General features: G+C 48.9%; 1 protein-coding gene across 2 annotated transcripts; it reads left to right on the top strand.

Moving 5' to 3' along the window:
- The first annotated feature begins 23195 nt into the window (after positions 1-23195).
- On the top strand, positions 23196-101258 carry LOC116943338 (alpha-actinin-1-like). Of its 2 annotated transcripts, none has more exons than XM_032956153.2 (21): positions 23196-23603; positions 57409-57523; positions 62881-63000; positions 75741-75827; positions 79012-79099; positions 80652-80730; positions 81695-81776; positions 82549-82634; positions 84088-84180; positions 84537-84767; positions 85440-85587; positions 86045-86195; positions 87017-87125; positions 88018-88158; positions 89762-89944; positions 90235-90369; positions 94299-94478; positions 95604-95750; positions 96283-96363; positions 98732-98890; positions 99363-101258. In XM_032956153.2, the coding sequence occupies exons 1-21, from the start codon at positions 23505-23507 to the stop codon at positions 99519-99521; spliced, it is 2673 nt and encodes an 890-aa protein (XP_032812044.1). In that variant the 5' UTR covers positions 23196-23504; the 3' UTR covers positions 99522-101258. The 2 variants fall into 2 exon arrangements, with proteins under 2 accessions (XP_032812044.1, XP_032812045.1); XM_032956154.2 differs by lacking the exon at positions 23196-23603 and adding an exon at positions 37681-37770.
- The last annotated feature ends 1178 nt before the right edge of the window (positions 101259-102436 follow it).

Genomic DNA, 102436 nt, shown 5'->3' with positions numbered 1-102436 from the left:
TGTGTGTGTGTCACTACCTGTGTGTCACTACCTGTGTGTGTGTCACTACCTGTGTCTGTGTCGCTACCTGTGTGTGTGTCGCTACCTGTGTGTGTGTGTCGCTACCTGTGTGTGTGTGTTACTACCTGTGTGTGTGTCGCTACCTGTGTGTGTGTCACTACCTGTGTGTGTCACTACCTGTGTGTCGCTACCTGTGTGTGTCACTACCTGTGTGTGTTACTACCTGTGTGTGTGTCACTACCTGTGTATGTGTGTCGCTATCTGTGTGTATGTCGCTACCTGTGTCTGTGCCACTACCTGTGTGTGTCGCTACCTGTGTGTGTTACTACCTGTGTGTGTGTCGCTACCTGTGTGTGTGTCACTACCTGTGTGTGTGTCACTACCTGTGTGTGTCGCTACCTGTGTGTGTCGCTACCTGTGTGTGTCACTACCTGCGTGTCTGTGTCACTACCTGTGTGTGTGTTACTACCTGTGTGTGTGTCACTACCTGTGTGTGTCGCTACCTGTGTGTCGCTACCTGTGTGTGTGTCACTACCTGTGTGTGTGTCACTACCTGTGTGTGTGTCACTGCCTGTGTGTGTGTTACTACCTGTGTGTGTGTGTATGTGTGGGTGGGTGCAAAGCTACGCCCTTTGAATGGGCGGCCCGGGAATGTGGAGTGGGAGCCGCTTCTCCACCTCCCCTCCCCCCATCCAGCGGTGACTGCAGAAGCCGCACCCTGGCAGCGCAATCGCACCGCGTTCTCTTCCTTATAAGGAGGCAGACGAGGGCCTGGACGAGGAGGGAAGGCGCCCAGCCAGGCAGCGTCAGCACCGCTCCCTGCCTCCCTCCCACCCACCCTACCTCGGGGTGGGGTGCGAGGGAGAGGCTCCTGGCGAGGCACCTCACCCCTCACCTCACCCTGCTGCTCACCTAAACTCAACTATGTATCTATATTCTTTGGTCCTTTCAGTAAAGTCACTGAAAGGTAGAAAATAAGTCACGACGTTTCGGGCGCAACACAAGCGTCCATCATCAGGTGGGACAGCATGGTCTGCTGCTGACGCAGACTGTTTCACATCAAGATTAAGCTATATCTATTTTTTGTATTGTTACTACTGACTAGAGCTCAACGTTAGTGGCTTATCGTGGAAATGTATACGTACCTGTCAACCCATTGATCAGTGCTGCCTACCTTATTACAGACCAATTCAGACCTTATTGGTCACCCGGTGCCCTTATAAATCTCAACGTTCATCCTACAAAGTCCCATCACAAGGGAGAAACACAACCACACAAATAGACAAAACAATTTTTTCCCGTATATTGAAACGGCTGTACGCCGTACGGACCTGAACATTCAATTTCCCTGTAAAAGAATACGGGGTAAACCGTATGGGTTGACAGGTTTGTGTATATGAGCCAAATTACTCTGAACCCGTGAGCTTGATTCTAAATGCGGAGGGAAAAACCGGAGGACCCGGATAGAAAGCCACATGACCACGGGGGGGTGGAGAGAGAGAGAGAGACATGGGGTAGAGAGAGGGGGGTAGAGAGGGGGGTAGAGAGAGGGGGGGCAGAGAGGGAGTAGAGAGAGAGGAAAGGGGTAAGGAGAGCAGAGCGAGAAATATTTAGTTAAATCTTTCATTTAAAAAGGGGGGGGGGAGGGGATTTACATAAAGCAAAGCATTAAAAAAACCGAAATGATTAACGAAGCAAAGTTCCGACTACACCGAGCATCTTCTTGTTTCCTCTGAACGAAAAAATAAATAAATAAGAGAGAGAGAGACGCAAACCACAAATACACGGGCGTCGGGGGTTAGGGATCGAACCCACATACCTCCTGCATACCAGGCGAGGTAGTGAACATCTCCTAGCCACCGTGGCGTCTCCGTCTCTGAGCTCACCTCTCGCTCTCACTTGCCGATTCAAGTGAACACGCTCTCGTGCCTTACTCATCACACCTTGTTTAAATAACACAAAAGCTCGACGCAATCGTCAATAACACCGTGGTCTTAACAGGCGACGTTTCGGGCAATGGCCCTTCTTCATAGCGCAATTGCCTGAAATGTCGCCTTTTATAAATATGTCCTTTAAAGGCCACAATACTGTTGACGGATGTGTTGAGTTGGCTGTGCTTCTTGTTGCACCACTACCAAACGCAATACGACGAAATAATTTACTACATTTTGAAGACACCTTTACTAACCTCGCTCTCCTCAGTTCTCCTTCTCTCACCGCTGTCTTCAACACCCTCACCTATTCCCACCGGACTCAAGTCTCACCAAACGCCCCGCTCACCTCACTACACTCACCTCGATACTTTCTTAATCCTCACCAATCTCACGTGCCTTGTGTTTTACTCGGTAACCTCCATTCTCTCACCTCAGCTCTCGCTCACCCCTCACCACCCTGTTGCATTTCGCCGATATGTTGACCTCACTCGATCACTCATCTCTCTGATCATACCTCTCTCTGATCACACCTCTCTCTGATCACTCATCTCTCTGATCACTCATCTCTCTGATCACACCTCTCTCTGATCACACCTCTCTCTGATCACTCATCTCTCTGATCACACCTCTCTCTGATCACACCTCTCTCTGATCACTCATCTCTCTGATCACACCTCTCTCTGATCACTCATCTCTCTGATCACACCTCTCTCTGATCACACCTCTGTCTGATCACTCATCTCTCTGATCACATCTCTCTCTGATCACACCTCTCTCTGATCACACCTCTCTCTGATCACTCATCTCTCTGATCACACCTCACCCACCGCACTTATCTCACCATTATCTCTCCTCTCTCTCTCTCACGCATCTCCATTTCCTCTCACCTCTACTTCATCCTCTGTCTCATCTCACCCTCTCTCTCTCTCTCCACTCACTCTGTCCCCCCCTGACCCCTCACCTATTTCTTACGCCTCTCACCAACATCCCCACCCCCCAGACTTAGCGTACTAAAGTGTGCGAAAACAGCTGTTTGACAAAAAAAATCGCGGCAGGGGAAAGACACGGAAGGGGGTTGGCACTTGCATTGATTGCCACGTCTAAAACTTGTAATAACAGGGTTTTTCCCCTTTTTTCCGGCAACAAAACTGAAACCTTTTTACAAGGATTCATGTTACTGCATTAACCACAATACCTGCAGGCAAAATGCAAACAAAAAAACATACTATGATAATATATGTGGCATTGTCCTTGAAACTGATTGGTCCACACCAAGGGACGGCTTTCTTTTGAGCCTCGACCCAATTGGTGCTCGACCAGATGACGCCAAAAGGCGTCACACAGCTCAAAGACAATGCCACTATCAAAGAAATGAGGGCTCGGGGTGAGCATCTACACCATTAGACCTCCTTTGCCAGTACTGGCAAAGGAGGTCTAATGACGTCTCAACTTGTACCGACAAAAAAACCACTGCGGAATTTAAAAAAAAACACTCGCGAGCGATATTGGGCTCGCGAGTTTCATTTTCACATCGTGAGGTGTCGACAAAATCATCTTTTTGCGGGCCCTGGGTGTATTCATTTTCGCACTGACGACGAAAGCACACTTTGTACAAATTCGAATCAATAAGTGGAATTCGTAATTGGCAGCGAGGCCACAACCAAAACATTTGTGATATAAACACGAACACGTTCTTCATTAACACTGCCTTCAGAGAGATAACTGGAAGATTAACATATCTATACTAGTTCTGGGGCATTCCCCTCCTCCATCCTGCTCTGACCTGCATGTTGAAGTATGGTAAAAAAATACCCCCGCATAACCAATACGGCACGTGGAGAAGTCTTCATTCATCTTGGGACTTCCTTTGCCAGTCCCAAAATATGATAATAGATTTTCCCCTTTTTTCTGGCAACAAAACAGCTGTGTTAAGATGTTAAAACACTAAAAACTGAAACCTTTTACAAGGGATCATGTCTGGCATTAACCACAATGCTTGTGGTGAGAATGCAAACAAAAAACACGCTCTGATAATATATGCATTGACCTTGAAACTGATATGTTTTTTGTTTGCATTCTGACCACAAGCATTGTGGTTAATGCAGACACGATTCCTTGTAAAAGGTTTCAGTTTAGTGTTTTAACATCTGAACACGAATGTTTTGTTGCCAGAAAAAAATGGGAAAATACTGTTATCAAGTCTTCATTCAGCGGTGGAACGACAAACATCTCGAAATAATGAATTTTGTACATAGGAACACTTTTGGCGATTTCCCCTTTATCATGACACCGCTGCTCGGAAAAGGTTCATTTGCCCAAAACTTTATTGACAAAGTTATTGAGGTTTTTGATGTGTGTATTGCTGTGCTGCAGAGCGCACTGCGCTACGAACCTGGCGGGTGACCCGAGTTTGATTAGAGTCAGAATATATATTCATACTGGAGGAATCCGATGGGCTATGCAGCTATTTTTCACAGATGTCCAGCAGTGATTCACGCTCACGGCTAATATCAGTGGCGGTTAATATCCGAACTGATGCTGGGTCGCTCGTTCAACAACCTGCAGTGACCAGCTTGGTGAAGTATGGTCAAGCAACCCTCATTACCGGCATGGCGTGGGCATACCATGATCTAGCAGTGGATTAATGAAGCGCTGTTACATTACTACAATAAACTCAGTATGCTGCATACACTTGTGCCCAGTTTTAAACCGGCAGCCTACAGGTGTGCTATGAGTTCAGCTCAGGTGAGCGGGGGGGCTAGTTGCTCCACGTTCTTTTGACCAGACCTCGGTATGTCTCAGTGTGACCTTACAATCATCATTCCTTTACAGCTGCTTGAGTCGCGGAGTTTTATTTCACCTTTAATCGGCTGACTGAATAAGCCGACATATTTGAAGGAACTAAAAACAAGCACCCCCTCTCGTACTACGGACGGCGGCGCCACGGTGGATGGGATGTTAACTGCCTCGCCTGGTATGCAGGAGGTTCTAGGTTCGATCCCGACCCTGACGCCTCCTGTATATTTGGAGTTCGCACGTTCTTCCCCTGGTCGCGTGGTTTTTTTCCTCCGGGTCCTCCCTCCATATTTAGAAACGTGCGTTTATGGTATTTGGCTGCTATAAATGTCCACATGATAAGCCACTTTGTTGAGCTATTTTTTGCGGCCAGGTCGCTTCTGAAAAAGACCAGTGGGCCTTACCTGGTTGAAAAAAAAGTTTAAATAGCTGAGTTTACATATTTTCGTACACCTTCAATTAATTTACCCAGCATTACCACAATGCAATTTGTTATTTTAGTGTGTCCGGCAACTGAGTCACACAATGCAGCTATGACCCCGACCTGGTCGGCGAGTCACGGTGACGTCTCCCTGTTAAAATGCTGACCTACCCCCCCCCCCTCGAAACATTTGCACGCTTAAACCCGCGTGATGTGTGGGTTAAATTGCGTAATTCTGACTCATTCCCGATGACTGCAGAGTACCGGAATACGATGATGCACTCACAGCTTTGCGGCAGTTGTTTCCGTGACGTGTCACTGGCAACGCGTTCGCTATGTACAACAATGTCTTTCTGCAGTGGTGTCACCGTCCACCGATGTGACCTATTACTATCGAGTTTGAGGCTCACTGAATACATGTTGGTCTAATGCTGGTTGAGGGCCGTCCCAAACCGCGTGCAGGTCGCAGAGGATATTTGACCTGACCCGCACATCAAAGGCAAATAACCCCCGTGTAGCCTTCACAGACTGCTGTTAGCGAGCACCACTCCTTGACCGCCTTTGTCTTGCCAGTAGCGATGCTTACACACCGCCCCAGGTACTTATTCGAGACTGAGTCGACCTACGTCACCGTGCTGGTCACATGCGGGTTTGTGAGTGCGGGGAGAACAGATGCGACAGTATAGAACGTTACAACGGATTTTCCTACTGCTATTGCTGCTCACAATGTTTTACAAATTGAAACTATTTTTTGTTTATTTCACCAGGTGACAGCTCAACGAAGTGGCTTATCACGTGAAACTGTATAGCAGCAGCCAAATACTCTAAACGCCGTGATGTTGTTTCCAAATGTGAAGGGAAAAACCGGAGGACCCGGAGAAAAATCCACGTGACCAGGGGGAGAACATGCGAACTCCAAATATGCAGGCGTCAGGGTCGGGATGGAACCCAACACCAGGCCAGGCAGATAACATTTTGCCACGCGGGTGCCCAATGTAACCCAGCAATAGCCTCCAACACCTGTATTATATATGTTGTGGTCACCCATCCAAGCACTATTCAGGCTCAACGTTGCTTAGTTGGGTTCATCGGAGTAATTTGGTCGGGATAGACCAACCAGACATGGTCAAATCGCTTGTGTACGAATTTATGTTTTGCGATTTGTGAAAACTGTATGCGAACGCCGTGCTAAGGTACATTTGGGATAAACGGAGTGAACAAAACTGTCCAAGTAACACGGAAAAAATATAAGCTAAGCGGTAACAATGAGTAAAACACAAATATATTCGGAAATAAAGTTGCGGCCCTGAATTGCGATAATTATTCGAATCACCGGGGAGTGAATTTTGCCAAAATTATCAACTTGGTGTGGTAATGGTATAGAGCAGTAGTCGGCAAACAAACTAACAATAAGCGGCTTTTTTATTAGGTAAAAAAAACCCCTCAATATTTCAAGAGCCGCAGTGGATATGAATACGAGACGGTGGTGTTTGCTAAATAACGTCAAGAGGCAGTCCTTAAAGAGCTGAGGGTTGCCGACTCCCTGGTATTGAGTGTGACAGTTGCGTCTCTCCAATATATACCGAGTTTGTTGAAAAGCATGCACGTCGGGTGAACAATGATTTGGGCGCACAACCTTGCGTAGTCATATAACCTCTGTCATCTGATTGGAAGTTGCCAAAGCATTTGCCCACTCGGGGAAGAAGTGGTCAGACGTTGTCTAAAAAGTGGGCAACTGTTTGTTTATTTAGTTTTTTTTTTACAATAGAAACTGATCAAAGCTGACAACTATTGCTCTATTGACTAAAAAGCATTAAATAATGAAGGTCAAGTCAACTTTGCCCAGTTGTGCACACATTTGCGTGGGAAGAGTTGTACAAAAGATGGGTTGTCTTGTGATTGTGGATTGTGTGGCTGGTTGCATAATAGAAGAAAAAAATACCTTGCTAGAATTTACATGACAACGGCTTAGATGACAAAGTGAGGGAATGTTTCATTGAAGCTGTTTTGGGTAACTGACGACCGGCCAAAGGTATTTACTGTGACACAAGGAACTGTACGTGTTTTAGAGGCTTCATGAACATCAACATCGTGTAAGCTTAACAACCCCAGATAATGCTATGGTATGTCTATAGTAAAGTTAGGCACAGTATTGCAATGCAGTCAAGCCACTAAGGTACGTAGGCTGTCAGCTGGTACCAGATTGAGCATCATTGTGATCGGCATCATGCACCAATCACGGTTAAAGACACGAGGGAACGAAGACATACGACATATTTAACCGTACGTGGTGCTTTATAGCACGGGGGCAAGTGATGTTAAGGAATGACTGTTAATGCTGACACAGTATGCATCACCTGTAGAGCATGCCTTGGTAGACAGATTCCAAACTCGGTCAATGTTTATATCCACGTAATAGTGGCAAAGGCACGATCGCATGCGAACTTGATATTGATCTCATCTGTAATGAATCCATCAGTCTTTTTGGTACGGCTGTTTCATCTGACTTGCCGGGAATTTGTTAGATTACTCGGCGTTAAATAATCTTTAGGTTAGTTTTCTTTGCCAAATCCTGCTTCGCTGCCACCCCTGTTGTGTTCAACACAAGTGGAGCTGAGGTTGGAGAACCGGTCACATCTGGGAGTGGGACTTATTTCCGTTTCAGTTTACTTAGAAGTACCCTAAAAACACATCGTTTCAGTGACATACATAACACACCAGAGAAAAATAAATGTATACAAATGAATAAAAAGGTAAGAAATTATATTATTTCAAATATAACATTTATCTTTTTAAAGTTTTAGCCAATTAAGGAATAAACACAAGATTAGTTAAGTAAAGTAAAATGTTTTTTTTTACACATGTGATGCCTTCCTGGCACAAAATCTGCCAATCAAAGCGCCACCATCACATTAATACTCAACATAACAATTTAACATTCTAAACAATGAGAAAACATATATATTTACATTCTATCTACAGATATTCAAATTAGAAAAAATAACAGCGAGTTGTGGAAGTGAGTTGCATGCAAGTGCAAATTTGTGTTTTGAGTTGTGACTTGGACGTAGTGATGGAGTTTGTTTGTGCGGATTGCTTCGAGGAGGTCGTTCCAGAGGTGTGGCGTTGCAGATGGGAAAGATCTGTCCAACCTCATGGTGTGTTTGAAAGGCTTAAGCGTAGACAGCAGCCTGGTTGGTTGATGCCCCGACACTCGCCGATTCACTCCGCTCGCTCGCCCTGTCACCCTCGTTCGCTCCCTAATCTTGATTCGGTTATTACTCCCATGAATGTCGCGCATTGGTGCAGCCACCAAAGTCAAACGACTCGTTGCACCCGATTGGCGGTTTCCTCTCGACCCTGCTGTGTTCAGCCAACACAAAGTAGGATGCAACACTTAATAATAATAATGTCTTTGTTTCAAGGCTGGCAGCATCGGGGTTTTTTTCCATCAGGGTTTTTTCATGGTTTTAATAAAAAAAAACCGATCATCTCAGATGGCCAAAAATTCGGTTTTATTCGGTTTTATTGCCTGTTAATCTCTGTAATTATAGCCCCCACCAAAGAGAAGACAAACAACAACACGTTCCGCTACAAGATGATGGTCAAAGGTCGTAAGACTGCCGATGGAGTCTTGGCTGTCCGATGGCCGTGAGTGCCCCCGAGATCGCCGTCAAGCTGTTCAGCATTGCCACGTCCAGTGCCGCATCCGAGAGGAACTTCTCCTCCACCGCAGCCTTCGTTCACTCCAAGCCGAGGAACAGCCCGAGCGTGAAGTCGGTGGAGAAGGTCGTCTTCTTCATCAAGAGCAACATTCACACGCCTTCTTCGACGGCGTGGTTGAGATGATCGAGGAGGATAGCGAATCCGATGGCTGGCGCCGATTGACGACAACTTGACTTGCCGGATTAAAGCCGTGTTTTTTTTTTCCGACAAAATCGGTCTTTTTTTCATTAAACCAATAATAACCCAATAAAATGTGCAAAAAAATCGTGGGTTTTTCCACCCTTGATTTGTTTGAAACATAGTAGCTTCTATTGAAAGATCACAAAGCGCTGTTTAAAGTATTTGGCTGCTGCTATAAATTGGCACATTATAAGCCACTTCATTGGGCTATCATTTGTGGCCAGGTCGCTTCTCAAAAACACCTTAAACAGCTCAGTGGGCTTTTACCTGGTCAACTAAAAAAAAAGTTATTCGTTTTAATGTGAACATTTCAACACTCCACGATTACAAAACACACAAAGTGCTTTCCTGAGACAACAGAATGAGGGTGAACAGACTGCGCCGAGTCACTGGGCTCGTGGCTCAGCATGGACGCGAGTTTTCAGTCGACAGGGCCCAGAGTGACGGAAACGGCCGTGGGGGGGTGGGGGGTCGGGGGTGGGGGGTCAGGGGGGGTCGGGGGGGGGGGCTTTTCACAGCTGGGGGGGAGCCACACGGCAGAATGCCCTGCGGTCGCCCCGGAGCTAATTTGGAGCTCCTACTCATCGCCTAAAATCTTGCTTATTTCAAGAAACCTGTCCGTGCTTATCCGTTGTCCGAATTACTGGCGTGCCCTTTGTTGCAGGACCCTTTGTGTTATAGACCCTCAGGCCTGTCCTCGAACATGAATGAAAACAAAAATGATACCAAGTCACCTTTGTCTCGCCAATGCCCTATTTGAGGTCTAGTCGAAGAGGGAGACGCGGTCCAACGATGTGTTTAAGTTACCATCTCTTGCACATCAATGCATTTCAAGCCCCACCGTTTTGCTTTTGCTTTGATTTTAAGTTGCTTAACCTGCGCACTTACAGATCTTTGTCTTGTTTTGAGTGTTATTTAGTTTTGACCCTTATACGATGTCGGTGCATTGGATGATGAGCTCGTGTAGAGGAAAGGTAGTTGCTGGGTGGATTGTTCCATTGGAGAATCCCGAGGTGTGGTGGCGACGACTTGGATAAGGAGGCCTTCATTCAGCAGCGGATTGACCATGGCCGATGATGCCCTATAAAAGTAGATGTTTAAATCATAGTAACGTATGACTTATCTCCAATTGTTCTCTCAATATAGTATATTTATGTCTTCACGTTGAAAAAATAAATATGCTTCCGTTTTGTGTGTTTATTGCTATTGCAGCATTCCAGGAATGCACACCACTGCGAAAACTCCGTGCTGATGACAAGTGCGTGAGTGAGTGGCATCGTTTGGAATGTTATTGGCAATTAGGCTTACATGTGGCAATTTCCAGGCTTAGTGTTGGGTTGCGATCCCAACATGAAACTGAATAAACACATTCACGTGACCACCTTTATATTTTTTGTGTTCTGGCAGGATAAAACATTAATCTTTTATATACTGTATCTTGTTGACCGTAGACCAAATGCAATATTTAGTTGCAGCAGTCACTGTTTACACAGAAGGCAAATGCTTATGAACAGCATTTCTCGTTGGGTGAGTGTTATTCTTTGTAAACTCGCGGTCATGGGGTTTAATGTCGCTACAGTGAACGTTACTTAGAGTAGATGTCTGTGCTAAAATCATAGCTTATAGCCCGTAGCATATTCTACTTTTTTGCTACTAGGATAATCCAGCAATGCGTAACTGCGCGGCTTATTTGATTGATTTTTGCTCTGGTCAGTTTGGTGACCCAGGTCACTCTTGCAAATGAGACTAATCCTAATTTCTTGAGTTCTCTCCTTGTTACACAAAGTTTAAACTTGAAAGCCTGTGACATAGTATGGAACCATCAATACTAAGACCTTGTTCTTAATTTGTATGATTAAGTTAATAATATTCAGTCCTTTGTAAACCCACTGCAGGATGAAGGCCTCCTCACACCTTGTTGGTCATGAGGATCGTCTGATCATACTTCACCATGGCCTGCCAATGCAAGTTCATGAAGTGGGGGGAGGGGGCAGAACCGGTTCAAATGTCACTCGTCACTGATGTTGGCCTTGCCCGCAAATCAAATTTGGGTTACTGGGTTCATAGGTCAGAGCGCGCCATCACTTCTCCCCTCCATCCATCCTAACTTTAACTTGCACTGCTTAAATTAAAGAAAAACCGGAAACGTATTCTCAACGCATTCTATGCAACCAAGCCTCTGGTCATTCTGGTATGCCAAAGGTATTATGGTTGCGATTAGATCCTCCCTCTTCTCTCTGTCCGTCACCACATTACAACATTGACCATCACTTCTCCTCCCAAACACGTGGCCCTCCAGAGTTTTTTTTAGATATGCAGACACATTTAGACACGATTTTTAAAAATCTGAAAAGTAAGTTACACTGCGATGCAAAGTTTGACCACACCTTTTTGTACGTGCAACGCATTCTTCGCGTTTGCGCCTGAGGGGAGCTGTAGGTGCCTTGCAATCCATGTGAAATGTCTCCCCCTCTCTCCGCAGTCAACAAGTACTATAAAGAAACTGGCTCGCCTTACACGTGTGGAGACATTTTGAGTGGTTGGTTATATTTATTGTGGTGACAGTTGTTTATTAATTCACAGGGTCTACTCCTTACCCACGGTAGGCATTAGCTGCATTTGTTTGTAAAACAAATCATGCATGCAATGATTTCGATTGGCCTTGTTTGCTGGATTTAATGCTTTGAACTTGGCACTGAAAAAATACATATGTATACATATGTATTTTTTCATACTTCACCAAATACATATGTATACATATGTATTTTTTACGATGGCAGTATATTAACGTATATTTGGGTCATCATCATCTCTCATCAGCCAAGATCAATTTTTACTGATGAGAGATGATCAATCTTGGCTGACGAGGGGTGGATGAGGGCCATCCCCATGCTATCACCATGTCTCACGATTCTGTGATGTAATAATCCACCAAACACCTCAATATGAGCTAATTTAATTGCTCCATCTTCGGAGCAGGGATGCTAATGGGTGTGTCCCCCCCCTCCCCCGCCTTGGCTGATACTCCATCGTTTTCTGGATCACCGGCCACCGTCCCTTTGAGCGACGTGTCCTGCCAGAGCTCACTTACTTTTCTTAGCAAAGTGATGCATTTATCCTTCGTGTGTTCTCTTATCCACATGTTCCCCTTTTTGCGTCTCAATTTCATTCCAGGAAATTACCTCTATATGCTTCAATTTTTTGTCAGTGCCCATGTTTCGATTGCATAGGTCATAATAAGTAATCTGCTGGGACCCAGCCTAAATGCTCTCTCCATTGAACTGATCTGATAAAAGACACTGGGGTGTGCTAGCCCAAGAATGTCCCTGGGTTGAATCGCACACTTGGGCCCTCTCAGTTGTCATGCCTGAAATTATAACGAATTACGCTGTACTTAAATATACATCCCTGGGCATTAAAACAAAATCCCATTGCCTGAACTGTCAATGATGCAAGTTTATTAAATTCCCTCGCATCTGTCAAGCCACCAGGATTGGGTTCACGAGCTAGTTAACCTGCAGGTTGTGTGTAGTGGGATAAAGCATGAGTACTCCATCCTCTTCCAAGAAGTATGTATGTAGAACTTCTTTTGCACCGTACGTAGCCAACCGTGCTAATCGGAGGTTGCAGGGGAAGGACAAAAAAAACACAAAAAGCAGTTCTAAAGAAATTAGTTCTCAACCTAGATGATTTAAAAGTGCATAGATCCAGTGGCTTCCTAATATTGGAAAGAAGGCGCTCCAGACGGCCGCACAAGCGCATCTGAAAATGCGTGATACAGTGACCGGCTTTGTTCGATGGCTAGCCTTTGTTCAATAAATTGCCAAAAGCCACTAAAGTTTGGCCCCTATAGTAGAGGAGGCCAAAAAATACCCCTCTGTAGTGGCTCCTGGAATGCTACCTCTAGCGGAGGCCCTTCCACCAGCAGTGGCAGCAATATAATCCATTTGCATGCCACCTGCATCCATTGTGTTTATGGTTGTCATTATAGATTCTTACGTCATAATTTGCTCAACTATTGATAAATGCTCTCTTTGCCCAATGTGCGCCATACTGGCACTGGACCAGAGAGCCGTGTGTTCACCTGACCTGCCTGATTTGTTGAAACGGTTCACGATTAGTTCACTTTTGACCCTATGTTCAGAAGAGCACTGCCCGCTAAAAGCTGGACCAAAACCAGAACCTGTCATGTCATCGTCACAGCAGGGTTACCGTGCCAAAGATAAACCCGTGCCGTGATGTCACGTGCCCCTCTCGTGTTTTTAAACTATCTCGGACAAAAAAATATATATAAACAACTTGTAGATTCTAACTTAAAGTGACATAACCAAACGTATGACTACATGGGTTGTTTAAATTAAGTGAAACTACAATTTTATTTCGTGGTAAAATGGTTCCACAGCAGCTAGTGCACTGCACGATAATCCCAGGAACTTAAGTTGGATTCTCACAGCCATGGCTAACATCAATGGCGATTGACATCTGCACTAGTCCTGGCAATCACCTTCACCAACCCATACGAAATACATCCAAACAGTCGTCTTGGACAACAACGCACAGGGAGCCCTTCATCCAGCAGTGGATTGAAAAAGGCCTGTGTAAACACTGATGATTATAAACTTATTCTAAGAAGTGATTTTCATAATCAATTCCTCACCGACCAACATTGCCCACCCTCGTCTAGATTTCTGCCCAGTGAAGGTGTGCCCTCCTCGGCGTGGTGACTAGGCCACAGCGGGTAAAGGGAGGGCGGGAGGGAATGGCAGTGTGAAGAAAGTGAGGGGGAGTCGGGGGAGAGATTAAAGGGTTGCCACATTTGAGGTGGATGTACAACAAAAAGGGGGTAGGTCATGAGAAGGATGTTTACATATGACTGAAAAAACCAGGGACGTTTAAAGTTCCTGGAAGACTTAGTAGACATAATAGACCTTCTCAGAACGGCTACCTCAAAAAGAGTATGGTCCTGGAAAAAAACCGAGGACAGATGGCAACCCTCGAAAAGAGAATGGAATTGAAGAGGCCAAGCTCATGGGGCCTCATTTGCTTTTAAGTTATGGGGAACGTAGAGGACGTGGGTGTGGAGTTCCACCCCGGGGCTATACCTGGGCCAGCGCAGCCCAGTTTTGGGTGGCTGTGGACACGGCTGAAACACTGAGATAAGTCTCATTGCCCATGCTGAAACCTGCAGACTCTTTTTTGTTGTTGTGTCCAGCAGTCTGCATCTGAACACACGTTTGCGGCTGCCACATCCATTTTGCTCAAGACCGGTTCGGATAACGCTTGCCACTGAGGTTAAAGGTCTCCAACTGTTACAGCCTCACATCAGAGTGCATTTGACGTCGGTTCTCTGCTGTCGCCCCTTCGGTGTGGAACTCTCTAATCCCTTTGCACATCCGCAACATCAAATGCACTCTGACATTCAAGAAACATCTAAAGGCCTCTATCTTTTTTGAGAATTTTTTTATTTTAATTTTTTAAATTATTATTTTATCCCCATTCTACGTGACTTCACCGAAAGAACCAAGAAGAGGCCTCTATCTGTCTGGGTCAGGGCTTTCGAGCTGCCCTGAGCTTGGCTCCCCGCCTCTTGAGTTGTTGACTTGTCTGCAAAATCTGGCACGTTATAAATGCCATTATTATGAAACTGCTCCATCCCATTCGCACTGTCATTTAGGGCCTGACGCTAAGAACGTGGTCGCCTGAATTCAATTCCTGGCCACGGCTAACATCAGTGGTGAAAGCTATTATCAGCGGTAAAGGATATCGTAACTGGTCCTGGCCACCCCTTTCACTCAACCCGCACTGACCAGCATGGTGAAGTATGATGGTAGAACCACTATGACTGAGACGGCATGGGGAGCCATTAATCGAGCAGTTGATTGACAAAGAATTGCAAATTAGACAAATGTAAGGCAGATTAAATGTCAAAACTGCTTTGATCACTAAACAGCACATTTGAGGAACAGCTGAAATAATATAAGCTGGAATTACAGTGTCTGTTAATGTTAATGCATTGTTTAATCTTCTTTTGATATTTATAGTTTGCAGTAAACTCGTGTTTATATCAAAGGGCCAAGTTTAGGCTACTGTGATGCAGGGTCTTTTTCATCCACAAATACATGTAAGCAAAACCAGCCAACGGGGCTTTCCAGTTGTGTGCTGTATCCATAGTGTGGGTCTCCAACAACCTTGTCATGACGCGTGGACATTCTTTAAACAAATGTGGGTTGCACATTAATAGGGTTCAATAGTATTACTCCCAGTCCCAGATGCTCACATAATTATTACAAAAACATGTTGACTATTAACAGGTGCTGAACATTTTAAAAGAGCACAAACTGTATTGGAGCTGGCAGCGCGGGGTAGAGGAGGAGGGGGGGGGGTTAAATTATAATGAGAAAACTAGTGATTGGTATGTATTTAATATAGGTTTGTTATGGGTTAGTTCGCGTAAATATAAACGTGTCGTTCACCCGCCACCACCCGACACGGCCAATTAGTTACTACTTCAGCACACCGGTGTATTGGAGAATAAATCCTCAACCGTTACAATTTGAGCACGACGTTTCGCTGGTGATTAATTGGCACGTTTTGTTTACGTTTTATTTACGTCACTAATCTTTCCAATTGCCTGTGTCGGGTGGTGGCGGGTTAATGACACATTTATATTTCCACGATCTAACCCACCCCCCCCCAAAAAAAAAACAACGTTATTAAGCCTACGTGTTAAACAGGTATTTCTTCAGAATATACCAATCAGGTCTGGTACGATTCAGGGGGCTAAACTCTTGGAGCGTGCAGGAAGTGCAGCAGCACAGGGGGCCTCATGGGAACAGTGGAGGGCACAGGCGCCAGGCTACGAAGAGCGAGAGGAGGGCCGAAATTGGACAGGGCGCTTCCATTTAATTCCTCGCACCAAGCCCCACGCCAATAACGCTACACACCACTGGGTTATGAACCCTGAAGGAAAGCTGAGTAATGTAATATACAGGAATTATACCTATATTAGTGGTTTTTTTGGCATATATACCGTAGGTCCGCGGAAAAATGGATACTTTTGGGTTATCTGCGATGTTGAATTATCCGCTGCCGTCCTCCCCGTCATTATCGTGGATAATTACCGAGAGTCCACTATGCGTACGGTGGCTCGATATGAAGAGCTGAGAGGACGTTGTCGTCGTCGTTGTTGTTGTTGTTGTTCGCCTCTGAATGAGCGCAGAGCCACGGGACTGAGAAACCCACCCGGACATTCGATGTCAAAAAAAAAGTTCGAAGTTTGGCGTCCAACAGCAGCAGCCGCTCACTTTGTTAGCACGGCGATCTTCATCAACGTGGGCTCGTGCTCTAGAATGCTCGTCTTGCCTATTTTTTTTTTTTCCCGCAAGTGCAGTTATCCACGAGCTAACAACACTCCATGCAACGCGCGCGTGCCTTTGCCAAGTGACCTTTATCACGTTTATTTCTTGCAGACAATGCGCACCGACCTGTAACCACGCGACATGCCCCCCCACCACCCCCAGCCCCCTCTTGGGCCATAGTGGCATTCCGTTAAAGTTGACAACTGCGTACTTGTCACAACACCTCTGAAATCGCTAGGCAACTCTTTGAGCCACCAACCCCTAGACACATTCAGACGCTGCCGTGGAACAACTTGGGGCCAGTCAGCTCTGTCACGAGCCCTGCCAGGCACAGAGACCGAGCTTTAGAAGGCGGCATCGTGGCTGAGTTTCAATTTAGGGGCCGTCCATAAATGACGTCACACACCTGGGGGGGTGGGGGGGTGAGAAATGTGACGTCACATCAAAACGCGCAAGTTTCAATAAATATAGACAACACGTTCTACGTAATTAAATAGACTTTTTAATAAATGTTTTCTCCTACAACATCAGAGTGCAGGGCCACATTAAATACGCACTAGAATGACAATAGTTTAAAACGATTTGAAGCAAGTTTTATTTTTGGGGGGGGCAGAGCTTTGTGACGTCATATTTGAGGGGGGTCTGACTTTTTGTGACGCCGCGTGACGAGGAGGGGGTGGGGGTTGGTCAAAAATCGTCCAGAATCGCGTGACGTCATTTATGGACGGCCCTTTACGCCTTCACCCCGCTTATCACCGATGTCGCATGGCAAAGTTAAACTGTTGATGCACAGCTGCGTAGGTGGGAGCTTCTTCGGCAAGCCTCAATTCTGCAGACACGTTTTTTTGTTTGTTGCGAAACTGTACCAAAGGTGCGTGGAACAGTTGCGTCGTTGGGTCGCGTACAAATGTTGGGACTAAAGAATTCGCATCGATGTGCTTATTGTTGATTTAGCTGACGCATCGTGCCGATTTTTGAGATATTGGTGGACGGTACATATTTATATACAGTGTTACAGCATTGCACTGCACATACCAACGAGGCAAATCATTTTGAGTGTCAATGCTAGAAATAAAACACGTTATTATTTACATGCGAAGACACGGAATGGCGTGCTGCTTACGCATGCCGTTTCCTATTTATTGACACTGGAAAACTACAAGCACATGTGTATGTGCTTGGACTCGCTCAAATGGTAGGTAATCTATACATTGGCTGTATGCTTATGCTAAATCCCGATTGACTTTAGTCGGAGGAAGTGAACCGATATTGTGCTGTATTCGCCACCCAATGCTGCTTTGCACGCGCCTCGCATAGTGCAGGCATCAAGAGAACCCCAACATTCACCCTCTGCACCGCTGTGGTTGGACGTGCAAAATGACATAAGGAGCATTGTCAATCCCTAGTTTGTAATGAAAATAAATCAACGAGTTGCCTTATGCAACGGGTCACTGGGGCCAATCACCAAACAGCCACTCTATTTGCCAATATCCAGTCTACAGTGTATGCAATGTATAACCCACATCTCGTACTCAACACACACTCTACGGCCCAGACCTATGCGTGTAAGTATGTTGAATTTCGCTCGCACCCTACGTAGCCAATCACGCTAATTGGAGGTGCGAGGAAAGGACAACAAAGCTTGAACTCAACGCTCACCTTTAGCCCAGACCCGTGACTCAACACCCAGCCACTCTATCATTCGGCAACCTCGTTACATTGAAAGTGAAGATGCACAAATTCCATATCGGGGTGGCAGAGACCATTCTGTCCCATCAGACAACCACTCACCTTTCTCCGAAAAGGACGGCACGTATCTGATCGCCACTGGAAATTATTATTAGTCGAGTCGAAACCTGACTGGATTTAGAACTCGTAACCATCTGATTGTCAATACGAGGGCCCTAGACACAGTGGGCTACGGTAAACCTACTCTATATTATAAGACTTTAGTTAGCTCTGAACGTTTATTCCAGCTGGGTGGGTGACAGGCATGCAGTTGGTCAGGGATCGTGCATGCGCTATTAAGACCACGGTGGTCGTTAATCATTTCAACGGGGAGGATAGGATAACCAGATAGCTTTTTTTAAAGGCCCCCACACACAATCCCTGCGTGCTGACAGGGATAATCACACAGCTTTGCACTGAATTGAGAGTGCACAACCTTGGCAATTTTTAATTATGGCAGCCTGCCCCTACCCCAAACCCTGACTTTGTTTCGTCTGCTCATCCACGCCCCAAATTCCACATCCACATCCATTACAAAGCGTCGTCATTCAGAGGGACGGACAACAGCCCAGAAGTTTGCGTGGAAACGCTGCGTAAACAATTCCAAATCAATCAAACTGGGCTGCAACTAAGGCTGAGTCAGGTCCCCAGGGAGGGGAGCAGCAGCTGGGAGTGACTGGTTAGCACCCACCGCAGCACCACCCAAGCGTGCCACGTGGAGCCTTGTGGCCTCGGGTCAGCCGGTTCCAGCTTTTGACAATAATACTAAATAATATTTTTTTTTCTTATACCAGATAAGGCCCACTGAGCTGTATAGCTCCTTTTCAGACGCAACCTGACCACGAATTATATCTCAACGAAGTGTTTTATCACGTGGAAATGTATAGCAGCCAAATACTCTAAACACACACGTCGATTCTAAATGTGGAGGGAAAAACTTGGGAGGACCCGGAAAAAAATCCACGCGACCACGGGAAGAACACGGGAACTCCAAATATACAGGCATTGGGGTCAAAATCGAAGCCACAACCTCCTGAATCGCAGGCGAGGGAAATAACATCTCGGCACCGTGGTGCCCCTATAACATCTCACCACAATAAAGGACTCCAGAGGAATGGACACTTTATATTTGCCACACACGCAACAACAAGAAAATCCACCTGATTTTCAAACAAGGCAAATCATACAAACGCATGGATTTATGGAACGCTTTCCAGGATGTGTTTGTCTCCATAAGTATTGAATAATTATCCGTCTGGAAGCCGATGGCTAACTGGAAAATGAAACCGGTTAATTGGTGATGCTGATGCGTTCACATTGGTGCACAAGCACAATTAACAAAACAAAAGCTCAACACGTCTGTCAATAACTTTTTATTTTACCAGGTAAGGTCCACTGAGCTCTTTAACTCTTTTTCAGAAGCTATCTGGCCACAAATGATAGCTCAGCGAAGTGGCTTATCATGCGGAAATATATAACAGCCAAATACTGTAAACTAAAACCGTATCGGGCCAATGATGTGCCATGGAGAAGGGCCATTGCCTGAAACGTTACCTAATTAATATATTTTCTTTTAAAGACAGGGTGTTATTAACGAATACATTGGGTTTTTCGTGTCTCCAAAGTGTGGGTAACACTACGATCAATTTGACCAGCTTTCAATCTGGTAAGTCTCAAATAGCAACACAACAAATGCATACACGCGTTATCATGGCCGTCCTATTACGGAGTCAACGCATAGCTGCTTTCAGCATGAGTTGTAAATCGCTGAAAAGATAAAACAGTATTACTGGAATTTCCAGATCGATTGTATAGAAGAAAGGCCCACTGGGAATATGAGCGCTCATGACAATGAATTGGGGTACAGCAGGGAGATGGAAGTCTTCGTTCATCTGAAATTCCCCACAGACACGATGGGCTTTCACATCCGCCCAGCGTTGACTTACAGCCTCTGGAAACACTCTGTCTTGTAACGTTGGTGACATTTGGCTCAATTACTGCAACGCCACCCGGACTCGAACCTCTAAAAAAAAGACTACATTGGCTCCAAAACGACCTGTCTCGAGCTGTCCTAGACATGATTTTATTTTGGCACAGGTAAATATCCAAATAAATGAATGCGCATTTCGATGGGCATTTGGCATTACGCATGGCCGTATGTTGAACTTCTTTAACACCGTACGTAGCCGACCCGTGCTAATCGGAGGTGCTATTTGGCTTCCATGGTTTCGATAAAAAAAAAAACCTTGCACCAGCTCCCCATCAAATCAAGGCTGCGGTACAACGTTGATATCCTGTGTCATCGAGCTCTGTTTCAGTCTCCCGCCACACCGCTGTACACTTCTCACTCCACTGACCACTTCACCTACCAACCTTGTCATCGTACCCAGAACCAGGACCCTACTGGCTGAGTGGCGTTTCTCTGTAGCAGCACCCGGCAATCGTCTGGGGCTCTCTACCACTGCATAATCGCAGCATTCGTGCATCATCATCATCATCCTCCACCTTCAAGCAGTAGCTCACGGCTCTCAGCCTTTAGGCTCTCAGCCTTTAGGCTCTCACCTGTTCAGCCTCTCAACCATCCAGCCTCTCAACCATCCAGCCTCTCAACCATCCAGGCTCTCACCGATCCAGGCTCTCACCGGTCCAGTCTCTCATCCATTCATGCTCTTACCTGTTTAGGCTATCACTTGTTCAGCCTCTCACCCATCCAGGCTCTCACCTGTTCAGGCACTCACCCATCCAGCCTTTCACCAGGTGCAGGCTCTCTCTTCCGTCCAGGCTCTCACCTATCCAGGCTTTGACGTTTTTAGGCTCCGCATGAGGGACTTTGAGCTCTGGCTCCAAGCCTCCGAGTTCTCGATAGAACATTGCGTCCGATTCATGAAATATGCTCGCGTTATGAGTTGATTATTTTTCCAGTATTATGCAGACCCAGAAACAAAAAAATTGTATTTACGTTATAGTTCACATGGTTGCATTTCATGTGCAGAAACCTAAATACACTTTAAAGAGAATATTGACAAGGAGGATGCAGTTCGATGTGAATGAGACTTTGTGGAAGGCAAGGCCGTGGAGGTAACGAGGTGGATAAGTAGGGGTCGGGTAGGGTTGCCACTTGTCAAGGTTAAACCCGCACAGTCCGGGAATTGGCGTCAGCATTCGGCTGGCAGGAATAGATTTGTACGGAGGTATGTTAGCGGTGATTGTGTTTGAGATCTGCTGCAGTAGTGCACCGCACACTTGTGTAGCGAGTCACTCAGAGACACTAATAGTAGGAGGCACTCGATTTATTATCGCCTTCACAGGTACAAGGAGTAACTACACTATGGCCAGGACAGCTAACAGGCTGCCTGACCAACAACGCCGAGGAGGTGAAGACGGTGACGAAGACTCCCGCAGCACGACGGTTCCTCTCCAAACAACAGCCCCGATCCTTGCTCGGGGTCCCCCTTTTATGCACCCAGCGTGGCCTCGCTCCGCCTTCGGGCCACGCCCCCCTTCTAGAACCTACTACAAGGTCCCCAGGCTTTACCTCACGTGCCCCCATCTATCTCCTTTGCCCCACATCCCTCTAACCGGCTTGTCACGTGACCTGCTGGCAGACAGGGCCGCTACGACTGCAGATCCCCTTCTCTGTCAGCAACCGGCACTTTGCGCCATAGTGACCCATTCCATGTCACTACACTTGTGGTTAAATACACTCCGCTGCTTCTCATGCGGTCATCTGGCTTGACCACCTGAGTGTGAATTTGCAGTTGTTGCTCTGCATCTACATCGGCCGCAAGGTGCAAGAAGAAGACTACACACTTTTGATCGTAGACCTCAGCTGATTGAGAAAGGTCCGGGCCGTAGAAAAGGTGGCAAACCTAGAATGAAGAGAAAGACTAAGGAAGGTGGAATGTAGCATAGCGGGATACGTTCGGGCTGATTTCGTGTAACGAGGTGAGAAAATGAAGTGTGTATGTAGAATTTATTTCGCATCGTACGTTGCCGACAGTGCTGATGGGAGCTGCGGGGGAAGGGCACCAAACTAAACACAGGAAGATGCGGGAAGAGGGATGCGGATTCAAATGGAGGAGGAGGTCGTGGAGGAGGAAGCGGTGTATGTATGTACTATGTTGAATTTCTTTCGCGCCGTACATAGCCGACAGTGCTAATCGGAGTTGCGGGGGAAGGACAATAATCTAAACACAAAAAGCAGTTCTAAATAAATGAGTTTTCAATCTAAATTGTTTAAAAGTGCGTTGCTCCAGTGTCCTCCTAAAATCGGAAGGAGGAGCATTCCAGACGGCCGCAGAAGCACATCTCAAAGCGCGCGATGCGGCGACCGTCTTTGTTCAATGGTCGGTCAGAATCCGCTGCTGTGAGGATGACCGGGGGAGTTCACGTGGTGATGCTTCGTGTTCCTTGAGGCGTGGAGGAAAGCCGCGCGTGAGGAGGAGGAGGAGGAAGGATGAAGGAAGGATTTGGACGAAGTTGTGAATGAAGGAGGGGATGGGTGAAGCAAAGCCGTGCGGGAGGAGGAGGGATGAAGGAAGGATTTGGACGAAGTTGTGAATGAAGGAGGGGATGGGTGAAGCAAAGCCGTGTGGGAGGAGGAGGAAGGATGGAGGAAAGAGTTGGACGAAGTTGTGAATGATGGAGGGGATGGGTGAAGCAAAGCCGTGCGGGAGGAGGAGGAGGGGGAGGAGGGGTGGGGGGAGGAGGAGGAGGGGTAGGGGGAGGAGGGGTAGGGGGAGGAGGGGTAGGGGGAGGAGGGGTAGGGGGAGGAGGAGTAGGGGGAGGAGGGGTGGGGGGAGGAGGGGTGGGGGGAGGAGGGGTGGGGGGAGGAGGAGGGGTGGGGGGAGGAGGTGCGGAGGTGAAGGGAGCGCCGCCTTTTGTTGGGCGAGAGATGGCGCGCTCGCGTGGGCGGAGGGAGTGGAGCGGGGAGGGGGCGAGGAGGGGGGCGAGGAGGGGGCCGAGGAGGGGGCGGGGAGGGGGCGGGGAGGAGGGCGTGGCCTCGTGGTGGCCTCGCCACGGTGGGGAGTCGCCTCTCCCCCCTCCCCTTCTCTCTCTCTCTCGAGCTCTCTCTGGGGGTGTTTGCTCTCTCCCGCCTCTCTCACTGTGTGCTCAGCCGAGGTGGCCCAGGGTTTGTTTGTCGCAGCGGTGGGTCGCGTCCGCGTCCAAACAAGCGCGTTTTATAAAGGTCTCTCCGAGGCGACGAAAAGAGAGCGGCTGTAAAAGCGTTACCCCCTACACCCTCCCCCCCCCAATCCAGCCCCACCATCCAGCAAGCGCCAAGCCGAGCGGCATCAGCATCATCATCAGCATCATCATCATCAGCAGCAGGTGTGAAAAGGCGAGCAACCTAGCGACGCGATGGATAACTCGCACGTCCTGCCCGCTCACCTGCAGCAGGAGGAGGACTGGGACAGAGAGATGCTCCTCGACCCAGCCTGGGAGAAGCAGCAGCGCAAGGTGAGCGAGCGTCTTCCTCCGACCCACCTGCAGCAATAATAACAACATCAACAATAATAATAACAACAACAATACAAACCTCACCTACCCCCTCCCCGCCGCCGCCTTGTTCCCCATCGACGGACTCGAATCTTCAGCTCGGGTCACTCGAGATAACATGGCACGGTTCCCTCCACGCGCGTTCAACTCGGAATTTTTAATGTAGACTTTGGTGAAATCCGATGGAGCCACTGAGCGATTTGTTTTTTTTTAACACATGTCCAGTACGGTCTGGTCGGGAAGTGGACTCGCCTGTTCACTCACACAAACCACCAAACCCACTTGCCTCTCGACTCAAACGCACGCTCACTCGCCGCTCCACTCATTGATTTGACACTCACTTGGTCACCTATCCACTCACTCAAGACACTCATTTACTCACTCGCCCACCCACTCACAACCCATTCACCCATCCACATTCACACTCACCGATACACTCACTAATGCACATCAACAGACATTCGCCGACTCAAACTAACTCGCATTTAATAACGAATTCGCCTATACACTCCCTTACACCATCATCCATCCACTCGCCTATCCACTCGCTGCCACCATCACCCATCCACTCCCTTACACCATCACCCATCCACTCACCTATCCACTTCCTTACACCATCACCCATCCACTCATCTATCCACTCCCTTACACCATCACCCATCCACTCACCTATCCACTGCCTTGCACCATCACCCATCCACTCACCTATCCACTTCCTTACACCATCACCCATCCACTCATCTATCCACTTCCTTACACCATCACCCATCCACTCATCTATCCACTTCCTTACACCATCACCCATCCACTCACCTATCCACTTCCTTACACCATCACCCATCCACTCACCTATCCACTCCCTTACACCATCACCCATCCACTCACCTATCCACTTCCTTACACCATCACCCATCCACTCACCTATCCACTTCCTTACACCATCACCCATCCACTCACCTATCCACTTCCTTACACCATCACCCATCCACTCACCTATCCACTTGCTTACACCATCACCCATCCACACACCTATCCACTCCCTTACACCATCACCCATCCACTCACCTATCCACTTCCTTACACCATCACCCATCCACTCACCTATCCACTTCCTTACACCATCACCCATCCACTCACCTATCCACTCCCTTGCACCATCACCCATCCACTCATCTATCCACTTCCTTACACCATCACCCATCCACTCACCTATCCACTTCCTTACACCATCACCCATCCACTCATCTATCCACTCCCTTACACCATCACCCATCCACTCACCTATCCACTCCCTTACACCATCACCCATCCACTCACCTATCCACTTCCTTACACCATCACCCATCCACTCATCTATCCACTCCCTTACACCATCACCCATCCACTCACCTATCCACTTCCTTACACCATCACCCATCCACTCATCTATCCACTTCCTTACACCATCACCCATCCACTCACCTATCCACTTCCTTACACCATCACCCATCCACTCACCTATCCACTCCCTTCCACCATCATCCATCCACTCACCTATCCACTCCCTTCCACCATCACCCATCCACTCACCAATCCACTTCCTTACACCATCACCCATCCACTCATCTATCCACTCCCTTACACCATCACCCATCCACTCACCTATCCACTCCCTTACACCATCACCCATCCACTCACCAATCCACTCCCTTACACCATCACCCATCCACTCACCTATCCACTCCCTTACACCATCACCCATCCACTCACCTATCCACTCCCTTAAACCATCACCCATCCACTCACCTATCCACTCCCTTACACCATCACCCATACACTCACCAATCCACTCACCAATCCACTCCCTTACACCATCACCCATCCACTCATCTATCCACTCCCTTACACCATCACCCATCCACTCACCTATCCACTCCCTTACACCATCACCCATCCACTCATCTATCCACTTCCTTACACCATCACCCATCCACTCATCTATCCACTCCCTTACACCATCACCCATCCACTCATCTATCCACTTCCTTACACGTTTAGCGCGCACTCTCTTCACAGATTACCGATCCACTCGCCTTCGCCTATCCCACTCCATTATAAACTTACCAACCCCATATGGCCGACTCACCCCTCACCCATTCACTCATCCATCCCTCACTTATTCCATCACCTTTTCACTCACTCGCTCGCTCGTCGATTCGTTCAGTCATTTACCTGTTCATTCATTCACTCGTTCACTCACCCACTCGCTCGTTCACGCATCCATCCACCCAGTCACACAAACCCAGTGACTCAACCATTCAGGCATTCAACCGCTCACTCGCCCTCTAAATTACTCACCTGCGAGACACGGCAGGACACGGGAAGCGGCGACGGCCCGGAAAGATGCCAAAGAGGAAGGAACGGACATAGGTGGACGGATTCGTTCACTCTTTACACACCTGTCAACCCCTTATCCAGTGCTGCCTATCTTATTACAGACCAACTCAGACCATATTGGTCACCCCGCGTGGCCCTTATAAATCGCAACGTTCATCCTACAAAGTCCCATCACGAAGGGAGAAAGACAACACAAATAGACATTATTTGTTTTGCTCTGTGCATTGAAACGGCTGTACGCCGTATGGACCTGAACACTCAATATCCCTGTACAAGAATACGGGGTAAACCGTATGGGTTGACAGATGTGCGGCCTTTATTGGGATAAGGGGCCGAATGGATAGGAGAGAGATGTATGAGAGGAAGGGGTTCAGTGAAGATTGGAAGGGGGATGAGAGACGTGACAGGGGCGTCTCCCGCCCTGGCTTTCAGGCATTTTACGTCTGGCAATCATCTCACCTGTACACGAACTGCTGCGTATAAAGCCTCCGCTAAGCGAAGAGACAAGCCTTTTCTTGTCTTGTGGCGGGGGGGGGTTAGCGTCGAGATAAAAGGAAAACTGCAATTTGTAATTTAGCTGTGCTGGAATTCTCACGCGAAGTTTTTTTTTTACACCCCCTGTGCGTAACCGCGGCCGATTTGGCACGTTTGGCTACGTACGGTGCGAAAGAAACCTCAAGTACAAAGAATCACACAGCACTCGCCTAGACTCTATTCCTCAGGATTACCCAACGCTACCACTAGCCCTAGCCATACAACGCGAACCATACCGCCAACCTTAGCCACAATACTCGACTAACCCCACCCTTAAACACCTAACCCTAACTCTTTGGTTCCTTCGGTAAGGTCACGTAGATATAAAATAAATCACGACGTTTCGGGCGCAACAAAAGCGTCCGTCATCAGGTGGGAAAGCGTGACGGACGCTTGTGTGTGCGCGCCCGAAACGTCGTGATTTATGTTATTTGATTCCTGCCCTAACGCACACCACATCTCCCTGACACGAACCAACAACGTGTGTCCCCCAAACTGCCAGCTCAAGTTCTGACACGAACCCCGTTGCGAACACCCTTAGTTAGTAACCTGGTGTGTATATTCAGGAAGGTCTCGGAGTACGTGGGCTCCCAGGGTACGCGGACCCGCTCATACACGACCAAACTCCTCCGATTCATACTTAACACCTGTCAAACCACACGATTTACCCCGTATTCTTGTGCAGGGAAATTGAGTTTTCAGGACCATACGGCGTACAGCCGTCATAATTCTGGCAAACGTAATGTGTCTATTTGTTTGTGTTTCTCCCTTGTGATGGGACTTTGTAGGATGAACGTTGAGATTTATAAGGGCACGGGGTGACCAATAAGGTCTGGATTGGTCTGTAATAAGCCAGGGCACTGACAGATAAGGGGTTGACAGGGTTTGTAAGCGTGAATTCGTGTAAGTTGGGGTTCATAAATGTTTAATAAAGTACAGTACTGTACAGTAAATAATTCACTAATCATCAGTAGCATCCGGGTCGGATAGAACACGACATTTTTTTGGACTTGTTCCTTGCGCGGGCGATAATGTTGCACGCAGTCAAATCCATCATTCGCATGATGGCGGGCGGTGATTTGACTCCTCGCTTCTCGCCCCGTGCGTGTCTAGTACGAGTCACAAAGTGTGAGAATGAATCGGAGGGTCTTGCGACAGACATTTGGACGTATCATTAAGTGCCCTCACCCAAACGCACAACTGTCAACCTCTTATCAGTGCCAACCTTATCACAGACCAATTCTAGATTTAAAGCTTTCGTGACTGAGTTATTACAGACCAATTCAGAACTTATTGGTCACCCCGTGCCCCTTACAAATCTCAACGTTCATCCTACAAAGTCCCATCACAATGGAGAAACACAGACACATTTTTTGGCCCGTATTGAAACGGCTGTACACCGTATGGACCTGAAAACTCAATTTCCCTGCACAAGAATACGGAGTAAATGGTATGGGTTGACAGGTGTGCGCTTATGTGGGGATACACGGGAACCAAACCCTCCTCCCGCCTGCGTACTCTGAGACCTTACCATATATGACCTTTACCATATATGACCTTTACCATATATGCGTCTCACGGCACTGCAGGCTGTGGTCCTGCATGTGCTCTTCACGGCGTTTCTCGGCTTAATTCCCGGTGCGGCGGTTGCGATCACATCAACGGGGGCACCCTCCTCTTGTTGTGTGGATATTCAATTTCAACTACGTTGCTCGTACAATACGGTGAACCGTGACTCAAGGGGCTCGTGTAAACTTCTTGGGACGTTCTCGAAGGGTTGGAAAGTTGAAAATGTTGGCGCGCATCAAGTCGAGTCAATTGTTTTCTAATACTGTATCCAGCAAGATCTGGAAAATGAATTTGAAAAATAATTTCCACCCCCCCCTTCCCCAAAAAATAAGTTACACTTAAGGGGTAGACAACTTTTGGCTGACACATCTGCGGATAAGCGCGGATAACAGGAGGGGAATGTTCCGCAACTTTTGGCATGGCGGCGACTGATGAGCGGGAACGATGCGGATACGAGGAAGAATTGATGCTTGGGTAGTAACGAGGGTTCCTGCTGCTGATAGGGGGGGGGGGGTGCGGATCATAGGAGGGAGCGGTATTTTGTAGGGCATCCGGATAAGAGGGGCTGGCCTGTGGCATACCACTCCTCACGACGAATTGCTGCTTCAACCGCCCTTCATGCTACAGCCGTTTGGCAAACAGATATCAAAAGAGGCACGATATGAAACAATTGTATATCCCAATGAGATAATGGGTCACCGATTCGTTATTCTTTTGATAAAAAGTTAAGGACCATATAGTAAACCCACCATAGTCTGTGCGTCTCCAGCGGAGGAGGAACAGCAACAACGACACGGACTCTCTCCTGAAGCCATCTCATGGCTAGCAGGCCTTGACATTGGCCCTTAGCGCCTGCACATATTGCCATCATACTTAAGAGTAGAATAAAACAGCTACCCTAGTGTCGAGCTTTGTTGTTGCCCCCCCCCCCGCTCCGCACCTCCGATTAGCATGGTTGGCTACGTACTGTGCGAAAGAAGTTCAGCATACATACACGTTTCCCACGTGTATCACGAAGGATGATCTTTGTCTGTTAAGTTTGGGAGTTTACTGGCTTTGATTTACTGCTCCACTGCAAGAAGCAGTCCAACTCCGAATGTGTCTCGCGTTACACTAAACTTGAACTTGAGTGTTATTTAAAAAAACACACAAGTCTACCACATTCGTAATTAACACTGTGGTCTTAAAAAGAAAATAAGTGCTGTATATATGCTCGGTGACGTTTTGGGCAATGGCTCTTCTTAATAGCAGGTGGATGTAGAAGGGCCATTGCCCTTTTTGTTTGTTGAGTTTGTTTTGTTGTCAATGGTGATTGTTGCACCAATGCCAACGCACAGCAGCAGGATCGCCGAATGATTTGGTCAGTGTTATTATAAAATATGTATTGGTTATGAAACCAGATGAAAAAAGGCGTGAATACAAGAATCGCATTACAGTGATGTTCTACTAATAAGTATTGGTCAAACATCCCCCAAGACCAACAAGTCAAGTTTGTGGCCTTCATCCAGCACGTCATCCCCCGTTCACCCTCGGGACCTTATAGGGTCTTCTGCACTAATAAGAGGAGGCTACGTATGGTGCGAAAGATGTTCAACACACGTACCACAAATGTAGGCCAACATTTCAGGCAGTGGACCTTATTTAAGGCGTGCCTTTCCTGGGGATGGCTGTGAAGGATTTTTCAGTCTATGTTGCCACGCCACAGCCGATGGAAAGCCGCCGAAGGTCACGCAAATGCCTTTTGGTCAAATTCTCCTGAAAGCGTTCGATCTTTGTTAGAACTCGGGATGCGAAGCAGGTTGGAGCCTGGCTGGTGCTTGGGTGAGGAACTATTGGGATGTTGCAGGGTTTGTAGGCCGCGATTCCTACTGCTGTCGGTGCGGCAAGTGGATTCTTGAATCTTTGCTTTCCACCCTCGTATGTGTGCTGTTTTAACACCTTGCCTGCGTGGCTTTGCTGGCGTGTCCCCCTTTCACACCGAAGCAAGTTACCGATGAATGTGGCTCAGTTTGCTCAGTTTAATGTTGGGCAGCCGCGTTTTGTGGTTACGAGGAGCAACCAACATGAGACGTGGATTTCTAAAGCACCCAAATGCGATCACGTCTCAAGACGCTGATGTACAGTGTCGTGGTTTTTTTGTTTGTTGCTACTGACTTTTTTCACTGGAAGATTCACAGCATGGGATTGGGTGGAGTGCGGTGGGACGTGCCCAACGGACGTGATGGGTCACGGTGGTGGGGGGGCGCCGAGGAGGGAGGCAGCCTCCTTCCAGGGTCAGAGTCCAGTTTTAAGCGCAGTCCTTCCTGTGTGTAGCTTGCATCACGGTGGTTAAACTCGCATGTCATGTATGCACGTTGTATTTCTTTCGCACCGTACGTAGCCAACCGTGCTCATTGGAGGTGCGGGGGAAGGACAACAACACTAAAACACAAAAAAAGCAGTTCTAAATAAATGAGTTTTCAATAGAGATGGTGTAGACATGCATAGCCATAGTGGCTTCCTAATATCGGAAGGAAGAACATTCCAGATGGCCGTAGAAGTGCATCTGACAGCGTGCGATGCAGTGACCGTTTTTATGCAATGCCATAACAACGTCTGGACCGACCCAAGGTTGTCTAATCGCTCAAACACGCATCGAGCAGCGATCATCTCCATCACCGAGTCAATGGTGGAAATTCTACTTTTCTATGGTGGACGCCAGTCTCTCTGTAGGACAGCCACTGTTGGATTTACACAAAGCGGTACTAAGTTTAACCACCACGCAGGCCCACAGCCTCTTTAGCAAAGAGCCCTGCTGCGGAAGCCTATATATACAGTGAGGGAAAAAAGTATTTGATCCCCTGCTGATTTTGTACGTTTGCCCACTGACAAAGAAATGATCAGTCTATAATTTTAATGGTAGGTTTATTTGAACAGTGAGAGACAGAATAACAACAAAAAAGTCCAGAAAAAAGCGTGTCAAAATGTTATAAATTGATTTGAATTTTAATGAGGGAAATAAGTATTTGACCCCTCTGCAAAACATGACTTAGTACTTGGTGGCAAAACCCGTGTTGCTAATCACAGAGGTCAGACGTTTCTTGTAGTTGGCCACAAGGTTTGCACACATCTCAGGAGGGATTTTGTCCCACTCCTCTTTGCAGATCTTCTCCAAGTCATTAAGGTTTCGAGGCTGACGTTTGGCAACTCGAACCTTCAGCTCCCTCCACAGATTTTCTATGGGATTAAGGTCTGGAGACTGGCTAGGCCACTCCAGGACCTTAATGTGCTTCTAACTTGAGCCACTCCTTTGTTGCCTTGGCCGTGTGTTTTGGGTCATTGTCATGCTAGAATACCCATCCATGACCCATTTTCAATGCCCTGGTTGAGGGAAGGAGGTTCTCACCCAAGATTTGACGGTACATGGCTCCGTCCATCGTCCCTTGGATGCGGTGAAGTTGTCCTGTCCCCTTAGCAGAAAAACACCCCCAAAGCATAATGTTTCCACCTCCATGTTTGACGGTGGGGATGGTGTTCTTGGGGTCATAGGCAGCATTCCTCCTTCTCCAAATACGGCAAGTTGAGTTGATGCCAAAGAGCTCCATTTTGGTCTCATCTGACCACACCACTTTTACCCAGTTGTCCTCTGAATCATTCAGATGTTCATTGGCACACTTCAGACGGGCATGTATATGTGCTTCCTTGAGCAGGGGGACCTTGCGGGCGCTGCAGGATTTCAGTCCTTCACGGCATAGTGTGTTACCAATTGTTTTCTTGGTGACTATGGTCCCAGCTGCCTTGGGATCATTGACAAGATCCTCCCGTGTAGTTCTGGGCTGGTTCCTCACCGTTCTCATGATCATTGCAACTCCACGAGGTGAGATCTTGCATGGAGCCCCAGGCCGAGGGAGATTGACAGTTATTTTGTGTTTCTTCCATTTGCGAATAATTGCACCAACTGTTGTCACCTTCTCACCAAGCTGCTTGGTAATGGTCTTGTAGCCCATTCCAGCCTTGTGTAGGTCTACAATCTTGTCCCTGGCATCCTTGGAGAGCTCTTTGGTCTTGGCCATGGTGGAGAGTTTGGAATCTGATTAATTGATTGCTTCTGTGGACAGGTGTCTTTTATACAGGTAACAAGCTGAGATTAGGAGCACTCCCTTTAAGAGTGTGCTCCTAATCTCACCTCGTTACCTGTATAAAAGACACCTGGGAGCCAGAAATTTTTCTGGTTGAGAGGGGGTCAAATACTTATTTCCCTCATTAAAATCCAAATCAATTTATAACATTTTTGACGTGTTTTTCTGGATTTTTGTGTTGTTATTCTGTCTCTCACTGTTCAAATAAACCTACCATTAAAATTATAGACTGATAATTTCTTTGTCAGTGGGCAAACGTACAAAATCAGCAGGGGATCAAATACTTTTTTCCCCTCACTGTAAGCACAATCCAGGAACAACGCTACTTGGCTTGAGAGATTCTGACGAGACCAGTGTGCATTCCGGATGATTAGGTGATAGACACAGCGTCTGTAGCGTTGCCCGCTACACTGTCTCCTCGTGCCTGAACCACGCGACCTTTCAACGCGAGGGCCTCTCTTTTCGGCACAATTAGAATCTGCACCGACTGTGTTGGTGCAGGGCTTCATCCTGTGTTTGGGCGAAACTATTCTGTTTGGTTCAGTCGAGTGCAGCTGCAACAACAAAAATTGTTGCTTGTGCGCTCCATCACCACGCAGCAAATTTCCATCAATTCGTCATTGTTCCGCTCGTCCAGGCTTGTTGAGTATTTGATTTGTCCTGCTCTCCTCCGTATAAAGACATTTTCCCCGTACGGTATATGTGTTCGTACTTTGTCTCCTTCCAGAGTAACGAAACAAACACAACTCGACAAATTCGTTAATCACACTGTGTGTGTCCTTTAAAGGAGGAGCAAAAACATATAATAGGCAACGTTTTGGGCAAGGGACCTTTTTCATAGCATGTCCTTGCGAAGTCCGGTTGGTATTCATCGTCGGGATGCATTCCCCCACAGGCTGTGTTTTGCAGTGAAATACTCGCACGGTATCAGAATCAGAACATTTATTTACACTGGAGGAATCCGATGAGCTATAAAGCTCTTTTTCACAGATCTCCAGTGGAGCCACGAGGAGGGAGGCTTCGTGTTACACCAGTGATCAATTCCGCCTCACTGACCTTCAATTTTGCTACATTACCTCCTGCGTCGGAGAGGGGAGCCAGTGGTTCGTCCACTTTGCTGTAAAAACCCCAAGTCAACCGGAATTCGATTTCCCGGCCAGCGGCTAACATCAGCGGCGAGTGACAACTGAACCGGTCCTAGCCCCCCCCAACCCCCCTATAATTCTCCTTCGCCAACCCGCACTGACCAGCGTGGAGGAGAATGATCAAGAACCCCCATGGACCTGCACATATTGCTGTAAATCGCTGTTGTAATCATTGTCTCCTATTTCCGTCATATCACTTCCTCCACACTCCTCTCAAAAAATCACCGTCCTCTCTCGCTGTCCACCACGCAACGTCCCCAGCTGTTTAAATACAATAAATAGCCGTCTCTTTACCGTCTTCCCTTCAGTTAATTCTCGCAAATATCCTTTCCTGTTACACATTTGAGCGTACATTTTATACGTCCTTTTACATGTTGGTATTGGTTTGTTTCCAACTGTTATTCTGCACCCCCCCCCCCCCGTTATATTATACTACCTGCTATTGTATCATCCTAAATAAGTAACTTGGGCCTGTCACGGCAATATGGAATTGACTGGTTTTAGCAGAAAATTTATCAAATGTTTGCACTTTGTTGAGACTTAAATTACGGGAAGAAACGATTTTGTCTTCCTAATAAAGCAAACATCGAGTGGTGCTCATCTCCACATGTTATTCTTGAGCTGGTGCTTCAAATTCCACATTCCTATGGCAGGGGCCTTTCATATTGATACTTACATCATTGACTAAAAGGTCCGATGGCCTCGGCTAACCTCTGGCTGACGATTGAATTCGTGAATTTGCCGTCATCGCGAGCTCTCTGACGTATCATTGTTGACGCCACAGCTGTACGCACATGCACGGGTCGCGTGCAGCGTCATAAATAACAATGCACATATATGCCGTCACATTCCGCTATTGTTTTACGGCGCGACTTCTTTGTGACGGTACAAAGTGCTTCCTTGCCAGGCCAGTACTTGTGTCGCCTTCACCAAACAGATATATCGTTATTGTTCATCAATAAACATGAGTTATTAGAAACGTCGCGTGAGCTGATGGTACTCTGTGGCCCTGATAAAAGCTTTGGGGGGTGGTGGTGGGGGGGGGGGTGGCAGTCAAACATGGACCAGGGATGTTCGGAGCTCCGTGAGTCTGTGCCGTCTTGCGCTGGAATGTGCTTCCGCTTCGCAGCGTGGTGCAGAAGGCGCGGTGTTGACCTCCACCGGTTGGTGGGGGGGGGTCACCAACTGACGAATATCTCTCTTTTTTTGTGTGTATCGCCTAGCCCCCAGTCACTTCTCCAGCGACCGAGCGGGCCAGACAGCCAGCCAGCCTTGTCCGCCCGTCAGCACAACCATCACCGGGCACAAGCCTGCCCCCCCAACCCCCTCCCCAACTAGACCTTTTGGAATGCGTTCCCCTTGGAGCATTGATCGAGTGATACCATGCGTGCTATTTTTATGTGCATTGTTCGGTTTGCCACGCTGGGGTAAAGTGAGTGGGGAGGTTTTTTTTTTGAACAGCAGGAACCCAGCCGGTCGGGTGGGCATGCTCGGCGGTTTTTATGAAGCCAACAGGGACCTCTGATTAATGGGTTATTGTAATTGATACGCGGCTGTTTTTGAAAAAAAAAGTTAACTTGCCGCCTGCAAAATAAAAAGGGGGCTCAATAGAAGCTTCAAGCCCTCTCGGGCAGGCTACTTGTTTGTCATTCATAATAAAGGGTTTTGGGTTAGATCGCGTTATTTATAAATGTGTCGTAACCCTCCTCCACCCGACACGGCCAATCAGTAAAAAAAAATGTGTCACGTTTACAAAGGACAAATAAATTTTGATTTAAAGCTTTCGTGACTGCAGTAATTCATATTCTTAGCTCTTTCGGTAAAGTCACGTTGTTTCCCTTCAACGTGACTTTACCGAAAGAGCTAAGAATATAAAGGACAAATAGTTCACTACTTTAGCCCACCGGTGTGTTGAAGAGTGAATCAACATCATTTAAAATTTTGAGTACGACGTTTCGCTGGTAATTACATCCAGCTTCATCTTGTTTGTCAGCTGGAGAATGAACTCGGGACGTGGTTCACGGAGAGTTAACCTCCCCTTCCCGGCGATGAAATGAATTGACACGATTCAGGGGGTTGCGATTCTGCTCAGTGTTTGATATACTGTGTTACATTTTGCATTGTTTTGAATATGGCAGCTACCTCTAGAGGCTGCATAGGTTTTGTTTTTAATTCAGGACTGTCCTGATTGAAGAGTGTTTGAGATTTACACGTACGAACGTTGAACTTCTTTCGCGCCGTACGTAGCCAATATATTCCGATATATTTTCTTCGTTCTTATGGCGTTTGAAAGTAGAACCAGTCTACAATTGTATTTTACATTTCTTAAGTCATTCCATGGCATCCGGGGCATATGCAGTTAGTTTTGTGTGTGGGAAGTCATTTGGATATTTACTGTTAAACGCACATTCTAAATAAACCGTAGGCAGTGTTTATGTATTTTTTTGTTAGAAAACAAATCTGATAATGTTTTTTTCTTTTGTGTTGATGATCCAAAGTGAATAGCCTTAGACAATGCTGGGGAGGGGTGGGAGGCCAACAATTGAATGGTGGAGCAATTATTCGAGCAAAGGGTGTGGTGGTCTCGCAGACCTGAAAAGGTTGTGAGGCTTCAAAGATCCTATTAACGTGATCGTCACAGTCACGTGACGACCCAGGCTCTTTAGCCCTGAGCACATTCTCTTACTACCTTTATTGTTTTGCACACCTTCCAGTGCAGCCGAAGCTTAGAAGAGGCCTAGTTTTGGTGACGCTAGGAAACTCTGTTCCGATTTAAAGACAATTCAAAAGCAACTAAAAAATGGCCAAATATTTTGGCCAAGCGAATCACTGGGGAGTGGTGGCGGCACGCATTTCCTTTCGCGGTCCTTTAAGCCGATGGTTGGAAATTCGACATTCACGGGACTCGGTCTCCCTCTTGTCCGTTAGACCGCAACTCGTGGCTAGTCTCAAAATCATTCTCGTTTATCGGCCACAGAGGGGGATGGACGGTAGTTCAAGTCGACCGTTGACCGTGATTTGAACTTGCAACCAACCTGATTGGGAGGAGAGCCCAGGGCCACGGTGCATTTCTGCGGCTGAAACATACCCGCGATGCATTACGCGCATATACAGTTCCGTATATTAAGCAACGCGCCTCGCCCACTGTTTGAATGTTTTCACTTTGTGGTGCGATAAAACATGCAAATGTACAGCCCAAATCCTCGCCACGCTTTTGTGGGGTTGAAGGGTTTTGTGAGCGTGGGGAGCATAGGTGGCGAGTGCATAGAAACACAGCACAAGGATGGATTTCGCTACACTCTCCTCTGCCACCGACGATGAAAGCACAGCTCCGCTGGCACCTATGACAACTCGGTACGCGTGTGTAACCCCCCTCCCCATCATCCAAGCATTATCCAGTCTGAACTTTGCTTCGCTTTTGAGATCTTTTGAGATTGGGTGCATTCTGGAGTGATCATTCCTGGTGATCTGGCCACCGCAAAGCGGGTTAACGTGTAACACGCACACAACACACGTGCACAACGATAGGTCAGGTACTCTAATTGTAAATGTGATAGGTTTACCCGTGTGCTGAACTAGTGAATAATTAGCATGTTTTGTTTACGTGACAATTCTTACTAATTGGCTGTGTGGGGGAGGGGAGCGGGTTTAACAGCACGGTAATATTTTTGCGATCTTACCCAACAAAATAAACCCTTTATGAACGTTAGGTCAGCGGCACAGAACTGTGTTGATACTACGTATTGTACCGACCCAGTCAGGTCATTAATAACTACCAAACGTGCCCTTTCATTAAACTCCTCAAGGTCAAAGTGTGTTTGTGTGTGTGGGGGGTCCCTCTATTACTTATTCTCTGAGACAAAGGATTACCAAAAGGCTGTATAGTCTGGCCCGCTAAACATTGACACACCCAGCTTACTCGTCCTTCCATAACAAAGGCGTTCGCAACTGTGACAATGGCGATCCGAATGCCCCCCCTCCACCCCGTCTAAAACTCGTTGTTGTCCGTCCAATACCCCCACACGGTGCCCCGTGAGGAATTTGGAGGTCGTGTGTGATCCCCTGTGGGGGGTGGGGGGAGGTTGGTCGGGCGGCACCCATTGCATGATGTGCAAGCTTTTACTCAGGCACCCACCAACCCAATAACTGCTGCTGCAATGAGCAGCAGCAAACCAGCGGCAGTTAATAACAGTTGACACAGATGCGGCAGAAATTTCCAATGGTTCAATGTAGGTGCGAGTCAGTGTTTCACGACCAGTTGCGACACGGTGGGTTTATTTTATTTTACGATTGACTTCTGGTGCAGCGTGCATGGCCCCCGCACAGTGTGCTCGAGTCAAGACGCGAGACTCGTTTGTCAGCGACACTGATCCCAAGAGTAACAAGGTAAATCGCAGTACTCGTGTTCTCCGCAGCAATGCTATCGATGATCTTGTTCCACCGTAAAGAGGGCAAATATATAACGGATATATAGAATAATTCATGGTGGCCGAAATGTCACCCTATTGTATGTATGTTGAATTTCTTTCGCACCATATACACAGCCATACGTACTAATTGGAGACGCGGGGGAAGGACACCAAACTAAACACCGTTTTCTTCGGATTATAAGATGCGCTGGAAAATAAAACTCACCCCCAAAGCTTGTGGCTGGTGTGACTGAAGTTACACAATTATGGCCTTTCTCACAAACACACACACACATAGAACACCCCAACTATTGCAGTAAAATACAGGGAAGGAAAGTCTTAGGATCCATAGGATATGGTATATACGGTATAAATATATTTGCCTCTTGATGGATGCGAGTTTTTTTTATTTGTCCATGTGCACCACTGCCCAACGCAACAGCATATTACAACAATCTCTTGTCTGGAGGCCCTAAATGCGTTGGGTTGCTGTGTACGGAGATGGTGCAGTTCATCGCCACGCGTGTATTGTTTAGGGGATATTTTTCGAACGCAACCACGGTGTTAGCACTCGAGCACAATGCATGCAGCACCGTGGGAAAGCAAACGGCCCGTTGAAACGCGGCGCGTGTGCATAATGAAACATCACGGCTTTGACTTGGGCCGGTGATATCACCCCACGCATTGGCGTTGTTTGGAATTAAAGTTATGTTAAAGTTACGCCAGAGACAATTCCGGCAAAAAAACATTTTGCATTTTTCTGGCACCGAGTCTGCACTGTGATTTGGAAGAGCGTTTCACTCCCGCGTTGAAAGTTTGCGAGTTTTAAATTCTTCCTTGGGGGTGGAAGGGGGTGGGGTTGTGACTGCACATCATATCCTCCAGCGGTCTACGAAATAAGAATCACTTTGTGAAACTTGGAACGGTGGCTGTCCTTTGAGAGAAACAGCCCCCCACCTCCTGCTAGGGGACTGTGGAAATTCACCGGCTGGCTCAGAGCCGCGAGCAGCGACGGGCTGTGTGGCCATGAGCAGCGGAACGATGATTCACTGCCCCTCATTTGTGAAATTTTCACGATTTGGTGTCACAATTCCACTCCGATTAGCACGGCTGGCTACGTACGGTGCGAAATGAGTTAGACATGCCCACATTTGAGGCTCGATTTTCTCTAGATATTTTTTTTTTTACATCTAGTGGCTGCAGGGGTGACGAACACCCATTGCAAATACCTGTAAAAATCGAAAAACGCAGAGGGAAAAAAATCAACAAAGAATCGATGCATCATTCCACCCCTACTGCCCGTGCCCATTCGAGCGGGGAGGCGCTGATATCTTTACTTTCATGTCGCCCTGACGAGTTTGTCGCCGCTGCGGGGGTCCGCGGTTTGAGCGTAAGCGGTCGCCCTGGTTAATACTGCAGTGTGAATTAACCATGAAAATACTTACACACACCGTCAGCTTCACAGTGGCCATTGAAGACGTTATTAGCAAAATGCAGATAACTTTAACCATTTTAAAATTTTCCAGGAAAGGCTCACCGAGCTATGTAGCTCTTTTACAGAAGCATCCTGGCTATCACAAATGGCGGCTCAGCGAATTTGCATGTACCAGCAACATGGGCCAAATTTTCAGAATTGCTTGAAAAATGACTTACTTGGAAAACACCACAAGGCAACGTCACCCCCCCCTTCCCCCCCGACTAGGAGTCTTCACTCGACTGAAACGCAGCGTCTTTGTGACAGCCTTGTGTGGCAAGAATTACGCGGATAGCAAATGCACTAAAGTTTAGTTATTATTATGATAGAGAAAACCTGTACGCTGCGCCTTGTTGTCAGTCCAATCGTTTAGCTTCACACGTGTAATGGCCTTAATAATCCTCACCATCCACCTGGCTTGTTTCCGAATGTTTGTACGAGCTCACAGTTTCCCGGGGCCAGCAGTAAGTGTTTCGCTCTCCACCTCCATCCTTCAAATGTGTTTTTTCATAACGTTCTGGCAGCTTGGTGTTGCCAGACAAGTTCTCCGGTGCGCGAAACAATGCGGACATTGTGCGCGGCTAATGGGGTGGCTCGTGGTGAATATGAGAGAAATATTAATTAACTTTGGCTTTACATGGCCCGCAGAGACCGGCTCTATGCGCTCTACAGTAGCACACTGGAACGCCTCTCATCCGCTTTGTTGTGGGAGGGGGGGGGGGGGCTCTGGTTTGAGCTTTACGCCTGGGTCCTGTGCACAGCAGCCGTGATAAATAACAACAAAAAATTACTCCTCTTTATCGGAGCGGTTATGTGATAATTATTCGCAGAGGCTCGGATGATAGGAATGAGTTTTCTATCGCTTTTGGGATCACCCTTTTCCGTGCACAATCGCAGATAATGAGAAGACTCGATGCACGGGTAATGGGAGATTGCATGTTTTGATGATAGTGTATGGACATCAGGAAGTACGGATGACAGGCAAACACGAATATATGGCAATTGGCCAAACATCTCGGGTCCGGACCCCTTACGGTCATCCTCGCAGCGGCTTGTGGCTGGCCATCAAACAAAAACGGTTACCGCAGATGCGCTTCTGCGGCCGTCTGGGCTGCTCTTCCTTCTGGTACGGTATTAGGAAGCAACTGGAGCCCTGCAATTTTAAATCTAGATTGAAAACGTGTTTCTTTAGAATTGCTTTTTTGTGTTCGGTTTGTTGTCCTTCCCCCGCACCTCCGATGAGCACGGTGGGCTACGTACGGAAAGAAGTTTAACGTAATGTACAACGCTCACTGCTGCAGAGTCTGCTTCTGGAAACCGTGTACGTGGAGTCCCCACAATCCACGCCGTGGGGCCCATTAGCGGATGGCAAGCAGAGCGAGAGAGAGCATACCCATCGTGTGGGGGGGGGGGGGGGGGGTGTTATGTGTCTCAATATTTAATCCTGTGTTTTTTACCCAGCATGTGACCCTTGCAAAAAGCAGCTCCGTACAGTGTGCTTATTGGAATGGGGCCAAGAAAATAACAACGGTGGCTCCCGTTTATTTTTAACATTTGGCGGCGGGACTATCTTCGTCGTCTTTATCGTCCCTCCAATTCAGCGGAGATGTTCTGAAATCGCGTCATTGCTTTTATTTTGTAAGCGCGCCACCTATTTGTGCGCGTATGAGATATTTCAAGTAACCGCTGCTTTTGCACACAAGTGCAAAAATTGTCGGCTTTGAATGGTGCCCAAAAGTTAATTATCGTAATAATGACAGATTACAGTCCTTTGTCAATCTGTGGCTGGTTGCAGACCCCTCCTGCCCCCCTCCCACCCCCCACCCATGTTGTATCAGTCGTGAGGATTGTTTGACCATACTTCACCACGCTGGCCAGGGCCGGGTTGGTGAAGGGTTTGGTGAGTTAGTCACGTGGCACATTTTTTATTAATCGTTTCTGTCGGGTGGAGGAGGATTTATGGCACATTTTCTACACGACCTCACCGAAATGAAAAACTTATGAATGTTACGTTGAACTTCTTTCGCACCGTACGCAGCCAACCGTGCTAATCGGAGGTGCAGGGGAGAGGGGGCAAGGACCATAATCGGAGGTGTGGGGGAATTGAGGGCAGGAAGGCGCGAGAGTTGTGTCGAGTCGCACGCTCGCGACACGCTCGCCGGTTACGCGCACGCTAGGATCGACCGCGATTTTTTAACATGCAATTTTACGCGCCAGTGTTGCGTGTGGGCTCGTGGAGCGAACGTAAACTTTACAAGCACAAGGACGCGAGCCAAATAAACCACAGCACCAACCAGATGAGATGGTAAAATCAATGCAAAAGCTGAACAACAACAAAAAAAACCCCAAAGATTATTCTTGGATTGAATCGCAACCCTGAACCGTGGTGAGTTATGAAATCACTGTGGCGATGAATCATTAAGATGCCTGCGGGCTTGCATCATGCACCTTCTGGAGCGGATCACAGTCCCATGGTTTTTTACTCCCCCGTAAGATTCCACAGACAGATGCTAAACTTTGCATTTCATAATGTCCTGACCTGTGTGTACACGCACAGCCCTTTCGTCAGCGCGCTGCTGGGCTCGTCAATTAGTTAGTCAATTTCGTCCATGAAGCAACTTAGTCCACTTACTGTTGCAGCTTTTCAGCTTTTGCATGGTCGACAAGTGGACGATTTGAGTGAATCACCTCGAGTGGAATTAAACTCGAGGTGTCTTCTGCAACCAGCCGTAGGTCTCCAAGGACCACTTTGATAGTGTATCTCATCATTTGGCTTCAGGTCATCATCTCCTTGGTAGCTGTCGTGGTTAATGATTATTATTGTACCTAGAATTCCTTCAGGATTTAGCCTTCCAGACGGGCTTACACGGCTGGCCCAAGTGGCCCGTTGCTTCGCTGTCACTTTGGGTCACTGCTGCGATATATATAAAAAAAATGCTGAAACTGTGAGCTCTCGTTCCTTTTTACAACCAAAGTCTGCCCAGCCGGCCTGGCACGTGGTTCGGAAGGCACAAGGTCGTTTTTTTTTGCCACTGCAGAAGCCCGAGCCGTGCCGCTGATGTCGCGCGCTATGAACGAATGGAGACACGTGCAGGTGACGCCGCGTCCTCATGACCGCACTGACCAAAATCGCAAGCAGTGATGCGTCAGTAGCCCCCGCATGCATCCTGACCCTGCCTCGGCCCCGGGCTACATTCGCCTGTCTTGTTACATATATACCGACGTACGTATGTTGAACTTCTTTCGCACCGTACGTAGCCAACCGTGCTAATCGGAGGTGCGATTATCACGGTTGGCTAATTGTGACGCCAACCTAAACTGTCTTGGCACGTTAAATAGTCGGGAGAAAAACCCTCCTATGCCGTGAGACCACCTTTCCTGGCTCGGCTCAGATGTGTAACTTCTTTTGCGTTGCACATAGCCAACCGTTCTAATTGGAGGTGTGTGACCGCTGCTATACACGTGGCTTTGAAACTATATTCTCTTTGGTAAATTAAATGTTGTAAGTGTTTTGTTGAGCTAATTATTGAATTGGAGTTAAAATATAAAAGAAACAGGTAGAGTTCTGAAGAGACGTAAAAACAATTCGGGGCTATAAACTGACAATGCCAGCTCGATTGAAAAATATCGCGCCCAAATTTTTTTTTAACAGGTTTACACATTGATATTTTTTTTTTACCACACAGCACTGTATAGTTGGGGGTGAAGTGCCAAAAAAAATTCCTTGCATAATATCCAACACCCCCCCCCCCCCGCCGTAACCTTTGCATATTTAAATTCACCCAAGGGAGGTTGAAAGGGCCCGGAAATTCCACAGCCCCACAGCCTCCGTTGTGTAAACAATGGAAAACCCTCGGCGGCCGCTGACACTGGGGAGGGCGCAACCTTGTACGCGCATCAAGTGGCGTTTTTCAAGAACATTACCGGGGTGTGCGTCTTCCTTCTCCGCACCGAACGAGGGTTCTGTGTCACTGTGAAGGTTACGCGTTCCACATTGAAACCACCCGTGTCGGGTTCCACGTTTGGGTTCCCCCAGGCCGTTGCTCGGTGGACAGCGCTGTCGCGGTAAACATGCATCGGGGCCTGTTGGGCCAACGCTGGCACGTGGTTTCAAACTATTGGAGCAACGTTGAGCCGACATTCAATGTTTTTACTGGCTTCTTGTTCTTTTCTAAAGGAAAAACTATACCGAGTCCGAAGACTGATTTTGGGGAGGTCCTGCATGAGGATGTCTGGACACTCCCAGTTACATCATATGGCTTGTATCAAGGGGAGGAAACCGGAGAGAAACCAGAGAACTCGGAGGAAACCCATGGAGAACAGCGGGAGAACATACACACTTCACACGGAAAGGTGCCCAGGTCAGGGATCGAACCCAGGGTTTCCTTCTGTGAGGCATAAGTGTTAAGCACTACGCCACCCTGGCACCCAACGATGATGATTATATCAAAGCGAACTTGGTAATGATGACGATGTTGGTTAAGCAGGGTTGAGCCTGGTTAGTGCCTGAATGGGATGATCACCATAGGGGCTTGCCAGGCGTTTGTAGGCATGGGCCTTGCAAGGTGACTGGGAGATTGATGTGGTGAGTGTTGCCCCCTTGTACGTGTGTGCGATGGGATTTCTCCGGGTTCTCCGGTTTCCTCGCACATGAAGCCAAACTCACATTAATGGAATGGGCAAAACATCCCAATTGTGGCAGGCCCGTCAGTGAAGATGTCAATGCATAGCACAGCAACAACGTATGACCATCCCGAGGAAATCCCTTAAGTTTATTATTCGGAAATAATTGAGTGACATTCTGCAAATGCAATGCTGTGGTCTGTCATATAAATTGGGCTGTACCTAATCTCCCCTCCTCACCATTCACGAGTTCTCACGATTCCAGGTCGTGCTTCGAATCAGGAATCGTTGCAGTGAATGTTCGTGAGCGGCACCTCGTGGCTGGAGCTGAACCCAACGATCGTACCACATACACAATTTTTTTTTAAAATCCACGAATCGATCCATTTTGTGTTACACTTACAATTTTAAATCCTCAGATGTCACTGTAGTGGGTTGACCCCTAAGTGGCTTTCTGTTGGATGATTCACTCCTGCCATAGGATTATGTAATTTCCACCACTGCTCTGGTTTTCCAAAGGATCATCCTTTTTTTTAACAAGGCAGCAGCTTTCCTGTGAACGTCTTTAAGTCTTCCCGGCACATTCAAAGTCCTGGATTCCATCAGTTGCGTAATAACAAGCCACTCAAGACGACACATTCACATGTAGTTCTCCTGTACTCTAGTAACCGGAGAGATATTCTTCTTCCCGTGACATGTCCTGGACTCTTTTTTTTGTACTTCACAGTGGACAAACCCAAGGGCTAAGAGAGCTGTAAATTATCTTGGGAGTTGTCCAATCCTGTCATTGCCACCGTCATCATCACGATCCATGGGCAGATAGCCCGTAGGTGTCCTCTGCACACTTTGTCATCCCGTGGCACCAATCTCTTGTGATGTCCTCGTCAAGCCATTCTCTGTTTGGTGTTCCTCTCTGTCCAGTTCCTTCCATTTCCCCCCCCCCCCCCCCCCGAACAACACGTCTTTAATTTTCCTGTTGTCCGTCCTTCAAATGTGTCCAGTCTAATCCTGTTACTGTGCACCAACATACGAGCCTGGTCTTTGTTGATCCAGTTTGTCGTAAAAAAAAAATCACCCTGATTGATTAACTTGAAAAACCAGTTATTAATCTCAGTGTGGTAGCACAGCCGCATACAGTGGAAGGAAATAAGGGTGTCTGGTACAGGAGAGGGCTGTTGGGAGCGTTGTGGTGCCACGCACTCCACGAATGTATGAGCCCGGCCACCCGAGTTCAACTCCAGGCCACGGGCTAACATCAGTGGCGACTGATGGCGGAATTGGGTGTGACAATTACCAAAACTGACACGTCATGAAAGGGCATTCATTCACGAGTGGATTAACAAAAACAACTGTGCAGTATATTATCCCTTAGACGGGGGTGCAAAGTTCAGGTTGAGTGTGATCAGGGGCGGAGCCAGGATTTCAGGCCGGGGTGACATTCAACAAATGTTAAATTCAAGAATGATTAGAGAGTCAGGCTGTTGAACTAGACGCCATCGGTTGGCGACACACTCTGACAATGCAGTTGCACGGAGTCCGCCAGACCGAGTGTCGTACACTTCTACGCAGAATGTCACCCCTGTCACCCCACCCTGGCTCCGCCCCTGAGTGTGATGAGGTTGATCGTACTGCAGTGGAGTTCTATGGTCATCTTTTATATTTAGATTTGCGGTGGTTTCTCGGTCCCTTTTTAAATTTGCCATAGAGTCCACTGGTGTAGTTCATGTCGGGTCGTATGGTAGTGGAGTCCAGATGCATTGTTCACTGGAATCGGCGGTTATGTTATTTTTTAATTCTGACTTTTTATCAGACCAGGTCTCACTGGATCCACTTGGCCTGTCATCCGTCGGGGGTCAGTAATAGGAATACAGTACCACTTTGTTGGAAGCTCATTGGCTGTTCATCATGTGGATGGACTGGCCCCAGTTTTAGGAATGAGGAATCTCCACCACTGGCCTAGAGCCACGATTGGAGACCGGTTCCCTGCCACATCACTCGTATGAGCCGGGGCACACTTTCGTTCGTTCATTCGTTCCTTTCTCAGTCCGCTTGTACTGGTGAGGGTCGCAGTGGCAGCGTGTTGAGTAGTGGGGGTCCAGACCTCCCTTTCCCTGGCGACAGACTCAAACTCTACATTACTACACATTACTACACTACACTATACACTATTACACTACACTATGCACTACTACACTACTACAATTTACACTACTATACACTACTATACACTACTATACACTACACTATTTTACACTACTTTACACTACTACACTATGCACTACACACTACTATACACTACTACACTAATACACTACACACTAACTATACACTACTACACTGCACACTATACACTACTAAGCTGTACACTACCATACACTACTACACTATACACGACTACACACTACTATACACAGACTCCAGCTCTTCCTTGAGAATTCCCAGGCGTTCCCAGGCCAGCCGAGCGACATCGTCCCGCCAGCAGCGTGTCCAAGGCCGGCCCCGGGGTCTTTGCCAAGTGGGCATACTTGGACTTTAAAAATTTTGTTCGCACTTTTTACATTCCTCATTTTCCATGCAACTGGTGATAATCTGTCCCAGTGTTCTTCATTCATTGCAATGCCCGTGGGCTACTCCTGGCCCCTGGTGGCCTTCAGTGCAGCTCCGGACATGCGGCCTCCGACAAATGTGAAACACCGCCCATCATCGCGCTGTCAAAGCCAAATAGTTTCAAATGTGTGGCTTGGCACTCACATCGATGTTTTATTGGCAAAGTGGCCCCCCGCTAGACATCACCGCTCTCCCACGTCTTAATTGTGTTTATAACGTATGTACGTATGTATGTTGAACTTTCTTCGCACCGTACGTAGCCAACCGTGCTGGTACAATACAGTGCACGGTATCATCAAACCAAAGTTGCGAAAGCAGTCGCGCTGAGCAAACGTAGGAGGGCAAATGCGTTCATGGGTGTGCGCAATATTCTTCTCTTTAAAAAAAACAGAAGTTCATCGCAATGTTATAAAAAAATATATAGTGTATGAATAAGCAAAGTCCTGCACTAACCGGGTGCAGCCGGCATTGACACACACGGATCATCACACGCTACGGGGTCACTGGTAACAATAGAAGTGTCAAAATAATAAAAAAAAATCCCACAGAGGAAATATGCGTGCCTGTGGTGTTGCATAAAGACGAGTGGAGAATGCGTAACGCCAGTCGATGCAGCCTTTCGTCGTCCTTCGAGTCCGAAGATGACACTTGCCGATGACGGTATCGTGTCGTGCGTGAGCGACTGTGGCCATGTAGACGCCACAGTGGCGAGATGTTAACTACCTCGCCTGGTATACATGAGGTCGTGGATTCGATCCCGACCCTGACGCCTGGTTATTTGGAATTTGCGTGCTCTCCCTGTGGTCGCGTGGATTTTTCTCCGGATCCTCCAGTTTTTCCCTCCACATTTAGACTCGACATGTGTTAAGAGTATTTGGCTGCTACAAATCTCCGCATGATAAGCCACTTCGTTGAGCTATCATTTGTGGCCAAGTCGCTTCTAAAAAAGAGGTATGTAGGCTCAAGTAGGCCTTAGCTGGTAAAATAAAAAAAATAGTTGACTTTTTGAATAGTTTATTTTAGAACAATACCACGTCGGTTGCACCCGTCGCTTGATGTTTCAAGGAATGTGTTTGGCTGCCCGTGGAGACTTAAACATTTTTTTCACCGAGTTGCAGCATCTCGTGCGCTGGGTAAACCAGTCGCGTTTGGGCAGAATGTGCAGTGGCGAGCTCGAGTTGCCACACGTATACGTCACGGGAAGAACGCGAATATCTGACATTACTGGAAGAGCGGGGAGAACTTGTAAATGTGTTCTCTTGAAGACTGTATTATCATCACATCTACGCAAGTGACAAAAGCTGGGACTTGTTATGTCACGGGAAGATTGACAGATTTTGCGGAATAGCCACCACGACAAGAGGACGATCCTGGGAAAACCAGGACAGAGGTGGTGATCCGAGTTGTAACGCTATGCATCGGCAATTCATTGGACCAAACTGAAGTAATGACCGAATGAAGGCAAAGAGCGGGGAAAACGCAGAGGATTGATCAAAGGAGAGCTGGAGTCTCAAACTCTGGGAGCGCCGTAGTTTGTAAACCAGTGATGATTCAGCTCCCCCCACACCCCCCCCACTTAACCTCTCCCGCACCGCAGGGATTCGATGAATTGTCACGATTAGGATTCGTGATTCTATCTAAGAATTAATCGTTTTTTGGCCGTATTTTTAACCACCCGCAGTTTGTACGGTTTCGCGTTCTTTTCCGTTGCCTTTTTACAGTTTTGTTTACCCCCATTTAGCCTTCATGCAACGTTGGTCTTATCATTTGAATAAACCGTAATAATAATCCACTCTTACGCGTACAGCTCGAAGCCAATTATCGAGTACGAAATGCAAAGTATGCCCCAAAGTCATTCAACCGCCCTCTGGCCGATGTGCCCAGGCCATTTTCGGACATAAACCAAAGCTTTAGGTGCTGACAGTGGTTCTGGTCTCTTGAGTGAATCTGATGATTCTGGTGTGGTCCTAGCAACCTTGCAATCCAGCAATGGGTGCAGTGGGCTTGCACAGTGACTGCTGATTAGCAACTGTGCTAAGCGGTTCTTGTCGGTACCACCAGAAGTGGAATAACTTCAGCGGTTACAATTTCTTCATGCGGCCAATAAACAGTCAATTACGTAATGACCATTTGAAATGAACAGGGTTACCAAAGTAATTCCCTCGTATCAGCCACACAAATACATGGGTACTGCTACATTTTCGCTGCCTAAGGTGGTACCAATATCCTCTCTGGCCCCATGGATTGCTGGCTGTGTTTTCGGATTCTACCGCATGTTGTTTCGGGTCCACATGCAGAGGCGTTCCTTCCGTTCTTGCTGCCAGTTCCTGAAGAAGCTCCTCCACACACAGTCGAGTGAAACGTCGGACGTCACGATGGACCGACCCGCGGCATGAGCCAAAAAACACATAGGGGGGAGAGAGAGAGAGAGAGTGCGGTTCGGCACGACCGTGAAAATTTCACGCGGCCGAAATTCCGAGCCCTTTTGCAAAACCCTCCCACGTGTAACGCACGGAGGTGCACGAGGGATCTCGCTTGTGGGTGTGTGCTCCTCCACCGAGCAAGGAACGCATTAGGCACGCACCTGTTTTCTATCACAAGCATGCGTGAGCACGCTGGCTAGCTTTCGGCCAGTCAAATTCTCTGAGATTGCAGGGATGCCATCAAATGGCTCAGTTGAATTTACGTAGCAAATCATTGCCCCCCTCCCCCGCCCCCCCTACTGCGACCACTTGACAGGGGACCATCCTGAAAAAGTCTCCTGAGACTCGGCGAGCGAAGGCCCTCGTGGATAAACAAAGCTTAGTCAAGCTTGTTTTGGCGTTGTGGTGGCGAGATGTTAACTACCTTGCCTGGTATAAGGAGGTCGTGGGTCACGATCCCAACCCTGGTGCCTGCGGCTGTATATTTTGGAGTTTGCATGTTCTCTCTTCCCATGGCCGTGTGGTGTTCTCCTGGTCCTCCGGTTTTTCCCTCCACATTTAGAATTGACATGCATTTAGAGTATTTGGCTGTGATAAATTTTGCACCTGATAAGCCACTTCGTTGGGCTGTCATTTGTGGCGAGGTCGCTTCTGAAAAAAGAGCTACACAGCTCAGTGAACCTTACCCGGTAAAATAAAAAAAAAGTTTAGTTTAATAGTTTCCTCATGATAACTGTGAAGAGTTCTTCTCGGCACAGTGGCCACGGGCGTGCTCGTGGCGTTCGCGAACGGCGGAGTGCGTGTGCCATCGCGATGCTTGCGCGATGATCATGTTGTAGTGCAGCTTGCCTTTTCCGTGCTTTTATTCGCGGAAATAATTCCGGGTATCTACGCGGCAATCGGCAGAAGATGGCAGTTAATCGGATGACGTTGCCACCACCTCTGGGATAACTCCTCGTATCGGCAGGCTTTGATAATATGACCAATTTGGTGCTTTCACGAAACCAACTGCAGAAAACCACAGATAATAGGATGTTTTTTTTCTCATTTTGTGGGTGGCTCCCTTCATCCACAGACACGTGTGGTACATACGAAGTTTCGATGGCACTTTGGGAATACAGCAGTGTACTCTCAAATGTCTGGACAAGGCGCGAATAATTGGCATAATGAATGCGTGGATAATAGGTTTCTCGATAATGGGAGCTGCGGGTAAAAGGGGAGCGTATAATTGGTTGACGTTGTATATGATGTTGCACTAAAGTGGAATTAACAGTAACAGCGAGCACAGGGGCAAGTAAGCTCCCCTTAAGCTGACTTACGGAGCCGCCCTGTCTCCGCATGATCTCAGTAATGCCTTTGGCTCTGCCTCACGGATTCCAGCAAACACTGGGGGTGAAAATGTCGCACGTGTTCCACAGTGGAGAAGGAGCCGTAAATACTTCATATCGTTCGTTCACAGTGGCTTTGGGAATTGCAGAAAAATGTTGCGATGGTATAGCCCAGAAAACCCCCCCCCCCGATATAAATCACTCACCCGGCTCCGTTATTGATGCTGCCCTATTACGTAAATATGTAGCTTGTTGTAAGCTGACGTTTCAGGCAATGGCCCTTCTTCAGAGCAGCGAGTGCGTAAAGATGGAATAACTTGTACTGCCGCGTAGGTTTTTATGGTGGTGCTGCTTTAGTGCGTTCCGAAGTGTGTTGGCAGTGTACCGCATATTGTGTACCATGTGCAGTGTACCGCGTTCTGCGTACCGCGTTCTGCGTACCGCTCGCTGCGTACCGTATTCTGTGTACCGCGTGCTGTTCAGCACGATGTCCGACGTTTCTGCTCGCCGTGCTGGCGACTATTAAGCCGAAATGTCACCTGGACACACACCGGAGAGCTGAGTAGCTTACGCTTGAAGACCACACGAGGAGTTTAGTGGCCTTCTTGGAAGTGCTGGGGGAATGATTTGACACTGACGGTTTTGAGTTTTTGTTTTAACATACGAACGCGTTGAGCGTTTTTTTTTTTGCGCCCGTGCGCCACTGCCAACGCAGCAGCGGCAGCATCACCAAATAACCTGTTTACATATGAACAGTTTTCGACTGCATCCAAAAGTTAAAAAGGGGAAATAAACTCGCAAACGAAAAAATATTCGGCCACTGGAAGCAGGTAGTGGAATGGCCTCGTCGGGAGGTTAACCGATAACATCTGTGCTTGATTGGGGTATCAGTTGAGCACCATGTACCGTGCTTGTTCTGACACTGATGCTCAGCGCAATGATGATGGTTTGCATTGCTCATGGTGGTTCGACCTCTGCAAAAATGCAACATTTTGCCAGGGGTCGAACACTTGTGGCTCAGGCGCCCCTGTGGTGTGAAGCTGTTTGCCCCCCCCCCCCCCCACGGCTCGTTGTTTTGGATAAAGTGGCGTTCAAAGTCAAAAAGCGCTCTGGTGATGAGGGCTTTGGAAGTTTAACGCCAAATCATTGAAATTCCTTCCCAGAAAAAGCCCCTCGCGACCCCGCTTTGGCAGGCACCCGTATTCACATTTTCTCACCGGTGTACGGCAGGGAATCGCATTCGTTGCAGGCGGTGCAAGTTCACAGAGGTGTCACGGTGGTGAAATGTTAATTACCTTGCCTGGTGTACAAGAGGTCGTGAGTTCGTTCCCGGCCCTGACGCCTGTGAATTTGTCCTCTCTCCCCGTGGTCGCGTAGAGTTTTCTCCGAGGCCCTCCACTTTTTTTCCCTCCACATTTAGAATCAAGATCCGTTTAGAGTGTTTGGCTGCTGTACATTTCCACGTAAGCCACGTCGTTGAGCTATCATTTGTGTCCAGGTTTCTGCTGAAAAAGAGCTATACAGTTAAGTGGGCCTTACCTGGTTAAAAAAGCAAAAAAATGGTTTAACAGTTTAAATAGGAAAAATAACAACAATAGTAAATTTTGATTTAAAGCTTTCGTAACTGCAGTAATTCATATTCTTAGCTCTTTCGGTAAAGTCACGTTGAAGGGAAACAATAAAATAATAATATATATAAAAATAAAAATTATCACGACGTTTCGACCATGACGCAAACGGTCATCATCAGGTGTGGCGGTCCGCATTTATTTATTTCACGAACGGTGCTTTTATTTATTTAATTTAAAAACCGTGACTTTACCGAAAGAGCTAAGAATATGAACGACAATAGTGCTTTAAATGTGTAACACGTCGCACAGTGTTCGCTTGCGCTCGAAGCGAGAGAACGACTCGGAGGCACGAGGGGGGGCCACAGATGAGGCAAGCAGCCAGGCGATGGGCCGACCCCACCGACAATTTCCCGAGCTCCACGGCAAATCTCTATATCAACGGTGTTGTCGTCCGACCGACGAGTGAGGAAACAAAACGCATGCGCGCGTGCGCCCTGGTGTTTTGCGAGGCACCTGACGTTATCTTTGTGCAAATATCGCGCACTCTTAGCTTTTTTCAGCGGCAGTCTTGAAGCGGTCCGCGTTCCCTGCTCGAAAGCAAATTCGTTGTTGGACATCACGCAAGGAGCCCTCAACTATGCTCAAAAGAAGGGGGGGTGGGGGGGTTGTGGAGCGGTTGGCGAACTACGCTGTTAACTCAAACGACCCGAGTTCAATTCCCGGACACGGCTAGCGTCGGTGCCAAACGATATCTTAAACCGGGTCTTTGGGCCTCTTCTGTCCTACACCAACCCTCAAAAGGCCAGCGTGGTGAGGTATGGTCGTCCGGCAGTGGATTGGAAATGGGGCTGTACATTATATTACATTGTAATGTATCTACGTATCGATCGCTTTGTATGTTGCCGGGTGGTCGCTGGTGGTGGCAGGGAAATGGGTTTATGCTGGGAGGTCGGGAGGGGTTTAGGCGCCGGCGTTGCTGTCTGATTGGCCCTTTGGATCACGAGGTTCGCAGGTGGCTTCAGGGGCGGCACGGGGGGGGGGCAGCCCGCAGAGGACAGATGATGATATGGGACACTGTGTTAGGTCACTGGCCGTCGGTCCACAACTTGGGGGTGGCACAATGCATTGGGTTTAAAAATTTGTTATTTGGCTCATGGTGCGTGCATCGAATCCCATGCGTAAGAGCTGACGTGTTTTATTTGTTCGTGTGGCATACCGCTTCATCAACCCGCAGTGACCGGCGCGGTGAAGTATGGTCAAACAACTTCCCATGCGTGACACGGTACTGGAGAGGCATTCATCCACCAGTGGAGTGACAAACAGCTTCACCTTACCATTGTTATTGTTAAGCATTGTATGCATGTACGTACATTGAACTTATTTTGCACCGCACGCCATTGGTTCACGTTACCCCTGCAGTCACTGGAGGCCGCTACATCCAAAGACATATTTATAGAGAGAGAATTGATTTTCGATGCTGAATCGGAGGAAGAAAATGTCCAGTGTTTTTCCAAAGGACAAGACACTGCACTGCTTCTTTTTGTGTTTGAGTTTCGTTGTCCTTCCCCTGCACCTCCGACTTGGCGCGATTGGCTACGTATGGTGTGACAAAGGTTCAACATACATACAATGAGAGCGCCCCCCCCCCCCCCCCAAGTGTCTGGGGCACGTTGGCCAAGCACGAAAACGTTCGCCCATGCAAGATTTTAAGGCTAGGATCTGTGGCACGTGATGCGACGTGCATCATCATCATAACCTAGGAATTTGGCTACGTCTCGACCCACAACACACATCACACTTGACTGTCGGGCAGTTGCGTGTTGGTTGATGAGGCGGTCGGTGGCAGCGTTAGGTGCGGGCAAAGCCAGGACCTGATTAAACACCCGCTCGCCACCGACGTGAGGAGTGGGGCCCGCCGTGATGATTTCTATCTTCGAGAAAAACATTTGGGGGGGGGCGTATGCGGGCAAGTAGCCGGGTCCGTTGATTCACCTGACGGATAAGATGAGGAGGAATTCGGCGGTCCGGGGTTCGAACGATGGACAACGGAGCAAGGCCAACCGCTCGTTTCTCGCGGCACACGATGGAGGGGGAGAGCGGATCGTGGTTTGCGAAATGAGGGCGGAGTGGAGCCTTTGGTCCTCCTTGCCTCGGCAGTGATGCCATCGCGTGATAAAAAGCAAAAGGACAAAAGCGAGGTTTTAAAATAGCCCGACAATCTAATTTCCTGCTTGCGAAAGGGACACTACCCCTCACCGGATTATGGGTTGGATTTTAATAATCATAAAGTTATCTTACATTTACGTCCTGACAAATAACATTTAGGTTTTAATGCCTCTGTAGCTTAATGACAAAACTACTGTTCATGAACACGAACAAATCAAACACTTTTAGTTAAACTAACTCTCTGAGAGAACATGACAATAGTATTTATGATAAGTTGCATCATATGCCCGTGAACATGTCATGGATTGCCTGTTATTTTCACCTTGACACAATCACGCAGTTGCAAGATTATTTCATTTTATATTCACTCGCACAAACCCTGCCCCAGTCGGTTTCAAGCATTCACATTTTAGACCAGCCCGTCCGCACCGTGCTCTGTAATATTTCACAGTCCACGTGAAACGAGGCACCGCTGTCCTGCGATTAAAGGGTTCTCACCTTGTTTTAATTAAAGGTCCTGTGCGCTGTGTACGCTGTGTACGCCCTGTGCGTGCGTGCTGTGTGTACCAAGGGTATATGACACGCGCACACAGAGACGCTCATTGTTTTTTGTTCAATACGCGGGCGAATTGAGGGCAGTGGAAAACACAAGAGGCGTTCTGTTTTTAAATCGTCGCAACGTCTCGCCGCTCAACTGACCCAACATCGGGCGTGACAGACCCGTAACGCCGGGGAGATGGGGGTTGAGGGGGGCTCAGAGAGAGACCCCCTTCTAATGATGAATGCCCCGATGGCGGGTTTTTCTCCTGTAACCCATGCCCACTTGCACGGACTGATCCTCGCTGCGGTGTCCTTGATTTAATTTCGAATACTTAATTCGGTGATGATGACTATTATGATGATCTGCTTCTTATTATGATGACGGTGATATACAAACTGTCTGCAGTAGCCGGAGGGAGGTGGACAAATTGCACTAATGAGCACATGGAAGCAATGGGCGTCGCGACAGCCGTTCCTCGCATGGAGAGCGGGAGGGTGGTGGTGGGGGAAAGAGGGGGGCCAGAGCAGAATGCACAATAGGCAAGAGCAGAGATCGTATCGTAACTCATTCTGCTCGGTGTTTACCGTTTGTTTAACGTTTGTTTGACATCGACCTCCTTCGTGCCCCCCCCCCCGCTCCAGAGGATTGTACTTCTCCCTTTAAACAAGGCCACGCTGGTACAGGGTTGAACGGGGGGGGGGGGTGGTGGGTGGAAAAATTCCACATTCCCATGGCAGAGACCAGTGTTATTCATATGAAGCACACTGTTAACTTCGGGAGCAAATTTAGACTTAAAACTATCGTGACTGCAGGAATTCATAGTCTTGGTTCTTTCGGTAAAGTCACGTAGATAAAAAACAAAAGTCTAAATTAAAAGCAGAAAAACCCACGACGTTTCGATCGCAACACAAGCGGTCTTCTTCAGGTGGAGACAGAACTTATTTTTTTCTCTCCACCTGAATTTGACCGCTTGTGTTGCAATCGAAACGTCGTGGTTTTTGTTTTCCTTTTTTTGCTTTTAATTTAGATTATCGGTAGCAAATTTTGATCGCCGGTGAGAACAACGCCCGAGACATGCGAGCGCAAATTTTAATTTTTTTATTTTACCAGGGAAGGCCCCCACTGAGCTTCGTAGCCCCTTTTTACAGAAGCGACCTGGCCATCACAAATGACAACTCAACGAAGTGGCTTGTCGTTTCGGATGAATCGGCTGATTCTGCCGGCCGCGTCGTCCCTCTGCCACGACCGGTTCGCTGGGCTCATACACCCAAAACTGGAGGTCATCCCCGGGGACAAAGAAGGTCGAACTTTTATTCCATACAAACCGAGCGTGCGGTTTTGTGGCGCGTTACGGCTCGATGCACATACAAGCCGAACTCTGTTTTCTGCTTCGCCTGCCCGACTAAGACCGGCGACGATAAAATATATTTATTAATGCGTGGGGTTCGACAGAACACAGTTGTGCTCTGTGTGTGTGTGTGTGCGCGCGTTCGCTCAATCCGTAGCATTATTGTGCGGAACGTTGTGGCTCGGGGAGTAATGAAACGGCTTTACATCGGCTCATTCGCTCGCAAATCAGACGATTGTGTTGTACCGACAAGCCATCGTAGCTGTGCCCGCAACGGAGCAGTCTCTCATGTAAGGGCTGCCCCTGTGTAGCTGGCGTATTGTTGGTACTTAATGGCGGCTCTCTGCGGGCCTCTAACGAAAGGGTGTCGTTGCACTCGTTAAAGTGGTGGGGGTCGTTACGGAGCTACCGGTTTCGCCGTACAGAGGTGGGGGGGGGGGGTGGGGTGTCGGGGGGGGGGGGGCCCAGTTGTCTCGAGCGGGGTTTTACGCGGGCCGCTGTACGAGTGGAATTAAATTTGAGGACTGGGCCTTTAAAACAAACGGCGAAAACACAGCTGCGACCCTGCGGCCGCTTGTGCCACACAAGCCACGATTGTTGATACAACAACGCCCGCTGCAGCGTCGTCCCCTGTGCCTGTTTATAAAAGGAAAAGGTGAAGCCCAGCAAGCACTCCGCTCACGCCGCTGCCGGTGGAAGGGGCCTCCGCTAGAGCAAGCTATAGAGCCGGGGTCGGCAACAAAAATAACAAGACGAGGCATTTTTTGTTCGAATTCGGTACAAAGCTCAATATTTCAAAGAGTCGCAATGCATGTGAATACATACATACATACATTACGTCACGTAAAGAGTCCGTAAAGAGCCTCATGCGGATCCGGAGCCGCAAGTTGACGATCCCTGCTCTAGAGCCACTTGTCCTCGCCGGCCAGACGTCTTGGAAGACGTGGGCACACGTACTTTTTACCCCACCACACCCACACGCGACATTTTTTTACTTGACCATTAAAGGCACACTGAGCTACACAGCTTTTTCTCAGAAGCCACCTGGCCACAAATGATAGCCCAACAGAGTGGCTTATCACGTGGAAATTTATAGCAGACAAATACTTCAAAATACCTGTCTTCTAAATGTGGAGTGAAAAACCGGAGGACCCGGTGAAAAAGCCATGCAACCATGGGAAGAACATACAAACTCCAAATATACGCATGTCAGGGTCAGGATCGAACCTACGACCTCCTGTATACCAGGCGAGAGAGTTAACATCTCACCACCGTGGCGCCCATTGCCGATGAAACGTGTGCCCGTTTATACCGCTGGGGAAGGGGATTTAAGAAGCGTGCCCCATTTGTTGCAACTGCCGCGCTGGGAGTTCAAATCGAAAACCGGCGATCTCTGCGTGGCACGTCCGGCGTGCTCACAATCGCCGCACGGCAGTAGGGACCCCTGTCGGTCGCTTGCAAATGAGTTGCGTTCCGGGTTTCCGGGTTAATGTTCACGGAGCGATGATCGCTTTGCCCGTTGTGTGTTCCGCAGACGTTCACAGCATGGTGCAACTCCCACCTGCGCAAGGCCGGCACGCAGATCGATAGCATCGACGAGGACTTCCGGGATGGCCTGAAGCTCATGCTGCTGCTTGAAGTCATCTCGAGTGAGTGGGAACACGACAGAAAAAAACGAAACACCCGTGTTGTAGCCTTAACGTGCCGTTCGCAAGTAGCACCTGTGAAGGCCGGCAACGGAACACGATTTGGGGTGGGTGGCTAACACCACGCCCGGCAGCCTTTGTCTCCCCAGTGGCAATGTTTATACAATGCACGAGGTACGATGAAATCAGCTCCTGTGCAGGTGCTGGGTGGATTGTTGCATCACGGAACTGTGGGAGGTGGCCACAGCTTGGGGGAAGGGGGGGGGGAAGGCCTCCATCCAGCAGTGGATAGGTGCATGGGTGCCAGTGATGATGACAGTAATGATGACCATTGACTTATTTCACGAGGGTGGCGATGCTGGCGGTTAACGTGAAACCCACACAGTGCCAGTTGACAGAGGTAACAGTTCAGATTAATGCAGCCACCGAGTCCGGGTGCTCCGGTTTCATCTCGCATGTAAACACTCATGAATTGGCAAGTAGTAACACCTTAATATATATTTAGGACCACAGAGCTTGGGCAATTGTTGACGCCGGTTCGCCGACCAGCTGCTGCTTTCCCGCCTGTCTCGCCTCTGATTCGTCCTCTCTATTTCTCTCTCGTTGAGAGTGAGCGACTACTGTTCAACAGCGTGGGACAAGTTGACATCATTATTATTCGTCATTTCTTTGGGGAGGGACTTCCAAAGTGCTTGGGGTTTATGTAAAGTGGAGGCATCGACGCGGTGACATCGTCCACTAGCGTCGCTCGCCGTGTGATCTCACGCCACGCTCCCGGTGCCCTACATTCACACATTGCCCGCAACTAAACGGGTCGACGTTTACACCTTGCGTAAGCACAGCAGTCACTCGGGGCTCTTGTGCAAGGGAGGCGATGAAACTCGGCAGGTTCATGCTTGTTCACATTAAGGACACGGAGATATGTCGTGCCATGTCATCGCCTATGTATTGTACACAAAAGTTTAGCCGCACCCCTGCAATTGCTTGCGCGCGCCACAGCTGCTTGGAAGGCTTTCCATAGACGAAACTCGCAAGAGAAGAGCCCCTAGTGGTTAACCTGGGGTGCGAGATGCCCGTACGAGACATGGCCAGATTTTTTTAGAAGGTAAATAATTTAAAACAGAAATTAAGACGGTGCACGTAAGTACGACTTTTTGTGTAATCAAACCTACGTATTTATTAACATTTTCCATTGTTAACCATTGAGAACCAAAGGGGGTGCAGGCTGCAGTCAAATTAAGAATCACTGGTTTCGAGGGTACTTCGACCTTCTCGTCTACACTGGATAGATCTCATCGAAGAAGAGGGGGGGGATTCCCACACTTTTACCCCACCACTCGTGGACCTTCTGATCAATTAACTGTGGTGCAGTCATCTATGCCTGCTGGTAAGAGTACGTGTTGATGATGATAATGATCATATGGCCCTTCATCAATCCACTGATGAATGAAGGCCTGACCCATGTCACGTCAATCGAGGGGATTGTTTGACTATACTTCACCACGCTGGTCAGTGCGGGACGGAGCATTATAAGTTCATTACAACGAATGATTTTGCCACACCGCCCTACGCTGCCCACAAAGTAACCCCGCATCCTATAAAACGCCCTGTCGTGCGTAGTGGGTCATCCGTCCGAGCACTATCCAGCAACCAATCTGCTTAGCATTCAAGATGAGACGAGATTGGGTACATTCCGGGTGACGTGGTCAGAGGCTCTTGTACAGTAATAGCCTAGGCGGGCCAAATATTTCGCAGATCGCTCTGTGAGGGGGGGGGGGGTGGTGGGAGTCACGCACGTAAAAAAGAAAAATGTCAGATCGCCTCCATCTCAATCGAGCAGCCCTCATCACGTTCAACGGCTTTGAGTGGCCCAGGTCGGTAGAAATTCCACATTCCTCCGAAGGGGGCCAGTCTCTCCATGGGCCCCCCCCCCCCCCATTATTGACTCTTGGTCCATTGCAAAGAGGCTTGTTAAAATCCCCGTTACTCAGGCGGGTTGTGTTTTAGCCTGCTACATGCACAGACCATTTGTCAATTGGGTGTCATTTGACCACACTTCACCATGCTGGTCTGTGAGGGGTTGAAGGCGTGGGTTTGCGCTATGTGTGTGGCACAATTACAGCAACTCCGGGCACGGGCTCTCGTGCCCACTTGACACGTTCGGCCATGACTCTTTGTTCAATGTTCGACGCAGGCACGCTGCGACGATTAGGACGCCGGACTTGCGATCCGGAGATCACCGGTCCCGTTCCATGTCCCAGCACGGCAGTCGAAACGAGTTTCTCCATATTAAATTTCTCAAATCTATCTCCCCGCATCTGGTCCAGCCACGGTTTCGCTATGGTTGGCTATGTACGGCACTGTGCAAAAGAAGGTCAAAACAAAGACAAAGATCCCCCGTATAGCCTGTAACCGACTGTTGGGGCAAGTACTGTTGGTGAGCACCTATGAAGGCTGGCACGGCACACGAGGGGATGGGTGGCCAGCACCACGCCCGGCCGCCTTTGTCTCCCCAGTGGCGATGTTTACACACTACACCAGGTACTACTTTGAGGCTGAGTCGACCTAGGGGAGGCCCAGGACCGGTTCAGATAAATATAATTGTCACTAGTGTTGGCCGTGAGCGGGAACCGAACTCGGGTCGCCGAGTTCGTAGCGCAGCACGCTAACCCCTCGACACCACCGCTCCCCACAACATACATACATACAAAGCCTGCGGATACTTCCACATCTTCCAGGACGTCTGGCCAGCGTGGAAGGAGTAGGACAAAATACCCTCCTCAAGCGGCTCTCTAGAGAGCTCCCTCCAGGTTAAAGCTCTTCCGCCAGCAGTTGCCCGAACCAAGCAATTGCGCGGCTGTGCCTTTTTGCTCTTGTTGAACGTTCTTCCGTTGTTGTTTTAAAGAGCACTTTGCCCGCACGATGTTTTCAGCACTCAATTATTGGCTCACGGAAGCCTCCTCTTTGAAGTGCGAGTCCCTGCTGTGTGTGTTCGTGTGTGTGCGTGTTTGTGCGTGTTTGTGCGTGCGCGCGTTTGTGTACGCGCGCTCGCGTGGTGCCATTATGCGCAGTTTGAAATGCAGAATGCCGCCGCCGGCCCTGTGTCTTTATTGGGCCGAAGGAATGCCGGACAGAATAGTTGGGAGTGTGTAGTGAGCAGCGTGCGGCACTCCCACACAAAGGTGCGTCGGTCACCCTCGGGTTAGAAAAAAAAACACGCCCGGCCAGTTTTTGGCCAAGATGGAGGCCTTCTTGTTACTCGTGAGCAGGACAAAATGTGTGCCTGCATTTGGAATATCCGTTGGCGTGCTTTGTCTGCAGGGGCCTTATCATGAAATGTTTATGCTTGCTTTTGCCAAACGCCACGCAGTTCCAAAGTCTATTGGTCTCGGGCTAAATGACATTTTTCCGGCGATGATATTGGCACACAGTAGCCTGCTTTGGTTGAATGAAATCAACACTGATCTGTTGGTTTTTTTAAACTCAAATTATGTTCCTGAGTGTGTTGGAGAACCCAGTTTCTCCCTCGCTGCCCACCGATAGAAGTCGGGGTGAAGGAGCTGCCAAGGTTTTGGTTGACGATCGAGCACTCAACCGTTTCACTCTAGCCACTCGCCCACCGGCAGTTAGTCGCCTCCTTACCACTCTTCTGTCGCTACTGCCGTTGTTACTATTCCCGTGAGCTTCACGCATTCATTCCTCCACTCTTATCTAGGATTCGGTCTCGCAGACTGACCCCGTGTCGCCTCATCCGCCCCGTGTTCAGCCACCGCGCCGCAGGTCACAAAACTTTTAACAGCCACGATTGACTCGCCAACAAAGTGGCGCTCAAATTTAGATTCAAAGCTTTCGTGACTGCAGGGATTCATATTCTTGGTTCTTTCGGTAAAGTCACGTAGAAGGGAAACAATAAAATAATAAAAATATAAAAAACAATAAAATTCTCACGACGTTTCGACTGCAACACAAGCAATCATCATCAGGTGTGAAAACCACAGCAATAAAATTTGAATTTTTTCTTGCTGTGGATTTCACACCAGATGATGACTGCTTGTGTTGCAGTCGAAACGTCGTGAGAATCGTATTGTTTTATATTTTTTATTATTTTATTGTTTCCCTTCTACGTGACTTTACCGAAAGAACCAAGACTATAAAGTGGCGCTCATTTGATTCACAATGGAAGGATGACGGACCAAGGTGATCCCTGAACCGGGATTTGAGTGCGAGGCAAGTGCTGATCTTCCCGCTGTGACCGCCTCGGTCACATTTACCGGCGGCCGACAGAGCCCGTCGTAATTAGTGACCACACTCCTGGCCGGAAAAACCCAGCGGTGCTTGGGTCACCAGAGCAGCCCCCAAAAACACAAAGAACACAAATGTTCTTCCCCCGCCGACGACGGCATGAATTAATTAATGAAAGTCAGAGCGGCTGACCGAACGGCACGGGGCGACGACGTGGCACGGTGTAGTCGACAGACCGCGGACGCGCAGCCCCACGGGTATTGGTCCGCTCGCTGAAGATGACCGGACGTGCAGGCGCGGGACCAATGGGTGAACGTCGAATGCTCGGAGACTTTCACTCGCAGCCCAGGGCCTGTCAACGAATGCGTTCGGCGTCATCGCTCAGGCTCGACCCGCGGCAGCTATAAATAAATAAATAAACATGCACGGCCGATTGTGCACAAGATCATCGGCACAGCCTCCCGGTGCCGCTCGGTACGCACATTGATTGTTGGTAACAGCATCTACACTGCATGAGCGGAGCAGCTCACTCCTGAGTTATGTCTCCACGTGTAAACAAAAACATTTATAAGCGAGTCCATTGGTGGGTATTGTCTTTCCGCGCCAATAGTACCCAGTGGCATTTGTTTAACAAAGCGAACTTCTGGACCGGTTTTGGATCCTTCTTGCATGTCATCAGCAAGTCGGCCTTGTTAAACAAATGCTGCTGGGTTGCCAGATGTTATTGGCAAGAGGACTCCGTATAAACAAAGGTGACCTGTTCAGTCTGTTGTGTGAATCTGCATAATACATGTGCTAGCGTGTGTGTGAATCTAGGACCTACAGTCGTGTGAATCTTTAGAACATACAGTGGATTGAATATCGACAATATGTCGGTCATCATTATCATCACGATCCATGGGTAGATAGCCCGCAAGTGTCCACTACACATTTCGTCATTTGTTTCCACTTTCCTCTGCCAATTTGCTCAAGTAGTGCACATCTGTAGATGCACGAATCTATAGAATCCACATGAACCGCGGGACCCTGTTCAACGCAACGGCAAAACCACACGCGTCATGTTGCTCTGCCGAGGGCCGTCGTATGTAAAAAAATAATCTGTGGTTGTTCCCGCGCAGGCGAGCGTCTTCCCAAGCCCGAGAAGGGCAAGATGCGCGTCCACAAGATTAACAACGTCAACAAGGCGCTGGACTTCATCGCAAGCAAGGGCGTCAAGCTGGTCTCCATCGGAGCCGAGGGTGAGGTGTCCACACAGCAGCCCCCGTGGCATCGGGGTGGGGGGCTGAATATGACTGAGGTCTCCCCCCTCCCACTGCGGCCGGAGTGCGTCGTGTTCGGGAACAAGGAGGGCAGACCCACGATTTCGGAGCGTACATTGCAGACACTTTAAAGATGTGGCGAGTCGTCATCAGTACGGTCACAAAGTGGCTTTTTACTCGGGCAGCGGATTGTGCAGCTATTAGGAGTGGGATTTGGATACAAATAATTTGTCCACCACCCATCTTGATAGTGAGGAAATGCTTGTAAAATACCGCTGTGTCGGACGTACTCGGACGGAAATAGCTTTAAGTGACGTTGGAATGGTAAACGCCACAGTGGCGATATGTGAACTACCTCACCCTGGTATCCAGGAGGTTGTGGGTTTGATCCCGTTGTTGACTATGTTGAGTGGAGGAGGGTGTACGACACACGTTTGATTACTCGCGCGATCTGACCCAAAAATACATTGTGAATAAGGGCAGCAACGATCGACTTCCCGAAAAGTTGTTCTCCGTATTTCCAACCGACACGTCAGCCCTGCGCTGCCTCCGCTGGTACGTGACGTAGATACGGCCGCCTTTGTGCGCTTTCGTCAACGAGCACGTGCAGACGCGAAGCCCGAAGCCGCGGCCAGGAATGCGTTGGTCGCCTCACGCGAATGGTACAGCAGCCTTTTGAAATCCGAGTGATGACTCGCGAGGGTCGCGCACGTCGTTCGTCGGCACGCCAGGGCCGCGACGCGTCGAGCCGGTGGCCCGCGGTGTCCTCCGTGGCGTGCGAGACGTCGCCCTCGTGCGTGACCCGTCGCGCCGCTTTTATGAACGTGCCGCACCCTCCACCGCGCCGTTTTGTGCCATTTAAAAAAAAAAAACGATTATTCGGCCCCCCCCCCCCTCCCCGCCTCGTTTGCAATAGGCGGTAAATGTCACGGGGCACAAGACCGGACGACGTCGATGCTAGTTTCCCCCAGCCTTTGTCGAGCTGCGCAAGTTGCCCGCTCCCGTTGACCTTGGCGGCCCTCTGTCGTCACCCGAGTCGTGTGGAACTCGGAAAAATTCGTCACCGGGCGTGAGAGACGTTATATCCACTCGTGCATTTTTTCCGAGATAACGCTCGCAATCAACGCGGGTCTGTTCTCGTGACGACCCTGCATACGAAGTGTTCTCGCGTGACACGTTGTGGACTTTTTATCGCAAAAGATGTTGAGCTCGCGAGCGTGGCAGAGACATTCCACGTTGCGTGAATGTGGTAGGAGATGACCGCAAAGAGGTTTCTGAAGTTTGTTTATCGTCGCCACACTCCGTCGCCAACTTGTACTCTCTTACAGCTACTTTATGGGCTCATCGGTGTGTAGGCTGTCTCACTTGCACCTCGTATGTCCTCATGTTACTCATTGTCTCACCAGCCCTGCTTAACTACCGTTTGCCTTGCTTCCTCCTCCTCTGCACCCGCTGCTGATGAACTCTGGAACCCATAACCCTCCTCTTTTCTATGCTCTACGGCTAAACTTTGGAAATGATCACCCTCCTCCTTCACATCCGGTAAAGATGAACTCTGAACTGCTCACCTGCATCTCTCTCCTCACCCGATAATGCCTCTCAGTCTCGTAAGTCTACTGTCAACCGTTGACAATCCCCTGCAGTTGCGTTGTTGCTGGCGAAGATTAGCGTTCGTGAGAGGCCGAGACTCTGGACCTTGTGCCGGCGACTTTCAATGTTGGCGTAGAGGGAATCGCACAGTTCAGGAAATGCGTGGCTGACGCTCACAGGCGTACGTTCTCTCTGCCCGTGCAGCTGATGGAATTTAAAAGACGCTCGCGCCCGTAATCCATCACAATGTGGAGGCAGCAAGGGTTGGTGGATCGCACAAATGTTACAGATACTTCCTTCCTGTAGTCATCGAGGAGGGGCCATACCTTGGCCCACGCCAGAAGGCGGTTCAGAAAAAAATGCAAAACTCCACCTGTTACATCGCACGGGTGCTCCGGTTTCCTCCCACAGGTATAAACACTCATTCATTGGGCGATAACGACTTGATATACATAGAGGGCCGCAGAGCTTACGGGGTGAATTTGGTGCCATCTCACCGTCTCGCTGCTGCCTTCCCGCTCGTCCGTGGTTCCTCCTCGCGCCCCTGAGTCGGCCTCTCCGTCTCCTCGTAAAAGAGTGGATACCGTGCGGCGCAGTGTTACAAGCTGACATTAAAAAAAAAAACGTTATTAAAAAAAATCTGGTCTGATACTCCACAACTGATAATTAATTCATTATTCGTTGTAATAAGTAATTAATAGCCTATTGTTTTACACTGCTGGGTAAAGGCCTTCCCGCAGAGTAAGTGGTCAAGGGGGTTGTTTAACTATGCTTCACCCATGCTGGTCAGTGCAGGTTAGTGAAGAGGGAACTCGGGATCGATTTGGAAATGACTGGCCACCGATGGCCAGAAATCGAACTCGGACCCCTGAGTCGACAGCGTAGTGCGCTCACCACTGTGCCACCACTCGAGCCAAATTCTCCACGCGAGTGATTCTCATTTTAAACTTGGGCAGATATATTAGATTGAAACGTGTGAAAAACATTCCGTCACGTCAGCCGTCCGTGGTGAGGACGGGTTGTATTTCAGCTCCCTGTCAAGCTGTGTGACAAATCATCGATGTTTTTGATATGCTTTTTTTAAGTGTGATCTTAAAAAAAAAGAAGTATTTGACTAACAAGACGATTCCGGTACACAACAAAGGATATTAAAGGGGTTTACACCAGCACAACACACATTACGGATTACAGAGCAATGAAAACCTACACCTGTCAACCCCTTATCAGTGCCTACCTTATTACAGACCAATTTAGACCTTATTGGTCACCCTGTGCCCTTAGAAATCTCAACGTTCATCCTAAAAAGTCCGATCACAAGGGAGAAACACAAACAAATAGACCTTTTTTTGTCCGTATTGAAACGGCTGTACGCCGTATGGACCTGAAAACTCAATTTCCTCGTACAAGAATACGGTTAAACCGTATGGGTTGACACGGTATGGAAACCAATCTGAACCGCATGTTTCATTAAACCGTTTCAATACACTCTACAACCCTGGTGCCTTCCTAAGCTCTGATAGCCCTGTAGGAGAAGGGGGGAGGGGGAAAGGGGAGAGGGGCGGAGTGCCAAAATTATCGCATGAATGCTCTGAAAAATCGATGCCCACTGGAGGAGAGGTCGTGAAAGGGGTTCCATCTTCGGTGGTAAGCTTCCTTCCTGCCCCGAAGTGTTGCACTTCAATGCTCTAGAGCGTCGTTTATGTGTCATCTTCACGAGATGTTTCTTCCCACCGTGAATTTTGACCTTTACGATCCAGAAAACACGTGTTTATGACCTCCCTTGGCCAACTGTCAACCATCACCACGAGGGGCTTGTTGGGATTCCTGCCACCCAGAAACGTTGGCCCTCGTCACTTTTCCTCCCAGCTTGCAAAGTTTTCCTGTTGCTTCCAGCGAGATTGCTTGCAATGGTCCCACTCTGACAACTGTCTTTATTCGTACCTTAGTCTCAACCCTCAAGATACCCTCCATTGCTTCCCGAGGCTGTATATGTCGTTTATTTACTCGCACCCGTGACACTATTTTTATTTGCTTTCAAGCTCTTTGTTGTTTGACCTGTTTGCAGTAAGTTCTAGTGTGGTTTTTTCGTGTAAATATTTTTGTTGTTGTTTGTTGCTCTTTGTATGTATGCATGTTGAACTTTGCGCACACACATTCCCTCCACGCTGTGATGTCGTGTAACTGGCGATGGTCTTGGGCTGTGGTCTGTAAGTCTCTATGTAAATCGATGGATCTCTATGTAACTCGATGGATCTCTATGTAACTCCGTGGATCTCTATGTAACTCCGTGGATCTCTATGTAACTCTGTAGATCTCTATGCAACTCTGTGGATCTATAACTCTATGGATCTCTATGTTACCGTGTAACTGCAATGCCATGTACCCACTGCCACTGCTGACGGTCTGGTGCTGTGGTTGCTGTTGTAAAAAAGCTGCTTCGCTCAATGGGGCCTTCCTTGGCCAGCTGAAATGAATCCTGAGTTTGGAAATGTGTTGAAGGGACTCCAGTAGGCTGTGCCACAAATGTGTGTTCTTTACCTGACAGCATGGAGCACAGAGGATTTCATCATCGTCCGTTAACATTTACAAGCCACCCTTTAAGTGCAACTTCGAGGCGCCCAGAGCAAAGGGTAATTTGAGATAATGAGTCTGCAAGGAAGTGATTGCAGTCCAAATACAATATTCAAACACAATGCAACAAAGACAACACACGTACAGTGCTGATAGTCCCTCCGCTCATTGCTGGCTGGGTATTCATGACGTCGATGATGAAATGATTTCACTCTCTCTGATTTTGGGATATTCTATATTACTTTGGTTTGAGACTGTCTGCCGTGGATACAATTCTGTCAAGTCGGTCTTAATCTCTGTCTACCTTTGTTCCTTTTTTCCCTTTCACTTTACCAAAGGCCATAACTCTGTCCGCGTGTTCCCCCGGTCGCACCTTGAGGACTCGGTCTAGCCGGCTGGCTCTTTTGTCTCATCCACAATGTGTTCAACGACCACACTGCAGGTCACCCACCATGCTTCTCTCTGCTTCTTCCCCCCCCCCCCCCCCCCCCCCTTTTACAAAGTTCTCATGAAACGCCTCCAGGCACAGCCCCGGTGGCGAAGATGTCAACTACCTCGCCTGGTACACAAGTGGTCGTAGAACTCCCTCACTGGGATTATACAAAGCAATCATTGCCACCCTGCTGGTAGACTAACGCCTGTTTGCAGGCCTGATGCCGAATTATCCTGTGTCGCGCAGGGACAGCTGCCACTGCCCCCCCCCCCCCCCCTTTTCAAAGTATTGCTAAGATTGCGAGACGTTAAGCGGTTTGAGATGTCCCGGCGTTACAGGAGGGTGGCTCTATCAAAAAAACAAATCGTCGTCTTCTGCGTGTACCATCCAGGCTTCACTTGCATCACAGCGTTAGGGCATTGCGCTCAGCTTGGTGCATCGCTCGAACCTTGTTCGCACCGTACGCAGCCATCCGCCCAAATCGGAGGTGTGGGGGAAGGACAGCAAAATAAACACAAAAGTCAGTTCTAGAGAAATGAGTGTATTCAATGTAGATGATTTACAAGTGCACAGCTCCAGTGGTTTCCTATTGTCGGACGGAAGGCTTTCCTAAAGCGAGCACACACACGGCTTTAATGGGAAACAAAATATTAAACACTTTGCGTTTTGGATAACTTTAACGGAGGAATTAAAAAAAACATGTGACATACAGATGGACGTCGCGATCGGTAATTGTAATGCACATCCCGAATTTTAATTAGCGTTGTGGAGAAGGGCCAACTCCAGCCCCGCGTCCTTACTTTCTCGGCCGCCATTTTGAGTGTATTGGGTCGGCGTGGGTGGAGGTTCTTATGCCCCCGTAAATATGAAAGGAATGTTTTTTTTTAAATCGATAAATCTGGATGAATAAATGTTCACAACAATCCTTTGAGGACTGAACTTTGTCCGTCTCCGAATAATTACATTTTAATTTAACTTGAATGTGGCTTAACGCCCTCGGTTTATCCAGATGTATTTCTGTCGTGGAGTGAAAGTTAATCCCTCCGTAATAAAAAAAGCACTTGTTTCGCAGCTTAACTGTGTTGGTGGAAAATTAATTAATTTTAATGCCGAACAGCTCGAACCACGGGGTGGGGAGTGGTGGTGCAGCGGTTAGCGCACTGCGCCACGAGTACGGCGACCCGAACTTGAATCCCGAAGGAGAACACACCATGGAGAGATGGAGCGCTGAAATCGGCGCGCATGCATGCGCCAGGTGGATCGTAAGAGATGGCAGTGGCTTGGGGAGGAGGGCGAAGGGGGGTGGTGGTGCTCTTCCATCAGGAGCAGGTTAATCCTGGCTGATGACAATGCCGACGACGATGATAAACGTACTACTGCAGGCCAAGGTGTTTTAAATCGCGTCGACACGTCGGAGAGAGTCTGGGCTGGAGTCGGGTGCGGGCGGGATGGGGCAGGCGTTGGCATCTGCTGCAACATGCACATGACCTTCGTTATGTTACGTGGCCACACCCAGGGCCAATTAGGAAATTACAGCGCCGGGCCAGTGTCTACACGCTGGACCAGTCTGGCAGGATGTCTCTCCTAAGACTCCCTTTTGGATAACTGCACGATTCCCAGGCTAAGTCGTTGAATGTGTGCACACACACACGGCAAGGGTATAAGTTACGATCGCCACGCATTGACGGGGGGGATCTGTACTGCAGGTTGCCCGGGTTAGCCAATGCCAGACGCTTTCGGTTGACGCGCCGTTCGAGCTTCTGGAGGAACCAAGGAACTAGATTTAAGATCTGGAAGAATGCTCCCGGCACACGGAGTGAAACGTCGGGCGTGACGCCGAACGGCGGACGCGGTAGCATGACCCCAAAACGTAACGGAGAGCTTACGCAGCACAATCGTGGAAAACCGGCGCAGTCAGCGTCGCTCTCCTCTAAGAGCGCGCACTCGCAGATAGGCTCGTGGGTTTTTTAAAAATTCTATTTTTTTAAAAGTAATTTGAACTAAAATCACCGGCTGCTGTGTGATTTGTGTTCATGTGACCCTGGCGCTGAGCTCGGCGCTGTCAGGAGGTTGTGGGGTCAGGGGTCAGTATATAAAAGTTCAATATGCATACATGTATGTTGAACTTCACCGTACGTCGCCAACCGTCCTCCAGCTTCCATAAAAGGAGAATCGCTTTGAGAGACGTCACCAGTTGACTCACCATTCGGATGACCAGCCTCTGCCGTAGGAATGTTGGGCTCATCTGCCAACAGGGATGAGCCACAGAGCAACATTTGATTGAGATACTGTGACGGTTTTAAAAAATATATATTTTTTATGTAAACAAACCCCATCGATGTTTAGAAGACGTTCGTTTTCAAGTACCTGGAATGTGCCTGATCTCAATCCGTTCTCGAATGCTAAGCAAGCTCGAGCCTGGAGTGTGCTTGGATGGGTGACCACCACACTTGCCGGGCTGCCAAGGCTATGTGGGCCGTGCTACGTGGCGGTGGTGGTGAGCAGAGAAGCAGTGCAGTAAAACCCAGTGTTGTACTCTGCTCAGCTCCTGCCATGCGTCTATGCCTCCATCCTTCACCAGCATGCAAAAAAACACCACAACCCACCCGGCGTGCAGAGACACGCATCCAGCAGTGGAATTAAAGCTCTTTTAAAAACTATATATTTTTATTTTTGCCAGGTAAAGCCCTCTGAGCTCTGTAGCTCTTTTTCAAAAGCGACCTGGCCACAAATGACAGCTCAACGAAGTGGCTTATGATGTGGAAATTGTTAAGCAGCCAAATACTCTAAACGCACGTTTTTATATATATGGAGGGATAAACCGGAGGACCCAGGCCAAAATCCACGCGACCACGGGGAAAGAGACACTCAAACTACAAATATACAGCAGGCATCAGGATCAGGCATCAGGATCGGGATCGAACTCACGACCTCCTGTATACCAGGCGAGGTAGTGAGCATCTCGCCACCGGGGCTGTGCTTGTAAACGTCCATTGAAAAGTTTAACTGCTATAAATGTTTGATGGCGAAGCGACACGGCGTGGGTTGTGGTGGCGGCGGCGGCTGGCACCGTGGCGCTGCGTGGATTGAGCCCCCGCGTGGATTGGCGGGGCCAAAGACTCAACCTGTCAACTCCCACGTGGAATGGGGAGTGCCCGCATACCTTCGCAGGGACACCGCATACTTTGTGCGGTGGTTCTCGCAGCAGTGGGGGGGAGTGCGCGGGGAAGGGGAGTGCAGCAGGGTCTTTTTTATTGATCCCGATTGGCAAACAGGAGTTTACAACTGCCCCCTGGGGGAAGGGGGGAGTGGCACGGAACTTTGAATGCAGTTCACTTAATATATACTTTTTTCTCTCCGAATTTTTATTCCGGGTCGTGTTTAATTCGCGGTTTTAGCGAACCGAACACACGGGCCTCGGTGGTCTAAAAACGCGAAGCGGTCCGTAACAAACAGCACTGTTGTAAGCGCAATAGGCAATAGCAACGACGATGAGAAGCACTGTTTACAGTGCACGCCATCGTTCGTGAATACGGACGCAACGTTCGATCGAGAACTCGGCCTGAATGAGTGAATACGTTTCCTGGACTCGAGTAAGGGGGTAATGTTTATAAGGACTCGGGAGACGAGACGATGGGAGAGAATTCCAAAGGCGAGAATGACTTTGACCCCCGTGGTGTGGTAGTGGAACAAAGTACAGTGAGCAGTGCACCACTCTGATACAGAACATTTCCTCTTCTCTGTCAGAGACCAGTCACAAACTGCTTCTGACATCACATCTTGATGAATGCTTGAGGCCCTCCTTATATATGCCCCGCACAGAGTGTTTGGTGTGTGTCAGTCAAAACAACGATTACATTTTTACAGACCTGGAACAAACGAACATAAATATCAAATGTTTCATTTAATTAGATTTGTTTATGCAGTCAGACCGAGGCCATCAAATCTCCCCTTCACTTGATGACTTGCGAACCTGGTTTTAATGGCAGGCGACTGAAACTCGGATTCAAACCCAGGGTCTCGGCGCCGCTCGCTCGGCTCTCTGGCACGGTGTTAGACCCCTTGAGCCCTCTTCTGATAGCTTGCTTCCACAACCGATTTGAGAACCATCCTGGCACTGAATCAGGCCACAGCTACGATGCTTGGGCTGTCTGTCCACACGTCGGCCCAATCAGAACCGTGCGCGCGATCGGCTCAAAGTGTCCGGAGGAGCACGCTTCAGAGAGAGTGCCGCCCGCTGTTAGCAACCCGGTGACGACCTCCGAACTGGTGACCCCGTCAAAGAGATGCGTGCACTGTGATATTGATCGCGCTGGCTAGACCACCAAGCCAGCTGTGTTGGTCATAAAATAACGATGGGGTCAGCAAGTACATACCCAGAGCGCACGCACAAATGGTGTTGACTCCACTGCCATCGTCATCGTCAGTACTGCGTTATAATAGAGAATAAATACGGAAGGGCGAGTGTCTTAGGTAGTGACCCTGGCCCAGCAGCAAGCAGTCCACACTGCAGTGCGCAGAGTCTCTGCATGCATTTGGAAATTTGAAGGTCAAATCCGCTTATTAATGTATTAATGCTTCACTGTTCAGAGCATCTGTCACCACGTATGTGCAAGTGGGAAAAAACATTTGCGAGTGAACTTTCGTTCAAGTCTTTACTCCACGTCGTCGCTCTGTTGCCAAGTGGCCTCGGCGGCCGGGCATTGGGGCATGGTGCCTCCACCTGAAGCGAGACGTTCCGGTGGCCGGTCGTCCGGTGAGCTGCGTCACCGTGCCGTCCACACGGCAGTGCGGCTGTCCTACAAGGTCACGGTCAGTCACGGCCAATCTCAGATTCCTAGGTCTCCGAACCTTGTTAAAGCTGTCTCTCTGGCCTATTAATGTGCCACGAAGAGGTTTATTGTCCCTCCCCCCGCAGCTCCAATTAGCACGTTTGGCTATGTTTGGAGCAAAATAAGTTTAACATACATACATTTCAGGGCCATTTCCTGAAAACGTCGCCTGTTATCCTGGACGTGTGAAAATGAGCCATATAGCTCATTGGATTCCTCCAGTATAAACAAATATTCTGATTCTATAGTTCTCTTTTAAGGCCACAGTGTTATTGATGATTGTGTTGAGTTTATTTGCGAATTAAGATGTTTACATCTGGAATGGCTGTGTTCACATGCACTTCCTCTTGCATTTACTAAGAGGTGAACAGTTGTTTAGAAGGCCTGACTCTCCTGATGAGACCCTGAAGGTCTAAACCGGTCCAGAGCGTAGTCTTCTTTCAACAAATGCCACTGCAAAACATCGGTATGGGAAGGCTCATAGGTTAATGGACTAAATTAAATATTTCACGTGGAGAAATGGATTCCTCTCTCGTCCTTCTCTATTCACAGCTTCCCATCCGCTCATTATAAATTCACGAGACCTTCCTGCCCGTCCATTATATATTCACAACTAGTCTACTTCTTGTGACAATGACCAAGAAGTCATGTCGTTCGTGAACATAAAATGAACGGACAGGAAGTAAAATTTCTGCAACGGACTTCCTGTCCGTTCGTAGAATGTTTTTTTTGTTTAATCACCCGTACGCATTCCACCGCAGCGCGCATTCAGTTTTTTTTTCGTACAAATGTGCAATGGTTCCGATGACGGTCTCGGGGAGTTTGCAGCGTGCGTGTGTGTGCAAGTCGAGATCGGCGGGCCGTGTCAAGTGGGGCTCCCTGCCGTCGCTCCAATCTGTGCGGGCTTCGGTAGCGTGGATGTTCGGGGCTGACACCTGAGCAGGAGTAGAGGGAGGGTGTGGGATGGGGCCGCCGCAGTCTGACCTCCAGGGGAACTTCCACGAGAGGTCAGACTGTGGCAGGAATGAATGGCGTCCGTCCGCCGTTGCTACCATTAAACTATCACCGGTTATCGGGCCTTGCTAGCGTTGCCACCTAAAGACCCAGTGCCGGCGGAGCATTATAAAAAGTGCTGCTGCCTCGAAGAAGAAGAAGCCTCAGCTGCTTCATGTTGCCTTAGAGAAAGACGCCTGATGGCTAACGTATGTTGGACGTCCCGTGGTGGCCCTCGCAAAGGGAAGGGGCATTTTGCGTGCTGCAGCATTTCCGTGTTAATACCTCACCCTCAAGTGATATCGCCGAAGCTGAGTCGACCTAGGGGAGACCTAGGGCTGGGTCAGGTAATCAACACTGCCGTTGGCCGTGAGCGGGAATTGTACTCGGGTTGCCAAAAAAAAGACAGGTCCCCGCCGTTTCGCCTTAACAGACTGTTGGGGAAAGTGCTGTTAGCGAGTAGCGCCTCCTATGAAGGCCTGAACGGCACACGAGGGGTGGGTGGCTAGCACCACACCGGGCCGCCTTTGTCTCCCCAGTGGCGATGTTTATACCCCGCACCAGGTCCTCATTTGAGGCGGTGTCGACTTAGGCACCGGTTCAGATAATCGTTACTGGTGGTGGCCGTGAGTGGGAGATCTAACGCGTATCACCGGGTTCATAGCCCAGTGCACTAACCGCTACTCTGCCACTCCCCACGCTACCACTCTCCTACACACACACACACACATTAACCCACACACCTACACACACACACTCCTCAGATGCCATTATCACTTCTAAGAGACCCTTGCAATGACAGAGGGTGACTGAGCGCACGACAACTCGAACACAAAGTTTTGCCGGGTTAAAAATATTACCCCTCTCGCACTCAATTCGTGTGGCTGTGATGGATACGTAATCTTGGCAGGCTATTTGGAAGTGGTAGGCCTCACGTGGCCACAGACCGTGTGAAATGAAGTCGTGGGCCGCTCACAGTCCACTGCTGGATGCGAGATCCCCATCCCGTCATAAACCAGAGCTTGCAGTGGTTGTAATTGATGAATGTTTTATAATGCACGAATGCCATGAGGTTAATGACTGTGGGATGGTTGAGTGACTTGTCCAGATTTGTTTTTGTTAAAACTGTCACCAGTGAGTCCATCGTGGTGGCGGTCGCCTGCGATCTATCGGTTTTGAGGAGGGGGTTGGCAGATCGCACAGCTTTGTGAAACTTCCAGACTTGCCGGGCTGTGCGCGAGCCTTGAGACGATAGTGCAGAAAGTGTGCGCATGAACCTGTCTGCGCGGGCTTTTGAGCATTCGCCATTACATTTGCGTGTTTGCAGCATGCTCTCTCTCATTTCCTCCCACACGCATGACACTCCTTAAAAGGGTTGGTGGATTGTTCAAATGTTGCAAAACTCCCTTCACGTGGGCATCAAGGAGGTATGTATATTGAACTTCTTTCGCACCGTATGTAGCCAACCGTGCTAATTGGAGGTGTCAAACCCTGGCTTACCAGGAGAAGGCAGTACAGTGAAGTGTGGACGAATGTAATATTGTGGGATCGCGTGTTTCCCCCTCGCATGCGTGGGTTTTCTCCAGGTACTTCAGTTTCCTCCCACATGAGAACACTCATTTTTAGTTGGTTGTTTCCCACACCTCTGATTAGCACGGTGAAAGAAGTTCAACATGCAAACGTACAAGACATTAATCTATAGAGAACTGCAGAGCTTGGACAATTGTTGGTGGCGACGGCTCAATGCCTGGCTGGTGCCTTCTAACTTGGTCTGTGGTTCCTTAGTGACTTTGAGATGCAATTTGCATGGACCACGACTCGATATAAAACGAAACATTCAACATTAAAATGCAATTAACCCAAACATGCTCTTGAAATATGCTGTTGAGTCTCAAGACTCGGTGAGTCTATCCTGGATAACTGACGTGATTATCACGATTGTATGAATTGTATTGAGCTTTAAAAAATAATGTGCAGTGTAACTTTTGATTTAAAGCTTTCGTGACTGCAGGGATTCATATTATTGGTTCTTTCGGTAAAGTCACGTAGAAGGGAAACAATAAAATAATAAAAATATAAAACAATACAATTCTCACGATGTTTCGACTGCAACACAAGCAATCATCATCAGGTGTGAAAACCACAACAAGAAAATTTGTTTCCCTTCTATGTGACTTTACCGAAAGAACCAGGAATAATGTGCAGTGTGTTCGCATATTTGGCTACGCGGCTTAATGGGACACACGGCACAGGAGTTGTGTGTGTGCTGAATGTCTGTCGTTGCAATTCTTGTTTTGCAGAAATTGTGGACGGAAACACAAAAATGACGCTGGGTATGATCTGGACCATCATCCTCCGCTTTGCCATCCAGGACATCTCGATAGAAAGTGAGTGACGCACCGACAGATTCTATGTAGGCAGCTTCACGGTGGAAGATTGCAAGTAAAATAAACCCACTAAATTGCACATTTGTAGATTCGTACCGCGGGCTGTATGTTACAAGCCGTTCAGCACGAAAGTTTGAAGCTTCGTGAGTGAGAGAGATCGTCTGAAATCGTGACCAGGATCACTTTGTAGCCAGCGGCGTAACTCGGTTGGCCCTGGCGCATGGCATGAAGTGGGGTGGCAACCCTGCCCACTTCCCCCTTTCTCTTCGTGCCCCGTCGCCCGGGACCCCTTCTCCATCCCGTGGGCCCCCGGTGCAGTTGCACCGCCTGCACACTCAGCAGCTACGCCGCTGACTGTAGAGCGAAATGTCCACCGTAGTGGTTCATCCCGTACAGCGGTGGCGTCGCTAGAGTGCTCCTGCATGCCACTCTACATTCTGACTTATTAAGTTAAACATGTAATAGTTTTTTTTCTTAAATTAATCATTGTGCCACTATATATATTACTGTTTTTTTTAATGCTGCATTTGTCTCGAGCAAGCACCTTAATCATTTACGTTGTGACGGAATGAGATCGATGTCTGTTATTTGAAACGGTGATAACACAGTGAAGGGGGCACACTTCTTATTTTTGCAATGTACAGTCTCGCGGTATATCCTGCAATTATGATGCAGGATATACCGCAGGCTCGCGGCCCACCGTGATATGAAACACAGCGTCGGTTGTTCGGATTTTTTTTTTGCATAATGCCCCCATTGTCCGTGTTTCCTCCCCTTCCCTTCCTGCCGAGTCAAAACATTCTCTGGGACCTCTGTGTTTGTTTTTTTTCATCGCACGGGCGACAACCGCACCGCAAAACGTGTACAGTTCCTTTTTTTGCAACTTGTTTTCGAGAAAACGTCGCAAAACAGAAGCGCATCCTACAGAGAGACTGGGACCCACACCATAGAAATGTGAAATTTTCACCGTTAGTTCTGAGTGGATCATGGGGGTTATTTGATTGCACTTCACTACGCTGGTTAGTGTGGTTTGAAGGCACAGGGTATATACGTTAGAGCGTCGAAGTACCTTACAACAATGGATTTATTTTGCACAGCCCTCAGCCACCAACGTAGCCCTGAAGCAGCCTAAAGCACCTGTTTTATGCATGGTGGTTGCCCATCCTTGTGCTATCCAGGTTCAACCCTGCTTATCTTCCGAGATGGCTCATGTGTTCTAGGTGATTAGGCACCAGGCGATGAGCTGGTGTCTTTTCGCAAATGTTATTGCAATGTACAAACCGGTCCAGTTATGGTTTTTCCATATGCGTCACACAGTCAACAGGGAGTGCTGGCGCATTCTGTGTGTGTGTGTGTGTGCGCGTGTGTATATTGTGTCACGCACGTACACATGCACGCCCTTGTTCCATGCCCGTTGCACACACAGTGTTTCCCCGGCACTTCACTGTTCACTCATTTCGCCTAATTGGCCCCAGACGCTTGGTGATCGAAATGCACCGGGGAGCTATGAATAGAACTCGGCGGTCGATTTGCTGTGCGCGTTATTTAAAAGTCTGCTGCGAGGAGCGGCGGCGCACTGACCTCGGTTGGATTCCGGGCCACAGCTTCCGTAGTATCGGCGGTGCAATTGATATCTGAACCAGTCCTGGCTTCCAACCCACGTGTCACCAGCCTATTCACGGACCAGTGCGGTAAAATATGGTCAAACAAGCCCCGTGGTAAAGACATCACGGGGAGGCCTTCAAATCGGCAACGGACTGACAAGGAGCTCAAAATTATTGCTATCGCACCTCCGATGAGCACAGTTGGCTACGTACGGTGCGAAATAAATTAATTGTACGTACATATATTGTTTTATAGGTCTGAGGGTCCCAGACTGCATTGCTTTGGAGTGGCATTGCCCTTGCATTCAGTTTGTGCGAAAATATCTTCTGAGAGTAGAATAAAACTCCATATGGCCGAGTGGCTCTTGCGATCACAGTTGCTCGACTCGCAATCACTGTTGCCGGTTTAAACCCCGGTTTGGTGTCGATTGAGCCCAGCAGTGCCTCCAGGCTCTGTGTGTGCATGTTGAACTTCTTTCGCGCCATACGTCGCCAACCACGCTAATGGTTTAGGTGGTCCTAGTCGATCACATTTGGACAACGTCAGAAGGTAGCAAGTGTTCAGTTTGCAGGTAGAAACTGGCACCCACGGTGGCACCGTGGGATTTGCGCCGCTGGTCCAGTGCCGTGAATGGGGAAGAGCGGCCAACCCCTTCGCAGCTTTGAGCAGAGGGGCACCGACTTGTTGTTTTGGACTTTAGAACGCATTCCATTATTTAGTGCAAACGGGAGTTCGGGTGAGCAGTTGGTTGGGGGTCAGTGGCTTTTGCTCGGCGGAGGCTGTGCGTGCAAGTCGTGGCGGCAGGCGTCGATTCGTATTCACTGGGAAGAGCTCCCCCCCCCCCCCCCCCCCGGGGCAAGAAAGTGCCCTCTGTGATGGGCGGTTACGTGCGACGGGCCTTGCTAGTTTTGCGATTACCCAGCGCAAATGGCAGAGAAGACCCCATCCCACCGCACCGCGGTCACACACAGGGGGCAGCACACGTGGTTGCGTTGGCGTCCCTCCCGGCCATGGAAACGGTCACTGGGAGAGTTCGCCGTGACTTGCTTGGTTAGCGTTGCACCAACGCAATCGGGTGGCCTCTGAGCGTCACTTGCAACTGCGTGCGCCGCTTCATGCGCACCTTGTAGTCCAGGGGCACAGAGCAGAATTGGTTTGCGCGGGCGGGAGCAAATATTTACCTGTTTCTGTATACGCCCAGTAAAAGGTGAATTACACGATAATTTACCCTTCACAAAGTCCCTTTTATGGCTGATTTAAAGATATTGATCTGACTCAAATTTTGCCGTCTCAGGCGGTAGCAACATGGATAATATTTGGGCTTGGCCCATGGATTCATAACCTCTTGTATTTGGTGCATAGAAGCCAGATGGATTGTTCCATCAGAAAACAGTGAGAGATGGCTGCAGTTGCTTGGGGAGGCCTTCATCCAACAGTTGATAGACTGTGGCTGCTGCTGCTGCCGCTGCTGACGATGATAAAGTGTATACCATACATGGCGAGTGCACTTCGTCTCCGACAGTGCTCGCTCATAATAATAACAAGACGATGACGACACCGCTCTCGTCCGCGTGTGCAGACACGTCCGCCAAGGAGGGGCTGCTGCTGTGGTGTCAGAGGAAGACCGCCCCATACAAGAACGTCAACGTGCAGAACTTCCACACCAGGTGAGCTCCCGACAGTGGCGGCTCTCCCGCTCTCCCGCTCTCCCATCGCGCATAACGCCGTTTGCGTTCACGGCAGCGCGGAGCGGCTCCGCAAAAGCGCCGCCACCGCACGCGGTTCCGGAATACGATGTCCGACGTTTTGCTCCGTGCTTGTCTGGAGCTTTTGCGGGAACTTCCCCCCCCCCCCCACCCCCTGCACTCGGTGGTGTTGAGATGACACGGATTCGGTTATTGCTGGGTTTCAAAACCCAAGAGAATGCCATTTTAAGCAGATATGTTTTTAGTTTCTTGGAAGTCCCCTGACCTCGAAGGGCAACGAGTTCCAGAGTTTTGGTGCCGCAACCGCGAAGGCACCGCCACCCTTTGGAGCGCTGAGCCTAGACTGTGCCACAGTTGAGCAATGCACAACCCGAGGATCTTACTGATCTTGATGGACTATATGGCTGAAGGGAGGTCATGAATGTGTAAGGCCTTGAAAAACCGTCGACCTTTGTTGGTTGACGGTAAGTGGACGGTGATCCGAGGGAGCCCATTGCAGGCCTTCGTGCGAAAAAAAAAAACGTTCTCCGCGCTTCCTCCCGCGCTGCGCGTGGAAGTGCCGCCGATGAGGGCCCCCAAAGCTCTTTGCTCCGTCGTTGCGTTTTTGTCCCCTCGCCCAACGCTTTTCAGTGGTGGGGGGGGGGAAAATAGTGAAAGAGGATAATTGAGTTTATTAATAAAAAAATAATAACAAGAAAGCAAGCCACGGGTCAGTATGGCATCACATTCAGTGCCATTGAAGCTACCACGCTTCGCCATCACTTTCTTCCGCTGAATCTCACAATTTGCGACAAAGACAACGTCCAATTTCCAAGGTCTCATTTTACAGCGTCTGACCCCCCGACCTTTAGGTCTCCAACCTCTGGCTGCCACTTCAATGCCCTCCTCCACCCTGCACACGTGACCCACCCATCATCGCAACCTCCTCTTTTGAGATGACGTCATTGGTGCTTTCCCGCCAACTCTTATTCCAAACTGCCGCATTGATCATCCCCTAGCCTTCCAAGATAGCCTTTAGCATCCTTTTCAAGGCACCTGCTTTGAGAGGCCTAGAACTCTTAAAAAATATTGCGGTTGAGATCAGTTAGTTTAAAAAGAAAAAAAACGGCGGTCTTATTATAATGAATGCTCGTGGCTCCTTCTGTTGGGTTCTGTCTGGGATTGTGTGCTTAATTGCCTCTTGTGTTGTCTGGTATTCACAGCAGTTGGGTAAAGTCAACACGTCCTTAAACATTACCGAATTCACCAAACACAATCAAGGCGGGGAAGGGGAGGGAATTGGAATCCACTTCCTGCCACGCCGTGTTAGCCAGGGCAGATTAGTGGAACGAGCACGACATATGTTTTCACATTGTTGCCGTATATTTAGCGGTAGAGGACGCTGCCAAACCAAATAATCAAACCGTGCCCCAGCCGTTGCTGGGAGCGGCTCGTGTGTGATGCGTGGCGTCGGTCGCCGGGGCTAGCGCTGGCTGGTGATGCACCGCGTGCGTCGCGTGTGTGCGTGTCACAGCTGGAAGGATGGGCTGGCATTCAACGCCCTCATCCATCGCCACCGGCCCGATCTCATCGACTACGACAAACTGCGCAAGGTGACGTGTGACCATTGCCACCTCTGCTGCGATGGCTTTGCGTGATCCCCCGCCCCGACCCACCCAGCCCCCCGTGGTGATGTAATGGACAATAAATTACAAGGTCGTTGTGTTTCGGCCTGGATAGACGTTGCGTTAATCTTGAATTGCGTCAATGACAACAGCAACTGCAATAGTTTGATTTCTGCGTTGGTGGTTTTTTGGGGTTTTTCTTTTTGTTCATTGCTTAGCGCCTGAGATCCGATTAGACACATTCCTGGTGATTTGGTCAATGGCGCACGTTGATAATAATACCCTTTCAAATAAATCTATGCCTGGCAGGGGGAAGCCAGCCATCGGCTGTTTAAACTAGAGCGGTGGCCAGACCGCTGGATGAACACTTGGCTACGCAAACACCCAGATACTTAAAAGTAGTATTTTTGGTTTGAGCCTGCAGCCCAATCACCTGGAATGCATCAGATCTCGTGAGGAACGTTTTCCCTTGAATTACTTTATCAAATCCGCTTGGCGGACTTGAGTATGTATGCATGTTTGCATGTATGTTGAACTTCTTTCGCACAGTATGTAGCCAACTATGCTAATCGGGGTGGCGCCTAGGCTGGAAAGCACCCAGGCTTAGTGGCACGTGGGCACGGTGGCACGTGGGCTCCGTGGCACGTCGGCCGGGAGACATCTAGGCTGAGTGGCACGTGGACTGAATGGCACATCGGCCTGGAGACATCTAGGCTCAGTGGCACGTGGGCTCAGTGGCACGTGGACCGAGTGGTGCGTAGATTTAGGGCTATTGAGCTCAGTTGTAACTCGCGTGGCCAAGTGCCAAGTTTCAGGCCACACGTTGGATTATAGGGCACGTGCAGCTAACTTTTGATTTGAAACAATTGGACGAGAAGCAGAGAATGCGGTTCGTGTATTTGTTGTGACAAATGCGTGGCCGGCTGCGGGTGCCCCTTTGCTCGGATTGCAGGATGATCCCATTGGGAACCTGAACAATGCCTTCGAGGTGGCCGAGAAATACCTGGACATCCCCAAGATGTTGGACGCCGAAGGTGACGTTTGTGTGCTTCGGTTTCTCTCGTGACATAACAGGGCGTCTCCATATGCATGCAGAGCCCTTGGGTAAAGACTTGACGCACGGGTAATGGGAGATTGCATGGTGGTTGATGATGTCATGTGGACAACAGCCAAATACTCTATTTAAAAAAAAATCCAGGTAAGGCCCACTGAGATGTATAGCTTTTTCAGAAGCGACCTGGCCACATTATAGCCCAACGAAGTGGCTTATCACATGGAAATGTATAGAAGCCAAATAATCTAAATCCATCTTGATAAATGTGGAGGGAAAAATTCACACGACCACTAGAAGAACATGCAAACCCCAAAATATACAACAGGCGTCAGGGTCGGGATCTAACCCACGACCCCCTGTATACCAGGCGAGGTAGTTAACATCTCGCCACCGCGGTGTCCTCTTAGGCAATTGACCAAACATCCCAATGCAGGATCCTACTGAACAGTAGTCCATTATATTTTGTGCACAAGTCACTAGGCGTGTCCTTTGATATGCTTAATTTTACCAATCACTTGGGCGAAGTATATGGTAAAAAAAAATCCCCAACGCGACCCATACGGCATTTGGGGTGGGTGGGGGGAGGAGAAATCCCCTCAATCCAGCAGTGGGGCGCACACAGGCGCCGTATGTATGTGTCCGTCGCTTCACGGCTTCTGAGACGTTTAATGTTCGTGTTGTGTTGTGTGGAGGACAGCGGGTTAACTCCTCGTCTCTCTCTCTCTCTCTCTGGCTCCCTGTCCACGGTGCAGACATCGTGAACACCGCGCGGCCCGACGAGAAGGCCATCATGACCTACGTGTCGTGCTACTATCACGCCTTCTCCGGGGCCCAGAAGGTGCGTTTGTCGCCAAGGCATCCAACCTCTTGCCCAGTGCTTCAAAAAGCCAAGTTTTGGAGAGTTTGCTGTGCGAATCGCTGAGATGTTCCCGTAGACTTGTTATGTTCCCGTAGACTTGTTATGTTCCCGTAGACTTCTTATTGCAAGTGTCTATTCGCAAATGGTTTTGATAAGACGCACGGGATTGCTGAGATGTCTAAAACAGATTTTACGCTTGGCTCCTCATCTCCGCCTGTTTTCTCTCTCTCGCTCGCTCGCTCTCTCGCTCTCTCTCGCATACCTCCGACATGATGCCCACTGCTATCGTCCATGATTTATGTCATCGGCGCCTCACGACTTCAAACGGGGGCCGCTGATCTATGCCCACTGATCCAGAAGAATTCCTTGTCTTTGCAAACCTTTTTTGTTTTGTGTGTGTGTGTGTGTGCCCTCCGCTCTGTCTCCCTTTCCGCTCTTTCTTTGCAAGTTGAGGCAATCTCTGGGAGGAAAGGATGCCCGTGTCTTTATCCTTCCTTGCTTCTTTCTGTGCTAGACCTGAGCAAGGTACAGTTTCCACTCTTGTGTTCTTCGCCCCCCCCCCGGACCCGATGTACGTGCCTCCGTTAGCAGAGCACGTTTAGGAAAATGGTCGTTATTGCATTTTACACATCAGGGATTACATTTAAAGTAATGTTTACTCCTGTGATTATTAAATGTCCTCTTAACTTATTTTGCATGCCCACGTATAAAACTCCTCGCGCGGAAATCAACGATTCGAAAAATAACGTCACGCGCTTGATGAGTAAAAAAAAACTGAGCAAAATGTTTGTTGCTCACCGACACATTCATAATATTACCGTATTCTTCATATAATGAGAACTCGGGAAAGTACGACACACAGTATCTCGCGCCATTATTACATAAATCTGATCGCGCGCGTACACCGACCGGTTTATAAGACACACCTCCCTCCCTCCCCACCCCAACTGCTTAAAAATGCAGCGGACAAAAAGTACGTCTTTCATAATCGGGATAAAAACCGGAACGCATAGGACTAGTTGCCAACACATCAGGGGCCCAATTCACATCGTGGCTCAAACTCGTTCTGATCGATCATTGTTGATGGGAAAAAAGGGCAGTGGTTCCCGTGACACATCTGACGACGAAAAGGAACACTCTCCATCCGCGAATCGGGCCCTTGATGTGCGCGGCTCCGAGCTTTGCTTACTCCCCCCCCAACTCCGCCCGCCACCCCCCCCCCCCCGCCTCCATCCTGTCATGCACGCCCGCACTGCCCCTAGAAACGCAAATCGCGCGAGAAGCTTCCGTGCGCCGGAGTAGGGGGCGGGGGGAGGGTGGCGTGCGCGTGTCCATGTACACGTCCATGTCCGTCCGTGTCTGTGCGAGTGCGAGTCCCCGCACGTGACACCGCGGCTTCTGTGTGTGTGTGTGTGTGGCGCTGCACTCTCAGGCCGAGACGGCCGCCAACAGAATCTGCAAGGTGCTGGCTGTCAACCAGGACAATGAGCGTCTCATGGAGGATTACGAGCACCTGGCCAGCAACGTGAGTCCCGCGCCCTGCGCGGCCTCCTCGCTGTGTACGGGAACTTACGGGGGACGTGCGGGCGCTTATGCGTGGTGTCGGTAGAGAGGGGGACAATGGAGCCCCGCTTGTTCCAAGTCCTCGACTCTTGGCAGAGAAGTGCCGCTCTTGTGGACCGACGAAAAAGAGAAAAACCAAACTCAACGCATTCGTCCATAACAAGTCAAGTCGATGTTATTTTTGTTCACGTACGCGCGGGCGCCTTCGTGGCACAACGTCCGCCACTCGGAGCAGACCGGCCCCGGCCCCCCGCGTGCGTGTCACTCACGAACGCGTCGATCTCTCTTGTGCGTGTGTGCGTGCGCGCCCGCCTGCAGCTGCTGGAGTGGATCAACCGCACGATCCCGGTGCTGGAGGACCGCAACACGCAGAACAACATGCCGGCCATGCAGGGCAAGCTGGAGGACTTCCGCGACTACCGCCGCGTGCACAAGCCGCCCAAGGCTGGCGACAAGTGCCAGCTGGAGATCAACTTCAACACGCTGCAGACCAAGCTGCGCCTCATGAACCGCCCTGCCTTCATGCCCTCCGAGGGCAAGCTCGTGTCGGTGAGCGCCGGGCACGGGGGTTTAATATTTTTATGGACTTTTGTGTATGTATCCACTTTGCGTACGTATGGACTTTGTGCATGTACGAATGTGTGTCGAACTTCTTTCGCACCGTACTTAGCCGTACTGATCTGAGGTGCGGGGGAAGGACAATTAACGCAAAAAATCAGTTCCAAAGACGTGAGTTTTGGATCTAGATCGGTGGATATACTGTGCCGATGAGTCCTAATTGTGCCGAAACTGGTCCAAAGTTCGTCTATCGCTGCATCATTGCCGCTGTCAGTTGGGTCACATTTGCTTGCATTTTATTTTGATGGCGACCTAAAGCAAGGTGACCACAATGCACTTCTTCAGGAAATACTAATTGGTTTGTTCTAAGGGAATGAGTTTTAAATTTAGAAAAAGTGTGACGTGACAGTGTATGGACGTCACTTACATTACATCACTTTCACAAGCACGGAGACGCATTCGGTTATTACATCACGTAAATGGTCCAAAAACTCCAAAACGGTCCTTCAATGTCCAAAACTCTTGTGAGCCTGAACTCTTTAAATCGGCAACTCATCCCTTGGGTGTACTCGACATAACGGCGTGAGAATCCTGTGCACATCGCGGAGCCAGCGGGCGACGCGACCGTTGATCCTCCGCCCGTGTTTTTGCCGCGCGGCGCAGGACATTGGGAACGCGTGGTCGCACCTGGAGCAGGCGGAGAAGGGCTACGAGGAGTGGCTGCTGAACGAGATTCGGAGACTGGAGCGATTGGACCACTTGGCCGAGAAGTTCCGGCAGAAAGCCAAGATCCACAAGTCGTGGACTGAAGGTAGCGCGAGCGCGCCGGAGGTCCCGATCGCTCGCCGAGTGACCAAATGCCAGCTTCACGGTGTTAATTAATTTCATTATTTGGCATGGAATGAGTCGTGGATTGACGATGCTGCTGATGCTGCTGCTGATGCTGCTGCTGATGCTGCTGCTGCTGGTAATGATGACGATGATGCGGATGATGCTGCTAGTGGTTATGCGCTCACTAGAAAGCAGTAGATGCTGCAGAAGGCATAGGATGCCGATAATGATTCTGATGATGACTGGTGCTCAGGCAAGCAGCAGATGCTGCAGCAGAAGACGATGATGCTGCTGATGATGCTGCTGATGATGCTGCTGATGATTCTGATGCTGATGATGATTCTGATGATAATGATGATGCTGATGATGCTGATGATGCTGATGATGCTGATGATGCTGATGATGCTGATGCTGCTGATGATGACTGGTGCTCGCAGGCAAGCAGCAGATGCTGCAGCAGAAGGACTACGAGTCGGTGTCGCTGGCGGAGCTCAAGGCTCTGCTGAAGAAGCACGAGGCGTTTGAGAGTGACCTTGCTGCTCACCAGGACCGCGTCGAGCAGATCGCAGCCATCGCCCAGGAGCTCAAGTAAGTCGCGAGCGCTCCCGGTGATGCCGCCGCCAACGCCCCCCCCCACCCCCTTGGGGATCGTGCCACCCGGGCGGCCGGGTTTAGCCGCGTGCTCGCGTCTCCTCTCGCGGCCCTGAAGGTCGCGGGTTTCGGCAGCCAACGGTGCGCGCGTGTACGCGTGTACGCTGAACTTCTTTCACACCGTACGTAGCCAACCGTGCTAATCGGAGGTGCGGGGAAAGGACGAGAAACTAAACACAAAAAAAACAGCTTTAAAGAAATGAGTTTTCAGGATCGTGACCTTTGCAGGGCAAGTTTTTGGTCATTAATTTATGTCACAAAAACCCCTTTGAGGGTAGAGCAAGCGGCTCGCAATGGGAAGGTTACGAGTTAAAATCCCGGTTGGGAGGTTGACCCAGTTTTCATCAGTGGGCAGACCGCTCTCTTCCTGTGTCTCAAGACCATCGACTTACAGACCAGCCTCTCATAGGGCCTCTCGACCATAGACACATGGGGTTTTATACAATGGACTTGATAGACCAGTCTCTGGTAGGAACTTTAGTAAGAATGTTAAGATTCTCCCCCGAATCGCGATTCAGTTTGCCACCACTGATCACCGATTGTATGTATGTTGAACTTCTTTCGCACCGTACGTAGCCAACTGTGCTATCCGGAGGCTCACGGTGGAGAGGTGCGGATTGGGAGCCGATTTTAAATCGCGCCGTGCGTCGGCACAGTTACGCCGCGCCGTTCTGCGGGAGCTGAGCTGGGTCTGATGAAGCCGTTTTCACCCCCAACGTTCTCGTGCCTCTCCACCCCCCCCCCCCCCCCCCGTGCAGTGACCTGAACTACCACGACGTGGCGAGCGTGAACACCAAGTGCAAGGAGATCTGCGACGAGTGGGACGACCTGGGCGAGTGGACTCAGACGCGCAAGGATTCTCTCTCGGCAAGGCTCGCTTGCCCTCGCTGGCTCACTCGCCCACTGCCTCAGCAGACACCACACTGGGGCATGGCCATGTCTCGGAGTTGCTCGCAACGGTTGTAGCTATGAGAAGCCGCAGCAATGGGTACCGTCTATGGCAGATGCTACCCGGACAGAGTTTCTCGAGATTAGACTGACTGACCGGTCTCTGGTGAGGTCTGTAGTCTATCGACAAAGAGGTCTCTGCTGGGGTCTCCAGACAGTAGACTGACTGGCCTATGATAGTCTTTAAACGATAGACAACAGATCAGATTGGTAATTATTAATAATTGCCACTGATTCGAGCCATGGCTGGCAATTGAATTCAGGTCATCAGATTCGTCATTTATTGTGCCACCGTTCCCCAGTTGTATGCACAAAGACAAAGATCACCTGCATAGCCTCATCAGACTGCTAGGGCAAGTGCTGTTAACGAGCACCTTTTTCAGGCCGGAACGGCACACGAGGAGGGGGTGGGTGGCCAGTACCACACCTGACCACCTTTATCTTGTATTGATGTTTTCACACCGCACCAGGTACTCATTTAAGTCTGAGGCTCAGGACCAGTTCAAATACGCCACTGTTATTGGTCACGAATCACACTCTGGTCGTCAGGCATGTACGTATGTATGTTGTACTTATTTCGCACCGTACGTAGCCAACCGTGCTAATCGGAGGTGCGGGGGAAAGACAACAAACTAAACGCAAAAAGCAATTCTATATAAATTAACTTTCAGTTTAGGCTCGTAGCACATTGCGTGAATCACTGCGCTCCCAAAGCCAGGCAAGGACAAAGACACACGCACACACACGCACGCTGTGAGTTTGCGGGAGCCAGCAATCACACGGAATCTCCTCCTCCTGTGTGCCTTTACAGAGGACGGAGAAGGTCCTGGAGACCATCGACCACCTGTACCTGGAGTTCGCCAAGCGCGCCGCGCCCTTCAACACCTGGATGGACGGCGCCGCAGAGGACCTGCAGGACATGTTCATCGTGCACACCATCGACGAGATCCAGGTGCGGTCGCGGCGCTGCGCCACCTTGTACAATAATCGGAATATTTGTTTGCGCTGGAGGAATCCAATGGGGCTATGAAGCTCTTTTTCACAGATGTCCAGTAGGCGCGGATCAGGACGTTACAATAACAACAACAACAACCCTTTCCCGTTTTCGAGAGGTCTGCAAGTCGCCGGGCGTGGGTCCCGTTCACCGCCTGAATCTCGCAACGTGCGAGCGGTTTGGCCGTTTATTTTTAAAAAAGACTCTGTACTCTACTCGCCGCAGAGAACTGCAGCAACGTGACCGCACTCTGCAATGGCTAGCGCCAAATTGTTGCCACAAGCCCAGAGCGAGTTTGGAGATTTCGCACATTTCCATGACTCCACCAACCCTCTTATTCAACATGCCGGATTACAGGCGTGTGCCTCACCTTGGTAGGGCTTTGCCATCCCTCGGTTGGCTTCGGAGGCCAGCGTACACGCGCTGAGCTGGCAAGGCTGAGAACCTGGGTTTTAGCCGTCCGTGACTAAACCGGGTTCTCGAGTGTAGCGAGATGATGGTCTCATACCGATCGCGAATCATTTGGTTCTGCACTTGATTTGGCAAAATGTAATCGCTTAAGAATTAAAATGTTGGTCTGACCGTCGTGTGACAAACATTATTCCCGGTGGAAAGTGCTGCCCCCTATTGCGTGGGCCACAAGTCACTCGAAGGGATCCCAGAGGTAGCTCTATGATATCCACTTCTGTGGGCTGTCCTCTTCACCCGGGAGGCTGCACTGCTGTGCAAGAGTTCTGAATGAACACTTCGTCTCTCATGGCGTGAATCTTATGGCACGGGAGCGACAAGTTTCGCCAAGCGTGGCCTCTAACCCAGCACTGTGGAGGCATCGAGGGTTGGTGGATCACCGCACAAATGTTGCGAAACTCCCTTCCGGCGGGCGTCGGGGTCCCATACCCTGGTTCGCCAGGTTAAGGCGGTAGAGCAAATGCTGGCTCCATCCGTAGAGTGTTGCACCCTCACACTTGTGGGTTTTCTCTGGGTTTTCTGATTTCCTCCCACATGTAAAACACTCCTTAATTGCTTGGAAGCACCTTAACATATATATTACATATATAAAGGACTGCAGAGCTTGGACGATTGCTGATAGTACCTGGCTGCTGCCCTTCCCACTTGTCTGTGGTTCCTCACCTCCTCTGATTCGTTTTATTCCGGGAAGGAGCGAACCGTGTGTGCGGTGGTGGCACGTTAGAAGTAAAAAAAAAGGTTTTATTACGTTAAAATATCGACAATGTTTTTGCTTCGTGCGTGTGTTGAACAACGTGTGATAATTATAACTCACGAATGGCCATTGGATACGCGCACACGAGACATCCCAGCCCGTTTTGAGCCAAAAAATTACATTTAACCCGCAGTTGAGTACACGGTTTAAGGAGCAGTGGTTGTTACAGATAGCAGTTGCACGTATAATTTTTTGTTGTTGAAATTATTATTATTATTACCGAGGAAAAACAAAAAGAAGCACACTTATTTTCGTAACTTTTATCCGCCACGCGTGGTGGCGACAAGCGACATTGGTCCGCTCTGGGCGCAGCGACTAAGCCCTCCGTGTGCATTGCAGGGGCTGATCACGGCTCACGAGCAGTTCAAGGAGACGCTGCCGGAAGCCGGGAAGGAGAAGGACTCCATCATGGGCGTTCAGAACGAGATCCAGCAGGTGGCCCAGACCCACAACATCAAGCTGAGCGGACAGAACCCCTACACTGTGGTCACCCCACACGACATCTCCAGCAAGTGGGACAGGGTAAGCGCGCGTGCACCACTCATGTTGTTACCCCCTCCATGACCGGCACGACACGAATGGCGACAGCCCTCGATTAGCACGGGTGGCTACGTTCGGTGCGAAAGTAGCTCACCGTACGTACGTACGCGCAAACGTCGTGCGCGATTTTATTTTCTTTAGGCGTAAAACACCCAAGCGCGCAGCTTCTCCGGAGCACCATGTTACACACGTTCGGCAGCCGCGACCGTCGCACGCGCCCTCCGACGCTCGACGCTCACCACCCCTCACCCCCGTGTGGCGTGCGCATGCAGATGAAGCAGCAGGTGCCGATACGCGACAACGCACTGCACGACGAGCTCAAGAAGCAGCAGGCGAACGAGAAGCTGCGCAAGCAGTTCGCCACGTCCGCCAACACGGTGGGGCCCTGGATACAGACCAAGATGGAGGTAAGGGCAGGGTCACGCATGCTTGTCTGTGCATCGAAATCAGCTCGGGCCTCCTCGCAAATCACCGTGGCTTGTGTGGCCACCCCCCCATGCTGAATCCCTCTGCCTCTCGATCTACGTCAGCTCAAGCCTCCCGTAAATCACATGGCTTGCGTGTTGACAGCCTCCACTGTGAATCTCTCCCCTCTCTCCCACCTCCTGTGAGAACAGACGCTGCCCCGTCCAGCTCACTTCTGTTCCCTGCTTCCTTCTCCCCTCTCATCATCACCCTCTCATCCCTCGCGCCTCCGATTATTAGCACGGTTGGCTACGCACAGCGCGAAATAAATTCAGCGTATATATCAACGTACATCCCTTTCATCTTGTCCTGGTTATTCCTTCTCCCTTCCTCCTCTCCTTTTTGCCCGGCGTTCCTTCCTGCTGCTCGTCTTGAACGGTGCCCTCTTTGTTGTCGCTTCCTTTCCCCTGGTGCGCCACAAGGGACACTCCGAGTTGCGGGTAGTAGTGCCGTGGATAAAGAGGAGTTCTCTAGTAATGGGGCAGAGCACTCGAGTCCAGTGGTGCAGCCGGCCTTGTCCAGCGATGAAAATTCCACATTACCATTGCGGGCGACTGTCGGTGTGACAACCATTGGTATTGTCCATAACATGAGTCCTGGGGTGGGATATCATCAATCGAGTTTGACCCCGAGCCGACCCAGGGTATTAACTCACGCCTTTCTTGATTGCGAGACGTGCATTCTCACCCACAGCTCCCAATCGGCCATAATTTGAGCAATTGGCATGGGGGGAAAAAAACATTTCTGAGCAATTGTCCAAAATGCATTGGTCCGCCTTGTGGCTTGGTCGCTTGCGTGTGCAGTTGCTGTAATTAATTGACATTTCACTAGTTATGGGATGATGTTGATAGAGTTAGGCTATTCTACAAAAGTAATGCTGCATATTCTTACATGTGACGTCTGCAAGGGAGGAGATGAATCCTTAGGCACAACGCAGGGACGTGAATTATTTGGCCTCTGTCCACTTGCAGTGGTAATTGGTGGCGTTGCAACTCGCCCGCCCGTGCTCGTAGCGGTTATAATTTCCCGTGGCTTGGGAAGAAACGAAAGCCTGCGTTTAAAGGTGATGAGGGCTTTAAATTTTCAAACCATTTTCTGCCCTGTAATTTTCTCACGGGGGCATTTAATGTTTTGTAAGCGTGGGTTCATTTTGAGTCTCTCTTTCATCACTTTAAGCAGTCCAAGCTGAAGTGTGTCCATACACACAAAGAATGTGTGGTGATTACACACAGTGAATTAGACCACGTCGCCCCTATCCTGGGATCCTTCCACAAGCTCCCAACCCAACCTTAAGCCAACGACAAGATCGCCCTCACTATCTTTGAGATACTCCATTATTAACTTTCCCCTGCCTTCCTTATCCCGTCTAATCTTACCCTTCTCCCCTCCACACACGCTCTCACATCTCCCCTCTCATCTCACTCTAATGCCCTCCACACGTCCTAACCTTCAGTGATCCGCACCCCCGATTAAACACGGTTGGCTACGTGCGGTGCAAAAAGTTCTACATTTATAATCAAGTCATTTCAAAACCCCTCTATCAAACTCTGGGTAAGTGGAAAGTTACTCATTCTCGGCTACCATCGTAGTCTGGAATGCCCTTCCCCCAGCCATCCTTTCTGCTAACTCCCTGCCCCTGTTCATGTCCAGGCTCAAGACCTTCCTCTTGTCCTCTGCCTATGGCTTGCCTTCTTCAAAGTGTTGTAATTGAACACCTTACTTTAGATCATACGTGTATAATAATAATCAGGACAGGTTTTACACTTTCTGGCAATAAAACAGGTGTTAAGATGTTCAAACACCAAATAGAAACCCTTTGCAAGGAATCATGGGACCAAAAAAAAAAGATGCCATGATATGTGTATACCCTCCCTATTTTAGGTGGTTCCATTGAAGGCATGTACCTCGTGTCTGGGTAAAAATTCAGAGTGCATCATATTGCATTGCGCACGTGGGCTGGCAATTTTTGGTTTCTTGAATCAAATCTACCCACGGTGTAGCAAGGCCGTAATTATAATATATATTGGGGGGGGGGGACCCATCCCCCCCCCCCAATATATTTATTTGAATATATTGGGGGGGGACACATCCACCCCCAATATATTCAAATATGCTCAAAATGTCCCCCCCAATATATTGCTATAAAATAGATTTCTGTTTATATGATTGTGGTTATGGTTGTACTTTATAAATCCCTAATCTCTGCCATTACATACAATGAAACAAGAAAAGGTAAAAAAGAAAAAAAACAGAGCAATACAATACACTTAGACATTATTGTAAAAAAGAATAAAAAGTCTATCCTATGTGTTAGTGAATTTTTTTTTATATTTTAGGCAGGAAATTCGTTTTCAAATTTAGATTTTTTTTCTAGGGGGGGACCCCCAGACTCCCTGGAAGATTTGGTCCCCCCCAATGTTGACTTCATGGCTATACGGCCTTGCGGTGTAGTACAGTGCTCAGATGCTGAAGCAAGATCTGCATTCCATTGCTGGTTTACATAAGAATTAGCCACGGGCCATCGCTTGTAGAGATTCTCATGTGGCCGGGAATCGCGAGCTCTGGCACGTTTAATCACAGTCCCACCACGAGGCACACGGTACTCGTGGAAGAGAAATGCGCGCTTGCTTGACGCTACAAGAATGAACAGATTCAATCGTTAGGTTACACGTTTGCGGTGCATTTTACCACACTTCTGCTCTACTATCCGAACGCCACTGGCTCCCTGCCAACTACCGTTGTATGTTTAAATGTCTCACTCATGTCTATAGATCCCTCCATGGTCTTGCTCCGTCCTCTATGCTCCCAGTCTCTACTGTTCCTCTCTGTGCCTTGCTCACCCTGCGCCCAGTCTCGCTCCCTTTCCTTTGCTCTTCTTGCTCCCACTCGCTGGAACCAACTCCGACTGCACATAAAACAATAATCTCCACTAGCCTGCTTTTGTTCCTCCCTTAAAACAACCCCCATCTCTTCTCCCTTGCCTATCCTGCTACTCGTACTCCCTGCCCCCCCGTCCCCCAGCTACAACCAGGGCTAGCCCTATCACTACCCCAACCCCTGCCCCTAACACTACCCCAATCACTAACCCTATCACTAACCCTATCACAACCCCAACCCCTATCACAACCTCGATCACTACCCTAATCCCTACCCCTATCACTACCCCAACTCCTCCTTAACCTCTCCTGCCTGTCTCATAACCGTCACCATTACAACACCACCACCACCACTTTTAATTACCCCACTTTTTATCTCAACCACTATCATCTTATGTACAATTTTACAATTGCTGTAAAGCGCCTCGGAGTAAGGCGCTGTGTACATCTACACAAGATAAGATAATGCAGTGGCCCCGTGTGTTTGTAACTGTCTGTATGGTACTGTTACGCACGAAAACAAATATAAAAGATGCACTTGAAAAACAAATATTAGCAGGGACTTCCTGGTCATACTAGCATGGGGCACAAACATTTCAGAGCGATGCGGTTGGTAAGTGGCAGTCGGATTATACTCGATGGTACATCAGGCGTAGTGAAGATAGGGCCAATAATAATAATCGGTCAGAGGGACTGACTAACATATATACAAAAAAAGCACAAATTCAAGTTAAAAAGAAAAAAAAACCAATATTGCTGGGAGCTTCTTGAGAAAGTGATTTCAATTCAGTTCCTGAAGAAGCTCCCGACAAGCGGGGGCGGAACGTCGGACATCGTACCGAACCACGCTCGGCGCCACCCGACAGCAACGACGGAGAGCTACTACTACGCAGCACAACCGCTAAACGCGCGGCGCGGTAAACGACGTCGCGAGCTCCGCGTCGGAACGCTCTGACGGCGCGCGCACGCGTGCTCCCTCCGCATTCCTCGCGCAGGAGATCGGGCACATCTCCATCGAGATGCACGGCACGCTGGAGGACCAGCTGAACCAGCTGAGGAAGTACGAGCAGAATATCGTCAACTACAAGCCCAACATCGACAAGCTGGAGAGCGAGCACCAGCTCATCCAGGAGGCGCTCATCTTCGACAACAAGCACACCAACTACACCATGGAGGTGAGGACAGCTCACTCGCTCACCATGCACACCGCTTACACCTCGCTCACCACACCAACTACACCGTGGAGGTGAGGACAGCTCACTCGCTCACCACGCACACCGCGTACACCTCGCTCACCACACCAACTATACCGTGGAGGTGAGGACAGCTCACTCGCTCATCACGCTCACCACGCACATCTCGCTCGCCACACCAACTATACCGTGGAGGTAAGGACAGCTCACTCGCTCACCACGCTCACCACGCACACCACGTACATCACGTTCACCACACCAGCTATACCGTGGAGGTGAGGACAGCTCACTCGCTCACCACGCACACCACTTACATCACGCTCACCGCACCAACTACACCGTGGAGGTGAGGACAGCTCGCCTCACCACTCTCCGCACAGCAACTACACCATGGAGGTGAGCACAGCTCACTCGCTCACCACGCATACCACACCAACTACACTGTGGGGCTGAGCACAGCATGCTCACCACACACATTATATACTCCACAAGTACATCACACCTACCACGTCTACAGCATACACTGTACACCGCGTTTACATTTAAGAATGTATTCCTCTTTGTAGGTTTCTTTTGGCTAATTTGCATTGCATGTCACATTTGTTTTGTTGCATCTGTACAGTATTGTTTGTTCCGTTACGCTTGGCGTATATAACATCTAAAAAAAAGGAAAATTAACTCTTTTACGCATGACTCGATGCACGCATCACACGCTGAGCTGTATTGGCTTCCATTTGCCGAAGGAATACATTATAAGGTCACACTCATTACGTACAAAGTGCTTGCCACAAATGAACCACAATACCTCGCTGATCTCGTCAAGGAGTGCATAAACCATCGCGCAAACTCCGGTCATCCTCGCAGCAGTGAATTTTGGCGAACCATTGAACAAAGACGGTCACCGCATCGCCTGACTTTCAGATGCGCTTCTGCGGACATCTGGAAAGCTCTTCCCCTGCACCTCCGATTAGCACGGTTGGCTACATATGGTGCGAAAAAAGTTCAATGTACATACAGGCGAGTCCGTGGATCGCTACACGTGTAGACTCGGGCAGAGCGAGTGTTATTTGGTGTGAGCTGCGGGAACTTTTTCTTCTCTGTGTGCAGCACATCCGCGTGGGCTGGGAGCAGCTGCTCACCACCATCGCGCGCACCATCAACGAGGTGGAGAACCAGATCCTGACCCGCGACACCAAGGGCATCAGTCAGGAGCAGATGCACGAGTTCCGCGGATCGTTCAACCACTTCGACAAGGTGCTTGCGTGTGAGCCTGGCGCTCTCGACCGCAGTCGCGTGGACGCGCCGAGACACGCGATCCTTTTTCTTTGCCACGACGCTCACGCCAGGCACGAGCGAGTGGCACTCCTCCACGCCTGCGCATTTTAGTCTGGAGCGTAGCGGTCAGCGCCGCGGCGCTACGAACCCCGTCGGATACGAGTTCGATTCCCGCTCACGGCCAACACCAGTAACGATTTTCGGGAAACCAATCCTGGGTCTCCCCTAGGTCGACTCGGCCTCGATTGAGTGCCTAGTGTGATGTGTAAATATTTCCACGAGGGAGGCAAAGGCAGCCGGGCGTGGCGCTGGCCACCTACCTCCTCGTGTGCCTTCGTCGGTGTTCGCTAAAAGCACTTGCCCCAACAGTGTGTCAGAGGTTGCACGGGTGATTTTTGTCTCTGTTAGTCCTATATTGGCTACGTACGGTGCGAAATAAGTTTTAACAAACATGCATATTCACTCGCGCTTTGGTGGTTAAATGCAAATCCGTGTGTCTCTGTTTTCCCAGGACCACTCTGGCCTTCTGGCTGCCGAGGAGTTCAAGGCCTGCCTCATCAGCCTTGGCTACGACGTCGGCAACGACCAGCAGGTGGGCCTGGTGGTACACGCAGGAGGAGTGTCTTGCGCGGCGCTGACGATCGCTGTCACATTCAGCGTTCGACTCGCAGTCGGCGGATTGCAAGTTCACAAAACCTGGTTGGGATGTGCGCGGAGGGGACACTTGTTAGTGTGAAGCTTTGAAAGGATTTGATAAACCATTTTGGGTCTTAATTGATTGTTCACGCTTACGGTGGCTTTCAGACAGCATACATTAATTTTTCGTCTCCCCCCTCCTCTTTTCAGAACATAGATGGACTAGTCCTTCTAAATAAACTGCCAAATCGCTGCGCGTGGCGCTGACGTTTTTTGTTATAAATAAATACACCGTTTAAAAATAAATAAATGAATGTGAACCGACACACCTGATGACGAATGTTTGTGTTATGGTCGAAACGTCGTGAGATTTTTTATTGTTTTATATATATTTTATTATTTTATTGTTTCCCTTCAACGTGACTTTTACCGAAAGAACCAAGAATATGAATCACTGCAGTCACGAAAGTTTTAAATCAAAATTGAAGCTTTGACGAGTTTAAAGATGTCACGCAAGACCCCCCCCCCCACTTCCCCCTTCTTCCCTCTTCTTCCCTTCCCGTGCAAATGTGCCGCTCCCGATCGTTCCCCCCTACGGTGGTAGGACAGTGAGCCCAAGTGTCTCCAGTCGCTCCCTAACTTGAGGGCGTGTCGCTCCTGGGTTCGTTTACGTGCTCGTGAGCTGCTCTTTAATGTTTGCGTTGTGCATGTTGGGTTCTTGAATAAATAAAATAAAAACAATGTCACGCAAGGGGGCAGGGGTGGGGGGAATTATTAACAGAGTGGGTGGGTGGAGGCAATGGCTCCTCGGCCCAAATAATTGAGTGCTCAAAGATCCCAAAACACCCCTGGTATCCAAGTTAAGGGTTTCCCACCTTGACATCTCTGGAGTGTTTTAGAGACTTCGCAGGAGTCACCAGCCACACATTTATTGGAGTGCTGCTTTCAGGTGTGCTTATCATCATCATTGGCATCATCGTCATCACCTAATGATCATGTATCTCTTCACGTGCCTTTGCACACTGTTCTTCTATTTTCTGTACGAGTTCATATAGAAGGAGCATTTTGCTGATTGCTTGCCAGGTGTCTCTATGCAATTGTTATTGACGAATTATGTTGACTTTTTAAAATACACACACTCTGTACTCTTGTCAGGGCAAAGGTGAGAAATATTTATTTTATTGTGATTTTTCGGTGAGATTAAGAATCCTGCTAATAGCAACAGTTTACCCATTTACCCTCGGGTTGTGTTATTTTGAAGGACGTTCAGGAAGTACAGCAAAGATGTGGACTCCTCATAGTTTCCCCCTCACACGTGTGGCTTTTCTCCTGGTTCTTCCGGTTTCCTCCCACATGCAAAACACTCATTTTTTTTTCTATCTACGTGAGTTTACCGAAAGAACCATATGATAAGAATACTCATTTATTGGCCGATCGCACCATAATATGCTAGCTTTACTCCCCAGCTTCGCCCGAGACTTGGATTCTTGTCTTGGATTAATACACGGCCTACGCGGAGAGTTGGGGGGGGGGGGGGATGCGTGACGTCAGCAGGCACACTGCGTGACGCTGCCGCATGCGGGTGACATCGCAGATGTGACGTCACCGATCGCTTGCCGTGCAAAATATATCCATTATTGCGCGCCCCCCCCCCCCAAAATACTAAACATTTTTTATACTTATTGCATTGTGTACAGTCTGGAAGCTTACCCACATGCCAAATTTCAAGTTTGTTGCATATCGGGAAGTATGCTAAACATTTCGAACAGTGTGGCTGCTGCCTTTCTTTCCCGCTTGACTGCGGTTCTTTGCGCCTCTGAGTCGTTCTCTATCTGCCAGAGCGAGCGACACCGCGCGGACACACCGGAGAGTTGTACAACAGTGCCGCGAAAGCCGCCAAAGTTTCACGAGTTTTCTGTGTACCCGTAGCTGCGTCTGTGTCCGTTTGTGTGGGGAATGGTAGTGTCGCGGTTAGCGTGCTGCACGAACCAAGCAACCCGAGTTCGATTCCCACTCGCGGCCATCAACACCAGTGATGATTATCTGAACCGGCCCTGGGCCTCGCCTAGATCGACTCGGCCTCAAATAAGTACCTAGTGCGGTGTGTAACCATCACCACTCGGGAAACAAAGGCAGCCGGGTGTGGTGTTGGCCACCCACCCCCTCGTTTTCTGTGCCAGCCTTCATAGGTACTTGCTAACAGCAATTGCCCAAACAATATTTTGAGGCTATACGGGGGATCTTTGTCTTTTGTGCATTTGTGTATCACATCACACGTTGGTGTTACTCACTGGGGGGACCTCCGTTGTGCTTGACGTCTGTAGGGTGAGGCCGAGTTTGCTCGCATCATGAACATCGTGGACCCCAACAACTCCGGCTACGTAACCTTCCAGTCGTTCATCGACTATATGACCCGAGAAACGACCGACACGGATACGGCCGACCAGGTCATCGCTTCCTTCAAGATCCTGGCAGGAGACAAGGTCAGTGTTATTATGGTTGTGATGTCCGCAATTCCCAAGGAGCGATCGTATGTCCTAAAATGTTTTTCAAAATGAAAATCTCTTGTTGCATATTCTTAACTGGTGTGAAGCTACGATTCAGCTTCTCGTTATTACCAATTTTTTTTTTTAACGATGAGCAGATTAACTTGATATTTTATTCTTGCATATGGCAATATGTTCAGGAGCTAAATACCAGGTCTGCTAGCCACGATGAGATGGCTTCAGGAGATACTTGTACTGTACCTTATTGTCCATAGTTTGAGTTACATGGCCATGATCGTACTGCTGTGGCTAATTTTCCATTCGTGAAGATGTGTGCGTTGGCCTGTTGGTGTTTTGATGTGGTAGATGGTTACCCCCCCCCCCCCCAGTCCCTTCGAGGAATGTCAAATCCAAGAGACGCGGATACTATACGCGTGCGGTATGTAACCCCCCCCCTCCCCCATCGCAGACCTTCATCACGGCGGAGGAGCTGAGGCGCGAGCTGCCCCCGGAGCAGGCCGAGTACTGCATCGCGCGCATGGCGCCATACCGCGGGGCTGACGGCGTCCCGGGCGCCCTCGACTACATGTCCTTCTCGACGGCGCTCTACGGGGAGAGCGACCTCTAGGCTCGCGCTCTCGTGCACACACACGCACACACACACACGTGCACGCGCGCGCAGAGATGCACGCGGGCTCACGCGCGCTTGCCTACGGTTCGCGGGAATTCGCACACGCGCGCGCGCACGCATTTGCACGCACGCACACACGCATGGCATCGACAGCCGCCATTTGCCGCTAAGTGATGGCGAGGTCACCTCACCGCTTGTGCTGCCAGGTTGGGTGTGCTTTGAGGTCGTGTGAAGTGTCGAAAGCCCGCTGCGAGGGAGGTCATGGGATGGACCCGGGCATTATGGGGCATCCCATAACACACTACATACAAACGTATGCACTCGCGTGCATTTTTTGGCACACACATACACCTGCGCAAATGCACGGACACACACTTACCGCACGCAAGCACAAAGACAAATGTTCCTGCCGGTTAGTCTTGTTGACTGTAGGGCTAAGTGCTATTATTGAGCACCTATTATGAAAGGCCCGCATAAACGCATGGACATGATTTCTTCGCAGTCGAGAGCAATACACACTTAGTGCCTGCGCATTTGCAAATCTTGAGCTGATGTAATTGAAAGCGAATAAAGAAAATACAAGCACCTTTTGAAGCACACTGCTGGAAGTCACAGGTTTAATATATTCCTAAACCATAGCCAATGCCAGCCTTTCTAAATTGTATTTATCACCACATTAACACCTGCTCGCAGATTGTTGTATTCTCATGATGTATCTTTATCGAAATGCTAACGGTGCATGTATTGTGTAGTAACCTATACGATTTGGCTTGTGACTGACACCAGTTATTGTAAATTTATATTTGGGATAACGACAACTTGAGCAAATTTATGTATAGTATTTCGTCATGACAACACTACGGATCATATTAGCAAATGTTTGGAACGGATTTAGTCCCGATTCGGAGTGCTTCTAAGAGATTTCAGGCAGCTCATTCGCCGCTTGCCGGGCTGGGCTCAGACAGGAGTGGTTGTTGGGGTGGGGGTCAGATTAACCAAATTAAAACGGGGCATTAGCTGTGCTCGTGGTTTTGTATTTTTTCTTCTACTATGCAATGAATTTGAACACTATATATTCAGCTTCACAACGGATTATTCACAATAAACAAAAGTGTGCGCTTGCAGTAAAAATGGGGGGACACAATGAAATCGAACCGCTGTTTTGTGTGTAGAACACCGTTTTTTATGCCAATTATTGTCTTGCTTTACTTTCATACACGATGTACATAGGTGGTGGGACTGACGCACACCGTTTTGGGAGCTCAACTGCTGGTGTCAAGCGTTACCGACGCATTCTTTAGATGTTTTGTTTTCAACTGCTCCACAGTGCTCTTACTTGTCACGCTATAAGTGATTGTTCCACCCAAACCCTAATCGATGGTAATTTTGTTATTTGCAGTCAATACAATCAACTGTAAAATATTGAGCAGTTTTATTTCTTTTTAAATAGATTTTTTTTTTTTTATCATGGTGACATTGCATGTGGTAAAAAGATTGTATGTTGCACTCCTGTAATTTCTGATTCTTTATTAAGGATTTGTCTTTTTTGAGCTTCTTGGGCAACAATTTACTGTAATTGTACTTGCATATCCACCATTAAGAGCATGTGATAGAATCTGACGTATTTTTGTTTGAGTCGTTAAAAAGATTTCTACATGCAATTGCTATCCATAACAATCATGCTCCTTAAACCGTGTATTCAACTGTGGGTTAAATATAATTTTTGGATCAAAACGGGCTGGAATGTCTTGTATGAGCGTACTCGAGTGGACTTTCTTAAGTTATAATCATCACACATTGTTCAAAACGGACAACACGCACGAAATAAAAACATTGTCAATATTAATGTAATAAAAAAAATGTTTCAACTTGTAACGTGGCACCACCGCCGCCACACACTGTTCGCTCACTCCCGAAGAGATGGGACGACTCAAAAGGCCTGAGGATGAACCACAGGGAGAGGTGGTGGGGGAGGCATCCACATGAGCCGGCACCAACAATTGCCCAAGCTCTGCCGTCCTTCATATGAAATTGTGCCCTATTGTAGCTTTAATGTGCAATGTGTTGACCCTACTGCAATGTTAAGCAGCATAATAGTCCACTGGAATTGTGGTCCTTCCCCCGCACCTCCGGTTAGCACGGTCGGCTACGTACGGTGCGAAAGAAGTTCAACATACGTTTGATGTTTGATGCTGAACACTTTCGACTGCACGGACTTCGGATCCTTCACTGCAGACTCAACAGGTTCGTAAATAACACTGGCCTTAAAAGGAAAATCGTACAATAGGTGACGTTTCGAGCAATGGCCCTTCTCAAGTGGATTTTTGGTCAATGCGGTCATGGCCAGCAAGTGGTCCGAATATTGTTTTTACAGTTGCTGAGGAAAAGCCCAGAATGCCAAGTGGCCAGCAGCAAATAGCTCTGTTAAAAGTATAAAAGATAACGGTGAATGCGTGTCTTGAATTGAGCAAAGTTATATCAGAACTTGGAAGGGAATTCCGAAGTTGAGCAGTGCAAGGGAATAAGGAAAAAAAATAAGTATTGTCCAGCAGTGTGGTGGTCGAACCGTATGCGTGAGACAAAACAGTCCGGTGCACCAATGAGTGAAGTTCATGGGACAATGACCATAGTAGTGATAGAAGAGTAATGACGAGGCTAATGACTGCTGTTTGAGTGTATGTCGAACTTCTTTGGCACCGTACGTAGCCAGCCGTGATAATCAGAGGTACGGAGGAAGGACAACAAACTAAATACAAAAAGCAGTTCTAAAGAAATTAGTTTTCAATGTAGTGAGATTCTTTAGTGAATTGGTGAGTTGTTTCATTAACCTGACTGGTGGTGGTGTGGTACCAGCAGTGATGGGACAGGATAAATGAAGATTTGTGGTGTTTTCATGTTGACTGTTGGTGGAA

This window comes from Petromyzon marinus, chromosome 17, assembly GCF_048934315.1.
Source record: "Petromyzon marinus isolate PM22_M1 ecotype Great Lakes invasive population chromosome 17, UKy_Petmar_22M1.pri1.0, whole genome shotgun sequence".
NCBI lineage: Eukaryota > Metazoa > Chordata > Hyperoartia > Petromyzontiformes > Petromyzontidae > Petromyzon > Petromyzon marinus.
This window is presented reverse-complemented; position numbering and strand designations above follow the sequence as displayed.

Bases quoted from the DNA above. Each gene is read 5' to 3' on its own strand.
- LOC116943338 (XM_032956153.2), top strand. From the start codon at position 23,505: ATGGATAACTCGCACGTCCTGCCCGCTCACCTGCAGCAGGAGGAGGAC. The intron at 23,604-57,408 runs GTGAGCGAGCGT...TGTGTTCCGCAG, and splicing joins GGGAGAAGCAGCAGCGCAAG to ACGTTCACAGCATGGTGCAA. The intron at 63,001-75,740 runs GTGAGGTGTCCA...CTTGTTTTGCAG, and splicing joins GGTCTCCATCGGAGCCGAGG to AAATTGTGGACGGAAACACA.